At 39.8% G+C, this 144,179-nt stretch overlaps 1 protein-coding gene and 1 pseudogene across 1 annotated transcript; one reads left to right on the plus strand and one right to left on the minus strand.

Moving 5' to 3' along the window:
* Positions 1 to 25,076: 25,076 nt before the first annotated feature.
* Positions 25,077 to 107,371, plus strand: C3H1orf87 (chromosome 3 C1orf87 homolog). The gene is given in 12 exon segments (XM_066264989.1): positions 25,077 to 25,123; positions 29,025 to 29,150; positions 42,905 to 43,124; positions 49,233 to 49,361; positions 49,918 to 50,206; positions 52,876 to 52,996; positions 56,458 to 56,647; positions 71,853 to 71,950; positions 89,114 to 89,178; positions 95,811 to 95,890; positions 100,061 to 100,268; positions 106,896 to 107,371. Coding segments are annotated over 11 exon segments (1,662 nt in total). The 5' UTR covers positions 25,077 to 25,123; positions 29,025 to 29,049; the 3' UTR covers positions 107,057 to 107,371.
* LOC136332562 (small nucleolar RNA U3) lies at positions 45,463 to 45,693 on the minus strand (annotated as a pseudogene).
* Positions 107,372 to 144,179: the final 36,808 nt, after the last annotated feature.

The raw sequence follows: 144,179 nt of genomic DNA on the forward strand, positions 1-144,179 counted from the left end.
CTCTTGTCTGATTGCTCTAGCTAGAACTTCCAGCACTAGGTTGAATAAGAGTGAAGACAGTGGGCAACCTTGTCTTCTTCCTAATTTTAGAGAAAAAGTCCTCAGTTTTATGCCATTTAATAATATGGTGTTAGCTGATGGTTTGTCATAAATGGCCTTTATTATGTTGGGATACTTTCTTCTATACCCATTTCATTAAGTAGTTTAAACATAAAATGATGTATTTTATCCAATGCCTTTTCTGCATCTATTGATAGGATCATATGGTTTTTGTTCTTTGTTTTGTTGATATGGTGTATTATCTTAACTGTTTTACATATCTTGAACCATTCTTGTGATTCTGGGATGAATCCCACTTGATCATGATGAATTTTTTAATGTATTTTTGTATTTTATTTGCTAGTATTTTGTTTAGTATTTTAGCATCTGTATTCATTAGAGATATTGGTCTGTAATTTTCTTTCTTTGTGTTGTTCTTACAGGTTTTGGTATGAGGGTTCTGTTGGCCTAATAAAATGTGTTTGGAAGTATTGCTTCTTCTTCAATTTTTTGTAAAACTTTGAGTAGAATAGGAACCAAGTCTTCTTTGAATGTTTGACAGAATTCACTAGTATAGCCATCTGGCCCAGAAATTTTATTTTTGGGGAGGGTTTTGATAGTTGTTTCTATTTCCTTCCTGCTTATGGGTCTGTTTATGCTATCTACTTCTTCATGACTCAGTCTAGGAAGATTGCATTGCTCTAGGAATTTATCCATTTCTTCTAGATTGTTAAATTTGGTGGCATATGGTTTTTCATAGTATTATACAATAATTCTTTGTATATCTATGATATCTGTGGTGATTTCCCTGCTTTCATTTTGGATTTTGTTTATATGAGTCTTATTTCTTTTTTCCTTAGTGAGTCTTGCCAAGGGTTTGTCAATTTTGTTGCTCTTTTCAAAGAACCAGCTCCTTGTTTTATTGATTTTTTTCTATCATTTTCTGTTCTCTATGTCATTTATTTCTGCTCTGATTTTTATTATTTCCTTTCTTCTTCTGGTTTTGGGTTGCCTTTGTTCTTCTTTTTCTAGTTTCTTAAGATGTGAAGTTAAGTTGTTTACTTGAGCTCTCTCTTGTTTGTTCATATAGGCCTGTAGTGATATAAACTTCCATCTTATTACTGCTTTGCTGCATCTCAGAGATTCTGATATATCATATTGTCATTTTCATTTGTCTGCATATATCTTTTGATCTCTTTTATTTCTTCTTTGACCCACTCATTTTTTAAAAATGTGTTGTTTAATTTCCATATTTTTGTGGGTTTGTCTACTTTTTTGCAGTTGGATTCTAGTTTCAAAGCTTTATGGTCAGAAAATATGCTTGGTATAATTTCAATCTTTCTGAATTTGTTGATGTTAGTTTTGTGGCCCAACATATGATCAATTCTTGACAATTTTCCATGTACACTGGAGAAAAATGTATACTCTGGCATTCAGGGATGAAATGTCCTGTAGAAGTCTATCATATCCAATTGTTCTAGTGTTTTGTTAAGGCTGATATTTCTTTATTGATTTTCTGTTTGGATGAATGATCTAGAACTGTCAGCGATGTATTGAGGTCTCCAAGTATGATTGTATTTTTGTTGGTTTTTATTTTTAGGTCAGTCAGTAGCTATTTTATATATTTTGGTGCTCCTTGGTTTGGTGCATATATATTAAGAAATGTTATGTCTTCTTGATTCAATGTCCTCTTTATCATTATTATATGACCATCTTTGTCTCTGATTACCTTTGCTGTCTTGTAGTCAGCATTGTTACATATGAGTATGGCTACATCTGCTTTTCTTTGGATCTTATTTGCTTGTAGAATCATTTTCCAACCTTTCACTTTGAATTTGTTTTTATCCTTGTAGCTTAGATGTGTTTCCTGAAGGCAGCATACAGTGGGATTTTCTTTTTTAATCCATTCTGCCACTCTGTGTCTTTTTATTGGTGAGATCAATACATTTACATTTAGTGTAATTATTGACATTTGAGGGTTTCCTATTGCCATTTTATATATTGCTTTCAGATAGCCCTGTATATTGTTTGGTTCTTCTCTTTTGTTTCTCTGTCCTTTGTTTTTGTTTGGTTGTATTCCATACTTCTTTCCTCTGTTTCTTCTTTTTTTTTTTTAATTTTTTTTTTTACTTATTTACTTTTTTAGATTTTTTATTTATTTATTCATTTTTATTAGAGAGAGAGGGGAGAGAGAGAGAGGGAGAGATAGAGAGAGAACAGGGGGAGGAGCAGGAAGCATCAACTCCCATATGTGCCTTGACCAGGCAAGCCCAGGGTTTTGAACCGGCAACCTCAGCATTCCAGGTCGACACTTTATCCACTGCGCCACCACAGGTCAGGCCGTTTCTTCTTTTTTTAAGCCATGTGTTTCTGTGGTGGTTTTTTCAGGGGTGGTTACCACTGAGTAACAGAAAGGATACATATCATATTCATTGTAGTACATTATCTCATGAGTGCTTCTGCACTCCGTCCTCCTTTGCTACTGTTTTTTTCCTTTCCCCTTTTTTGTTTTTTGTTGTCACAAATTAATTTTGTTTTTATTGTTACATTGGTGGAGCTTTTACTTGTAATTTTGTTTTGTTTTGTTCTTTGTATCTGGTTGGATAACCCCCTTTAGTATTTCCTGAAGTGGGGGTTTTCTGGTGATAAATTTCTTCATCTTTTCTATATCTGTGAATATTTTTATTTCTCCTTTGTATTTGAAGGATAGTTTTGATGGATATAGTATTCTTAGCTGGGAGTTCCTCTCTTTCAGACCTTTAAATATTGGGATCCACTATCTTCTGGCCTGTAGAGTTTCTGCTGAGAAATCTGATGATAATCTAATGGGCATTCCTTTATATGTTGTATTCTTCTTTTCTCTGGCTGCCTTGAGGATTTTTTGTCATTGATTTGTGATAATTTCATTATGATGTGCCTTGAAGTAGGTCTGTTTGGGTTAAGATAACTTGGTGTTCGGTTTGCTTCTTGAATTCAAGGCTCTAATTCTTTCCACAGGCTTGGGAAGTTCTCATCTATTATTTGTTTGAATATGTTCCCCATTCTATTTTCTCTCCCTTCTTTTTCTGATAGACCCATTATTTTTATGTTGCTCTTTCTGATGGAGTCAGACAATTCCTGTAGGGCTTTCTCATTTTTTAAAAAAATTTGTGAGTCTCTCTCATCTTCTCTCTGTATTGTCTTTAGTTACCTGTCTTCTATGTCACTAATTCTCTCCTCTATCTGGCCTGTTCTATTAGCTAAGCTTGTTACCTCATTTTTCAGCTTATGTATTGAGTTTTTCATCTCTGTTTGATTCATTTTCATACTTTCAATTTTCTTGGTGATGTATTCTTTTTGTTCATTGAATTGTTTTTGAGCGATCTAAATTGCCTTTCCATGCTTATATTTCCTTGAGTATTTTTAGGACTTCAATTTTTTTTTTTAGTATTTTTTTTACAGAGACAGAGAGAGAGAGTCAGAGAGAGGGATAGATGGGGACAGACAGACAGGAACGGAGAGATGAGAAAGGACTTCAATTTTTAATTCTCTGTCATTTAACGCCAAGGTTTCCAAGCAATTGAAATTTTTTCTAGAGATTTTTCCTCATCTATCTTATCTACATCTCTGTCTTTTGTATCCATGATATTTGATTTCTTTTTCCTCAATTGCAATTCAGTGTGGTATTGTTAATAACACTAATTAGAGATGATTAAAAAATTCTATTTAATTTAAAAAATACAGTGAATTAATGAAAATTCTATCATGCTAAGTGGAACAAAAACTACATAGAATGGAGAGCCAGAGCTGGGGGAAAATGACAAAGAAATAAAAAATGAAGTAAACACACAATATGTCACACAAAACATATGAGTCCAGAATAAAATAATTTGTTTCTAAATGATGATGGAATGAGAGAAAATGTAAAAGAGAAAAGAAGAAGAAAAAAATGTTAAGGTTTTTGAAATGTAACCCTCATAAAGAAAATAAGAATGGAAAATGTAACACCTATGGGTAATGAAGTTCAAAATGAAAAGGAAAGAATAAGATGGAAAGAAGAAAAAATGACCAAAGTGGGAAAAAAAGATGAAAAAACGAGAAGAAAATGGAAAAAGTTATAAAATATGTGTTTTTTTTCCTGGTTTTGAGAGGTATCTTCTTTTTTTTTTCTTCTTTTTGTCAGGTGGCACTGTACCACAGGTTTAGCCCCTATGGCACTCTTGAGTAGAGATTTGCAATTGATGTGTTGCTATGGCAATGACGTAAGCTTGACCTCAGTCACATTGGTAGGCGGGGCTTGTTAGGGTTTGCAGGCTCCAACACTGGGAGAGTCAGTTTTCCAGGTGCCTCTCCCCACATCTCTCTTTCATGAGCCAGCAGGCTGGGAACTCAGCTGTGAAGTTGCCCCAGCCACTGCTTGCAGAGCAAGAGTTTCTAAGAGCTGCCAAGTCCCCCCCGCTAGCACCGCTCAAAGCACAGTTCTGGGTAAGGCTTTGTCAACCAGAACCACCAACATAAGCAGACAGGTCAGGGAGCCAATTGCTATTCAGGTGCCTTTCTAATGGCCCCGGGCATGTATAGTAGGCCTCAGCACTCCGCGGGTCTAATCTCCATAGGTTTCTCCCTTGTGCCCTGTTTGGAAGCCCACAGCCCAGCTCCCACAACTTCCGCAGTGCTCTCAGGTCTGCTCTGTGGGAATGTGCTTTGTGACCTGTATTGCCTCACGGAGGCACCCTACCCGGATAGGTCCAGGCCTAGGGATCCTGGCCCTTGTGCACTTCCCATGCTGTTGGAGCTGGGACCACACAGAAACTCTGGCTACAGTCCATGGAGAAGTCCACTGCTGACAATCTCTGGCCTAGCCCCTCTGCCTGCGAATATGTGTACCCACACCAGAGGCGCCAGGTGGAGCCACTCGCACACCACCCACGATTGCAGACGGGGAGCAAACAAAGCCCAAAGGCCGCTTTGGTGCTGGCCTCCCAGGCAACCCGCTTGGCCACCTCCGCCAGAGTCTGCCGCTGGTGCTAGCTCTGCATCTGCAATTTCAGGCTGAACCACGAGCGCGCTCTCTCCTCGGCTTGATCGTCTTCCCTAGCCCAGTTTCTTCCCTCACCCCTAATCCTCCTTTCTCTTGGTTCCAAGTGAAAGCAGCCCTTTCTCATATCAGTGAGGAAAGCAGAATACTCCATTCTCCGTCTTATTTCCTTCAAACCGGATTATATATTCAGCCACCTTTCGCCCAATCATACCTTTGGTGAATGTATATTTCAGATGCTCCTGAGATTGTTCTTCTGTTTCTAGTTGTTGAATTTGTTGAAATTTCAGGGGGAGATATCAGAAGCACCCCTCATGGTACCATTTCTCTGACGTCACTAGAGGATTTTTTGACACAAGAAATGTTCTTTCCTTGATCTCGGTGCTGGCATGGACTGTGTAAAAATTAATTGATCACTTATGCTTGTGCATTTTTCTGAATGTATTAGGTAAATAAAATGTATTGAAATATAATGCATATATTCATATACTTTGTAAAGGAAAAATATGTAAAAAGCAAAATGAATGCACATGAAAGTACTTGGTGAACAACTTCTTATTTCTCAGTTGTAGAAATATGATAAGTGACCAAGAGGTGCTTGGTAAAGACCAATAGAAAGTAAGAAAGAAATATACCAGTTAGACAAAGACTGGTAGAAAAGGAAGGAAAGAGGGAGGGAAAGGCCGACACTGCACTATAGACAGGGATGTTATAGTGTTATAGCAGGACAACCTCCATCCCGCTAGATGTCTGACTCACTGACACAACCTGTACTTGCACAAAAAACTTTACAACTGCAGCACTCAATTATCTTCTAAGTACCAAACTCTGGGCTCTTCTTCAATTATACCAACTAGGTAGTTAATACCCATAACATTGGTGAGTATAATGAGGCTTGGAGAGGTTAGATAACTGGCAAAGTCACAAAACTAATAAAGACAGAAGCAAAAATAGAATCCCTATGTGGCTTCCAGACCATATATATTTAACTACCACTGTCTGCCACTAACACAATAGTCAGTAGTTACTTATTTAGATATATGTTTGAAAACCTGACTAAATCACTTCCCAAACTGTCTTCCTAACACTAATCTTCCTTTTTCTCTGATGAACAGTGAGGATGCTAAGGAAGGAAAGGTGGTAAGACACAGCAACAACCTGATTTCCTACAAAGCTATCTGAAATCGGGTCACCTGAAGTGTGTGCAGAGTTGGCACACATGGGTGAAGACCATGTTAGACATGTGCATGAACTGCATTACTCACAAAAGAAAACATTCCTTTGTCTGGAAGCACACTGTATTCCTTCCATCATGCAGAAGGTCCTCCTTATCCTCATTCTGGCCTTGGCCGCAGTCTGAACTGACACCTCCAGTGTCAAGGCCACACCGAAAACCCTGTGTGTGACATCTTCAGCCCTTATGCACCTCTTTTGTGGAGGCAGCACTCAAGATTTCACTTGCCTCGTTTAACACATTGTCATTTCGTTTCCTACTCTTCTGAAAATCTCATTAAAATTGTGTTTGTTGTTCACCTATGAGATGACTCTAGCAGGGGTCCCCAAACTTTTTATACAGGGGCCAGTTCACTGTCCCTCAGACCGTTGGAGGGCCACCACATACAGCGCTCCTCTCACTGACCACCAATAAAAGAGGTGCCCCTTCCGGAAGTGCGGTGGGTGGCCGGATAAATGGCCTCAGGGGGCCGCATGCGGCCCGCGGGCCGTAGTTTGGGGATGCCTGCCTAGGGCCTCATCTCAGTCCTCATCACACATCTTTGGGGTAGCTAATTGGATTCCCGATAAGGTAGGAGCTGTGAAGGAGTGTATTCAAGGTCACACAAATACGAAGTGACAAGGCCAGGATCTATCAGACACTAGAGACCTGTGTTTTCTTTCCACACACTGCACTACCTCCATAAGGCTCATAGGGACAGGCTGGTACAAACAGCAGAAAACCTTGAAAAAGAAAAAGGAATGTGGAAAACTAAAAAGCTAAGTAAAGGGCCAATCTTGCATATTTCATTAGCCTCTAAAGTATTAGTAATTGAATTGCATTATAATTACTCAGGTTCATTTCACAATTTTTTAGGTACACTTATACATGCAACTCATTAGTAATCTGATAGTACTTAGATGCCAAGTACTGGGCTAAGAATGGAAACTCATATGGGATTATTATGATGACAGCATGTTACCTACCCTCATGGACCTTACCATTTCACTGGAAAGATAAACAATTAAATTAGCAACATGATAAAGAGTGTTGTCTGTTATGGCGGGGGAAACTGTGACCAAGATCATCAAGTAGGAAGTAAAATCATGATTAGAATTCTGTTGTCAAAAAGGCATGAAAGTATAAAGACTTTAGATTTAAAGCAAACCTTTAATCAAGTAAGTTTGGGGCTCTTACATGTGTGTGCCTTAATAACTAGAAATATAGTTAACGTTTTTGAATGATGCAAAATAAATGAGACTATTTTAATGAGATTGATTATATGCCTTTGCTCTAGAGTAAAATCAAAGCTCATTAGCATGTCTGTTGCCACTGTCTTTATCTAGCAGGATATTGTGGAAAGAGCAAGGTTCTTGAAGACATGAACACTGAGTATAAATATCAAATGTATCACTAGATTTCCTAGTTCTTTATTTCTATTAGAAAATAAAACACTAAAAAAAACTGGGTACAAGGTTGTGAAACTGAGGACAATATATGTATATAAACATATTTTGTTACATTTGTATTAATCAGAAACTTCAGTCTGCAAGTGCCAAAAAATCTAATTTAAATTAGCTTTAAAATTGTATTTATTGAAAACTATGTTCATACAAAACCTGCACACAGATGTTTATACCAGCTTTACTAAAATTTCCAAAATCTAGTAGCAACCAAGATGTCCTTCAGTAAGTGAATGGATTAGTAAACTGTAGTGCATCCAGGCAACAAAATATTATTTAGCTCTAAATAGAAATCAACTACTAAGCCATGAAAAATGGGGGAAACTTGCCTGACCAGGCGCTGGTACAAATGGATAGAGTGTCAGACTGGGATGCAGAGGACTCAGGTTCAAAACCTCTAGGTTGCTAGCTTCAGTGTGGGCTGAGTGTGGGCTCATCCAGCTTGAGTGCAGGGTTGCTGGCTTGAGTGTGGGATCATGTTCACTGGCTTGAGTCCAGTGTATGTGTGGGAGCAGGGGGATATGAAAAATATCTGTACTTTCAATGCTTTTTGTGAATTTAAAATTGTTCTTTTTTTAAAATAGTATTTACCAACTTCAGTGACTAGAAAGGATGGGGTAGATCTCATCGCATGCAATAATGGATCCAGGGGCTTAAACAATATAATCAGAATGCTCTCCATCTCTTGCCTTTGGTACTCTGTTGGCTTCATTATTTTTTACTATAAGACAGTCCTCTTGAGCCTTCTTACCTTGTCCCGTTGACAAACCTACAAGATGAAAGGTCTCTCCGCCCACTGTTGTATGTATAAATCCCAAGGATTCTAACTCGCAAGGCTTTTGTCCTGTACCAACCTGAGTCAATTAACAGAACAGAGTGATTCACTGTGATTGACTAGACCTGGTCACATTTTACCCTGTGGTAACAGGAAGGGAACATGAGATTAGCAATGCTATCAGATTACTATAGAATAAAGTCTGGGGGAGGGGCAATTCTCCAAAGAGGGGATAGAGGAAAGCAAGCCAGAGAATCAAGTCTACACTATACTACACTACACTACACAACACAACACAAACACACACACACACAATACTTAAGATCTGTGGATTTCTACAAACACCTCACAATACACTCACTGTGTGATCTCAGCCTAAATACTTCTTTTTCATTCTCCACAACTATACTGCTCACAAAAACTAGGGGATATTTCCAAAAGAATATGAAGCGATAATAAAAAAAAAGCATTTGATTTTTTTTTTATTAAACAAGAATATCAGAAAAGCAAAAGACAAGTCAAAGAAAGTTGTTTGATTATGCAAATGAGATGCAAAACCAACTTTTATTTCATTGGTGAAAATACACTATACAAAAGGCTAAAAATACTGGAGTATCTGCACTTCCCTTATCCCCTAAGTTTTGTGAGCTGTGTATAAAATAAGGTTCCCAATAGGGCCATTTGTAAGCAGTAAATGAAATAATAAACCCAAGATGCTTTGTATCCTAAACATAGAATTGCTCTGTAGATGGTTGCCATTAGTAATAACATTAATCCCCATCTCAAAGACATGGGAACAAAGGCCCATAAAGGTTGTGACTTGCCCTTGGCCACATCCATTGAACACTCTGATGACTGAGATGATCACGACAACAAGTACAAGAGCCTAGAGCCCTGCAGACAGTCTTTGCACTCTGGGAATTATACAAATGATTTATCAATGATGACATCTGGTCCTGAGGGAGAAAAGGCTCACTTTTAGCTGTGCTTAAGGCCAATCGTATAATAATCATAATGTCTTGAGCTGCATGGTGCTTTTATTTTTCAAAGTGTTTCCCATCAATTACATCATTTTACTTTTAAATATCCCTATGAGTCAGGGAAGACATTATCACCATTAGTTGTTGTTCTTATTATTGATTTTTTTTTAATGCTCTGCTTGTTATAGAGCAAATACAGTCATTCCCATTTTTAAACTGTTTGTAATATATTTTTTCATGAATCCTGGTGCTTAGCTTTCCCTGACTTAATTGTAGTCTGCGAATTGAAAATGGCAAACTTCCTTGACAAATGCAGATGGCTCAGGAAAAAAAATCGCTAAGGAGGGGGAGAGTTGGAAAAGCATTTTTACTACATGCAAATGGATTACAAAATCTATGTTTCCCAGTCCTGAACTTTTGCAGAAGTTCAAGTCAGGAGGACCAAAGAATCTGTGAACTAGCTAACACCACAAGCTAGCAGCTGTTCACATGGGTCCCAGGCAGTTGCCAAATGAATGCACTTCTCAATGCATGAAATATTGAAATCTGCCAAATTACTCCAGCTACGTGAAAATGAGTCTTCATCTTCTTTTCTCATTATGCAGAGCTAAAAGTCTAAGCAGAATGGAGAGTTATCATCTGGGTAAAGGTCAGGGCTCCCGGATTCTACCACTCACTTCTGCCACTGACTAGCTGTCTGATGTTAAGAAAATGACACAGGGCTGCTCCACCTGGGGAAAGTACCTAGGGACAGTACCTGGGGAACACATCAAAGGGCCACCACACTCATCCTGAACAGAATTTAGCCAGGTGAATGAAAAACAGAGGCAGAAGATTCTAGATAGAGCAAAGGGCATGTGTGCATTAGCTTTGAGGAAGATGAGGAAAGACCTTCCTAAGCAAAACCTGGGGGAACTGATCGGCCAGAGACAAGATCCTTATCTAATAATTTAGGATAAACAGCTACCATAATGAAAGTCAATCTTTCCTGGGAATTTTACTCTTTTTCTTAAGACCCTCAGTGTGCACATCTACAAAAACAAAGCAGAGAGAGGCTTAGCTGCTCCACTTGCTTTGGTAGCCAAAACTTCTTGAATGGGTCTCTCAAGATTAACAGGGTCACAGTCCATCCAATGTCTATGGGAAATCTGATTTCACAGTCTGGCTAAATCACTCACTAGTCATATGTCTTTGGGAAAATCCCTTAACACTAGGCCTCAGTTTCCCCATTGTTAAATGTTGACAGTTTTAGACCAGTTCACTCTTCTTTTCGACATTCTACATAAGACCAACACTTTAATAAAAGGAGAGTTCTGATGTCACCTCTTGCCCTATGATTTTATGTATTTATCATAAAGCCTGGTTTTATCATCAGCCAGTTACTACTTACTAAAAAAAAATAGAAACACTCCTGCATAAAACTCTTATGGGAATGGTAAGGGAATTGGAACTCACTTATAAAAATCAAGTAGCAAAATGATATAGCTGTTGGTTCACTCTAGCCTGGGCTGTGCTTTGCATGAGAAATGAGCTCATCTTTGAATGTAGCAGATTCTGTCTATTTGGGTAGTGCTTCTAATCGAGGAATATATATTTTCCCTCAATCACAGCAAAACAAATTGTCAGTGGCATATTGCTTTGATATTTCAACCATTTGCTGAATTCTCAGCCCTCCAAAATGTCTTAAACAGAAGCATGAAGCATGAATAGGCCAAACTAGAGAACCCAGTATTTATGAGCCTATTCGAACCTTGTAAAGATTTGATCAGCAAATATGCCAATTGATACATCATAATGTTTTACAACTGCAGTTGTCTTGGTCTATAAAACTTATTATAATTCTGAAGGGATTTCTGCTTTCCTTGTAGACGTTTCTGTTTTACTGCCACCTAGTGATATATATTAGAACTGGCAGCTTTGCTGCAGGAGTTACAGGAGGTGGAAAAGATATTTTAAAAGTATAAGATACAAATTAATGATTCTGATAGGCATCTTTCTCTCCTGCCTCACTCACCTTCTCCATCCATGTAACTCCCTCTACACACACACACACACACACACACAGACACACACACACACACACTCACACTCCAACCAGGCTCTAGTGCTCTAGTATAGATTATGCTCTATAAGAACAGGTCCCAGATCTTTTTATGTTAAAGAACCCTGGTGTTTAATATCTACCAAAACATCAACATCAACTCTTTTACTCCCATTTTTATCCATATTCCTAAAATCTCTACCAGTTGAAATGTAGTACAGACAAGCTTCTAGTCTTTTGACAACAGAGATCCAAAAGTTGTTGATGCAGAGGAACAAGAATTGGTTGCTCCAGAGAATAGTGGGCTGACCCTAGCTGACTTATTGCCTGGGACAAGCACACTGGGATGTTGAGTAAAGCTCCTTTCTAAGACAGCCCAAGGTACACCAAGTAAAGGAAGTAAGAAAAAGCTCCAGGTACAATGTACTGAGTGTATGAAAAAGAAAGTTCCCATTCTACAGTGGCTCTATGGGTTCCCACAGATATACTGATTCTAAGGCCACAAAGTAATTTTGAGTCCCATTAGATCAATGATTTTCAATCTCAGGAAGTAGCATCCCCACAACAAGCATTTGCAGTGGAGGTGGGATGAATATTTCGAGCGCCACAATAAAGGGAGTGAACTTTTAGAATCTAGTGCTCAGGAGTTAGGGTTGAAAAATGGCCTTCAATCAGCTAGAGAGTCCTGTGGAATGAAAACTGTTCCATCTAGAATGCCAATAGTATCCCCATAGAGAAATGTAGCATTCACTTCAAGGCTGAGATAATTCTGTAGTCCTTCTTTTATTCTTGATAAAAAAATTTTCTAAACTCCTTCATGTCAGACCTTGTATTAGAATCTGTAAGTCTAATAATAAAGACACAGCCTCCCATTCATTTCAAAGGATCTCAGTGGATATTCTATGCATTCTCATCAACATACCAACACTGTACTTTTGTTGATTTTCTTTTCTTCCCTTGAGGATATGGTTACTGGCTGGGAAGCTACTTAAAGATAACACAATCTTGCCACAGTCACAGATGAGGGTACCCTCCAGGAGGATGTTGATTGCTGGCCAAGGATGCTGTGGTCTAGAATTTTCAAAGCAACATACCCTCAAGAGACTCTAGCAGAGCTGCATTCGGGTTTTCATGGCGTTCAGACCCAGTAGAGGAAAATAACCGCTCTTTGCTCTTTTGAGTTACGCTTTATCACCTGCTCACCAAACAAGCACTGCTTGTGTCTCTAAGTCTCCCCAAATCATCTCCTTTACTATTTATATCTAGTTGCATACAGACTTGGGTAATGGATGAGATCTCTAAAGTCCAGACAAGCACTGTAATGTCTGTCCTATTTCAGGCTCAATCCTAGACACTCACATGAAATTACTTTATTATTTTCCTTCACCAACTCCTCTCCACCCCTGGAGCGACCCTCATGCAATCCCACTTCTGAGGCCTTACTTACCAGTTCAGCTCATCAGATACTTCTAAATTCCAGTTTAGGTTCAATCTCTAACACCCCTATCACTACATATGAACTGAATTAGCGTCCTTACACATGTTGATTGTAGATAGATGATAGATATACATATATGACAGAATATCACATGTAAAATATTTGACACACATAAGGCTTTAGCAATTATCATGAATACATTTTCAACAACTCTGTTGTTATCAATGTCACTTTAAAAGTGAAGAAACTGAGGCCCTGGCCAGTTGGCTCAGTGGTAGATTGTTGGCCTGGCAGGTGGATGTCCTGGGTTTGATTTCTGGTCAGGGCACACAAGAGAAGTGACAATCTGCTTCTCCACCTCTTCCCTTCCCCCTTCTCTCTCTTTCTCTCTCCTTCCACAGCCATGGCTCAATTGGTTTGAGTGCGTCGGCCTCAGGTGCTAAGGATGATTGGTTCTGTGGGGCCTCTAACTCAGGTGCTAAAAATAGCTGGGTTGTGAGCATGGCCCAAATGGGCAGAGCATTGGCCCCAGACAAGAGTTGCCAAGTAAATCCCAATCGGGGTTCATGGGGAGTCTCTCTGTCTCCCCCTTTCTCACTTGGAAAAGAAAAAAAAGAAAAAAAGAAAAGTGAAGAAACTGAGTCTCAAAAGTCACAGAGTAATTAGTTCATAGGGTTAGGAACTTAGCTCTCTGACTTCAAAACTCAGGTACTTTAATTGATTAAACTCTACCAGCTCTACATTCCACTCTATAAAAAAAAAAAAAGAGAGAGATTTTGAAATGTGAAATTTTCTGTTAATAGTAAATTCAAAATCTTACATATCTCTATTTTGTTTGTGAATACAACCTTGTTCTAAATCATAGTGATTTTTCTGCCAATGTAGCTGTGGTAGATATAACTAGGACTCATCAGCATCCACTCTTTCTCTCTTGCCAGGCTCACAGAGACTATTCTTCTTAGCCCCTTATTTCAGTGGTGGGACTCAGCTGGTTCACACTGGTTTGGCAGAATCAATACCTAATTTTTAGTTGAGCTCAGCGAACCAGTTGTTAAAATGGCACTTGTAATCAGGGTTCTCTCTAAGGTGGGCGCCTGGGCAGCTGCCCAATGTGGAAATCACAAATTTACATTCCTTACTTTTTTTAAACTCTGCACAACAGAGTATTCTAAGTGTCCATAGTAATATTCATTCTGTCCACAGGTGAAAACAATAGCAAGTGAGATGCCAATCAAGAAGCAATATGGAAATATCTTAAATAACAGTTTTATTGTTTTTTTGTGAGGTATTAGTTAATATTTTTTCGTTTATATTTTTAAACTCTTTCTTATAACAAAATCTAGATTTGTGAACTCTTTTATTTTTCTTATTTAAGTATTAAATGCATGAAATAATAAACTACCTTTCGGTATATCGTATTTTTTATACTTGAAACGGTCATTAGGGCAGAGCCGGTTGTTAAATTATTTGAATCCTACCACTGCCCTATTTTATCAGGTAGAGACATGTCACTCATCTGGCCAAGCGGTGAATCACAGAAACAGTGCATATGTGACTTCTAGAACAAAGTACCAAGTTCAAGGTGGATAATCTTCCAAACATTCTTCTCTGGTCACAGCCATTATGGAAGCATGTGTTGAAGTGCAGGTGTCATAGGATCCACAGAGACCAGATAGCTGAGACAACATGTAGAAGATAATTGTCCGGGAGAATAGCCCAAATCCACAACAGAGTTTGCGTGAATGAAAGTAAATTGTTGTTTTGTTGAACCACTGAGATTTAGGTGTTGCCTCTTACCACAGTATAACTTAAACTCTCCTCACTAATACTGTGGGTCAGGTAATTTCATTCATATTGTAAAATAGCACAAACAACTCTCTCAAAAATAATATATGCATTTAATCTGATACTCAAGGTCTTCTACAATCTGGTCCAAAGCTACCTTTCTAATTTTGCCTTCCACCATTCTCCAAATGAAACTAAACACTACTCTTGACCACATTGCACAATTTCTTGCCTTTCCTTTTTTTTTTTTTACCTCTACTTAGATTATCCCCTTTGCACAGCACATCATCTCTTCCCTTTTTACATGTCAAATTACAACCTAGTTTTTAAAGGCCCAGTTTATATTCTAATCCTTCTGTGAAATCTTCCCTAGTCCCATTATTCTGAAGTAAATTTTCTTCCAATTCTTATGTTTATTTCTTGTTAATCCTTTCACTTTTTATCCTGTATTATGGTTATTTATGAGCATACGTTACCTCTCCTCCTGGTAATTGTGAGAGGGACATTTAAATATGACTCATCATTTTCTCCTCAGTAACGCAATCCAGAGCCTTAAAATTATACTCAATAAATATTTAATAAATATAGATATATCAGTCATGTCTATATAGTCAGTTTTATCACAAAATCGATTTAGATTTTTGGGGATGCTGTCAAGAAGCGCTCCTTGTCTCCATCGCTTTCTTTCCTTTTTTTTTTTTTTTTTTTTTTTTTTTTTTTTTGTATTTTTCTGAAGCTGAAAACGGGGAGAGACAGTCAGACAGACTCCCGCATGCGCCCGACCGGGATCCACCCGGCACACCCACCAGGGGCGACGCTCTGCCCACCAGGGGGCGATGCTCTGCCCCTCCCCGGCGTCTCTCTGCCGCGACCAGAGCCACTCTAGCACCTGGGGCAGAGGCCAAGGAGCCTTCCCCAGCGCCCGGGCCATCTTTGCTCCAATGGAGCCTTGGCTGCAGGAGGGGAAGAGAGAGACAGAGAGGAAGGAGAGGGGGTGGAGAAGCAAATGGGCGCTTCTCCTATGTGCCCTGGCCGGGAATCGAACCCGGTTCCCTCGCACGCCAGGCTGACGCTCTACCGCTGAGCCAACCGGCCAGGGCCTCCATCGCTTTCTTACTGCCACCCCCCAAAGAGGGAGCATTGATTCTCCCCAGGTCACCTATGTGGCTAGGGCTATTGAACACTGAAGAGTCTACACCTACATGATGTCCTCCTAGGTCAGGGGTCACCAAACTACGGCCCGCAGGCTGCATGTGGCCCCCTGAGGCCATTTATCCGGCTCCCGCCACACTTCCAGAAGGGGCACCTCTTTCATTGGTGGTCAGCGAGAGGAGCATAGTTCCCATTGAAATACTGGTCAGTTTGTTGATTTAAATTTACTTGTTCTTTATTTTAAATATTGTATTTGTTCCCGTTTTGTTTTTTTACTTTAAAATAAGATATGTGCAGTGTGCATAGGGATTTGTTCATAGTTTTTTTATAGTCTGGCCCTCCAATGGTCTGAGGGACAGTGAACTGGCCCCCTGTGAAAAAAGTTTGGGGACCCTTGTCCTAGGTCATGAAGCACTATTAGGAAATGGAGCAGGCTTCCCCCCCCCCCCTTTCCAGAAGCATTCTGGAATTGAGGGTTTATGGCACTTGGGCTTGGTAGCTGGTAGTCAGAAGACTAGAGCTGGGAGGAGAGCAGCAGTAGTAGCATCGATATTCACAGAGAATTCAGGGTATGGCAGGACCTGTCCTTTATGTATGTTTTACCACTTGCTCTTCCCAAGAACCTATATATAACATAGTGGGTAGTGCATAATCTCTGTAACCACACTGCTTGTGTTTAAATCACAGCCTTACCTCAAACTAATTGTGTGATCTAGGACAAGGTACTTAACTTCCCTCTGCCTCAGTTTCTTTAATTGAGAATAATACTCCCTACCTCATAGAATAATGATGATGATTATAAATGTGTTATAAGTATAAAACACGTAGAAGAGGGCCCACACATGATAAGTGCATAATAGATATTGCTTTGAAAGAGTGATATAGTTATTATCTTCCCTTTACAGATTAGGACACTAAGATTCATGGACATGCAAGTAATAAGTGGTTCAACTGAGACTGGAATCCAAGCCTTCTGGCCTCATAATCAATGTTCTTAATACTTCTACCATACAACCTCTCCGAGACCCTCAGAATCACTGAGCAAGAATGTGACAAAGAAAATCCATTCTTCAATTGGATGGGTGGAAGAATGGTTAAGCAAGATAACTTGTAAGGTTATTTTTTAAAATTTTTATTTATTTACTCATTTTAGAGAGGAGAGAGAGGGATAGAGAGAGAGAGAGAAAGAGGGGGAGGAGCAGGAAGCATCAACTCCCATATGTGTCTTGACCAGACAAGTGCAGGGTTTTGAACCGGTGACCTCAGCGTTCCAGGTCGATGCTTTATCCACTGCGCCACCACAGGTCAGGCAAGGTTCTTTTCAACCTTAAGATTCTGTGATTTCTAAATGTTAACACTTAAAAGCAAGTATGGTTCCTAAAATCTAGGGACCCATGGCAGAGGTGACCAGAATGGTTTTTTGTTGGTTTAGAACTTCTATTCTGAAGTGGCTCTCTAGAAGCTTTTATTTCAACCACATTTTTCCAGACTTCTTTTATTATACTATAGAGGTTAAAATCATATACTTCCAGAGAAAAAGGCAATGCTTTAGAGTTAGACAGAGGTGAATTTGAATCATTGCTCTACCATTTATTTGCTGCAAGACCTTAAGCAAGTTATCCAACATCCTATCAAATTAACCTCTACCAGTTTCCTGCATCTTATAACTTTATGGGTTCTGTCCTTCCCCATAGTGAAGGGGATTTGTACAAGTCAAGTTTCTACTTGATTCTGCTATTATTTCCCTTTCCCCAGTACAACAATTCATTGGTTCAGATTCCTAATCCAAGCTAGGCCAAACAATTTTCTCCTAATAAATGAGACTAATAAGTTTGGGGTTTACTAGTCTCTCAAATAAAATTATATAAACTCATGAATTGTAATGGGCGACTTTCTTTCCCATGATCTGGAGAATCAGAAAACATCAATGTGTATCAGAGAAAAGAAAAAAGGAGACTGATTCACAAAAAGCAGCAGAGACAAGGGTTAGTAAAAGTAAATTCTCCATCTTCTTGACTGTTTCGGAGGCCTAGGTATGTTTCTACACTTGGTTTCCCTGATAAATGCCCCTTTTGTATGAGTTGATGTTCATGGAGTTTATGCTCTTTACCACCAAGCATCCTGTCTAATCCAACACTTTGAGGCCAGATTTCTCATTAGTAGAACACAGAAAATAATATCTCTCTTATAGGATCATTTTTGAAATAAAATAAAATACTACACATGAGGAACTGGCACATGGCAAACCTTAAATAGTAGATGCTATCATTTATTAAATTGTGTTTACTTATCATAATTAGTATTATACTATTACAAATTATCTAACATATATATTTAATATATATTAATGTATTTTTATATATTAATATATTTTTATACATGTATATTTAACATATATTATATTTATATAAAAATATATATGTTAAGTATAAAAATATATCTATACTTAACATACATATTTTTATATATTTATATTTAACATATATTAATAATCTCATACTCTGTGCTAGCAGTGTGCTTAGAACTGGCTATACAATAAAGAAGACATAGAATTTACTATCAACAACTGAACAGGGGAGAAAGATATTAAAACTATAATTACAATTGGAGTGGTAGGTGTGAAGACTACAGGTTTAACCTGACCAGGTGGTGATGCAGTGGATAGAGTTTTGAACTGGGATGCAAAGGACCCAGGTTTGAAAACCTGAGGTTGCTGGCTTGAGCGTGGGCTCATCTGGTTTGAACATGGCTCACCAGCTTGAATTCAAGGTTGTTGGCTTGAGCAAGGGGTCACTCAGTCTGCTGTAGCTCCCCCGTCAAGGCACATATGAGAAAGCAATCAATGAACAACTAAGGTGCCACAATGAAGAATTGATGCTTCTCATCTCTCTCCCTTCCTGTCTGTCTGTCCCTATCTGTCCCTCTCTCTGTCTCTCTGTCTCTGTCACAAAAAAAGAAAAAAGAATGCAGGCTGAAGGTTTAATAAAGAGAGAAGACCATCTGCCTAAGGCATGCTGGGAACAGACAGATTCATGGACTTGGTCACATTTGACAGTTACAAACAGGGCCATGAGGCTGATGTTTCTTTTTTTATATATATAAATTTTTATTAATGTTAATGGGGTGACATCAATAAATCAGGGTACATATATTGAAAGAAAATATGTCCAGGTTATCTTGTCATTCAATTATGTTGCATACCCATCAACCAAAGTCAGATTGTCCTCTGTCACCCTCTATCTAGTTTTCTTTGTGCCCCTCCCCCTCCCCCTCCCCCTCTCCCCCCTTCGCTCCCACATCCCCCCTCCCCCCACCTTGGTAGCCACCACACTTTTGTCCATGTCTCTTAGTCTTGTTTTTATGTCCCACCAATGTATGGAATCATGTAGTTTTTGGTTTTTTCTGATTTACTTATTTCACTCCGTATAATGTTATCAAGATCCCACCATTTTGTTGTAAATGATCCCATGTCATCATTTCTTATGGATGAGTAGATGTTTCAAGCAAAAACAGCAACCTTTTCAAAGGTATGATAGATAAAATTTCACAGAAAGTTTAAGAAACTTCAGGTGACTTGGTGCAGGGTCAATTAATTAACAGGAAGAGAAAAAAGGAGAGATGAAGTTATGAAAGTGAGCAAGAGCCAATCCAAGGAGGCAGAATAAAGAACATTGTATTCTCCTAAGGAGGTAAGGTTGATGGCAACAAACACTTTCCATATACCAAACACTAGTCTAAACATTAGATAACCCCTTTTATCCTTACATGATTGATGGTAGGTATTGGTATTAACCTAAAAGAAATAAAGTTCCAGAAGGGCAAAGTAGTTTGCCTAAATAACACCATACTAAGTGTAGAGCCAGATTTTAGACCCAAGCAACACAACCTATATAAGTTGAAACATGTCTTAGTCAGTTTGGCTGCTATACAAAAATTAAAATTAAAAAATAGATGAACCCTTTGAGTAGTATGAATGTTCATGTATGTCCTCATGCCTCCTGACCATCCAGAGTAATTGGAACTAATTTCATTTTTTGAAAAAAAAAACTCACTCCCAGGGGTCAGCAAACATGAAAAAACTCACTACTCAAAGAGTTAAGTGCCCCAACAAACATTTTTTTTCTCTCAAGTTCTGAAGTCTGGGAAGTCCAGGATCAAGATGCCAGGCAATCTGCTCCCTGGAAAGAGTCATCTTGCTAGTTTTCAGAGGTATACCTTTTTGCTTTATCTTTACAAGGTGGAGAGAGGAAGCTCTGATCCCTTTATTTCCTTATAAGGGCACTAATCCAGTCACAAGAGCTCCACCCTCATGGCCTCATCTAAACCTTGTCCAATTATCTCCCAAAGGTTCCACATTGAGAGTAGAGTGGTGCTTCAACATAGGAATGGAGGGGAGTGGAAAGGAGGGACACAAGCATTCAGTGAATAGCAAAGCGTGCCCCCTGCCCCAAATTCATATGTTGAACTCTTAATCTTCAGCATCTGAGAATGTAATCTTTTCTGAAAATAAGGTGATTGCAGATGTAATTAGTTGAGATCACATGGGAGTAGAATGTGTCCCTAATGCAAAATGACCTGTGTCCTTATCAAAGGAGAAGTTTGGAGACAGACTCATACACAAGGAGAATGCTACATGAACATGAAGGCAGAGATCCACAAGCCAAGGAACTTCAAAAATGGTCAGTGAATCATGAGAAGCAAGGACACAGGATGGAGCAACTTCTCCCTCACTGTTTCCAGAAGGCACCAACCCTGGTGACACCTTCTCAGCCTTCTAGCCTCCAACCCTAAGAAAATAAATGTCTGCTGTTTAATCCACCCCCTTTGCAGTACTTTGCCACTGCAACCCTACCAAATTAATATATTATATATGCCCCCAAATTGGCATTTCTACTCAGTACGCTACACAGTCCTGTTTCCCCAGAGCTATGATAGCATTTTAAAGAGAAAAAAACTTGGCCATATTTACATTCTATTCTTAAATCATCCTATCCTTGCTTATCTTTTTACCTGACATCCCCTGCTAGTCATAAAGATCATTGGTTTGGGTTCTGTATGCTTCTTGTAGGGTGGGAGGGGTGTCATGCCCCCTATTATTTTCAGTACGGCTCCATTTAATATCAGTATTTGCTCCTTCTCTTTTTGGACAGGGACTTCACTGCAAAATGTCTCATTTTTATAGATCTATGATTAAACTGTTCAAAAGAACAGTGCTTTATTGCTTCCTGTTTATAAACTCATTCCAGTTTGATTTATATGGGCAAAAACAAAACACTGGAGTCATTATTTTTTCTCTTCCTTACTCTGTTCGACAGTAAACATAAAATCATGAAGTTTTAGGAGATGGCATTCTTTGGTTTTCTTATTACAGCCATTCATCTTTCTTTGGGGGGAAAAAAAGAGAGAGCTTACTCTATTGGATGAAGATGTTTCTCCGGAATCTTTCTCTAGTGACTCGTAATCTAAAGCTGTTGAATTCAAGGAAGGCAGTTTTAACCACAGTATTTAATCTTATGGAGGCATTTATTGCACAGCTTTTTGTTTTGCCTTGTTTAATATATACCACTAGAGAGTTTCCTAGTTATATCATTTCACAGAGCAGAGTGTGAAGAAGAAAATCCCAGATTAAAAAAGGCCACTATTCCTTAAGTATCCTGTCATAGAATATGCACCCTCTAAGGGGCCTGGAGCCTTAAAACAATGCCCTTGACAACATTAATAGTAATAATAACAATAACAATAATGGTTAACTAACATCCACAGAGGAGGAGTGGAGTACTGACTATAAAGGCTGCTTTTAGAGTCAGACGCATCTGGGTTTTTATTGCAGCCCTGACTCTTCTAGGTAGCTATGCTCCTTTGTGAAAGTGATTTATGTTCTCTCAGCCTCAGATTCCTCATCTCTAAAATGGGATATTAATTTTTTTTATTTCATATCATTCTTGGGAAGATTAAATGAGATAATGAATGGAAAGCACTTAGCACAGTGTCTGGCACATAATAAATATTCACTAAACATTGGCTGCTATTTTTATGAACAAGGACACAATTTATTTGAAGCCTGTTGCATGTCAGGGGCTTTAAGAATGATATCTAACCCTGATTGCAATCTTTAGGATAATTGTTTGTTTCTGCCTTAAAGATAACAGAGTGAAATTGCTTTTTCAAAGTCATTTGACTAGGAAATGACAAAGTAGATTTTGGGGGGTCTGAAAAAATATATCAAATTTTATCTGAATACATCCTAACTGATGAAAGTACAGCACAATGGAAAGCTCCCTCCACTGTCATGTTCAAACTGACATTCATAAACCTTGAAGTCAAGATAAAGTCAAAGGATTGTCTTCAGCAGCAGAATATTAGATTTGATCAAAATCAATTTACTCCTTCAAGCTTTATCACAGAATCTACCGTGACTCTTGAAATGTCACTTAATTAACTGCATCCCATATATAAACTCTATCAACATGAAGTTTAAGAGAATTAGTCAGGTCTCTGAGTAAAGATTAATGAAGCTCATCTCAAAGCAACTTAAGTGATAGGAAAAGGTATCCCTCTTCTGTTTGGGAATGCTAGAATCTCACTTGAAGCACCGCTGGATTCATGATCTTTGCTCTCCTCCCCTTTTCTACGTGGGCTCTATTTTCAACTCTGACCAGCTTCCTCTTCTTCTACTGAAAAGGCAATTTGTGTTGGTGTAGATATTGGCCAACAACCTCAAAACCTCACAGTCTAGTAACCCCAACAGACAGAAGACTTCTTTTTTCTTTCAATATCTGTATACCAGCCATTGGTAAGAACTTTGGCCTACTTAAGTCATACAGTATGATCAGTTCTATTAAGAAATGGATCTTTCAATAGTATTACATTACTTTCCTATATCTGCCATGATAAATTATCACAGAGTTGGTGGTTTATAATAACACAGATTTATTCTCTTACAGTTTTGAAGGTCAGGCGCCCCACATCAGCCTCAATGGGCTAAAGTCAAGGGGTGACTTCTGGAGGCTCTAGAAGAAAATCTGTTTCCTTGCTTTTTCTAGCTTCTGGAGGCCACCTGCATCCCTTAGCTCAAGAGCCCTTCTTTAAATCACTCTACCCTCTTGCTTCTATGTTAAAACATTTTGGAGTCAATGTAAAGTGCCTTTACCCACATTTGCTAAAGTCTTTAGCACAGTAAAAAGTACCTGGATATTTGTAATGTGGGTCTATATTCAAATCTCAGCTCTGTCAATTGCTCCTGTAGAATCTTGGGAAATTACTCAACACCCCAAGACTTATTTTCATAATCTTTAAAATAGAATTAATATTATTATATCTCCTATTTCCTCTTCTGTTGTCAAATCTCCCTCTTTTCTAAGAATATTTGGAATTATATTTAGGATCCACTTGGATAATCCAGGATAATCACCCCATCTCAAGGTTGTTAACTTAATCACATCTACAAAATCTCTTTCACCACAGCAGTAACATTAATAGGTTCCAGGGAGTAAAGAGTAGATATCTGGGGGACCCTTGTTCAGCCCACCACATAGTCCAAGAAGATATGAAAACTGATGCAAACAAATAGTCATTGTTTCAGGCAAAGAAAGACACATTTTATGAGAGAAATCACAAATTATACAAAGAATGGAGAAATCATTTCCAGCTTCTGGGATTTGGTTTGGCTTCTTGACAGATAATTATAATAATGATGATAGCAAACATTGATATTGCTCATTACATGTCAGGAATTGTTTTAAGTGCCTTACTTATATAACTCAATTAATTTCCACAAAAAAAGGCATGCACATTTTACAGAAAAGGAAACTAAAGTATAAAGATGTTAAGTGGTTTTCCCAAGATCACATTGAACAAGAGGAGCCAGAATTTGACCTAAGGTACATATTCTTGATTATTTGAGATGGAACTTAATAAATGAATAGCAGTGAGGGGAATGAGCAAAAAGGTGAAGGGGATTAAAAAGCACAAATTTCCAGTTATAAAATAAAAAGTCACAGTGAAGAATAGCAAACCTGGGAGAAATAATGGGAGATCAAGCCAGAGAACAAGGTTGAAGTCAGGGCATAGATATTAAAACCATGGACAACCTCCATGTCTGACGGGAGCCCTTTGAGACATTGAACTAGAGAAAGGGGCCATCAGAATTGGGCCTTGTGAGGACTGATCTGGTGGCAGTGTGAAGGCTGGACTGGAGGAGTGTCATGGCATTGTGTATACCATAGAATGTGCCTGTGTGTCCTTCCCACTAAACGGAGATCCCTGGAGGGGAGCTGACTGCATTATGCATCTCTGGCTGCGCATGCCAGTAGATAGCACAGTAAACCATACAACGCAGCACAGCTAGAGGGCTGGAGGCAGCTGGTATGGATGCTGAGGCTGCTGCTGCTGATGGGAGAAAAAAACATTTTGGAGTCAATGTAAAGTGCCTTTACCCACATTTGCTAAAGTCTTTAGCACAGTAAAAAGTACCTGGATATTTGTAATGTGGGTCTATATTCAAATCTCAGCTCTGTCAATTGCTCCTGTAGAATCTTGGGAAATTACTCAACACCCCAAGACTTATTTTCATAATCTTTAAAATAGAATTAATATTATTTTATTGGAAATTGTTAACTTACAAGGTAATAGTTATCTGGTTCAAATGAGGGATCTGACATTGATATAAAAAATTTTTTTTGCATTCTTTTTTATTTCATCACCAACTTAACTTTAGGTTTATGTTATGATTTTTCTCCATTTCAAAGATGAGGAAAAGGAATCTCAGGGAAATGTAGGGATTTATTCAAAGCTGTACAATGGAGCAACCTGGATTTGAACCAATAAGTACAAGATTTCTACCTACATGCAAATCTCATAATGGGAAAAGGAGTTTAAGGGAAAGAAAGGGACAAGCATTACGAGAGGTGAGCTACGTGGGCTTCAAGGAAGGTACTCACAGATCATTGAAGAAGCTCTAAAACATAGATTTGAGAAGTCATAAACCAGTCAACAGCCACACAACCTGGGCACTTGTGGAGGAGGGCCCCTGATTCTCCCAGGTGGATAGACACTTGGTCCCCACCCAGCAACAGCCCTCAGCGTCCTTAGCAATCCAGGCTGGAGCAGCCTCCTATCCCGTCCCTCCCCGCCCTGTTTACCCACCCTCAGCTTGGGGTTCCTGGGGAGAGCACCTAAGGACCACTCCTGAGCTACTCGGTGGAGGAATGCAAATTCTGCGGTAAGGACACCCCCTCTGCTCTCTCCTGGGAGAGGGGGCGGGACTGACGCACAGATGCTGGAAAGAGAGGGGATTCCACATTCATAAATTTTGCTCCTTGAAGTTTCCAGACAGCTTCAGAGGTTGCGGTCCCACTGGATGGGGCTACCGTGATAGAGCAGGTTTTAGTGCAGACCGCACACCAAGTGAAGCTGGGGTCTTAGGAAGACACTAGCCTAGCTATCAGACCCCAGTACTGGAAACATGTACTCTCATTCTCAGTGGGACTTGGTTCAAATAACACACCCTCTCTGGGCTTCAATTTTCTAGTCTGTGAAGTAAGCATTTGGATTAGAATGATTTCTAAAGGCGATTCCATCTGAGAGGCTCGGGAAGGGACTAGTCCAGTGTTTCCCAACGTGGGGCCCACGCCCCACAGGGGGGCAATTTGATAGTTAAGGGGGGCAATTTGAAAATGGACTCAACATGACTAACTCTTTCGCCCCGGGCCATTTAAATGCAATGCTAGATATCGGTGCCAAATTTAACAAAAAATGCAATTCTTAAATAATTGCGGTAAATAATTATTAAGTATAATTTCGTTTGACAAGACCAAAATATCAACTGGGTGATTGGCGTCGTCAGGTAAACTTCGTCCTGGGTTCACTGCGGAGCGTGCTGTCTGCCGCGGGGAACCCTGGACGTTTTAAAAACTCGCTAAACAACGCAGTTATTCTCACCGAATTGGCCCATCGCAACTTCTGTAGTGTTTCACATCATTCAGTTGGTGTTAATTTGAAATAAGTGTCAGTCAAAACTGTTGTAAAAGCTCGTTGATTTAATAAATATACATATATATATTGCATAGATATAATTGGTAAGTATTTGATTTTATTTTTATCAATATTAAACTCTTTATTAAGTACTTCTTGCATCGGGGCTAGAAAGCACTAATATTTTATAAATATTATTGGGGCTATAATAGTGTATGCACAACAATTTTAATTTTAGAAGCATAACTTTCCAGAAAATTTTGTCAAGTGGAAAAAATATAGATACCTTTTGATTTGCGGTGGTAGTGTAGTAAATGTGTTATATACATTTAAATAAATATGAATTTTTAGTATACGTTTACTCTATGTCACATTGAATATATTTTAACACATATTTTAATATTAGTTTTTAATTGATCTTATTTTTATTTCTTATAGCCCATAGTAAAATGAGTGGTGCAAGCAAGAAAAAAACTTGTCAATATGCAGAGGATTATTTAAAATTTGGGTTCATACCCACTGTTCATGATGAGCAGATTCCTTTTTGTCTTTTATGCCAGCAATGCTTGATCAATGAATCAATGAAACGAGGTCATCTTGAGGCGCATTTGAAGGTGAAACATAGTGCTCATATTAATTCAGATTTGAGTTACTTTAAAACTTTAAAGAAAAATTTTGAAAAAAGAACAACATTCAAGTCTCTATTTACTGCTCATACTTCAACTAATAATCGTGTTCTTGAGGCTAGTTATCAAATTTCTTTATTCATTGCTAAAACTGGAGAAAATCACACTATAGGAGAGAATCTAATAAAACCATCAATATCAGCATTTCTTAAAACGGTTCTTGAAAAAGATGACAAAGATGTAAAAACTATGCCACTCAGTGACAATTCTTTTAGCAGAAGAATAGAAATGAGTGAGGATATTGAAAAACAACTTATTGAAAAGCTGAAAACAAGAAAATTTTCCTTGCAAATGGATGAATCAACTTTGAGAGACAGTGAGGCAGTATTGATAACTTATGTAAGATATATTGATAAAGGACATTTTGCTGAAGAAATGTTGTTCTGTAAAAGATTAGAAAGCACCACTACCTCCAAAGATATATATAATAAGCTAAAAAACTACTTAGATGTCAATGATATACCAATGAAAAATATAACATCTTGTGCTGCAGATGGTGCTCCCAATATGATGGGCAAGAAAAATGGCTGCTTAAAATTGATGAAAGATGCGAATCCAGAAATGATTCTTGTGCATTGTGTTATTCATAGGGAAAACTTGGTAGCTAAAAACATCTCGCCTGTTCTTAATGAAGTATTACATACAGTAATAAAGTGTGTTAATGCTATTAAAGCTAGTGCCAAATGTGAGCGTCTTTTCAAGCTATTTTGTGAAGAACAAAATGAAGACCATGTGAGACTTTTACTTCATACTGAAGTAAAATGGCTATCTAAAAGAAACTGTTTGAAAAGATTTATGGAACTGTTTGATACTCTTAGTGATTTTTTAAGCGACAAACCTGAAATGAAGTATCTGTTAACAATAGATGGTAAAGCATTTGTGAGTTATTTAGCCGATATCTTTGAAAAACTAAATATATTAAATAAGCAACTTCAAGGAACAAATAAAACTCTTGTCGATGCAAAAGCAAAGATATTTGGTTTCATTACCAATATTGAGTTATGTCAGAAACATATTAATAACAAAAACTTTCAACAGTTTCATTGGCTCCAAAAATGTGAAGTAACTGATACCGCTTTACTTGTTATTGTCAATCATTTGAATATTCTATCGGCTGATTTAAAAGAAAGATTTTCTGATTTAAAACAAATTGATTTCCCAACATGGATGATGCAGCCAATGTTAGTGGATTTGTCTGATATATCAAATATGCAGTATCAAGAAGAACTCACAGAATTGCAAAATGATGAGTCAGTTAAAGCTTTATTTAATATCAAAGGAGCGATGGCATGGCTTTGTGAGGAAACAGAAATCAAATACCCAAATTCAACCAAATGTGCAAGAAAACTATTGCTACCATTTCCATCTTCATTTTTAGCTGAATGTGGATTTAGTGCTGTAAATGATTTATTGGTAAAAAAAAAAAAAGAAATCGGCTGGATATAACACAACATGGAGACTTGAGACTAAAGCTAACCAAATTGGAACCTAATATAAAATCTCTGTGCAGCAAGAATCAAGTGCAAGGATCACACTAAATTAAAATAATAAATTAATATAGAAAAATCTGTATTAAAATTATTTGGAATTTAAATTTCTGTTTTTCATTATATGTTTTGAAATTTTACTTACTGTGTTTTGTTAACAATTTCATAGTGATTTCTTCCTAGAACCTATCATTTATGTTTATTAAGTGAACAAATCAATTTTTAATGTTAAAAATTATGTATGTTACATGGGGGGGGACATAAAAATTTTAGAAAGGTTAAGGTGGGGCATGGCACAAAAAAGGTTGGGAAACACTGGACTAGTCAGTCTGAGGCAGAGTTTACAGAACTAAATTCCCCTTGGCATCAGACCTGTTTAAACAAACAGTATTTAGCTAGTGCAAGATCTCAAGTTCAGATCCACTGACTTGTTTCAAAAGCAGATTAGCAATAACAACAAACAAAAAACCTTCTTTCTTATGTATGGTGTTTCTTCAGATGCATTATTTCATTAGATTCACCCTGAGCTCCTAGAATAAAATTGAAATTATCCAGGTTTTGTAAAGGGAAAACTGAGCATCAGAGCTGAATATAAAATCTTCATATGTCCCACTGAAGTCCTGGTTACCATCCTAACCTCACAAGAATGCCATCTGATGATAGGAGGAAGTTGGCCTCCAGTTGCTCAGTAGACCAATTATGCAGACCTCTTAGATGGGAGTCCCAATGCTGCTAATTACTGGTTATGTGATACTGAGTTAGTTACATAACTAATTCACGCCTGTTCCCTCCACTGTAAAACAAGAATGATAACGGTAATTAAGACTATTTTACTCATGTTTTTTATTGGGAGTGTTAAGTGAGATAATATAGGCAAAGCATTAAAACCACTATTCTTATTGTTGTTATTATGGACAAGGATGCTACAGTTGCCTGAAAAGTTGAGAGGAGAGATTTACTTATTTTCCACCCCAAGGATTTGAGGAGTTCTGAGAAGAATCATGTTTTCAACGTGGAAGATTCCCCATGGGTCAAATGCAATGCCTGTGGTGAAAATCATTGGAAGTAAACACTTTCGGTGCCTTGTGGAGAAGCCCAAGATGTAAGCTTACCATTGGAAAAATATCTGTTTTGCCTGAATGATAATGAAATTGGGGGGAAGGGTTAATCTAGAAATTTACATTTTAACAAGGCTGTTCATGGAAAATTAGGTCATTAAGATGTAACAGTAGAAATAAAATAGTGTTGATAATTTCTGTGCGCAGTTTTCCTGATATTTGTCATCTGTATAATTCTCCATACTCCTTAATTACTTGGGCTGATTTTCCAAATAGATGGGCAATATAAGTATTTAGACATTTATAAATATTAATAGAGTATTGCTGCTTCTCCTCATCAGATTTGTAATCTACTATATGTAGTAATTTTAGGGGGGAAAGGAAGGAAAGTTGTTAGTCAATTTGTTATGAATTAAAGGAGTGGGATTAATAATAAATTCTAAATTGTAAGATTTTTACTTCTTATTCTATACTTCTCCAAGCTTCTCAGAGCAGAACTAAGAGGCCTTTCTTCCCTTCCACGGTCATCACAGCTACATTTAAGGAAGGACACGCATATGTCTCTATAATTAACTAGATGTTTGGCACAGAAAGGTATGACTAGCTCTTCTTTCCAAAGTTGTGGTGGGTCACAAGAGAAGAAGCCCCTCCTTCTTTTCAGGAATCTAATATGTTCTGAAATGAATGGGTACAGGGATGCTTGTCCTTTTAAATAGGGAAAAATTCCCTTTGTCTTATAGGAAGGCGCCTTTTATTTTCCCTACTTATTCTTTAAACTGAGAATCCAGGAAATAAAAGGGTAATTAAATCAGCACAGTAAGGATCTATCTGTACTAGGTCTCTCTCCTTGCTCCTGGTATTTCCTTCATTTGTGGCAGCTTCACATGACATATGTAGTAGATGTTTCTGTGTACAAATTTCCTCCTTTTACAAGGACCCCAGACAATTGGATTTGGGGCCCATTTTACTCTAGCATGGCATCATCTTAACTAATTACATCTGCAATCACCCTATTTCCAAATAAGGTCACATTCTGAGGTGCTGGTAGTCAGGACTTCAACATATAACTTTTGGGAAGTACACACTCAACCCATAAAAACCAGTTTTCAATTTTACAGATGAGATGAGGCAGCTGGGGCCTTGAAGGCCTTAAAGTGAAGCCAGTTATTAAGAACGAAGACTAGAACTGAGTGCCCTCCTTCTTTCTGGAGCTTATCCAGTACACTCACTGACAGATGAAAGGAAACACTCCATAACTACTTACATATTTTTTACAAAGGACACCAATCTATAGGCTTCAAGAGTGAGATAAATATCCCCTAGTTGGTGCCATCGCCATTTTTTCCCTGGATTGCTCACCAGCATTCCAAGGCAGCTTCTTGCCTCTACTCTTCTCATTCTCTAACTCGCTCACTAAAGCCTTGTTCCTTGAAGTGTAATCCATGGATCACCTCCATCAGCCTCACCTGGGATCTTGGTAGAAACGCAGAATCTCAGGCCCCTCTCCAGACATACGGAGTCAGAATGTGCATTTTCGTCAATCCCAGGTGACTCCTATGCAACGTTACAGAGAAGCCTGATTCTCAAGTACTGCCAGTATCCTCTTCCTAAAATGCAAGTCTAATTAGCCCCAGCTTCTCCTGTCGTCTCCCCCTATACTCCTGTAACCCCCTTAGGAATTATGACACTCTATGACAATTTCCTATGCATTTCTGTTCCCTCCCATTTAACTATAAACATTTTGCGCACAACTTTACTCTTAGTACTGTGTACAAAGTCTTGTACAAATTGAAAGCCTGATAAACAAATTAGAGCACAGTGTACACTAACAGTAAATATCTAGAAAGACAACCTTTAGTTGCTTTAAAGGCAAGTCTATAGACCCATGTTGCTAAAAGAGCGTGCAGACATTACTATGGAACCCTGATGCATAATCTTCGATTGCTCATGGAGAAGAAATATGCCAGGGGACAGGAGAAAAAATATTCTCATTTTTTAAAAGGAGACAGAAGGAAGTAATAAAACTGCAGAACTTGAGGCTTGTGAACAATGCCTGGCAAAACAGCAGGCCAAAGAATTAAATATACTAGTCATGAAAACAAAACACAAAGGAGATGGTCACTAAGGGTTGGTCCATGTTAATTAAAGGGAGAGATTATGTCAAATTGGTTTCATTCCTTTTATTTGATAAGGTTACTTCAATCCAAAGGAAGGGAACTATGAAGACATCATATTTATTAATTTCAGGGAGTCATTAGACACATATCTCTCACAAAGTTTTGAAATAAAGCAGATAATCTGGACTAGATAGTATTAAGATAGGAGAAACAGCAACCAGGTGGTGATTGAACAACTGATGTAAACTCTACGGGTTGGAGTTAAGAAGGTAGAGAGGATTTCTGTGTAACACTGTTCTAAGTCAACATTCTTTAATCTCCACTTGAAAGGAAACAGACAAACCACTTCAGTAAACATGTAGGTAGTAGAATGCTGGGAGCCTTGGCAGGAAAATGAGCTAAAAGAAAATGAAATCAACAGAAATATATGCATTGTGAGAGTATAACGAAACATGAGATACTGGGGACCTATGACTCTAGCACAAGACATAGGCATGCAGTTTTAATAAGAGGATATAGCACTATATGAATGAACATCAAATCAATGTTATAAAAAATAGGTGCCCGCCTGCCCAGGCGGTGGCACAGTGGGTGGAGTGTTGGACTGGGATGCCAAGGACCCAGGTTCGAGACCCCGAGGTCGCCAGCTTGAGTGCGGGATCATCTTGTTTGAGCGGAGCTCACCAGCTTAAACCCGAGGTCTCTGGCTCAAGCAAGGGGTTGCTCGGTCTGCTGAAGGCCCACGGTCAGGGCACATATGAGAAAGCAGTCAATGAACAACTGAGGTGTTGCAACAAAAAACTGATGATTGATGCTTCTCATTTCTCTCCGTTCCTGTCTGTCTGTCTGTCCCTGTCTATCCCTCTCTCTGACTCTCTGTCTCTATAAAATAATAATAATAATAAATAAATAAATAAATAGGTGCCCATTAATCCTAAAAATTGAAACTCTGAACTAACAGTAGTTACTTTACTACTTGAAAGTCTATATTTAAAAAATTATAATAAAAAATAAAAGGTAAAAACAAAACTCTTTGACAATATGTATGACAGTAAAAAATTAAATCCTCTTAATATATAAGGAGCTCTTACAAATCAATAGAAAAAAGATAAGCAGCTCAGTTTCAAAAAATTTTCCAAAGGTCTAGACAGGCAAATCCCAAAAGAAGAAATAAAAATGATCACGAGATATAGGGAAGGAGGGTGCTCAACCTGAGTGGTAATAAAAAAAATTTAAACAACAATGAGATTTATTATTTTTTTTTTGTATTTTTCTGAAGTTGGAAATGGGGAGGCAGTCAGACAGTCTCCTGCATGCACCCAACCGGAATCCACCTGGCATGCCCACCAGGGGGCGATGCTCTGCCCATCTGGGGCATTGCTCTGTTGCAACCAGAGCCATTCTAGCGCCTGAGGCAGAGGCCACAGAGCCATCTTCAGTGCCCGGGCAAACTTTGCTCCAATGGAGCCTTGGCTGCGGGAGGGGAAGAGAGAGACAGAGAGGAAGGAGAGGGGGAGGGGTGGAGAAGCATGGGGCGCTTCTCCTGTGTGCCCTGGCCGGGAATCAAACCCGGGACTCCTGCATGCCAGGTCGGTGCTCTACCACTGAGCCAACTGGCCAGGGCCTCAATGAGATATTTTTTACCAATCAAATTGGAAATGTTTTTATAATGGAAATACTCAGTGTTGACAAGCATTTAGAAAAAATAGTACTCATATCCTACTGTTTTTAGGTATATTTATCAAAAGTCTTAAAAGTGCATGCACTTTGGCATAAAATCTCCATATACAAATCAATACTGTGGAAGCGATTATAAATTAATGGAATGGTTTGGTTTCAAAAATTTACACAAGAATGTATAAGTCCGGGTTCAGGAGGAAACAGATTACATAACTCAAGTTAGGATGAGTCAAGGAGTATTTGTCTACAAGAGTTAAGAAAACTGATAAGGTACAGTGTAGGAACCCTGGGCTATATAGCATCTTACCACAAGGTCATTACCGACCCTAGGTCTGGGTCTGCAGAGATGAGAAGAGAGAAATATTGAGAAGGGAGCACTTTATAGCTTGGGCCATCTTGGGAAAAGTAGTGACTTTTGGGAAAGAGGCACAGGTATCTGGAGGGAATTTTGCAGGGAGAAAGCCATCTCTTGCTTGGGCTACCCACTGTTCAAAACCAGCTAGATTAGAGGACATGGGAACTAATCAGCTAATCAGTTATGCACATGTCAGCTTTCTGGCATGGAGAAGTAGTCAAGGAACAAACCACAAAGGAATAAATCCAGCAGAGTAGCAATATTTAAATTGGTAAAAATTGGGGAACAATAAATATTCAACAATATAGGACTCATTAAATAAACTCTTGCATATGCATACAAAAAATACTATTAAGACATTTAAAATATTCTTATAGAGATATATAATATGTAAGGTTATCTTGTATTATTAACTGGATTTTTTAAAAAAGATTACAAAACTGTATAATTCTATCTTTAAGCCAAATAAAACATAAGTTGTTGTATATATATGTGGAAAATTTCTCTAACGGGATAATATACCCTGCCACATTTAGTTTAACAACTTACCATTTTGAGAAAGAACTTATTTATATTTGTCTAGTACACTTTTTTTTAGAACTTGATTTTTTAGAATAGTTTTACATTCACAGCAAAATTAAGGGTAAGGTACAGAGATAACACATATATGCCTCTCACTACATAGGCATAGCCTGCCCCATATTAACAACCCCCTCCAGAGTCATATATTTGTTAAAATTGATGAACCTAGATCGACAACATAATCACCCAAAGTCTTATATATTTTACCTTAAACTTGACTCTTGGTGTTGTACATTCTATGAATTTGGACAAATATATAATGACATGTATCCATCATTATAACATCATACAGAGTAGTTTCACTGTCCTAAAATCCTGTTTTCTATTTATCACTCTCCTCCTGCCCTAGAGTACATTTTTAAATCCATGCTCTCTTTACATACTCCTAAATAAGTTCAACCTAATTAAAGAAGATACCATAGCAATAATTATTGTTCCCCATTGCAATGGACCGTGTGTATGTCTCTAGAGGGTGGCATGGAGAGAGAACTGTTTGTGTTGCATCCTCTCACAGTATGGACAGAAGACCTGGCTCAGAAACTGTGTCTGAAAGCACTGAGATAATTGGTGAAGAGACCAGGCAGTTGCACAGTTATTTTGCTTAGACTTGCAAAAGCAAAACAGAGAATGCAAGTGAAAAGGACATTGAATTTCAAGCTGATAAAGGTTGGCTCAGAGATTTAAAAGCAGCAGTCTGCAATGCTCCTGAGTATAATCCACCTGAGGACATTGTGATAATGCTTTATATTTTAATCTGTAATATTAAGGATTCTGAAGAAATGTGCTTTATCACATCAAAATTTTTAATAATTATTTTATTGATTTTATTTTTTTAATTTTTCTTCAGTGAGAAGCAGAGAGGCAGATAGGCTCCCACATGCACCCCACTCAGGATCCACCTAGCAAGCCTCCAATGGGACAATGCTCTGCACATCTGGGGTCATTGAGCCATCCTTAGCACCCAGGACCAACTTGCTCCAACCAAGCCATGGCTGTGGGAAGAGAAAAGAGAGATAGAGAAGGGAGACAGAGAGGGGTGGAAAAGCAGATGATCACTTCTATGTGCCTTGACCAGGAATCAAACCTGGGACATTCACATGCCAGGTTGATGCTCTACCACTGAGCCAACCAGCCAGGACCTTATCTTATTGATTTTAGAGAGAGAGGAAGGTAGAGAGACAGAGACTGAGACAGGAACATCAATCTGCTCCTGTTTGTGCCCCAACTGAGAATCAAACCAGCAACCTCTGCATTTTGGGGAAATGCTCTAACCAACTGAGCTATCCTGCCAGGGCTTTCACATCAGATTTTTTTTTTTTTGTATTTTTCTGAAGTGAGAAGCAGAGAGGCAGAGAGACAGATTCCTGCATGTGCCCAACCGGGATCCACCCAGCATGCCTACTAGGGGGAGATGCTCTGCCCATTAGGGGCATTGCTCTGTTGCAACTGGAGCCATTCTAGCACCTGAGGTGGAGGTCATGGAGCCATCCTCAGTGCTTGGGCCAACTTTTGCTCCAATAGAGCCTTGGCTGCAGGAGTGGAAGAGAGAGGTAGAGAAAAATGAGAGGGGGGAGGGTAGAGAAGCAGATGGGCACTTCTCCTGTGTGTTCTGGCTGGGAATAGAACTCAGGATGTCTACATGCTGGGGCAACACTCTACCACTGAACCAATCGGCCAGGGCCCATTATCTCTTTATATATACTTTATTTTTTCAGTTATCACCTATTTTTATAAATTCGAAGGCACACACAATCTGAAGACAGTGAGTGGATTATATGACCACTACAGCCTCGACTAAGAAGGTAGTAATTATAGCTCAAAGACAAGTCAGAAGGAAATATCGATGGTGTAAACATATCTAATAGTGTAGAATTGCATATTGTTAATCCTAATCCGGAGGGACCCAAAACATTGAAGACACAAACAAAGTCCGTCGATTACACACCAAAGCTTTATTGTCTAGCTTGGCCAAGCGGCGGCTACTCCAAACAGAAATCTGAGGGAGAGCGCGCCGGCCCTTTGTTCTACTTGGTTTTTATAGTTTTGTAAGTGGGAAGTACAGAAGCAAAAATTGTAATTAGTAGCCCTTTACCACTGTTGGTTATAGTCATATGTCCTTTAACATGATAGGACCGTGTTCAATTTGCAAGCCATACATCCTTTTGGAGAAAACAAAATTTACAAGTCAACACAATGGCAGAAAGATATATTTTTACATATTAAAAAGCATTCCCATATTATTTAGTGTTCATCTGTCATCTCTGTCCAGAGTCACACGTATTAACCACATGCATTTACATAGAAAAGGTAATTTCCATGGGGACAAATGCCTGCTAATGGCTCATAGTTATAAGAAAAGGTTTATTTTGGCTTTTCTCTCCCTGCACCTGGCTAGCCATTCACCCCTTTCCCCACAGGTGTGGTGGAATGTCTGGGGATCCATGTTTTCCTCCCCTTTGCATTTACAATGCAATGCCAATCACAGTACAGAGACTATTCTCACAATTTCTCTGCACACCTTAACCCAAATTAATAAAATGTTCTTCAAGCCTCCCAAAATATTAATATTAATTCTGTAGCTTTTGGTACTTTACAACACCTGCGGGTGAAGTGGCTCATTGGCTCCTCACATATAAGTGAAGAAAGAATGCTACAGAAGAAGAAAGTTGTTGGGATATCACAACATCCTACCAAAGAACAATTGTTGATTAACGGGTGCTAATTTTGCAACCAAAATGACCTTAATTTGAGAAATCATTTCTATTCTGTGAAATAGTGTAGTGCAAATGCCATTTAATATAATTTTCGTTATTTTCATTGGTGTCAGAATTTGACTCAATGTCATAAAGAAAGAAATGGGATGTTCTGGGGATAACTCTAAGAATGTATTGAATTTCTTGTCCCTGGGAAGATTACAAACCAAAGCTGAATGACAACCACCAAGGTGCTTTGTAGAGGGACTTTTCATCTAGCTGGGAAGATGAACTAGATGCCTTTATATATGGTATTTGTTAATGAGTATTTTAAAAGAGAAGCCAAATCCTGTTGTTTAAAATATATTATGGGTATAAAATTGAGGAGTAATTGTAGAGGCAGGAGTCTATGCTTTGGAGCTTGGGTATGAGTCCTAGTAGATCTGTACTTAATAGCAAGTGACCTTGGACAATTAATCCCTCTGAGCATCTGTTTTCTCATCTGTACAGTGGTGACAATAATACCTACTTTTCAGGATTATTAATATAATGTGAAAAAATTTATGTAAATTTGCATGTGATAGCTGACATAGAAGCATTTAGAAATGTTAGCTCATATAATTACAATGATGAGGAAATAAATGATCCAGGCATAGGTTTGGGAGTTAAAGTTCTTTAAAATTCTTCTTGAATAAATTTCTATGATAATAATCCACGTTATAGCTTCATGGAATTAAAAAAAGATGAAAACCCCTCACACTTCATCACAATAACATTTGCTACATTAGCTCAGGCTTCACATTACAGCTTCCCCATGGAGTCAAGTGAAATTTTCTGTTACACTCCCTCCCAAGTCCCGCTTTATTTTTTATTTTGTTGTCTTTTTAAAAAAAGAAAAGTCTGGTTGTGTTGATTATCTGTTATTACTTCCAAATAAGAACATGCTTTCATTTACTGAAATTAGATCCCCATTCACTGCCTTGGCACAGTGTGAGCTGTCTTCTCCAGAGGGTTTGGGGCCTGTTAGATAGCACACAGTTGGAAATTGGTGGCATTGAGTGGCTGCCAAGGCTGGCAGACCTTTAAGATGGCATCTGGTGACCTTTTTTGCTGAGCCCCTTGGGTCCTCCGTTTGAGATTTGATGTTCTCGGCAGGGGTGTAATCCAAATCAAATGTAAGATCTGGTGAGCTGGAGTTACATGGGAAGTGGGGCTGATGGGTAATCTCTCCACTGCTTTGGGCAGGGGATGCATCTAGCCACCTTTGCAGTGTTTCCTGCTAATACTGAGACTGGGCTGGAGCTGAGTGGCACTAAAGAGCCTGTTTGCAGGAAGATCCCAGTGTGAGAGAGGGAACAATTGTTTTCCTCATTTATTTATCATTCAGCAGCACAATAATACTCCCTAATCGCTGTAGTTCCCAGATGACACTAACTCATCACTGGGTCCCTGAGAGCAGCAGCTGAGGTCAGAAGTACACATGAGGAAGCCAGCTGTGTCTCACTTCCAAGATAGTAATGATGGCATTTTTTTTTTAATTCGACTGAAATGGCAGATTTCTATTTTCAGTGCTGCAGGTAGGTAGCACACAAATGTGGAAGGATCTGTGGGTTTGTGCACAGCATAACAACCAATGTGTGTTGACGAAATGTTTGTGCTAACAGCAGACACATGCCGTTTCTCAGCTGGGGAGTCGTTTTCATGATAATTTTAAACTACTGTGTATGTATGTTTGCTTTTTTTAACAGCTTTTACTTTGAACAGATTTAACAGGTTATTTTTGGTTTTACCTCTACTGTGGCTGTTTTAACAGATAGGCAGATTCATTTCACATTTCTCAGGCAATTCTGTCCTGAGACGGCATACAAAAAGATTTTGAAGGTGATTAAAGCAGAAATGATTCAACAATCTAGACTTTATAGGGAAGAGCTAACTCTCTTTCCCTGTGCCCAGTTTTGCCTTTAAATCCTGAATTTCCTACTTTGGCTGCCTCCTGCTCTACTTCCTGCTCCTCACATGATCCCAAACTTTTATGGATCCTCTCCTGACCCATCTACAGGCAGTAGGAATTTAAGTTTGCATTGTCTCCATTACTGAAAAGCCATGCAGAATTAGACAAATCAAACTTTCTGAACCTTTTTTCCATCATTCTAAAATGGGAATAATATGAGCACCAAACTATTAGGGTTGATCTGAAAATTAAATAAACTAGTGTAGCCTGATCTGGCAGTGGCGCAGTAGATAGAGCATTAATCTGTGATGATGAGCACCCAGGTTTGAAACCCCAAAGTTGCCAGCTTGAGTGTGGGCTCATCCGGCTTGAGCATGGGTTTACCAGCTTGAGTGTGGGATTACAGACATGACACCATGGTCGCTGGCTTGAGCCCAAAGGTCGCTGGCTTGAATCCCAAGGTCACTGATTTGAGCCGAAGGTTGCTAGCTTGAGAAAGGGGTCACTGGCTGGGCTGGAGCCCCCTAGTCAAGGCACATATGAAAAAGCAATCAATGAGCAACTAAAGTGCCACAACTATGAGTTGAAGCTTCTCATCTCTCTCCCTTCCTGTCTGTCTGTATCTCTCTCTCTAAAAAGAAGACAAACATAAATAAGTAAAAATAAATAAGTATATGTAAGTGTCTATAGTGTGACTGTCACATGGTTAAAGTTTTAGTAACACCATTATTATTACAACTACTGCAAACCATAGTTATTTCTCATTTAAGATTTTTGGGTTAAAATTGGTGTACAAGATTATATATATTTCAGTTTTACAACATTATAACTCGATGTGTGTATGCACTACATATTGTTCACCACTTTAAGTCTAGTTACCATCCATCACCATATAACTGGTCCCCTATGCCTCTTCCCGTTTCACCCTCCCCTTCTCCCCTTCCCCTTTTATAACCACCAGTCCATTCCTTGTATCTATGAATTTATTTTTGTTTTGTTTTATACAGTTTTTTTAGATTTCACATATTAATGAAATTATATGGTATTTGTTTTTCTCTACCTGATTTATTTCACTTATTTCTCTTATGAACTTTAAATAGCACTAATTCTTTGTAAGATTCACCTAATATATATCAATATGATAACTAGGTATGTTTCATACTATATAAATTTTATGTCAATTTCTTTAAATACCTTATAGAAATATATTTATATACATATACATAAAAGTACATGTCATAAGTATACTTTCCCTGAATTTTCACAAACACAATACATTCATGCAACAAATATCCAGATAAAAAAACAGGATAGTACAAATAGTCCAGATGCCCCCCCCCCCCCCCCCCCCGCCTTCGTATTCTCTTCAGGGCTCTACAACTCTCTAAAAGGAACCATTATCTGGAAGCTATCTAATTTTAGAAATAAATTATACCAGTTTTTAACTTCATTATTTGTGTTATTTTTGGACAACCAAATGAACTTAAGATTCTTGAGGTGAGGGACCATATGTTATACATCTTCTCTCACTGCAAGAACTATCCATTAAATATACATTTTTCTTCTATATCTTCATCCTGCTCTGTTGTTAACTGAATACACCTGTCTGGCAAAGCCCCAGGCCTGAATGTGTCCCACTGTCTTCTTTGCATCTCTACAAGGACTACTAGGCAGTTCTAGAGGAGAACACTCACTTCTCAGACTGATGCCCCAGAGTCACTGTCTCCAGCTTGCACTTACCACTCACTTTTGTCCAGTCAACCTGTCTTCTTTTCTGATCAGCTGTTTTCCACTCTCCATGGGAACTATTTCAAGCCATCTACCCTTTTAAAAAAGAATTATTGATTTTTTTTTTTTTTAGAGAGAAATACAGAGAGGGAGAGAGAGAAAAACATCTATTTGTTTTTTCACTTACTCATGTCATCATTGGTTGATTTTGCATGTGCCCTGACCAGGGATGGAACCCACAACCTCAGTCTGTGGGGACAATGCTCTAACCTGCTGAGCTACCCAGCCAGGGCCACAAGCCCTCTACCCTTAGTCAACTTCCTACCCTAGCAATTCCCCCCTTGAAAGCCAACAGATAAGCATAACATGTATATCAAAAAGAAAATTCAAGATGTCAGCAATTTGATCAATACCCTGTCACCAAATGTACAAATAAATTTGCCTCCATTCTCACCTATCTCCTTATTACCCAATGCTGAGGTTTATTTCCGCCTCCATTCTCTGAGCGATATCCCATGTCACTTTGTCGGGGTTCATCTTATTTTATCAATGACATCCTCTACTTTTCTCTGGTTCAGTTGGCTCTTCACAATCAGAATTTTAAATGTGTAAAGTCCTTGCTATCTTTCAACAAGATAATGACAAAGCTCTATCTGAAACCCATATTGCATCCCAGTCACCATGCTATCTCTCTCCCTTCTGCAACCAAACTTCCTCGTAGAGGTCTTTACACTTCCTGTCTTTGATTTCTCATTCCTGCTATTCTTTCAACCCACTTCAGCCAAGCATCCACCTCCATTAGCTCACGGAAGCTCCTTTACCAGATTCCTGATATTGTCCTGATGGCTGAATTCAATGGACACTTTTCAGAGCTTTCTTTTCTCAGGAGTACCTGACACTGGTGACTATGGCCTCTTTCTTGAAACATTCTCTTCACTTTGCTGCCAAGAACCCACACTCATAGTTCCCCACTGCCTTACTGAGTATTTCTTCTAAATCTTCTTTTAGGGCTCCTAGTCCCTCTATAAATATAGGTGTTTCTCAGAGTTTTTCCAAAGGCCTTCTTTCCTTCTCATGCTGCCATAACCCAAAAGATTCCTGTAAAAAGTATACATGCATTTAAATCATTGCCTAGGGTTTGGTTTTATTCAAATCAACAAATATTGGGGCAATTGTTTTATGCTCAGGTAGTATGACATGATTTAAAATCAAATTTTTCTACCGTATCAATACAACATCTGAAATGAATAGAATTCTTTCTAGTCATAAAGCATAACTATTTTGAGATTTATTTTTCCTGAATATAAAATATTTCCTCATGTAGAAAATTTAGAGTAATAGTTTTATAAGATATAAAGTAATATTTGAATATAATGAAATATACTGAGTTTTACTATCCAGAGAGACTAACTGTTCACTTCTGGTATATATCCTTCTAGAGATATACTGTGTACTCTCACACAAAAACACATATATCATATATATGCTTTATACATAATTGAGATCATTCTATTTTTTACTTATTTGTATTACTGGACATTTTTTTGCATCATTAAAATTATTTCTATTTTAATGGCTCTATATATTCTATCATAGGAACATAGAATAATATAATCAAAAGATCTACCTATTACTAAATATTTAGAGTTTTTACTCTTTCTTCTTCTTCTGCATTTTTTTTATAATACACAATCTTAAAAATTGATTTATTATGTTAAAGAGTTTCAACTTTCTGACTCTGTTCAGGTCACCCACTATATTAATTTTATCTATTTATGTAGCCACTGGCATTTTTTAATTTTCAAATAAGTTTTCTGTATTTAAAATGGTGCATTAAATTGTTACAAGTCTTTAGTAATTAAACAAGGTTGAGTAATTGTTTAATTTTGTTATTTGCTTTTCTTGAAATCATGCCTATAGGTTTTTTTCCTTTTCTTTTCTCTATGTAATATTAAACTGCAATGGAGGACTGATGTGAGAGAAAGAAGCCTCAAGGTGAGGAGTTGAGGACAGACAGAGAGCAGAACAGGATCTGGCAAACTGCCTTGATGTTTTCTCTTTTCTAGTTAAAAACACTAAAAATACCTCTAAGACATAGAAGCAAAATATGTGATCATCTATAGGGCTTGTTTTTGCACTCCTATTACTTATAGTAAGAGTTCTGATAAAAATGGGACTAAGAGACATGGACAAGAGTGTGGTGGTTACCAAGGGTGGGGGGAGGGAGGACATGGGAGGGAGGGAGGGAGAGAGTTGGGGGGAGGGGGAGGGGCACAGAGAACTAGATAGAGGGTGGCGGAGGACAATCTGACTTTGGGCGAGGGGTTTGCAACATAATTTAATGACAAAGTAGCCTAGACATGTTTTCTTTGAATGTATGTACCCTGATTTATTAATGTCATCCCATTACCATTAATAAAAATTTATTATAAAAAAAAAAAAGAGTTCTGGAGCAGATGGATAGATTATTTTTATGGTACGAGGAATAAGGTAGGGGAAAATAGAGCCTAAGGAAATAATGCCATGGTTTCTCTATGGTAAATGATCCGCAGACAAATAACCAGCCTTTACTGCTTCATTCCACTGTGCTGGGTTACCACTGTTTACACCAACAAACACCTTCTGTTTCTGCCAGTCTAGTGCACACAGATCCACTCTATGTGTAACTAAGGACAAAATTGTTTCTTCGCAGCAAAGAGAATGAGAATTCGAAGGCAGAAACTCAACGAGAGCTATAGAAATCTGTGACTGTTAACACAAGGCAGATGAACAGAGACCCCCCAGCTCCTATTAATCCCAATGATCATCAAATCAGTCATGACCCAGATGATGTGGAAGACAGCAAGCACCCAGAGAACAACCAGAAACTCCTAACAGAAGCACTCAGTAGTAGCAGCTTTCTGGATGGCAAAGTGAGTGACAAATACCTGAACTTTTCTTGGTAATAGGCTAGTCAGAAAAATTCATTATTAGGATAGAAACATAGATTCATACTAACACACATGCATACTAGTGGCAATTAATATATAAATATAATGCATAAATAGAATTAGAATGAATTTTTTCAATCTGAAAATGAATTTTGAGGTTATTGTGTATATTATATCTTTCTTGACCACCAATTGAGTTGGTAAACCTACTCTGTGGCTCACTCAAGGATGGTCATATAGTGATAATCATCACTGTTCATGCAAATGTCAATATAAGGTAGGCTGGAGATGAGGTGGTGGTGTCTCTTTAACATTACAAGGAGAGATTGTTTACTTTCAAATTCCCTTGCAATCATATCCAGATATGAAAAAGTTAACAGCCCCAAACTATTTGAATAGAAATCTATATCTGTTAAGAATCAACCAAACAATCCACAACAAACTAACTTGATAACGATGAATCTAATTAAAAAATAAGAATAGCAGCAATTAAAAACTGGATCCAAATCAAGACAAAACTAACAATTCATTGATAACAAACTGACCTTTCCAAAAATTGCTGAAATGGAAATTAAACAGATACATAAAGTAGGAGTTTTGCAGTGCTGCCAAGCATTAAGTTCAGCCAGATATTTTAGCAGAATACTGAATTAGAGTCTGCAGTACACTCGCACGTAACTATGTTTAGTTTATAATTTTAATAGCCCCTACTAAATCACTCAGATATGAGCTAGTTTTTAGTTATATGAGAAAATAAAAGCCTATGGATTTGTGACTTTTGTTCATAAGAACACCGGGAAAAATAGTTATTTGGAGTGGTTACAGCTCACCACCCCATACTTGAAAGGTCCACTTGAACACTAGGGTCCAGAAATAAAAGTGACTTGTGAAATATGTCAGTGGCACAGCCTATGCCGGGACTTGGGTTTCCTAATCCCCAGTTAATATGTTCTTTTGAGTTGCTCATAATGAGTCCTTGAATTTAGGACTTGGTTGGAGGAGAACGTAATGCATCTGCAGAGGTGAAATAATCTATTACGAACTCTAAAGACCTCTGAGTTTTTACCTAATGTTACCCTGGCATTAATATATTTGTTGTTGTTGCTCTCCAAGGATGACCTTGGTAAAAGTGTTATAGCTATAAAACATTTTATTATGGACCATAGTCAGTTAGCTCAGTCAAGGGTCGGCCCCAAACACCAAGGTCATAGGTTCCATCCTCAGTCAGGGCACTTACAGGAAGCAACCAATAAATGAACAACTGAGTGGAACAACAAAAAAATGTTTCTCTCTCCCTCCCTCTTCCTCTTTCTGTCTCTCTAAAAACAATTTAAAAAAATAGAAAAACCTTATTATTGCCTGAGTGCTTTCAGGTAAATTTTATCATTTACAGTTTGGAATTAACCTGAGAGGTTATATCTATCACAGTGGTATGATAAAACTGATACTTGGAAAACTTAAAGTGATTCATAAGTGTGCAGATAAGATTTTACCCAGGTTTTCTTCTCTTTTCTTAAAATTTTTATTGATTTTTTTTTAGATTTTATTTATTGATTTTTAGGAAGAGGAGAGAGACAGAGACAGGAGGGCAGGAGAGAAGCAGGAAGTATCAACTCGTAGTAGTTGCTTCCTGTATGTGCCTTGACCAGGCAAGCCCAGGGTTTCAAACTGGCGACCTCAGTGTTGCAGGTCAACTTTTTATCCACTGTGCCACCACAGGTCAGGCTGATATTTCTAATTATAAAATATTATATACTCATGCAGAAAGTTTGGAAAGTGGAAGACGAATATAATGAAGAAGAAAATAAAACTCAACAAAACAAAAATGTATATTTATTTTTCTTCTTCCCTCCATGCATATAGAACGAGAAACATGATGTCTATACTCTTTGTTATTCTGTTTGATTCACTTCATAGCAAGAATTCTACCCTATTTTCAAAATCTTCATCCTAAGCATCTTCTTCAATGGCTCTACGAGAGTCATACTCAAAACAAACACTTAAATAGCATTTACTATGTGCCAGGAGCTATTCTAAGCTCTTGACATATATTCACTAATTTAAGACTCTCAAGCACCCAATGAGGTAGGAAAACTTGTTATCCTCAGTTCAGAGGTGAAGGAACTGAGGAATAGAGTGCCTTGTCCAGATCATAAGACTAAGTGGCAGAATCACAGGTTCTAGGTTCTTATCACCAAATTGTATTCACTACTTTATACAGCTAGAGCATGGCTCATTTAACTTGTTCTTTATTAGTGGGCATTTAAGTCATTTCTAGTTTTTCTCTTATCAATGGAAATTTGTTTCTTGACATGCCCCTACCACACTCAGTTGTCCATTACTGGCATGGACTCTACATTAGCCATTACAATGGGCAGCGTTTTTATTGGATAAGCTGTTCATGGACCTCCATCATCTGAGGCAACACCAAGAGCTTGCTTCATGCTCAGGAAAGAACGCTGTGCCTCCTCCCCATGGTTTTGGGTGCTACACATTCAGAGAAGCTTCTCTAGTAATGAACTATAGAAATTATCCCTGAAAGTATAGTCTCCCTCCGTCATCTAGATTCTTTACTAACTCTGTAGCACCAGAGGGAGATGAGATGTCCTTCCCCCCACCACCAAACCCCCCCCCCACAAAACTCAACAAGGTTTTTTGTGGGAGGCTCAGCAGGACTAACACTCAACCACCAAACAGCAAGGCCTTGTGGGAGGTGTGGGCCTAATTGGTTCTGTCTGCCAAGAGTGTGGCACTGGCTTGCCAGATGGCACCCACAGTTTCCTGGTGCAGAGACCCTCATTACCACCTTGACAACTGGTAAATGGAATCATGCCTCAGTGAAAAACACACACACACACCTACACACACACACACACCAATCAGAACTCCTTCTAGACCAGGTGTCCCCAAACTGCAGCCCCCTGAGGCCATTTATCCGGCCCCCCGCCACACTTCCGGAAGGGGCACCTCTTCCATTGGTGGTCAGTGAGAGGAGCACTGTATGTGGCAGCCCTCCAATGGTCTGAGGCACAGTGAACTGGCCCCCTGTGTAAAAAGTTTGGGACCCCTGTCTAAACCCTCATCCCTCACAAACAGATGAAAATAAGCTCTCCTGCCTGGCATGTAAGAGGCAGTCTGGACTATTTGAATTTTCTCCAAAAAAGGAGTTGCTGATAAATACTGAGATGACGTGGTTGAGGGTGAGCACGTGTGATATTTTTTTCTAAATTACAGATCCAGTTTGGAGAATACTATTACTAGGAAGTTAGTAAAGCAGAAAATGTTAAGTGAATTTGTTTCACGTATGTAAGAAAAGTAAGGTATCTTAGAAATCAACATGTATTTATATAAAACTTCATTTCACAAATGAAGAATGAAGAGACCCTAAGAGCTGAATGATTTGTTCAAGGTTTCAGAAGTGAAGAGCCTGGCTCTTTCCACCACCAGCCCTAGGGTATTTCTGTCCCCAAAGTCTGCTCCTCAAGTGTCTTTGAAAATATATAGATTGTTTACATTGTTTCACAGAATCATCAGCTCTGCCTTCTCAGAAAATAAAAAAGAATGTATGTCATGTGTGACTAGCAACAAACTCAGTAGCAGGGTTTCAAGAATAAAATTAGAGTGTGCTTTTGTATCTGGCACCATGAAAATCAAAGTGTGAGTGCTTTAATTTTAATAATTATCACAGTTGACTGGTAATGTTTTAAAACTCCTTTTGCCTGTTTTATAGTGCTTGTTCTGCACAATAGCCCTGTGAGGTAGGGAGAGGCCCAGAATGTTATTCTCACATAGTAGATCAATAGACAGACATCAAGGACATTCCCAGTTGGCTGTGTCTTGGTGGCTCAGATTTAACATATTCAGAATCTTCTATTCTGCTCTTCTTGTCTCTGTGTCTCACAGCTCTCTCAGCTGCACCTGCAAGTAAACTGCCATGCTTTCCTTCCCTCTCTCCCTAACTCTGATAACCAACTAATCACCAAGCCCTTTAAATTCTACCTCCTTTATGTCTCTCAAAACTTCCCTCTTATTTATGTTTCCTCTGCCATCATCATAGTAGGACCACCATTATATTTCAGCAGGGAGATTTTAATTATCTTCAAATTGGCTCCCCTTTTCTATCCTTTCCTCTCTGCATTGGTCCGCTATTATAATACTTCTGTGTAACAAGTTACCCCCATACTCAGTGGTTTACAAAAACTCATGCCCACATCTGCAGATGTGAACTAATACAGTATTTACTTATTTCACTTGGGCTTTCCTCAAGTTGGCTACTCACTATAAATTTGGTTCAAATCTTCTCTGTGTTTTTCTTATTGGTCTGAATAAATGAGCAGTTCAACGCAAGTTCTTCTCATGGTGCGGACATATTTCAAGAGGACAAACTCAACCACAGTAAATTTTAAGTCTTTTTTTGTGTCCTATCTGCCAATAGCTCACTGGCCAAAGCAAATCACATGTTAAAGCATAACACTTATGGGGCAGGGATATTTATGCTACCTCTTTTAGGAGAAACTTCAAACCACAAATCAAGAGTAACCCCTATGTAAAACATTGAAAACCACTGTTTAATTTTCATTGCCCTAGTATAAAATTCAAACTCCTTGACTTAACATTTTAACTCAAGTTTGTCTTCTTTCTGCTTCCCTCCCATCCCCACCTTTCACTAAACTGAACTTCAGTTTCCCAGATAGTATCTTGGTCTTGTTTACCGCCTATCTTTTCCCCGTGCTATTCCTTTTATGTGAAATTCTCTTCCCTCCATCTTTATTTAATCCTAATTACAGTGAGGTCTCAACTTAGATATCAGCTCAGTATTAGTCACAGTAAGTAGAATGGGGAAGCAACCGAGGTGTTCATCAACAGATGACTGGATAAACAAAATGTGTATGCATACAATGAAATATTATTCATTGTATAAGCAATAGGACTTTATAAGTATGCATTTGATACTGTCTCTAAATTTTCATTTCTATAACTACGTTAAAATAGTCTTATTTATAAGCAGTCTTTAAAAAAATCTTGTTTACAATTCAAACACTTGCAATTATGGCAAAGTGTCAGATGGAGAGACAACTATCTTTGAAAAAAGAATTTATTATTTATGTTTTCCACAAAAAGGAGGCCCACCACCTCACACACAGCCACACAGGGAAGTGATAAGGTCAATCAGGAGGCAGGAGAGGTGAGGGGACAGCACAGGCCACAGACTCTTGTGGAGTTTCCACGAGAAAGGAAAGGCAGGGTAAACTGGTTAGCTTCCCCAGCAGGCTTCGGGTACAGGTCCCTAGTTGTCTGGTGTCCGGACCTTGGTTGATTTTAGGCAGGAGGAAACTGGGTTTGTGCACAAAGCTTAGATAAAGGGGGTGATTGGGGATACAGCCGCAGGTCTGTTTGGCTGACATATATATGATCAGGGTATTAGCAGGCAGCTGTTCACTAACTCTAGGGAATTAGCTAGGCCTGAAGGGGACAGTCTCCTCCAGACAGACAGGCCCTCTAAGATGTCAAACCATCATAAAATGTGAGAAATAAAACACACTATAGCTCACAGAGAGAGAGAATAGGATTTCTATCATTGACCTTTGTTCCAGCATTGATTCTGTTACCCTTTAATAACATTGCTCTTGAGAGGTAATAGTCTGGGCTTTTTAACCTCCTATAGTCCATTCTTGACAAAGTTCTCAACTGCCTTTGCTGCCCTTCCTAAATCTGCTAATTAAAAAAGCCTAAGTATACCTTTATCTCCAATAAGAACCCCAATCTGTCTATAAATACCTTATGTTCTACCTAACTTTTATTTGTACAGATACCTTCTTTCTTATACAAGCAAAACAATATGTAATTATTCATCTATTTGTCAAACACTTATTAATTAACATAAGGCTGAAATTGATGTTGAGGCAAACTTTCTTCTTTGGGGACTTGGAGACCTAATGAGTACCTGGACTAAAGTCATTTGGAACTAGGAATATGTTTTAAGAAATTGGTTGGCTCACTTATAGTGTCTCTTCTTTCCTCTTTCTTTTTCCCTTCCCCCTTCTGACACATACTACCATTTGTCTTTGTTTCTTTCAAACTTCCAAACAGGCACATGTCCATTGCATCTCTGTACCAACTGGAGACCAGTCCCTGTCCTATATCCATGGCCTCCCCAGGAGAAAACTTAAGGACTGGTCCTTGGAACAGATGGGAAGGGGAGGCTCTGACCAACCTGAGGTGTGTATGCTGAGTCAGTGAGTTGTTCTCTGTTGCAGATAGAGGAGTATTAGTTGCTGACTATATATATTTTGACGTGAAGCAGATAAACAGTCTGAGGATGGAGTAGTGGACACCTGACTCCATATGTCTAATTATCTTTCCAGGAAGCTTTCCTGGGGAGCTCAGAGGAAAACCTCAACTGTCTCAACTTCTTCCTCCCACCTTCCTCCTCCCAAATCTAGTAGATCTCTAAGATATGTCATTCTAAATTTTCATATAATCAAAAAGTTATTTTGTAAAATACAGATGATAGACCTTAAGGAGCCTTTTGACAGACAGAACATGTATCCTGAAATGATTTGCTTCTTGTCTTGTGAAGGAGAGGGTCCCAAGGCATTAAAAATTAATAAATACACCCAGACTGAACACTTACCTTCAGGTATCACTAATTCATCCTATTCTAGGCTAGGATCGAAAGTGGATGCTCCCATACCAGCCCTGCTAGGCTATCGCTTCCTTGCACTGACCGTCAGCCATATTTCAGAGCCCTGTTAATTTGCTGTTGTTGTGTCAGGACATTGGCTAGAGGTCAAGTGGATTGACAGAAGAAGACATTTTCCTTCTCAACGTTGTCAGAAGAGAACTCAAGGCACACCCTTTGAGTACTGGCTTATTAGACAAGCTTCAAAAAGAGCTGAAAATCCTGGATCCCATCGCTTCAGGATTTCTTCTTCAGTCTCAGCCGAGTCACCTCTTCCTGAGGCATGGAGTCCATCTCCAGCTACTGACAGTCAGGATCCTCTGCCAGAGATTCTCCAGGGATGGCTCTCCTGAAATGGTATGGCCACCTTGCCATTTTGAGGGTGGATTCCTTTTATTTATTTTACTTACACTCACCAGAGAAATAGAATTAAAATCCTACATTCTTTCCTAAAAAAATAACCTTTCTTATTGACCCTAAGATACAAAGCTTATTTATATTCATCTGCGGGAACCTCTAGTCAGAATAGACCAGACTAGAAAATAAATTTAGGTCTCTTTGTCTTGTTTAATTTTTCTTTAAAGGGCTTTCCTGTCCCAACCTTCAATGTCTACTAACACTACAGGGGGAGTTACAGACTCAAGATAATGGGTGCACTTAACTCTATTTACAAGCTGAGAAGTCTATATACTCCAAGGTAAGAATGGAGATCTTGACTAAGATGTATTACAGTTCCTAGAGAGTAGGAGGTGTTTTTGAACTATAACTTATCACCATCAATTTACTTATTAAGCAACTGAACCCAGAGGGGTTAAGGAACTTGCTCAGGGCACCCAGAGAAATAATGGCACACCCAGGGCCAAGATAAAGGTTCCCCAATACAAGGGCGTGGTTCTTTCTCTGCTTACAGTTCCCAAGCTCACACACGTGAGTGAATATAAAGTGTGGTCCAAGTGTAACCAAATTCAGGGAGCTAGAGAAAAATGCTCCAAAATAATAAGTAATAGCAATGGGAAAATCATTAGTGAGCATGTGTTAATAGAAAGCCGGGCCAAAACAACCTCATAGGGATAGTCTGAGGAATTAGAAACATAATAAATGCAAATTACCTGGTTTCATATTTAACAGTTAGTAGGTACACAAATAAATATATAATAAGTTCTCTCTCCTGCCCACCTTTAACCTGTAAAAATAAAATTAGTTGTGTATTTATAAGACGTATTTAGCAATACAATGGCAACTACTTAGTACAACCTCCATGAGTCTTTAGTTCAGTTAAATATTCTAGTCTGGCCTGACCTGTGGTGGCGCAGTGAATAAAAGCATCAACCTGGAAATGCTGAAGTCGATGGTTCGAAACCCTGGGCTTGCCTGGTCAAGGCGCATATGGGAGTTGATGCTTCCCTCCCTCTCTTCTCTCTCTCTGTCTCTCTCTCCTCTCTCTCTCCCTCTCTGTCTCTTTCTCTCCATTTCTCTCTCCTCTCTAAAATGAACAAATAAAATTTTTAAAAAATTAAAAAAAAATTCTAGTCTGAAACATAGTTTATATCAGGGACGTATCTAGCTTCCTTCCCCCACTGCTATCTGCTCTACTTCCCTCAAGTTGTCGACAAACCAAAGTTCCTAGGATATCCTGCAGCCCAGCAATGGAAATTGGCAAGATTCCTTTGGTCCTTTCCTATGTGTGTGTGTGTGGCGGTGATGCTGATGATGGAGGTGGAGGTGGAGGTGGAGGTGGAGGTGGAGGTGGAGGTGGAGGTGGAGGTGGAGGTGGAGGTGGAGGAGGAGGAGGTGGAGGTGGAGGTGGTGGAGTTGGAGGTGGAGGTGGAGGTGGAGGTGGAGGTGGTGGAGGTGGAGGTGGTGGAGGTGGAGGTGGAGGTGGAGGTGGAGGTGGAGGTGGAGGTGGAGGTGGAGGAGGAGGAGGTGGAGGTGGAGGTGGAGGTGGTGGAGTTGGAGGTGGAGGTGGAGGTGGAGGTGGTGGAGGTGGAGGTGGAGGTGGTGGAGGTGGAGGTGGAGGTGGAGGTGGAGGTGGAGGTGGAGGTGGAGGTGGAGGTGGAGGTGGTGGAGGTGGAGGTGGAGGTGGAGGTGGAGGTGGAGGTGGAGGTGGAGGTGGAGGTGGAGGTGGAGGAGGAGGAGGTGGAGGTGGAGGTGGTGGAGGTGGAGGTGGAGGTGGTGGAGGTGGAGGTGGTGGAGGTGGAGGTGGAGGTGGAGGTGGAGGTGGAGGTGGAGGTGGAGGTGGAGGTGGAGGAGGAGGAGGTGGAGGTGGAGGTGGTGGAGTTGGAGGTGGAGGTGGAGGTGGAGGAGGTGGAGGTGGAGGTGGAGGTGGAGGTGGTGGAGGTGGAGGTGGAGGTGGAGGTGGAGGTGGAGGTCATGGAGGTCATGGTGGAGGTGGTAGTGGTGGTGGTAAGCTAGTATAGTAAGACCTTGTCTCAAATAATCTGAATATATCTAAATATAAACATATATTATATATATAATTAATATATAAGAATTGTGGGAGAGAGAGCATAGAGAGAGAGGGTAAAGGCTAAGTTATGCTGTAGTAACAAATAGCCCCCAAATCTTAGTTGCTTAAAACAACAAAGCTTATTTTTTGTTTGCATTACATTTCTGTAATGAGTCAGCAGCCACAGGCTCTCTTAGCATTGTCATTTTCTTAACTCCAAAACCCATGCTGAGGAAGCAGACACTCCGGAATATCTTTACATATAGAGGAAGGGGAAAAGGAGAGCTCTAGAAGGTCTCATGTCAACAGTTTAATCCTCAACTCAGAAGTAGCGCATGTCCCTTCTGCTCACAACTCATTGTCCAGAACTGGTCACATGGGCCTACCCAACCACACAGCAACCAGAAAGTACAATTTTACCATTTACTCAGAAGGGAGAATAATAGGAATATTTGGTTTAAAAGCACTAATAATTATTAAATTATATTTTTAAGCTGCTTTAAAAACTTTTAATGGTAAACGATTTCAAACATTTTATTTCAGCAGGCCTTTTTCCCGTAAGTGTAAATTAAATGAGGATGTTCTGTTTTATTTTTAATTTTCAGGTGACTATGAAAAGCTACTGTGCTTTTTAAAATTTGCAGCTTCAGATGATTCACAGCCAAGCAAAACACTTGTGAACAGCAGCCTGCAGAAAGCTCAGGGTGGTAGCCAGCCCAGTGAGAGGTACTGTCTCCCTCTTTGTGGGCATATTATTCCTAGACTTTAGGGCGAGCAGAGCCCGCCATTCACTCAACAAACTCACCCAATGCAGGAACACTCTGCTGCTCATCAACACTTGGCTTATACTTAGAGTTTTCTCTCTCTATGTTGTAAATAGGTTGACACAAGAAATTATTTACAGCAGTTGCACAGGTTTCTTAACATCAAGTGTGTGTCTTTTTTTTATGAGGTGGATATGTGAAAATGAAAAACATTATGAAGAAATGGTTGTTTACTGGTGCAGAACTCATCTAGAGTATGATTCCAGCAATATGTTCAGTCACTGAACTCCTGGGCTACAGGTACGAACACAGGAACATTGGAGGCACAGGAATCAATAATGCCTTTACATACTCTCAAGGAAAAGAAATGAATAAAAGTAAAAATAGAATGTGAGGAATATCATTAGTGATGGAACACCGTCAACCATGATAGTCTCTGCATTCTCCACAAAAAAGTGGCAAAGTGCTGTGGAGTAGGAGCATAACTCCATTGCCAGAAGCCTGGACTCATCCCTGTCTCTCTGCCACTAACTGGCTCTGTAACCTTAGGCTAGTCACTGACCCTCTCTGTTGCTTCCATTCTCCAACTGTAAAATGGGAATAATAATAGAATTAACTCCAGAGATTTGTAACAGTGACTGAGTTAATTAATGCATAGTCCTTTTTTAAAAGTCCCTGGTACACAGTAAGTGCTATATAAATGTTTGTTATTATTTTTAATTGTCCTTCCAGAAGATACTCTTTTCTTTCCAGTTACAGATAAAGTGACATAGTGACTAAGAGCCATGGGATAGGAATTAACCGCTTTCCTTTAAGAAAAAGGTAGGGTTTTCTGTACAAATGTCCCTACAGTGTGCCTTTTTCACTCTAACACGTCATTCAACAAAAATTCATTGAATATAAGCTGCTTGCCAACACTTTGCTGGGCACAATGAATTCAGAGATTGGCAAGACCCAATCACTCCTTCAAGGGCTCACAGACTTAAGAAAGTGATATGGCCATGTATATGCCAGACAAATACCACTCTTGGAGGAACTGACCTACTGAAAGCCATAAAACCCGATAAATTTTCAATAATCAGTAGCCACGCTTATGTAATACAGACTGTGAGATTTAGGTCCCTGAGAGTTAATAGACTGTGCACCAGAAAACATGGCCGCTCATTGGCAGATATGGGTCTTATAAGCCCTAGTCAGGAGGCTTCTCTAGAGCCCTAGACTCAGTTATGTCTCCTTACTGTATGGTCCCATAGATTTTCCCCTTCATAACAGACATTGCACTTCTAATTACTTACTTGACATATGAGGTTAGGAATAGCTTGTGTCTTGGCCAACCCAGTGTCTAGCACAGTTCTAGCACAGATCCTGGCACATGGGACATGCTCAGTGTTGAATGTAATTGACACCTCCAATTATCCAAAGAGCCTGCATCACTTCACATGCAAAGACATTTAGGTATCTGCCCTATAAAAAAGTACATAAAGAGATCACTTTGAACTCATCAGAGAAGGTGCTGCTTTACACAAACCAGACATGGTGTGTGTAGAAGTAAATGCAGGATTAATGGTCTGTAAGGAATCCAGGTCCTTTGTTAATTAATGTGCCATTCAGGAAAGTGCCCTCCCATGATCTGTCAGGTAGATCCTCTAATGAGGCAGCTCTGTGATGTTTAAAAAGCCTCCAGAATCACTGGTGGGAGCAGGAGTGGCAATACTACCATCATCTAAGTTGGACCAGATAAAATGAACTCTTGCAGCAGGTTTTCTTAGAAACCCCACCAGCTGCAGTAAATGGGTTCCATACAACATCTGCCCATGCAATAATCACTGTACAGAGATGGGGGCTAGAGCTTCATGAATTCCTACCCCCAGAAACTGGCATTGCAAGAAAAGAAAAGAGGAGGGAAAACTTCTGATTCAAATCTGGGATAGATACGTGTAATTGGCAAGGCCCTAGTCATGTGCCCTCAGCAGCATGGTAAGGCAAATAGCGGGCATTTTCCTCTGCTAGAGTGAGAGGCAGACTCCTGAGCTGGGGAACTCCATGGACAAGGAAAAGATGGCATACAGCGAGGAGACCAAAACAAAGACAAATAGCCACTGGTCTTTTCCTGTACCAAACTTCTGAAAATATATTAGCTATTATTAAGTAATTCAGAATAGCATAGTTTGGTGCCGAAGCTCAAGTAGGAGATTCAGAGCAAAAGGAGATCCAGTATGACCTTCAGGAAAGTTAAATACATCTAAAAATAACCCATTGCAGAAACTGTACAACATCTCCCAGAAATAGAAAGGAACAAAACAGACTCAACTCGCCTTATGGAGCATCCACTAGGGAAGTCAGACATGAAATAATGACTGAGAAAATAAAGATGAGAATACAACTCAAGGGAGACTTAGAAAGGAAAAAGACAAGGATCTATAAGAGTTATCAAGCAGGGGGTGCTGCAGCATCTTGAGGGCCTCCTATGTGCATCAGTTCCCAACTCCACATTCAGTGCCATCATATTGGTAGCTTGAAATTAGCTATGGTGGGCATATTCACACCACGAGAATTAGTAGTGCTCCAAATTAGGGCTTTATCCTAAAGAGCTGTTTGTTAGATTCACCAGCACACGCCTGAAAGTAAACTACTTTAGATGAGTAGGGGTTGGGGTGTGTCACTTCACTCTAGGGAAGTGACACTTAAGCTGACACAATGGAAATTAGGATAAAGAGTCACTGCAGAGAAAATAGTTTGGTCAGATCTGGAAGGACACACACCTTTGAAAGTTAAACAAGTAAACATTTCAAACTAGTTTCATAAAATAAATGACTTCAACATTTAATAACTCTGGTATTTTCCACCTGTTATATAAAGTGGCAAAAGTCAGATACCATCTGAATAATTACATATGTTGGCATGCCAACTGGTAAATACATAATTACCCTCAAACTTTCCTGGGTTTTCCCGATACAAATAGCAGAGTTAAGGATAATGTAGGAAGCTCGCCTGGTTCACAATTTTTTTTTTTATATAGGATCCCTGGTTACAGGGACCTACCAGGATCTGCTTTGCTTTGTGATGATGTACAGTTCGGAAATTTGATTATCTGGGCTTTAAAAAGTAAGATCTAGCAGGGTAAGGAAACTACTATGGACACTTCTCATTTTTTCTGTCAACCGGCAAAAAGAGAGCAGGTTACAAACTTGGGTCTATATTCTAGTCAAATGGCTTGGTTCCTCCTGGAGATGAGGCTATGGTGCACACTAGACTAGAATAGGTTTGAGGTAATCTTTGGAATCAGCACAGACAGTCCCACGGCCAGGTTCCCAAGATTCAGAAGGCCGTACTGGGTGGGTTTTCTGGTTTGCCAGTATGCAACAGAGTTGCGAGACATAGATGGAAACACACAGAAGTTTTGAGTGGATCCTCTTTTCACAGACTTTCCCCTGCCCTTCCAAACAGTACTGCCCCTCAACATTCCAACTTACAGTCAGAAGTGAACAAGAGCCTGCTGGAGATCTTCAAGATGGCACTCAGGACAGCCAATGGCAAACTCAGTATAGAGAGCCTTAATCTGAGTTTTTGAAAAGAAGATCGTGCATTCTCTGGCTACCTGCCCCTACCCAAGGTAACCAAAATTAGATTTCAGATTTTTTCATCTCTAAAAATCTACCTTGCAGCATTGAGTCTATAGTAAGAAGGCACAGTTAGGAACTATGTTCTGCCTGTAGAATGTATTACAGTTTTTTATTTTCTGTGCCAGAAAGGAGAAAAATAAAATAGAAAAGGAATTATGGAACGTGCAGAACTGCTCCAGGAATTACTTATGTCAAGCTATGTTTTATGTTAACAATATAGAATATGGCAATACCCAAATAATATTTCACGATGAAAAACAAGTATTTTGCCAAAGCCAAATGTTCATTTCTCACATCTTCTACCGGCTTCTATGAGGTCAGCATGGGGTATCCCAGTCCTTAGGAACATGAAACTATAAGGATCTATGTGATTTACTGCTGAAAGAAATGAACGTGCTCCTTTTGGAGAGCTAATTAACAGTGCAGATGTATTTCATGAAAGAAGATCCAGAACCATAAACGCCAGTCATGAGGCTACCTAGGATACAGGCAAAATAATAATTACCACTAATACTACAATTCCATTAACAGCAACCGTCACCACTGAGCTTTCCTGAGTTCTCATTAAGTGCCAAGTGCTGCACTACATGCTTTACTTGCATCATCTCATCCAACCTTGAAAATAACAACAGACTCTAAGTAGTTGTTACCATACTCATTTAATAAATTTTAAAATCTGAGTCTCGGAGAAGCCAGTTGAGTCACCCAAGGGCCTCAGCTAGCAAGTGGCAGAGGCAGGATTCAAAATACAGAAAAAACTGGAAATTAAGAGCCAGAATTGGCACTCCATTAGGCAGAAGACATCTGGAAGATTCCACTGAGCTCAGGACACAAAAGTTAGAATTCCAGAAAAGTAGAAGAAATTGGAAAGTACAGAAGGGGTGGGGTTGGAAGAATTGAGTCCCATTGGAAAAATTGAAAAATATCTTTCATCTAGGTAAATAGTGGTTTGCTCAGTGGGTAGAGCATCAGATGCCTGGTTTGCAAATGTCCCCAGTTTGATCCCTGATCAGGGCACATATTAGAAGTGACCATCTGCTTCTCTTCCCCTCTCTCTCCCTGTTCTTTCTCTCTTCCCCTCTCACAGCCAGTGGCTCGATTGTTTTGAGTGTTGGCCCTGGGCATTGAGGATAGCTCACTAGGTCTGAGCCAGCCCCAGACGCTGAGGATAGCGCAGTTGATTTCAAGCATCAGACCCAGATGGTGGTCACCAGGTGGATCCTGGTAGGGCATGTGTGGGTGTCTGTTTCTCTACCTCCCCTCCTCTCATTTAAAAAAAGAATTGGTCGACGTCACGGAAATGGCGCCGTGAGCAGCGCGTCTGACAGCTCTCCCCTAAATCACAACAAATTTATCAACTAGAAACAGAAAAATTTATCCTCGGAGCATTCCGGAGTTCCACACAAACTGATAGCGAAAGGACTGTTATCACTTGAATCTGAGAGACGAGGGTGTGGAGGAATCTACCACAGGGACGTTCTTTCAAACTGCGAGGAAGTGCGCCTGTGGTGAGTCAGCCCATACTTGGGAGCCAAGAGCCGCAGCCGCGAGCCGCCGCGCGCGCGCGCTGGTCCGGTTGAGCACCGCTGACGTTCCCAGCGGCCCGCACACAGCGAGTGGGGGTCGCCGGCCACCGGTGCCCGGAGCACCCCATTCGCACGCATGCCTTGGGCATTCCACAGGCCCAGGGCGCCCTGCTGGCCCGCACACCCAGGGGGCTCCATTATCCTGCACCTGGTGCGGTCCAGCCGCCAGCGGCGGGGCGAGCGGGAGAGGCTTGGGAGATTCTCTCCGTGGGCGGGGCACCTCACCCAGCCATTCAAGCTAACAATCAAGCCTTGGGGGAGGGGCGTGCGCAGGCAGCCTAAAATACCTTCGGAAGCACAGCTGCGACCCAATCACTGAAATTAGCTTAACCCATGAAATCTGCGCACCCTCAGTTCTAATTGATAAGATCTCTCTCAGTTCAGCGATCCAAGACAAGAGGCGTGATATTTTTTAGTGCCTCTCGCTAAAGGGGCGGGGGCAACTTCTGATTGATAGAGCCTCCATATTCAGGGATAAACGCTAACAAGAAGGACTTGGCAGATAATAAGATCTATACTACACTAGTCGCAAGCAGAGACTAGTGCCTCTTCTTCCCTGCAAAAACAGGCTACAAAGTGTGGAAAGCCTGGGTTGAGAAGTCCAACTAAATGATAGGCGCTGAACAGTCACCTTGACAACAATTGACTCCCACCCCCGCCTGATTACACTGGAAGCCCTGACTGTCAGAGCCTTTCCCAAAGCCTTGCACTGAGTGGGGATAGAGTGGGGATTTCCCAGCTCTTTGAGCCTCTTACTCCCCAGGCAGAAGCAGTTGCAGCCTTATAGCTGGATCACCAGGCTGCTAATTCAGAAAGGGGGGACTAGGAGAGAAAATCCAGGAAAGCAAACTCTCTCATCGTTGGACCCTGCAATCGCCAACAAGCCTTGACTACCAGCAAGACTAAAGCCAATTATATGACATTGCCATAGAATCCCATCAATTGCAAATCCCTACCTAAGAGTGACACAGGGGCAGAGCCTGGGGTACAGAGTCACCGACCAGGAAGAGGGAGAGAAAAGAAAAAGGAAGAAGTTAACCTCTCAAAATCAAGAAAAATCCAGACTTTACAACTTGATCCACTAATTTTTTTGTTGTTGTTGTTTGTTTCTTCTATCTTATTGCCTTTATTTCCTCCACCTCGGTCCTTCTATTCTCTGCCCATCTTATGCTTCCCCTTTCTTGAACTACACTACCCATGAGTGTTGCATTTTATTTCTCTTATTCATCCTCACCCTCCTTTAAGGTTATACTCCAAAACACTTAACTCTCACTCTCTCCTCTTTTGTTTTTTTTTGTCTTGCTTTATTTTGTTTTTTTCTCTTCCTATTTTATTTCTTCCTTCGTTTTTCTCTTTTTCTTATTTTTTCCTTTCTATTCGTTTTTTCTTTTCTCATTTTACTTTCCTCCCATATAATCCTCAATCACGAACAAATTAGTTAATTTGGGACTCAAGGCTTTTTTTTGGCTTTATTTCTCTTTTTTGCTTTTGTTTTTATTTTTTTTCTTGTTTGTTTATTCTTGTGGCATTTTGGGTCCTCCCAACCCAAGGTCTCCATTGTATTTAGTCTTCGCTCCACTTAATACAACAGATTTTTACTTATTATTTTTATTTTTTCTTCTGTATTATTCTTTTTTGGTCCTTTTTTCTGGTTCCCTCTTATCCCTCTCATTATATCTCTTAGTTGACCATCACTTACAAGCAAATCATCTTATGCTTGTCTAAGATTTTCTTCCTTTTTTTTTTTTTTTGCAATTAGTAGGTCCCTACTCCTTATTTTTGCCCCTTGAACTCTTCACCCCAAATCAGGCCCTCCATTATAGGCACGATATTTCCCTGAGGAGGGGAGAGGAGGGAAAGAGAAGAGAAAAAAAAGGGGGAAATAATAAATTATTACTGTTTTTTTTTGTGGGGTGTTTTACCTTTTTTTTATTTTTTTTTTTATTTTTTTTTTATTTTTTTTACTTTTTACTCTTTATTAATTCTAATTAGTGCTATCAACAAGACCACTCTCAGATGCCGATAAGAAAGAGGAAATCGAATATTATGGATACAAAAGAAAGAGAGGTAACACAAATAGATGTGGAATAATCTATGGAGAAAAGATTTAACATATTGGAAGCCTTGGAGCTAAATGACAGAGAATTTAAAATAGAAATCTTAAAAATACTCAGAGATATACAAGAAAACACAGAAAGGCAATATAGGGAGATCAGAAAACAACTCAATGAACACAAAGAATATATTACCAAGGAAATTGAAACTATTAAAACAAATCAAACAGAAATGAAAAACTCAATTCACGAGCTGAAAAATGAGGTAACAAGCTTAGCTAACAGAACAGCCCAGATTGAAGATAGGATTAGTGAAATAGAAGACAAACAATTTGAGGCACAACAGAGAGAAGAAGAAAGAGACTCAAAAATAATAAAAAATGAGAAAGCCCTACAGGAATTGTCTGACTCCATCAGAAAGAATAACATAAGAATAATAGGTATATCAGAGGGAGAAGAGAAAGAAAATGGAATGGAGAATATACTCAAACAAATAATAGACGAGAACTTCCCAAGCCTGTGGAAGGAACTAAAGCCTCAAATTCAAGAAGCAAACAGAACACCGAGTTTTCTTAACCCCAACAAACCCACTCCAAGGCACATCATAATAAAGATGACACAAACCAATGACAAAGAAAAAATTCTCAAGGCAGCCAGGGAAAAGAAGAGTACAACATATAAAGGAAGGCCTATTAGATTATCATCAGATTTCTCAGCAGAAACTCTACAAGCTAGAAGAGAGTGGACCCCAATATTTAAAGCCCTGAAAGAGAGGAACTTTCAGCCAAGAATACTATACCCATCAAAGCTATCCTTCAAGTATGAAGGAGATATAAAAACATTCACAAATACAGAAAAGATGAGAGAATTTATCAACAGAAAGCCCCCACTCCAGGAAATACTAAAGGGGGTTTTCCAACCAGATTCAAAGAACAAAAGAAAACAACACCACAAGTAACAGCTCCACCAAGAACACAATAAAACCAAACTTAAACTGTGACAACAAAGGAAAAAAAGGGGGGAGAGGATGAAGATTAACAGTAGCAAAGGACGATGAAGTGCAGAAATACTTATAAGATAGGGTACTACAATGAATATGGTAGGTACCCTTTTCATTACTTAATGGTAACCACCCTTGAAAAAAACACCACAAAAACACTTGACTTAAAAAAGGTAGCAACAGAGGAAAGAAGTATGGAACACAAACAAACAAAAACAAATGATAGAAAAACAAAAGAGAAGAATCAAACTAGATACAAAACTAACAGAAAGCAATTTATAAAATGGCGGTAGGGAACCCACAAGTGTCAATAATTACACTAAATGTAAATGGATTAAAATTACCAATAAAAAGACACAGAGTAGCAGAATGGATTAAAAAAGAAAATCCAACTATATGCTGCCTACAAGAAACACATCTAAGCAACAAGGATAAAAACAAATTCAAAGTGAAAGGCTGGAAAACAATACTCCAAGCAAACAACACCGAAAAAAAGGCAGGTGTAGCAATTCTCATATCTAATAATGCTGACTACAAGACAGAAAAAGTACTCAGAGACAAAAATGGTCATTTCATAATGATTAAGGGGAAGTTGAATCAAGAAGACATAACAATCCTTAATATATATGCACCAAACCAAGGAGCACCAAAATATATAAGACAGCTACTTATTGACCTTAAAACAAAAACTAACAAAAATACAATCATACTTGGAGACCTCAATACACCGCTGACGGCTCTAGATCGGTCATCCAAACAGAGAATCAACAAAGACATAGTGGCCTTAAACAAAATACTAGAACACCTGGATATGATAGACATCTACAGGACACTTCATCCCAAAGCGACAGAGTATACATTTTTCTCTAGTGTACATGGAACATTCTCAAGAATTGACCATATGTTGGGCCACAAAGACAATATCAGCAAATTTAGAAAAATTGAAATTGTACCAAGTATATTTTCTGATCATAAAGCCTTGAAACTAGAATTCAACTGCAAAAAAGAGGGGGAAAAACCCACAAAAATGTGGAAACTAAACAACATACTTCTAAAAAATGAATGGGTCAAAGAAGAAATAAGCGCAGAGATCAAAAGATATATACAGACAAATGAAAATAAAAATACGACATATCAGAATCTTTGGGATGCAGCAAAAGCAGTAATAAGAGGAAAGCTCATATCACTTCAGGCCTATATGAACAAACAAGAGAGAGCCGAAGTAAACCACTTAACTTCACACCTTAAGGAACTAGAAAAAGAAGAACAAAGAAAACCCAAAACCAGCCAAAGGAAGGAGATAATAAAAATCAGAGCAGAAATAAATGAAATAGAGAACAGAAAAACTATAGAAAAAATCAATAAAACAAGGAGCTGGTTCTTTGAAAAGATCAACAAAATTGACAAACCCTTGGCAAGACTCACCAAGGAAAAAAGGCACAGGACTCAAATAAATAAAATCCAAAATGAAAGAGGAGAGATCACCACAGACATCATAGATATACAAAGAATTATTGTAGAATACTATGAAAAATTATATGCCACCAAATACAACAATCTAGAAGAAATGGATAAATTCCTAGAACAATACAACCTTCCTAGACTGAGTCATGAAGAAGCAGAAAGCCTAAACAGACCAATCAGCAGGGAGGAAATAGAAAAAACTATTAAAAACCTCCCCAAAAATAAAAGTCCAGGCCCAGACGGTTATACTAGTGAATTCTATCAAACATTCAAAGAAGACTTGGTTCCTATTCTACTCAAAGTCTTCCAAAAAATTGAAGAAGAAGCAATACTTCCAAACACATTCTATGAGGCCAACATAACCCTCATACCAAAACCTGGCAAGGATGGCACAAAGAAAGAAAACTACAGACCAATATCTCTAATGAATACAGATGCTAAAATACTAAACAAAATACTGGCAAACCGAATACAACAACATATTAAAAAAATAATACATCATGATCAAGTGGGATTCATCCCAGAATCTCAAGGATGGTTCAACATACGCAAAACGGTTAACGTAATACACCATATCAACAAAACAAAGAACAAAAACCACATGATCTTATCAATAGACGCAGAAAAGGCTTTTGATAAAATACAACACAATTTTATGTTTAAGACTCTCAACAAAATGGGTATAGAAGGAAAATATCTCAACATGATAAAGGCCATATATGATAAACCATCAGCCAACATCCTATTAAACGGCATAAAACTGAGGACTTTCTACCTTAAATCAGGAACAAGACAGGGTTGTCCACTCTCTCCACTCTTATTTAACGTGGTGCTAGAAGTTCTGGCCAGAGCAATCAGACAAGACAAAGAAATAAAAGGCATCCATATCGGAAAAGAAGAAGTAAAGGTATCACTTTTTGCTGATGATATGATCCTATACATCAAAAACCTGAAGGACTCCACAAAAAGATTATTAGAAACAATAAACCAATACAGTAAGGTTGCAGGATACAAAATTAACATACAAAAGTCCATAGCCTTTCTATATGCCAACAATGAAATATTAGAAAACGAACTCAAAAAAATAATCCCCTTCACGATTGCAACAAAAAAAATAAAATACCTAGGAATAAACATAACAAAGAACGTAAAGGACCTATATAATGAAAATTACAAAGCATTGTTAAGGGAAATCGAAAAAGATACAATGAGATGGAAAAATATTCCTTGTTCTTGGATAGGAAGAATAAATATAATCAAAATGGCCATATTACCCAAAGCAATATACAAATTTAATGCAATTCCCATCAAAATCCCTATGAGATTTTTTAAAGAAATGGAACAAAAAATCATCAGATTTATATGGAACTATAAAAAACCCCGAATAGCCAAAACAATCCTAAGGAAAAAGAATGAAGCTGGGGGCATTACAATACCTGACTTTAAACTATAGTATAGGGCCACGATAATCAAAACAGCATGGTATTGGCAAAAAAATAGACACTCAGACCAATGGAACAGAATAGAAAGCCCAGAAATAAAACCACATATATATGGTCAAATAATCTTTGATAAAGGGGCCAACAACACACAATGGAGAAAAGAAAGCCTCTTCAACAAATGGTGTTGGGAAAACTGGAAAGCCACATGCAAAAGAATGAAACTCGACTACAGCCTGTCCCCGTGTACTGAAATTAATTCAAAATGGATCAAAGACCTAAATATAAGACCTGAAACAATAAAGTACATAGAAGAAGACATAGGTACTAAAATCATGGACCTGGGTTTTAAAGAACATTTTATGAACTTGACTCCAATGGCAAGAGAAGTGAAGGCAAAAATTAATGAATGGGACTACATCAGACTAAGAAGTTTTTGCTCAGCAAGAGAAACTGATATCAAAATAAACAGACAGCCAACTATATGGGAACTGATATTTTCAAACGACAGCTCAGATAAGGGCCTAATATCCAAAATATACAAAGAACTCATAAAACTCAACAACAAACAAACAAACAATCCAATTAAAAAATGGGAAGAGGACATGAACAGACACTTCTCCCAGGAAGAGATACAAATGGCCAACAGATATATGAAAAGATGCTCAGCTTCATTAGTTATTAGAGAAATGCAAATCAAAACTACAATGAGATACCACCTCGCTCCTGTTAGATTAGCTATTATCAACAAGACGGGTAATAGCAAATGTTGGAGAGGCTGTGGAGAAAAAGGAACCCTCATTCACTGTTGGTGGGACTGTAAAGTAGTACAACCATTATGGAAGAAAGTATGGTGGTTCCTCAAAAAACTGCAAATAGAACTACCTTATGACCCAGCAATCCCTCTACTGGGTATATACCCCAAAACCTCAGAAACATTGATACGTGAAGACACATGTAGCCCCATGTTCATTGCAGCACTGTTCACAGTGGCCAAGACATGGAAACAACCAAAAAGCCCTTCAATAGAAGACTGGATAAAGAAGATGTGGCACATATACACTATGGAATACTACTCAGCCATAAGAAATGATGACATCAGATCATTTACAGCAAAATGGTGGGATCTTGATAACATTATAAGAAGTGAAATAAGTAAATCAGAAAAAAACAAGAACTACATGATTCCATACATTGGTGGAACATAAAAATGAGACTAAGAGACATGGAAAAGAGTGTGGTGGTTACCAAGGGTGGGGGGGAGGGAGGACATGGGAGGGAGGGAGGGAGAGCGTTAGGGGGAGGGGGAGGGGCACAGAGAACTAGATAGAGGGTGACGGAGGACAATCTGACTTTGGGCGAGGGGTTTGCAACATAATTTGATGACAAAATAACCTAGACATGTTTTCTTTGAATATATGTACCCTGATTATTAATGTCATCCCATTACCATTAATAAAAATTTATTATAATAAAATAAAATAAAAAATAAAAAAAGAATTGGAAGTCAGAGAATTTAAAAAAACAAGTGATGTTTACTAAGGAAATAAGGGTACAATATGCTGTAACTGGGTTCTTATTCTAGCACAGAAGTAGCTTTCTCTATGCTTTCATTTATACAGTCAACTAAGCGTGCTGAGGTAAAGCTCATGATAGTGTGTGTGTGACTGTTACAAGCATATTTTACTAGAAAGAGAACACGTCAGTAGATTCCATTCATCTTAGATAGATGTTTTTATGTTCAGGAGTAGATTGGTAGGAGAAATACAAATTTTTCATTATTAGAAACTACATCACACCATCAGTGCTCAGTTGTTCTCAGATGATACTCATAGAATGGAACATAAATGACTTGAAAATCAAAGTAAATCTGCTTAAACCCTTTGAGTCTCAGATTTTTCATCTGGAAAAACTGGGTTCCAAATATCTGCCTCCTGTCAGTTGTTAAAGAAGATAAGTCTGTGAAGGCATTTAGCGCACTGCGTGACACCTGAGCGTTGGCTATCAGAGCAGGCCTTGAACTTCTCCAGCCACAGCTGGCCCTGAAAGCTTCAATTTGTGGTTCGCATCCAAGGAAATGGGACACATTTTCCTTAAAGCTGGTCTGCATCTCGTGAGCCATCTGGCATCTTTGAAAACATCTGGAACTCACTCAAAGTATATTACAGTTCTGGGAGGCATGTAAAATACAATTCTGTTTTCCCAGAATGTGAGACAAATTGAAGCCCAAGGGACGCTGGATACAAGAAGCAGCAGTTCCAGTCCAGCATCCTTGCTCCTGGACATAGGACTTCAGAGTGGCCCAGGAAGGGCCACCTGAGTTAGGAGGGGTTTTCTTTTTGAACAGTACTAAATCTCTTTACAGAGCAGTACAGAGAATCACAGACCACCTTACGTTTCTCATAAAATCTGTGCATTCTGTGCTGGACAGAGGTCACAGGCTGAGGCACATCCTCATATCCAACATTTCAGAGGGTTCACAAATGATCTGTAGATTCTCGGATAAATAAATGCAGTCCTGAAGGATAATCTTGGGTCCTGTCACTGAGATCAATGGAATTTTGACCACTGTCAAAGAACAGTATGAAAATATATCAAAGGTCCATTATCTTCTTTCTATAGACTCACTCGTCTTATTCCTCTAGCACACCTTTGATGCAATGACGGCTCTGGAAAGACTGCTGAGGCAAAGGATCTGCATACATTTATTAGCCACCTGCCCATTACCCAAGTAGATTCAATAGGCTTGTAGAATCTAAGAAACTCCCATGGACACAGGTTCAGTTTAACCACTTTGGGATATAATCTATATTTTTCATCTCTTGAACTCATTCTCTTTCTGCTGTACATCCCAAACTACTCCCAGAGCTTCCTCCCAGGAGGAGCTAGCTAGAACACAAGTGGCTGTAATTCCAATTGCTCTGCTTCATTTTCATGCAACTTCCTCCTTATCATCAATAGGGAGGCCCATCACTGAGGAAACCCGGAGTTTGTGAATGTGAAGTTTGTTCTAGTAGCAAGACTTCAACTATGACACTAGTTGATCTAGTGACCAGGACTATAAGACAGTCTTCTGCAGTTTTTCAGCCCCTCTTTGTATTTGGTAGTTTCTGTATCAGTGCACTCTGCTCTAAAACTATAAAATTATTTCTAGTAGCTTCAAATCCTTCCCTTCTTCCAGTTCAACAGCAATCCTTCTGAGCAATATGGCATTACTTATTCTATTCCCGCATTCAGCATGTTATCCACTCGGTGTGTTCTAGGAACTGTGATAAGGCTGAGGACAACAGACTATTACAATTTCAGGAACTCCGGGAAAAGGCAGCATTTTAAACATGTTGTCACAATTCTATATACCAAATATAGTGATGGCAGTAACTTTAAAGACCAAAAATTACCAACCTAGCCTAGTCTAAGAACTCTCCAGAGGAGGAAATGCAAATACTGAATCTTAGAGGATAGGTGAATTTGGCAGGGAATTGGAGGAAGCAGCAGAGGAAGGAATCAGAAAGGTATCCTAGGTAAGAGGAGCAATGAGAAATGGCCCTGAAAGGAGAGAGTATGGTTAATTCAGGGAACTGGTGATCACTTGTAAAGGCAGAACACAGTGAACACGTGGTGGCTGAGGATGGTGGGAGATGCTGCTCAAGTTGATGCTAGAATGGGAAGTAGGAGCTCATTTATGAAGTTCTCAAGGAGTGTCAGTTTTATCCTGAAGGCACAGAGGAATCATCAAAGGATATTAAACAAGTGAATGATATGATCAAATTTGAAATTTGAAAAGAGCACTGTAATAGAATATGGAGCATTAGAGGCAGAGAGATCCTTTAGAAGGCTAGTCCAGTAATTCACGCAAGAAATTATGAGGGTCTAAGTCAGGGCAGTAACAGGAGAAATGGAGATATTAAGGAGGTACAAAAGTAGGTCTTGATGACTAATTGGGTGTGGGCCCTGAATTAGAAGAATCAAAAATGACTCCTGGGGTTTGGGCTTTGGCAACTTGGCGAATGGTCTCTGAGACAGGAAACAGAAGTTTGAAAGGATAGGAAGGGATGATGAGTTCAGGTTTGAACATGTTGATCCAGGTTGAGAAAGGTTAAAATTAAATTATAATTTAAGGATCTTGAATATGGAGTTGAAGCATTTGGAGTAATTAGGATTGCTGAGGCCATAATGAAAAGTGAGAAGGGCAGGTTGAGGAAGACACTCATTGTTAAGGAAGAGGTGGACAAAAAGAAGCCATCAAAGGAGACTAAAAAATAATCAAAAGATGTGGGAGTGGCCAAAAAGCCAAGAGATCGGCAATGTCCATGCCCTGAAAAACCCATCTATAATTAGCACTGAAAAGTATTCATTAAATTGGAAACCAGGGAAGTTACTAGTGACTTGCTAAAAACAGTTTAAGTATAGTGACGGGGTAAAATGCAAATGAAGCCAAAAATGGGAAGAGAGGAAGCTGAGAGAGCATCTGTATACCACTCTTTCAAGAAGCATTTTGTGAAAATGAATAATTATTTCACATGAATAAATGAATATCTTATTTCTAAATAAGATAATTGAGTTATATTTGATTTTTTTAATTCCTTATTAAACAGAAGAAACTTCACATAATCACTTTCTTATTGAGCAAAGGTCATCAATATAATATTCATGCTTTAGAGGATTTTAATAACAATCCTGAATAACACTAAATTGCCAGGATTTGCTAGTAGACATTTCTATTACTCCTCTAAACTGTCAGCAGTTAGTTCTTAGTAGCTGTCAGCTACTTCTAGGAATCCGGATGTACTACTATTTCTAACCTGCTGTTCATTTTAGACTTTAACAAAACGCAATACTGCCAGAAGTAAATAAGCTATTTTTAGAATAATCTTTTAATATTGATGTTTAAAAATACATGAATAGGCTCTAATCATGATAAATTAATTCTTATTTATGGGGTAAAATGGAAAAATGTGACTAATTTCTACCCCTCGAAATTTATTTTTGCTAACCTCTGTCCATACACACTATACTCTTCAGTGTCTTCAACTCATTCATTCACTTCCTCATTCACCCATGTACTCATTTATTCAATAATTATTGATCTTTTATTTTGTAATTGTGCTAGGCAGTCAGGATAGAAAAATGAAGGAAACACAATTCCAACCATCAGTAAGACACTGTCTTGTAGAAAAGCTCTAATGAATAGATAATGACTGCCCAGCATGGAAAAGGGTATAAAAATATAATAGACTGGATAATGTCAAAACCCATGCAGTTTCTAAACAACACCATGCTCTTTCTCACCCATTATTTACAATGCATTTCGTCTTCCCAGAATTCTCCCTTGTTCTTCTGGCAAACTCTTAGCTGTTTTGTGTGTGTGTTTCAAATGCATCTTTTTTTTTTCTTCTGTAGGCTTCCCTGACACAACTCCCCTACATCTAGTAAGCAATATCTGCAAGTTTCAAACCCCAGATTTGTTGTTTGTTTCCTTCCACATGGACAAAGGAAAATTATCTTTTTGTCAGTGTTTTAAAGTCTAGATTTTATTATTATTTCGGTGTGGTCAGACTAACAGATCAGGAGCTGACTGCCATTGAAAAACTAGTGTGTTACTCACAGTTCCCAAGAGGAGGCGCATGGCCTGCCCACCACACAGGCCACATGGGAAGCACCAAGTCTATCAGAAAGCAGTAACAATAAGGGGAAAAAGTGGGCAAGAGTCTTCATTGTGGACTAAGCAAGGCAGGGTAACCAGGTTTAGGATTGACTAGATTGAATAAGTTGGGTCCTGGTGCATAGAGTCTGTCCCAACTGACCCAGTAGTCGGCCATGAGGTGACAAGGGCAGGGAAATAGTGGCCCAGTGTGAAAGTCTCAATAAAGGAGGTGGTTAGTTTCAATATGGAAGGCACACTTTCTTTCTTTCTTTCTTTTTTGTATTTTTTCTGAAGTTGGAAACAGAGAGGCAGTCAGACAGACTCCCGCATGCGCCTGACCGGGATCCACCCGGCATGCCCACCAGGGGGCGATGCTCTGCCCATCCGCAGCGTCGCTCTGGTCAGCCTCCGCTACGGGAGGGGAAAAGAGAGACAGAGAGGAAGGAGAGGGGGAGGGGTGGAGAAGCAGATGGGCGCTTCTCCTGTGTGCCCTGGCCAGGAACCAAACCCGGGACTTCTGCACACCAGGCCGAGGCTCTACCACTGAGCCAACTAGCCAGGGCCTAGAAGGCACACTTTCAAGCCAGTCCTTTACTATATCTAAGAATTGGTTAGCCCTGGGAGGAGCAATCTCTCTAGAGTCAGCAAAGCCCCATGGTGTCAAAATATCAGCTCAAAATAAAAAATCATGCTCAATGTAGTTATTATACTGAAGCTGCTCTCAAAATAATAATAGTTACTATTTAGCCCAAACACTAAATTAGACATTTCAATTTTTGTTCTTTGTTCCTTCCTTCCTTCTCTCCATTCTCCCTTCTTCTCTCTCTCTTTATCTCTCTCTCTTATTCTTTCTCTTCCTACTTCTTTCCTTTCATCTTCTCTGTTTCTCCTCTCTCCCTTTTTCTTCATGTTTCCTCCCATTTCTTCTTTTCTTCATTCAACAGATATTAATCCAATGTCTACTAAAAGTTGGAAACTATTCTAATTACTTATTCTTTTTATGTATTTTTCACAGAATACTGGGAAGTAGAAAACTCTAATCTTATTTAGTAAATGAAGTAAGTGGTCATGGAAAGGTTAGTAACTTCCTGAGTGCACACAGATCACAAACAGATCTGGTGTTTAGAATAAGTCCTGTTTTATCCCAAAGTCTATATGCTTAAACATTATGCTAAACATACACCATATGCTATCACACCCCTAAGTTTTACATGTTACCCACCCACCAACTTGAGAACTGAACTGGTTTGTCAGCTAGACTCAGGAAACTGCAGTGACACTTCATTCATTCATCCAAGTCATTTATGGAGCATCTGGTTTCTGGACTAGGTTCCATGATTTATTAACTATGTGACACTGAGAAAGTCAATTAATCTCTTTAAAACTTGGTTTCTTCCCACATAAAATGCAGATAGTAATATTATCATGCTAATACAATGTTTTATAAATCAAGTAGATGTACAAAAGCATTTTGCAATTTACCTATATAAAAGTATATGTAATTTCTAGACCTTGACCAACCCATTTTGTGGCGGAGAGAAATTTAACATAAGAATTGTACATTTAAGGCCTGACCTGTGGTGGCGCAGTGGATAAAGCGTCAACCTGGAAATGCTGAGGTTGCCGGTTCAAAACCCTGGGCTTGCCTGGTCAAGGCTCATATGGGAATTGATGCTTCCTCCTCCTCCCCCCTTCTCTCTCTCTCTCTCTCCCCTCTCTATAATGAATAAATAAAAAAATCTTTTAAAAATTAAAAAAAAAAATAAAAAGAATTGTACATTTCACTGACTTCCACGTAATAAATTATACCTGTGTGTCAACCAAATAAATATTTGCTGTTTGCTGAGCATTCAGTTGGACATTCATGTCTTAAATGATATCCTAATGGTTCAATGCACTTCAGGGTATTTATTCTTTGTCAACACCATATAGGTTCTAATCATGGAAAGAAATTCAAATTTTAATTTCATTACAGTGACTGACACTTTATATCCTTTCTTATTTGCAGGTCAGGGCTATATGTGGGAAACATGGATTATATCTGACTTTGAGCGTCCTAGAAACATTGCTTAGCCATCAAGATTTGGCTTACCAAAATGAAATAAAGTAAGTTGATTTTTTATTCACAGAGCCCTCTAAAAAGATACTAAAGATATGTCTTTAAACTAAAGTTTTATATATGAAACAATCAATTTCATCACCTAAAGACAGAGTTAAGAAATGTTTGCTTATATATATTAAGAGCAAATAGTCTTCTTAGCCATGATTATTGATAATCAAATTTATCATTTTACCTTAAACCAGTGGTCCCCAACCCCTGGGCCGTGGACCGGTACCGGTCCGTGGGCCATTTGGTACCAGTCCGCAGAGAAAGACGAAATAACTTACGTTATTTCCGTTTTATTTATATTTAAGTCTGAACGATGTTTTATTTTTTAAAAAATGACCAGATTCCCTCTGTTACATCCGTCTAAGACTCACTCTTGACGCTTGTCTCGGTCATGTGATACATTTATCTGTCCCACCCTAAAGGCCGGTCCGTGAACATATTTTCTGACATTAAACCGGTCCGTGGCCCAAAAAAGGTTGGGGACCACTGCCTTAAACAACTAAAATATAGAATGGACTAAATGAAGCAATAGTTTTCAGATCCTGTACAAGAAGCAGCACAGAGCAGTGATTCTTTTTCCTTCTTTTCCAAGTGAGAGAAGAAGAAGTAGAGAGACAGATTACTGCATGATCCTGACCAGCATCCACCTGGCAAACCCTATCTGGGGCCAATGCTCTACTCATCTGGGGCCATGCATGCAACTGAGCTATTTTTAGGGCCTGAGGCAGAGGCTCCATGGAGCCATCCTCAGCACCCAGGGTCAGTGTGCTTGAACCAATTGAGCCTTGACTGCTGGAAGGAGAGAGAAAAAGAGAGAGAGGAGGAGGGGTGGGGAAGCAGATGGGTGCTTCTTCTGTGTGCCCTGATTGGAAATTGAAACCGGGGTATTCATATGCAGGGCAGATGCTCTACCACTAAGCCACTGGCCAGGGCCAAAGCAGTGATTCTTGAAAGAAAAAACAAATGAGGTAAGTTCAGCTTATTGAACAAAGAGGTGTAATCCAAACTTAGCCCAGCATTCTCCTTGAGCTAAAGAGAAAGAGCATGAAGCTCAAGAAGGTCATCAAGGCTAGAATGCACAGTACAGAACAAGAGAGAGGAGAGATACCCAGAGAGTTCTTTCTGGAGTTTTCCAAAGAGTTACCCTTGAGTCTTCATGTGAGTACTAGCCAATTTAAGCATTTGAGGAAACCACCCAAGTCCAGAGAAAAAAGAACAAAGTGGAAAAATGCTTAGCTCTCACACAGGGTTGGGAATAGTTCCTGTTTTCACAAATCAGAGAGGAACACATGTGGCTTTGAATCGAGTCCTCAGAAAGTTACTGGGCTGCAGTGAGGCCAAATTACCTTAGACAAATTAACAAATTTTAAAAGTCCTAATAAAGTTCAAAATGATCAAACTGTTTCCAATTTACTTAACAACATCCAAAAACAAATCCTTCCCCCCAAAAAAACTTCTAAAGGAATCAAAAAATATGAAAAATGTAAAATTCACAATTTCTGGCATTCATACAAAATTAGCAGGCATGAAAAGAAGCAAAAATATAAAAGTATAATCTATTGGGAGAAAAACTAATTAATAGAAGCAAATTCACAAACAGAGATGATAAATAGTAGATCAGGGCATTAAAAGAGCAATTATAAATATACTTCACATGTTTATAAAAGCATAAACATAATGAGAGATATGGAAGATATAAAAAGAGAGCCAAAACCAATAACCCCAGTCTAATAATACACTTTAAAATAACCAATGGTCAAACAAGAAATCACAAGGGGAATTATAAAATATGTTGAACTGCATTAAAATGAAAACAACATACCAGTAATCCTTGGCTTTTCTCTTTTCTCACATTTTATATCCAATTCATCAGTAAACCATTAATAAATCAACTCTGTGTTCAGAATACATCCAGAACCTGGTCACTCCTCATCACCTCTATTGTTACTTAACACTCCATCCCAGCTACCATTATCTTTCTCCTGGATTACTATAATAGCCTTCTAACTGAACTCTCTTCTCCTGGTCTCTAGCTTATCCTCAATACGGCAGTTATAGTGACCTATTAAACTCTAAAATAGTTCATGTCATTGTTTTTCTCATAACACTGAAAGAGCATCTTATTTCACTCAGAGATTTAAAAAAATCAAAGTCCTTATAAAGTGTTCCAGATGCTCTGCTGCTCCCCCATCATGTCTCTGGCTCCATCTACAACTTCTTTGCTCATTATGTTTCAGTCACATTGTTCTCCTTGCTTCCCTAAGCACACCACGCACACATCCGCCATCACACCTTTCCTCCAAATGTTTCCTTTACCTAAAATGCTCTTTCCCCGGATACCTTCATGGTAACTCCTTCACTTTTCAAGGTTTTGCTCAAATGTCACTTTATCAATGAGACCTATACTAACCACCCTATTTAAAGTTGTAGTCCCCACCCATTCTTACCCATTACTGCTTTCCTTTTGCTTTCTTCTATACACTTATCAACCACTAATGTGTTCGGTAATTTGCTGATGTGTGATGTTTACTGTTATTATCTGTTGATTTCTAATAGAGTATAGACCAGGGGCCACCAAACTATGGCCCGCGGGCCGCATGCGGCCCCCTGAGGCCATTTATCCGGCCCCGCTGCACTTCTGGAAAGGGCACCTCTTTCATTGGTGGTCAGTGAGAGGAGCATAGTTCCCATTGAAATACTGGTCAGTTTGTTGATTTAAATTTACTTTTTCTTTATTTTAAATATTGTATTTGTTCCCGTTTTGTTTTTTTACTTTAAAATAAGATATGTGCAGTGTGCATAGGGATTTGTTCATAGTTTTTTTTATAGTACAGCCCTCCAACAGTCTGAGGGACAGTAAACTGGCCCTCTGTGTAAAAAGTTTGGGGACCCCTGGTATAGACTATAGTGTCATAAGGCAGGCAGGATCTTTGTTTTATTCACTGATGTATCCCAAGGGTCTAAAGCAGTGCCTGGCTCATAGTAAGTATTCAACAAATATGGAATTTAAGTGAACTAGAAAAGGAATGGAGCCTCAAAATACCCTTAAGGATACAGATACATGAATTCTAACTAGTCCGTAGCTCAGGCATGGCCAACATATGGCCCGTGTGCTGTATCTGGCCCGCGTAATGAGTTTATGTGGCCCGTAATTAAATTTTTTATATTCTCTGCACGACGCACTGTGGAAATGAAATAAGTGGTACTTTTAAATCGTTATACATAAACTATGATATCTAACCATTGTACAACAATGAAAGTTAGAATCTTAGCTACTCAGAAGTGGAAGTATCTTTGATTATTGGAAATGGAGATATTTAAGAAGATAGTGTGATACATAGAAAAAAATTCGCGTGTAAATAATCTAGGGTTAACTTCCAATAATTGGTCGAATGGATTCACGATACTTCTTTATTTTTAAAAAAAATTCCATTATAAGGATTTACAACTTTTGTACTCACCTGGGCAATTTTTATAAGCAATTGAATAATGAAAAATATGGAAATTTTTAAAAACTTGCCAAGGAATATTTAGTAATCTTCAGCTCAACTTATATTTATGAACAAACTTTTTCTCTGATGAATCTAAATAAAAGTACAACAAGACCAGGATTAAATGACTTACATTTGGAGGCTGTGTTAAGAATAGCTACTACAAGTATAGAGCCAGATATTAAAAAAATAATAGGCGATGCAAAATACCTCAACATGTCACATTAGTTTTTTTGTTAATTTGTTGTACTAAATTACTTACATTTATTCATAAATGACATAATAAAATTTTTTTACTTAAAACGAATCATTTTTGTATTTAACATTTTTTAATTTTAATATTTCATCTGGCCTGTGAAAACATTTTCTTTCTAATCTGGCCTGGGGGCAAAAACTGTTGGCCATGCCTGCCCTAGCTCATGGTCAAATTGAAGAAGGCCTTCTCTAATCACCTCATCAGAACCAGGTCCCTTGTTATTATATTTCCTAGCACTTATTATTACACTGTTCACAAAAATTAGAGGATCAGGGAATGTGCAGATACTCCAGTACTTTCAGCCTTTTCTATAGTGCATTTTTCACCAATGAAATAAAATTTGGTTTTGCATCTCACTTGCATAATTGAACAACTTTCTTTGACTTGTTGTTTGCTTTTCTGATGTTCTTATTTGATAAAAAAATCAAATGCTTCTTTTTTTATCGCTTCATATTCATTTTAAAATATCCCCTAATTTTTGTAAGCAGTGTATTTGTAATTACGCATTTATTTGTGTGATTTGTTAGTTTAATGTCCAGATAGTGATCTCCGTGCTAGTCATGGCAAAGAGCATGACTGCTACCCTCACATTTCATTCTCAACATCTTGAAGGTTGGTATCTGGCACATGGTAGGTACACAGTAAATACTGATTATTTTAGTTGTTTAACAAACATTTGTTGAGTGCCTGCTGTATACCAATCAGTATTCTAGTCATTGGAAATGCAGATATGAATAAAACAAAGCCCCTTCCCTCATGAAGCTTATATTCTAACAGGGAAGAGGAACAAGTTAGAATCTGTGGCATATCACTTGGTGATAAGAGCAGTACAAAATAACAAAGAAGAGTAAAGGTTATGGGAAACATCAACTGATAAATAAATGATGATAGAAAGTAGAGCTTAGTCAATGAATTTTAATCAGACCAGCTCTGACCATGGGCATTTCCCTTCTATGAAACCTTGGGGGGTGGCTGAGTTAGGATAGAGGGAGGTGGCTAAGCAGCAAAAACAGAAGTAGAATAAGAGCCAAGTAGAAAACCAATAAGCTAAAATTGGGAGGCTCCAAAAGGCAATAATATAAAGGGAGGAAATGCAAGTATCAAAGCTCACATTATGCCAGGTGTATATTATACTTGATTAAAAGTTTGTGTTCAAATCAAGAGTCTAAGAATCAGAGATATGAAATTAAGAATGAATGGGGGGGAAAATGAGGTTAGGCCACCTACATACCAATATTTTCACATTCCCATGATTTAATATGCATATAAGAGAAGTGTCCTGATTTCTTTACTCACCTGTCTTTTGACCTTTGAATGTTCAAAGGCATCAAAACCATGAAACCACTGAAGAATTGCATGTATAAGTGATAAACCTGTTTCATCCTTAAACAGTCATTGGCTAAAGCTTCTTCTGGTGAATGAAATCCATTCCCTTAAAGGCTTTGTATGCAAACCTATATCCTTAAGCGATTAAAGATGCAATTTAGACGCACACTTCAGGAGCTGAATGCACGAATCATTATTTTAGTACATATTGTCCATTAATCTGCTGTTCAACTGGGAACCCATTTGGAATGTGGCTGCTTGCTAATTAGCAGGATTCTAGTGCTGAGCTGCTTCCTGATTAAATGTCCTTTAGAATCAATAAAACATCAGGAGGGATTATGGTGATGTGGGATTAGCCCCATCTAACCAAATAAAATGAATTATGTTCTCTTCTTAAACTGTCACATTGCAAGAGCTGATGAGAGGAGCAATTTCGTGAATGCTGTTGCAAAGTTGTTCTTTGTGTGTGTGTTTTTATAACATTGAGATTTTGTTTTTTGCCATTTGCCTACCAATTAGCAGAGACATTACTGAATGACTGCCAGAGTAAGGCGATTTTGAGAAAGACTTGATTAGGATTTCAAATCTCTACTCTGAATCGCCCTTATGTAAAATGAGTTCAGGTTGTGCTGGATGGAAATTATTATCCCTGTTCTTGGCTAGGAACATGTAAGTCAGAATTAGCATTTAATGTTTCTGTGTGACTTTGCAATAAATGGTAATTAAGGAGGGCAGAGAGAGAACAGGAGGCAAACTAATACTCTAAAATTGTATTGGCAAAATTAAATGTTTCAAACCCAGTTTAAAACACAGGCACACAACCAAATTGTGTTGGGGTAGGGGATAAATAATGAAGCTGCTATGGAAGCTTCATAAATAAAGTGGAGCAACTGACACAGCCACAAGTAGGACTTATCATACACATCTGGCCCATTATTAAGAGTGCAATTAGGTTGAAAAGGACTGGTTTGATAATCCCAGGAACAACCAGAGGATTTTAGGAGATAAAGGAAACATGAGGTGTCTGATTCAGCAATTACTTTTTAATGGGAATAGGAAAATTGTTAGGCAGTGAGCTATTAGAGATGGGGTTTAGATTTACCCATTGGTTTGTTCTTGGAAACTGGAGCTGGATTTTAAGGGTTTGTTAATTTCAGTCTTCTCTTCCAGAAGCCTATAATTTATATGGGGTGAATATAATAACAATAATAAAGTTATTGTTATTATTAAGTCAACAGTTATATAGTACTTACTATATTCCAGTCAATGTTATAAGTACCTTATAAATATTGACTATTTTCATCTTTGCAAGTGCCCCCAGCAGGTTAGTACTATCGTTTTTCAGATGAGGAAACTGAGTCACAGAGGTGCTAAATCAGTATGTAATTGAAAAATGAATTCATCAATAGGCTTAGTCGAATGCAGGCTCTCTAGCTTCAGGATCTTGGCTCTTAATACATCATCCTACAAATCCTGCGAAACTCATAAGTTTATAGGTTGGTGACGAGGCACAGGAGACTCAGGCAAACTGTCTCAGGTCCATGGCTAGCTCCACCTTTGGGGTTGGTATTGAACACATTTCTGGAATGAGGAGCTGAGCATCTCCTGAGTTCTCCTCTAGAACCCAGGAAAAGCATAGGATACAGATGCAAAAATAGGGATGCTTGTAAGTTCCAGGAACAAATGTGATTCAAAGAAGCCCAGAGCTTGCAGGTGGCTCTTCTCACCAGTTTGAAACTCCCACTCTCCTGTTAGTCCTCATCCATGCAGAAAGGCAGCAGGAGCTCCAAAATCACACAGGCCAAGGTGGTTGGAAATCCTGGCCCAGAAATGCACTGGCTTTGGGATCTTGGGCAAGTAAATAATTTCTCTTAACCTTTATTTTCCATCTGTCAAATGGAAAAAAGAATCCTTTTGTCTGAATTTGAGTTTATTGCCTATGTGTTAGGGAAGGGCTTTGCTTCTCAGAACCAACTCTAGGGGAGAAGAATACAACTCAGGCTACGTGACCAAGGAAAATAGTGCAGTTAAATGAGCACTCCAGTAGGTGAGTGAAATAATGTAAACAAGTGGTCCCCAACCCCCGGGCAGCGGACCAGTACCAGTCCGCAGAGAAAGAATAAATAACTTACATTATTTCCGTTTTATTTATATTTAAGTCTAAATGGTGTTTAATTTTTAAAAAATATTTGCTGATTTACCTCCACAGGCAAGTGAAATAAAAGACAGGATAAACAAATGGGACTATATCAAACTAAAAAGCTGCCTGACTGGGCAGTGGCACAGTGGATAGAGCATCGGACTGGGATGCGGAAGACCCAGGTTCGAGACCCCGAGGTCACCAGCTTGAGCGCGGGCTCATCTGGTTTGAGCAAAAGCCCACCAGCGTGAACCCAAGGTCACTGGCTCCAGCAAGGGGTTACTCAGTCTGCTGAAGGCCCACGGTCAAGGCACATATGAGAAAGCAATCAATGAACAACTAAGGTGTTGCAACGCGCAATGAAAAACTAATGATTGATGCTTCTCATCTCTCTCCGTTCCTGTCTGTATGTCCCTGTCTATACCTCTCTCTGACTCACTCTCTGTCTCTTTAAAAAAAAAAAAAAAAGTAGAGCGTCGGCCTAGCGTGTGGATTCCCGGCCAGGGCACACAGGAGAAGCGCCCATTTGCTTCTCCACCCCTCCGCCGTGCTTTCCTCTCTGTCTCTCTCTTCCCCTCCCGCAGCCAAGGCTCCATTGGAGCAAAGACGGCCCGGGCGCTGGGGATGGCTCTGTGGCCTCTGCTTCAGGCGCTAGAGTGGCTCTGGTCGCAACATGGCGACGCCCAGGATGGGCAGAGCATCGCCCCCTGGTGGGCAGAGCAGTTGCCCCATGGTGGGTGTGCCGGGTGGATTCCGGTCGGGCGCATGTGGGAGTCTGTCTGACTGTCTCTCCCTGTTTCCAGCTTCAGAAAAATGAAAAAAAAAAAAAAAGCTTCTGCACAGCTAAAGACAATAAGAACAGAATAAAAAGACAAACTACACAATAGGAGAACATATTTGACAATACGTCTGATAAGGGGTTAATAACCAAAATTTATAAAGAACATGTAAAACTCAATACCAGGAAGACAAACAATCGAATCAAAAAATGGGAAAAAGAAATGAAAAGACACTTCTCCAAAGAGGACATACAGATGGCCAATAGGCATATGAAAAACTGCTCAACATCACTAATCATTAGAGAAATGCAAGTTAAAACCACAGTGAGATATCACCTTATACCAGTCAGAATGGTGCTCATCAACAAAACAACACAGAATAAGTGCTGATGAGGATGTGGAGAAAAGGGAACCCTCCTGCACTGCTGGTGGGAATGCAGACTGGGGCAGCCACTGTGGAAAACAGTATGGAGATTCCTCAAAAAATTAAAAATTGAACTGACTTTTGACCCAGCTATACCACTTTTAGGAATATACCCCAAGAATACCATAGCACTGTTTGAAAAGAAGAAATGCACCCTCATGTTTATGGCAGCATTGTTCACAATAGTGAAGATCTGGAAACAGCCCAAGTGTCCATCAGTGGATGAGTGGATTAAAAAGCTCTGGCATATATATACTTTGGAATACTACTCAGCCATAAGAAATGATGACATCAGATCATTTACAACAACATGGATGGACCTTGATAACATTATACTGAGCGAAATAAGTAAATCAGAAAAAAGAACTATATGATTCCATACATAGGTAGGACATAAAAATGATACTCAGAAACATGGACAAGAGTGTGGGGGTTACAGGGTGCGGGGGGGGGGAGGAGAGGGCAGGGTTTGGGGGAGGGGAGGGGTACAAAGAAAACCAGTTAGAAGGTGACGGAGACAATTGGACTTTGGGTGATGGGAATGCAGCATAACAAATGTCAAAATAACCTAGAGATGTTTTCTCTGAACATATGTACTCTGATTTATCAATGTCACTCCATTAAAATTAATAAAAATATACATATACAAAAAAATGACCAGATTTCCTTGGTTGCATCCGTCTAAGACTCACTCTTGATGCTTGTCTCGGTCACGTGATACATTTATCCGTCCCACCCTAAAGGCCAGTCCGTGAAAATATTTTCTGACATTAAACTAGTCCATGGCCCAAAAAAGGTTGGGGACCACTGATGTAAAGAAATAACATCTTTTTTTTTTTTTTCCCCTGAAGCTGGAAACGGGAGAGACAGTCAGACAGACTCCGCATGCGCCCCACCAGGATCCACCTGGCACGCCCACCAGGGGCGACGCTCTGCCCACCGGGGACGATGCTCTGCCCCTGAGGGGGGGGGGTGTCGCTCTGCCGCCACCAGAGCCACTCTAGAGCCTGGGGCAGAGGCCAAGGAGCCATCCCCAGCTCCCGGGCCATCTCTGCTCCAATGGATCCTCCTCTGTGGGAGGGGAAGAGAGAGACAGAGAGGAAGGAGGAGGGGGGGTGGAGAAGCAAATGGGCACCTCTCTTATGTGCCCTGGCCGGGAATCGAATCCGGGTCCCCCGCACGCCAGGCCGATGCTCTACCGCTGAGCCAACCAGCCAGGGCCAAGAAATAACATCTTGAACTGAGGGTATAAGAGATTGATGGCAAGGCACTTAAAATATCCCAAGCACGGAGCTAGATGCTTTACATGGGCTATCTCTTTTCATACTCCCAATAGCTCCATGAATTATATATTTTTCATACCCACTTCACAGATGAGTAAACTGAGGTTCAGGGATATTAAGTAAATTGTTCCAAAAGTTGGAAGTCTTTGAATCTCTGTTTCTGTATGGGCTGAATTATATCTCCACCCCCCATCGCTAATTCATATGTTGAAACAATTACTCTGAGGACCTCAGACTATGACTATATTTGGAAATAAGTCCTTTAAAAAGGTGATTAAGTTAAAGGAGTTCATTAGCATAAACCCTAATGCAATCTGATTGGTGCCCTTATAAGAAGAGAAATTTTGGACCACTAGAGAAAAGATCATGTGAAGACACAGCAAGAAACCTGCCATCTGTAAGCCTTCAGAAGAGGCATGACTTCCTGCACCTTGATCTTGAACTTCTAGCCTTCAGAACTGTGAGAAAATAAATTTCTGTTGGTTAAACCACCCAATAGGTGGTATTTGGTTATGGGAGCCTGAGCAAACTCTACAGCCCCTAAACGCTAACAGTCTCCTCCTTCTAGCATACTTTATACCCTCTTAGCTAGAGTAGAAGATTACAGGTTCACAAAGGAATGGCTAAAATGATTAAACTCTACAAATTATGGGAGTCTAACTATCTGAACAGACCTCTCAGCACTGTTCTATACTGCGTCTCAGCTGAGCGTGGTAAGACTTGTAGGAACTAACCAGATGCGACATAGGAAAGAGTATTTCAGAGAGAAAAGGAGCAGTATGTATCAAAACAAAAAAAGTGAGTAAGAACATAGCAAGTTTGGAGAACTACAGTTGTTATGACTGTAGCATACATTTCATAGGGGGGAAGGCAATGGGCTTGGGAAGGAAGCACCAGAACACCTTTGATTTAAGCCTGTATAACCTCAGAGAAACATGCCACCTGTAATTAATTTCATCAGGATTACAAGTATGTTTCTATGAGATAGCTCACATTTTTTTGTTTGGTGTAGTTAGGCTTTTGTTTTTTTTTCGATATGTAAGACGTTTTGTATAAAATGTCACCCATTTTACTACCTCTGATTAAAATTCCAGTGAACAAATAAAGAGACCAGAAAACAGACCAGTAGCAAAAAATTAATTGTGCTAGAATCTAGAAGGAAACTTTACCTCCTATAAATAAATGGAATCTGGGAAAACCAATGAGGTATCTAAAAGAGGTACAGAAGACAGAAGATATGCTGTGCCTTCACCACGCCTTGCCTTGATTTGGAGACCCCAAGTCTTAACAACCAGAAAATAATACAGGGGTACTTTCTGCAGCAGCCTGAGTACTGTTCCCAACCCCGCCTTCCCCCACCCAAGGATACACAAACATAAACTTACCCGCTGTCAACAAAAGGCCACTGCCACCAATCTAATGCCAGCAGGAGTTCGGAGTCTGGGATTCTAAGCAGGAATAACTTTATTCAGATAAACAATTTACAAACCCAGAAAGAAGAGACCCAGAAAATAAAACAAAAGTGATCATACAGAGGAGGTACAGTAGAGGGAAAGACCCCTTATATCAGGGGTCAGGAACCTTTTTGGCTGAGAGAGCCATGAACACCACATATTTTAAAATGTAATTTCGTGAGAGCCATACAACGACCCATGTACGTTAGGCATTATCCAATAAAAATTTGGTGTTGTCCCAGAGGACAGCTGTGATTGGCTCCAGCCACTCACAGCCATGAACATGAGCGGTAGGAAATGGATTGTAATATATGAGAATGTTTTATATTTTTAACGTTATTTTTTTTAAAAAAAGATTTGTCTGCGAGCCAGATGCAGCCTCAAAAGAGCCACATCTGGCTCATGAACAATAGATTCCCGACCGCTGCCTTATATCAAGCAAGTTTCCACCTTACCCGCCTGATTGGTCCATTTCTATGCAAATGAGAAATCCAAATTTACACAGCCAGATTGGTCCAAGTCAAACATTCTGATTGGTATTATGAAGCTGTTCCAACTGGTCGGTAAAGTTGCAAATATGTATATAGCTGTACATTTGTGATTGGACAGAAAGATCTCACGCCATTGGTTGAAAGAGGATATCAGGAACTCTCATATAAGGGTCAGTTCTGTGGGCTAGAATACAACGCAAGGCTGGCTGCTCAGACTGCCACTCTTTCTTCTAAGTGCACTATGCAGAGGCCTCTGTCAGCAATCGCTGCTAGGCTCTGGTTATGAAGTTGCACCCAATTAACCACAAGGCATTCTTGGCAGGTTATTTCTTCTTGGGGTCAATGCCACACACTGATTTCTGTACCTGTGCAGAGAGCAAAGCTCCCAGGAATAAGAGAGCAGAATGTTGGGGTAAGGAAGGCAGGAAGGGGAAAAGCTGGCCGTGATGTTAATCTGGTGAAACAAAACTTCTGTAAATACAGTTGTGTGAACTGGATCAGATGGAGAAATCTCTGGTGATTGTTATGCTGAGGAGTATATTGATTATGGCATACCAGTTAGTGTCCGATATTCAACATGTGGAATGAGGAGATCCCACTCTCAGTTAATCCCAACAGAGAGCCTCTTGGCATCCAGGCATTGGTGGCATTTGCCACTTGCCCTTTACTAGCAAAATTAAATCAGAAGTGGGTTAGGCCAAAGGAAATCTACCCAACTCATCTGCTATGTTGTGCTGAATGGCAACTGTTCCTCATATGACCATGAATTAAAGAAAACAAAACAAAACAAAAAAAAATAGAAGGCCTAATTTTTAAAAAATACTGTACTGCAAATGTGAAGAGAGAATTATGATCCTGCAAACTTCACCTAACAATAAACTTTTTAAAACGATTTACTCCAGAAACTAGAAAATATTTAGAAAACCAATTGGGTTCTCCTTGGAATGTAAGAAACCATGTCCTCTATTGAAACAAATTGAAAAGTAATAAGCATAATGAGATTAAAAGGTTATAAAAATAAAAATTTAGGAAGCACAGAAAGTGAATAGAAAAAAAAAAAAAAGAAAAACCCTCACTCTGGCCGGTTGGCTCAGCGGTAGAGCGTCGGCCTGGCATGCGGTGGACCTGGGTTCGATTCCCGGCCAGGGCACATAGGAGAAGTGCCCATTTGCTTCTCCACCCCCGCCCCCCCTCCTTCCTCTCTGCCTCTCTCTTCCCCTTCCACAGCCAAGGCTCCATTGGAGCAAAGATGGCCCGGGCGCTGGGGATGGCTCCTTGGCCTCTGCCCCAGGCGCTAGAGTGGCTCTGGTCGCCGCAGAGCATCACCCCCTGGTGGGCAGAGCATCACCCCTGGTGGGCGTGCCGGGTGGATCCCGGTGGGGCGCATGCGGGAGTCTGTCTGACTGTCTCTCCCCGTTTCGAGCTTCAAAGAATAAAAAAATGAAAAAAAAAAAAAAAAAACCCTGGCAAAATCTGGATCATTTGAAGCAAGCAAAAGTTGCTTGAAAAACTTCTATAGCAGAATTAAGAGGAAACCAGGACTATAAGTGTTGTGGTTAACTGGATTTATTGTTTGTCATTTTATAATATATACAGATATCCAGTGGTGGGATTCAGCTGTTTTGCACCAGTTTGGCAGAACCAATGCCTAATTTTTAGTTGAGTTCGGCAAACAGGTTGTTAAAATGGCACTTGTAATCAGGGTTCGCTCTAAGGTGGACCCCTGGAGCAGCCATCCAACGTGGAAATCACAGATTTACATTCCTTACCCTTTTTAAAAATTCATCTGCACAACAGCATATTCTAAGCGCCCGTAGTAATGTTCAATTCCGTCCATAAGTAAAAAAAATTGCAAGTAAGGACACCAATCAAGAAGCAATATGGAAATATCTTAAATAACAGTTTTATTGTTTTTTGTCAGGTATTATTTAATTTTCTTATTCATATTTTAAAACTTTTTCTTATAACAATCTGATTTTGTGTATCTCTTTTATTGTTCTTATTTAAGTTTAAATACATGAATTAACAAACTACCTTTAAGTATAACTTTTTTTATACATAAAATGGTCATTAGGGCAGAGAACATATCGTTAAATTATTTGAATCCCACCACTGCATATATCAAATCATTTTGTTGTACACCTGAAACTAATACAAGGCTATGTAAATTATATCAATAAAATATGAAACAATCCAGAAAATCTGAATACCACTATATATTTCAGGATATGATGGCATTTATGTTAAATCTTTATATCAGCAAACCTTTTCTATAAAGGGCCAGATAGTAAATGTTTTAGGCTTTGGAGGTCTACAGTCTTTTGCAACTAATCAGTTATGTCACTACAGCCTGAAAGCAGTCATAAACAACACATTAACTAATGGCTGGGGTTGTGCTCCAATAAAATATTATTTACTAAAAAAAATATAATCAGGACATAATAAAAAAGAAAAATTAACAATAAAAAAACTAATGTAGGCAGTCCCCAGGTTACAAACGAGATAGGTTCTATAGATTTGAAAATATTTAAGTATTTCTATGCCCAGAAAGGAAAAAATAAATACTATGTTAAGACAAACATCCATCTAAGCTGTATTTAATAGGTAAATGTACCTGTTCCAACTTATATACAAATTCAACTTCCGAACAAACCTATAGAATCTATTTCTTTGTAACCCAGGGACTGCCTGTACATAATATCAATTTTGAAATGTTCCCAAAAAATCTAAAGAACAGAAAAGAAAATAAGAAAAGATAAAGGATATAGAAGAATAAGACTAGAGATTGAACCCCAGAAGACTTGGTATTGTGGAATAAGAAAATAGAAAAATTGGACAAGAAGGAAAAACAAAAGTTACAACTGAAGAAACTTTTCAGAGATGGAAAATAAAAAGAAAAAATTCTCTGTGTACAGATCAAAAGGATTCACTTATTGCTCTGTACTAAATGCAGAAAATAATGTATCCATGTCGATCCTAACAACATTTTTTTATTCAAAGACAAAGAAAAGTATTTAAGTCTTCAGGCCAAAAACAAAACTAAACCAAAACAAATAAAGGAAAAAAATTATTATAAATGAACAAAAATCGGGCTGACTTCAAACTTCTGCAATAATTAATGTCAGAAGAGAGTGGAACTGTGTTCATGGAATTCAAAAGGGGGAAAAAATGTAACTGAAGCCAAGTTATATTACATTCATGTGTAAAGCCACATATTCAATGGTCAAAGGCACAGGACGGGGAGTCAGACAGCCAGTGTTTCAATCTTGGCTGCAGTATTGATCCATGTCCTTGGGCAAGTTATTTACATGTTTCATAAAGTGGTTGTTTCAATTAAATGAGAAATGCACATAAAGTATTCAGAATGCTCACTGAAGGCTATTTTAACTTAATAAATTAAATTGAAGTTAGAATTTGAACTCACATCTGTCTGAATCTAGGATCAGAATCACAGACCTTGTCTTCCCATCCCGATTTCTTTGACTTGATATTGGGTGTGTGGCACCTGCTTCTGGTAACCAGAGCCCATTCTCACATTTAAGTTGTCAATGGCTTTTTGAAGGTCCTAAAATGAAATACAAAGTATGGAAGATTTGACATTGGGTGGTCGGTGCACAATGCAATATACAGATGATATATCATAGAATTGTACACTTGTAACCTATATAATTATATTAAACAGTGTTACCTCCAATAAATTTTATTTTAAAAGAACATGCAAGAAAGACAATATTTTATTGGAGGGATTTTAAGAAGTATATTGGTCATATCAGTCCTATACACCATTTAAATCAGATAGTGTCAATACTTAGAAAATTCTCCCACAGTCTCCTTCCCCTACTAGCAGCACAGAATCAAGAAGGGGCAAGAGTTTCTAGTGCCGTTTTTTCCAAAGGCTTTACCTCATATTGGATAACTCCTGCCAATTCTGAAAAAATAAATGTTACTCGATGTGAAAATATCAAGGGATCTGGGTTTTGTTGTCACACTTGTTTTTCAACAGGTCAGAAGATGTTCTAGGCATAAGCTTGACGCTACGAAGAGGGCCTGGAAATAAATTGCAGCAAGTTGGAGAGGACAGGAGCAATTCATGTCCAGATCTGTACCAATACCAGATCTTGGAGAGTACTTAGCCTTCAGCTGCTGATAAGCTTATCTGGCTGGGGGTTCTACATACCTACGCCTTATCCATTCATGTGCCCAAAACTAAATGAAGCTCTGGAGGCCTTATTTTCTGTACTGATCTAAGAACTTTGCTGATTTATGATATCATGTACAGGAAAATTTTATGCAATATAAACAAATCAAATTAGTTACATGTCTAATGAGTTATTTTTACTTTAAGAAAATAAATTCGCATGACGCTGTAACTCCTTTAGAAAACCTAAGACACATATCTCATAACTTGCTCTTTATTTTTGTTTAACTTTTCTGATGGGTAAGAAGGAGATAAAAATTCTTATCAGTTGTAATTTGGTTGCTAGCAACAGAAACTGCCCTTTGCTAACATAAGCAAAATAAATATTTTGAAAGGATATATGGAGTAGTACAAAAAACTAGAGAAAAAGAAAACTTCAGGAAATACCACACCAAAAATTATGAGAGATACAGAGACAAAGAGTGGGAGAGAGGGAGGAAGTGACGGATTAATTAGACAAGGTGAGTCACAACATTGTCTATGGAAGGGTATAGGGCCTTGATTGTGGTCCTTTATCCCAGGGAAGAACATATTCATATATAAATGGAGTATGACTGGATGCTGGGCGAGCAAATATAAGTGATTTTTTTACTACCAAGGCATTCCTGAAGTACTTGTAAGCGTTAAATGACTCCCTGATTATCACACGCAGATGGATTGCTCAATACAGTTTCTGCTTGAGGACTTGACTAAATATTGTCTACCTGCACTCAATACTCATTTCTACTCTCTTCTGTGTTCTTTCCTGTGTTACAATACTTCCCATACTTGGGAAGGCTAAAAAGAACATTTCCCAAACTCCGTTGACACCAAGGTTCTGAAATTGATTTATGTTCCATTGGGGAGTTGCAATTGTATGATACGTTATTTGAAAGACAGCAAAGGGGTGTGAAGAGGAACAAAGATATTTTAAGTATTCATTTATTTTCCTGCAGTGGTAGGAATCCCAGGTCCTAGCAGGCATCAGTTTTTTCCAGTGGCCAAAATGCAGTTTGTACTGCCTCGCCACCAACCTTATAGGGGCAGCTGAGACATGAGCCAAATTTCCTGCAACCCCCTAGTTTCTAGACCATATCTGTTGAGGCCCGACCCTGAGCATACCAACAGATATCAACCTCCATTCTATTGGCCCTTGCAATTATTTTGTGGGCACCTAATTCTTTGTACTAAAGCCCTTTCTTATAGAGATTGCACCCTGAACGATACAGGTATCAAAAAACTCCTTCAAAACTATCAGTATAAACTTTGAGGTTTATTACACATTCTTCCAGAGCAATGACATTGATCACCAATATTTTGTCTCCTTTTCTTGCACAGATGGCAGAGTTTTGTTGAGTTGCTGAGCAGGGCTTCCTCTGATTTGTCTTCTGATTTGCCTATAGGTAAGTTCAGTAACATTGTTCCTCGAGGGACCTCCTATTGCCCAGAACTATTGTTGATGCTAATGTTTAGCTCCAGCTGTTTGCTTTTGGGGTTTGATCTTGCTGCCAGAAATGTCAATGGCCCACCAGTACAGAAAAAAAGTAAGAGTGGGAATTACCTTAATGATTGTTTTTATAGGCTAGTTGAACCATAAGCTGCATGACTCTGCAGTTTTTATTATATCATGAAGCATGCTCTAGTGATAGCCCCTTACAGTGAATGCAGCACACTTACAGAATTTGGTGTTATTTATTGGAATGTTAGTCACATAGTCCCTTAGATCTAGGAATCCCATAGCTGGGTACCTATCTGACTGATCACTTACAAAAAAAACTCTCCAAGATATATGTGTGTGTGTTTACTGCAGCATTTTTTAATGTTTTAATAAATAAAAACAATATAAAAATCCTTTAGGGACCATTTACTTGACTGATAAAAATATGCAGCTGTAATAACATGGCTGGAAGATACAGGAAGATTTCTAAGACATATTATTAAGTGAAATTATAAGGATTAATTGGGGGAAAATATTTAGCAATTGGCAAGTTTTAAATATGATAGGTGAAAAAATATGCATTGATATGAATCTGCTGTTGCAGTTTCTCTGTTTACTATTATCCATCAACTGTTCACTGATTACCTTTGGATCAAAATGGAAGGTACTGAGAGTTTGGGGAAGGGGGGAACAGTATATCAGTTTTTATTCCAGCAGAAAAACAGAAAGCTTACTAGGTATGTCAAACAGAGAGAGGTTACCACTGGAAGTTGGGGGATTGGTTATATGAATACTGGGAGACTGAGAGCACAGAGAAGTGGGTGAATATATTCATTTCCTTAGGGCTCTTGTAACAAGTTACCACAAACTGGATGGCTTAAAATAATAGGAATCTATTCTCTCATTGTTCCAGAAGTCTGAAATTAATCGTGTCGGCTGTGACCTGTTTCCTCTGAAGGCTCTAAGAGTCCTTCCTTGCCTCCTCCAGGTCTGGATGGCCCCAAGGCATTCCTAAGCTTGTGTCTGCCTAACTGCGAACCCTGCCTCTGTCTACACGTGGCTTTCTTCCCTCTGTGTTTCATTGCTCTCTCTGTTTCTAAATTCCTTTATTTTCTTATAAAGACACCACTCTTCATTGGATTTAAGACCCACTCTAGTTTTCAACTACATATTTGAGACCAAACCTGGAGCTGGAACATTCCTACCACACCACAGCACTGGGATGGGGAAGGATTGGTCCACACAAAGCAGGATACAGTTGCTATCACTGTCAGAGGGTAATGAAAGGATTAATACCAGAGAAGGAACAAATGCTGGGAAATAAATAAATAAATGAACAAACTCCAGTAACGTGCATGGCCCATGAGACCCTTTAATTCTGTGAATACTTGACCCACTTCACTTCCCTGCTCTCTTCTCAGCTATTGCTTAAATGCACTAAATGCGCTCTCTTCAAGATCTTTGCCCTTGCCATGGCTTTTTTCTGGAATGTTCTTCACCCAGACATTTTCATGGCTTTCTTCCTTGTTTCCTTCACTCATGGCTTTATTTATACTGTATGTCACTTCAAAGAGGCCTTTGGCAAATTCCCTATCTAAAATAGCAACTGTCATTACTTTCTAAACCCATAATTGGCTTTAGTTGTATTTATAGCATTTATCACTACTTGAGATTATTTTATGTATCTATTTGTTTGCCCCCACCACTGGAATGCACACTCCATGAGAAGATTATGTCTTGTTTGTTGTTCTATCATAATGCCTAGAACAGTGTCTAGCATATAGTATGCACTTAAATGTATGTTGAATGAATAAATGATTTAGAATCTCAGACCTATGTTTACTTCAGTGGTTCTCAAAGTGTGCGCCAGGGTGCACTGGTGCACCCTAGAAGATTTTCAGGTGCGCCCTATGTTATTCCAGAGAAATAAGTGCCTGTTGGGGACCAAAAAAAAAACCAACAGGGTTTTTGGAGTTTAGATTTTTGGGGGACAGAGGTGTGGGGAATTGGCTGTAAACTGCTGTCTGCCCAACCCCCCACCTCACTTGCCTGATTAGGTTGCAAAAGGCTGTTAAGCTGTGGTGCTGGATTGTTTACACTACCCCCCATGTTCCCCAGAAAGACTGGAGGCAAGTTTCTTCTAACCTTTGTTTGATGTAAAGTTAAGATGATATGTATGGTGAGGATTTTCTGCACACAACACAATTAAGAGTAAAAAGAGAGGAATTCTTCAATGTATTGAAGAGAAAATGAGTGTTTGCCTCTCAAATATATGCCCAAACATTGAAATCACTAGGACATATCAGGCTCATGTTTCTCATAAACACAAGAATGAAAAAAATTAACACATTTGTGCCAGGACCTGCCAAATTTACTAAATCTTACTAAGAATGTATCTATATATAAGTATATATATAAAAAGATAACTTTTTTGTTGTTTTTTTATTTTTTAACTCCTCTTTTTTACGAATTCTAAAAAGCATAACTCAAAAATTGTAACATAGCCTGACCAGGCAGTGGCACAGTGAATAGAGCGTCAAACTGGGATGCAGAGGACCCAGGTTCGAGACCATGAGGTCACCAGCTTGAGCGCGGGCTCATCTGGTTTGAGCAAAAGTTCACCAGCTTGGACCCAAGGTCGCTGGCTCGAGCAAGGGGTTACTTGGTCTGCTAAGGGCCCACAGTCAAGGCACATATGAGAAAGCAATCAATGAACAACTAAGGTGTCGCAATAAAAAACTGATGATTGATGCTTCTCATCTCTTTCCGTTCCTGTCTGTCTGTCCCTATCTAACCTTCTCTCTGACTCTCCCTCTGTCCCTATAAAAAAAGTAACATAAAATGTTTTTTAATGACAGAATAAATTTAATTTTGTCATATTTATTTTGTTTAATTACCATAAAAGCACGCTTGGATTTTATAATTTTTCTTAATACAGTGTGTCCGTAAAGTCATGGTGCACTTTTGACTGGTCACAGGAAAGCAACAAAAGATGATAGAAATGTGAAATCTGCACCAAATAAAAGGAAAACCCTCCCAGTTTCTGTAGGATGATGTGGCAGCATGTGCGCATGTGCAGATGATGACGTAACACCATGTATACAGTGAGCAGCCCACAGCCATGCCAGTCGAGATGTGGACGGTACAGAGGAAAGTTCAGTGTGTTCTGCAGCTTGCTAAATTCGAATCCGTGGCCAAAGTGCAATGTGAATATTGACGCGTTATAACAAAGCGCCACCACATAGGAATAACATTACGCCGTGGGATAAGCAGTTGAAGGAAACCGGCAGTTTGGTGGAGAAACCCCGTTCTGGTAGGCCATCAGTCAGCGACGAGTTTGTAGTGACTATATGGGATAGCTACCTAAGGAGCCCTAAAAAATCTGTGCGTGAGCCCACATTGAACTGCACTGAATAGGTATGAAACTGGGAGAGTTTTCCTTTTATTTGGTGCAGATTTTACATTTCTATCTTCTTTTGTTGCTTTCCTGTGACCAGTCAAAAGTGCACCATGACTTTACAGACACACTGTATTTGACTTATTATAACATATTTCTCAGAAATTTGTATATAGTGCGCCTACAATTATTTGTAGGATTTTAAATGTTCTCCGACTTCAAAAGTATGTAAAGCACTGGTCTACTCTGCTATCATAAGCAGGTAACTGAAACTTTCATCGTCTCAGTTTTCTCATCTGTCAAATGGAGATAATTCCTACCTTACAGGGTTATTCTTTAGAAAAAAAACCATGCAGGTAATTTCTGGCATATATTAGATATTTGAAATAGATTAGTTTCCCTTTCACAAAAACTTCATTCAATAGGTCCAATGAGGTCAGAAGCCATTATTTAAATCAGTTGTTATCTACCCTGACTTCACTTTAAAATTACCTAGAGGATGCTTTAGAAGTCCTGAGCTGTTTTGTCACCCCTAGAGATTCTGCTTTAATTGGTCTGCAGAGAAGCCTAGGCATTGGTCATTTTTAAAGCTCCCCAGGTCTGAGCACATGAGCAGCCAGGACTGAAGATCACTGATTTCGAGTTGTTAGTGGTAGGCGGCAGGAGGGAAGAAGGGGAGCACTGGCTGTGTAACTATCAGAATCCATTGAAAGCCCAGAAAAACCTGGCGCTTCAGAAACCTGGAAATCTCTAGAAGCCAGCGTGGCTTATTTCCTCCAATGCAAGTCTTCGACTGGCAGACTAAACAGATGGTTATTATTTATCCTTCCTGCTGTGTTAGAAAGAAAAGAAAATGGCTCCACCTTGGGGTTTCTCAAACAATTTTTCCGCTTGCAGATTATTACCTTTTTATATGCTTATAGGCATTAGGAGGGAGACCGGAAGCTTAAAGGAGACCAGGCAGGCTACTAGCCTATATTTGCTCCTAACAGAACTTTCACAGAAGTGCAGCGAGTGAAGAGAAACTGAATGAGGACAGAGTCTAGATTCCAGATCTTCTACTAAAAGGGATGATGCATATGAACAGTGCCCATAAAAATGCCAGGCACATCATAGTTAAGGTCAAGTCCTAGGGAACCTAGATTTGCTTAAGGATATAAAATTATAACACAACAACAAATAATAAATCCTGTATTGAGCAGCTTTCCCTGTGTTAAGGTCATTTTTTTTAAATCCCCACAACACGCAAATTGCTAATAGCATTCCCTTTTCACAAATAACAGAGTTAAAATCCGAAAACTTGTTAAGGGAAGAAGCAGAATTAGCATTCAGGTCTGACACCAGCATTCATCTTTTGCCCTTATTCTATATACTGTTCCTGGATTCCCTTCAACTCTCCAACTCTACGATTCAGAGCAACTGGAACCTTTTTTTCACTTACAGGAAACAGAGCACTTTCTTTCACGTTCTGGGTGAAGTAAGCAGGGGCCATTGCTAGGTGATAATGGGTTCCCATGACAATTTAAGTTTTCAACAGATTAAATTAGACCTGCCTGGAAGTGGCTTCCCTAACTGGTTGTCATCATGATCCTCATTAGCATCTATTAAGTTTTACTCTGTATAGCATCTGGGTTAGGTGTAAGAGGATAAAGAAATACAGAGAAAATTCCTTCTCTTCTGGGGCCTGAAAAGGAATTGGAGAAACACAGAACTATGTATTTAGTAAGGCACATGGTTATTCATGTAGTCAACAAGCATGCATTGAATCTTTATTCTAACCCTGGGCACTGGGGCTTCAGAGATTAAGACATCTCATTGTTTTCTCCATCAAGAAATTGAGGGGGAAGATTCATAAGGATTTGCAGGTAGAGTGTTAAAAGTCTAACAAAAGGCTTTTTAATCAGATAAGATGAATTTATTTATATAAACATCCTCACATATGTAACTCTATTAGTTAACATTTATTAAGCACTTGCTGTGCTCCCAGTATTTGCTTTACATTTTCTAGTTCGTTTAATCCTCACAATAACCTATAGGTGGCATTTATCCCCATTTCACAGAAGTGGAAACTGAGACACAAAGAGGACAATTCACTTGCCCAAGGTCAGGCAGCCAATACAGAAAGTAGTCAGGACTCCAATCCAAGGCATCTGGCTTCAGAGCCTCTACTCTCCACCACTATGGTACACTGCTGCCCTCTACCTTTCGTTTAAAACGTATTGATTGAACCATTTTTATTGAAAATAGTGAAACCCAACTTAGAAGCAATATGTATTTCTTAATGGCATATTTGAATCATGCGTGAAATATTGACGCTGAAGCACCCAGAAATCTGTGCCATGTGGTCATCACACAGATTTGTTAAACAAATGAGTCACCAGTCTGATGTAAGGTATGGAGTGATGAATGAGTGATACCCACAATAAGCCTTGGAGGATTTAGCAGAAGGTCTTCATGTCTTTTTCCTGCATCCTAAAGAAATTTCTTCTATTCATGAAGACAACCACCCAAGCAAGTTGTACCTGGACTATAGAATCCCTGGGTTAAGGATGCTGTTCACTCCCCTTCCTGCACAGGACTCTGACCATTGAAAGGAGCAAAAAAAAAGGAGAAGATGAAAGTTTTTATTACCTGAATCTTAAGGCACACACCTATGTGGAGAGAGGGGCAGAAGTGCCTGCTTCTCTGTTAAGTGACAGGACCACAGAAAGAGGCCCCTTCCCACTCCCCAGACTGTAAAAGCCCTCCTGATTCAGGGCGGTTGTTCTACAGGCTATTGTCTGTGCTTATCTAGAACTCTCTGCTCCATGTCCACCACAGCACCACCTTTGCCTGGAAACTCCCACTCATCCTTCAGGTCCCCAGTTTACATGTCACTTCCTCCAAGAAGCCTCCTTTGATTCTCTACCATTCCCACACATTTAAATAAGTTTAAATATTTTTACATTTTCCTTTGTTGTGTTTAGAATAGTTTGTAATTAAGTGATCATTACAAGCAATTATTTAGCATCTGCCTCTCCTTTGAATGCTCCATCAGGTCAAGAATCAGACCTTTCTTACCCCCTGGTGTATCCTCACCTCCTAACATGGTGCCAGCCATGTAGCAGAATCTCGACATCTTCTTTGCCTGGAGGTATGTGTGTATGCCTTGAAATGAAGAGACTAAAGTAAACCCTTCCACTTTTTTTTTTCTTGTCCAGGAAAGAAAAGAAAGGAAACCTCTGCCACTTCAGTGCAGGCTGAAGTTCCTGTGATGTCTCAAGGCCAAAATGAACATATGGTATGCACCTGGTCTACAGAGCTTGGGGAAGGGCTTCACCAACCCTTCACCTTCTAGTCTCGGAGGCTGGGCGGAGCCCTGGTGGGGCCCTCGCTTCCAGGTGTTTTATTTCCACCCAATGCCTTGATGTCAGACTGACTTTGACTTTGGGAAGGGAAGCAGAAGAACTTCTGGAGTGTGGGTTGGTCCCTGTCCCAGCCGGTATGCATACAGAGACCTCATTACTACTTGGTGACAGGCTTGCCATCTGCCCCAGGACACTGAACTTGTAGCACGTGTACAGGTGTCCTTCCAAAGCCTGTGACCAATCCACCCACTGCCATCAAAACACAGGGTCGTTAGGAGACCTATTTTAACAACTTCAATACAGCTTCCAGAAACTGAGGGAGACCTTTTCACCAGACATCACATTTTAAAATATAATGGGTTCTTTCTTTGCTTAAAAAAAAAAATCTGGCAAGCAGTTAAAATCTGTTTTAATATTCCCAGCACTTTGCCAGGGGAAGATGCAGACAGAATTGAAAACCAGCCTGAGTTTTTTCTGTTGTTGTTGTTTTTTAAATGCCCAGATTAGAACATAATTCATCTCAAAATGACGGAAGGCCTCTTCATGCAGTTCACACTTTAAAATATTTTAGAAAAATAGTATCCATTTTGGCAAGCCACTTGCCATGCAAGAAACAACAGCAAATGCTTTTCTCCTTGAGTGTTAAGTCTGTTATGAATAAGAATAAAAAAATATATACTTTGCTCTTTTATGTTGCCTCATGTTGGAGGCTCTTGCTGCGTTTCTGCAATAATTGGTTCTTCTCATGATCCTGTCTAAACAGCATTTATTGTCCCACTTTTCAGAAAGGGAAAGTGAAGCAGAGGTTTAGCAAAGCAACTTTTCTATTGCCCCAGGAGAAAATCATCCATTTAGCCACTTATCCAGTCAGTGAACATGGCTTGAGGACCAACTATGAGCAAGCACTAACCAGACCTTGAAGACACGTGAATGACTATGTCACAGGCTCAGTCGCCAGATCCCTGGTACAGGGGAGAGGTACTCTAATGACTATTACAGTAGCCTGTAGTAAGTGCTGTGTTGGGTAAAGGAGCTTTAAAGAATTGCCCCTTGCTCATAATGAAGGCAGAAAATATATTATTCTGGAAAGCTATAATTTCTATATGGCCAAGTTATGAACTGAGAATTGTGCCTTCTACACACAAAACTGTGTTGTTTGAATTTTTAAAACCAAATACGTGTTGCTTTTACAATAAAGAAATGCCCATCATTGCCTCCTCAAAAAAAAAAAAAAAAAAAAAAAAAAAAAAAAAAAAGAATTGCCCCTTGCCCAGCCTGGGGCTGCCAGGAAAGGCTTCCCACAAGAAGTGAAATATGGTTTGGGTCTTGCAATATAAGGAGGAGGAGCCTAACCAATCAACGCATAGATGGCAAGAAGGAACACACACCATGTATAAGGCATAAAACAGCCTCTTTTTTTTTTTCTGGTTTCATGTGGCTGGAGAAAATCATGTATAAGTAGGACTGAAAGGAAATAAGCAGAACTTGTATGGTCTTATGTGCCAAGCAAAGAATTTGGACTTCACTGGAATGCAATGGGACCAAAACAGTATAAGGTGTGTCAGTGAGCGAGTGAGTTAGCTTAACCCTTTGAGTAAGACAAATGTTCATTTACGGACATGAGATAATAAAAATTTTTATTTTAAAAATGTGTAAGGCAACATTATAAAAAGGCAAATATTGATATATGTTCTTCTTGTTTCCATAAATTGGTTATTAAACAAACATAATTTTAAGTTAGTAAAATTATAAAATTATAAAAACTGGAACTGGAACTAATTTCATTTTTTGAAAAAAAAACAACTCACTCTCAGGGGTCAGCGAGCATAAAAAACACTCACTACTCAAAGGGTTAATTTAGGTCCATACAAATATCCCCTTGCCTGGTCTTGATTGGGCAAACAGAACCTTGAACTATCATGAAGAAATAGAGTTATTAAAAATCGGGTTTTTGCATCCAAGGATCTCTTTGAAGTCTCTAAATATCCACTGAACTATATGCAAATATGCACTTACCAAGGTAGATAATATAAAGCTTCCTTCAAATTTTTGAAGTAGCCCAAAGCTCTAACAAGTGTAAGTCTCACTAATCTATTTCCTTTATGAATTTTTTGGCTTTTCCCAAAATCAATTTTATCAAAGTGAAATTTTTTTATATTAATCTCTTAAAATGTACTGGTTGCTGGTCATCCATACAGGTACAACTTCACATAGCATTCTGTTATTTCAAATAAAATGATTCTATACACATGTTTGTTAACAAATTCAAAACTTGGCTTCTCATTGCTGAAATTCTTTAGAGGTACAGGATTTTCATAGTTATATGTGAGAAGTTTAAGACAAAAGTACAAAATCAGAAAAAACTGAGGAATTTAAAAGATGGAGCAAGCACTGATGGTATACAAAAGTTAGAGGCATAATTCTATGGTGAATTAGTTAAGATTATTTGGGTTGCAGCTAAGAGAACCAACTCTACCAACACAATTTATTGGAAAGATAGAGAAGCATCTTATGCTACCTAATGATAGAAATGTTAACAGTGAACTAAAATCAGGTACGTACTTGAATTGCATCATTACTTCCTATATTGGCCCTGACTGGTTGGCTCAGCGGTGGAGTGTCAGCCCAGCATGTGGAAGTCCTGCGTCCAGTTCCCAGTCTGGGCACACAGAAGAAGCAATCATCTGCTTCTATCTATCTATCTATCTATCTATCTATCTATCTATCATCTATCTATCTATCTATCTATCTATCTATCTATCTATCTATCTATCTATCTTTTCTCTCTTCCCCTCCTGCAGCCATAGTTTGAGCAAACTTGGCCCTGGGCACTGAGGATGGCTCCATGGCCTCTACCTCAGGTGCTAAAATAGCTTGGTTGCTGAGCAACAGAGCTGTGGCCCAACTGGGAAGAGTATCATCTGTAGGGGCTTCCTGGGTGGATCCCAGTCAGGATGCATGTGGGAGTCTGTCTCTGCCTCCCCGCCTCTCACTTAATAATAAAAGAATAAAACAGAATAATTTCCTATATCCATTCTCTTCTCTGCTGTCAGCTTCATATCTCTCTTCTCTCTCTGATATATATATATATATATATATATATATATATATATATATATATATATATATATATATCAGACTAGCTTTTTCTCATTTCCCATACACAGTGAAAACCTGATAGAGTACCTACTTCTCACACAGAATGTTCTCTGTTTGTCAATCTCTCTGTCTTTCACAAATACTTTCTAATTCACTAGGAAGTGTTTATTGACCCATTTTGCATTAGATGCCCAGTCCTGTACTTAGACACATATCAGTTTAGAGAGAGCAGCAGTTTCTGGAAAAGTGGTGTTGGGCAAATCAAACCAAACCATAGATACCCACTTTCTCTACATGTTGACATAATGTCATATATGACCCTGCTGGGACTTGGTAGTCTATTTATTAAAAAAATATCTCTATTTTGTACTGAACATGGGATTATGACATCAAGATGAGCTAGACATAACCTTACACCATTGTTCTAGTTCTGTGTCTATCATTCACTATATGATCTTAGTAAGTCACTTCCACTCTCTGGGCCTCAGCTCCCTTTGTTAGATGAATAGGACAGACAGACCTACAGGTGATTATGGTCTGTTATAATGAGCCCGCTAGACTAAGGTAATATCACTATTGTTTCAATTACTCTTTGTCAGAAAACTCATATTCATTACCCAGAGTTTTTCCCCATCAAGAAGTCAGAAGTGTTTCCTGATGCCCATACCCTGGGGAATACCACAAACATGAAACTGAGTAGAACATCATGAGAAGTCTCAGCTAGTTACAAAAACTTTGCTTTATGAAATGCAAACTGAATAAAAGCCATAATTCTACCCTTTCCCTTTAAAAAAAAAAAGCACTCAATATAGTAGTTTATATCCAACAGGACTTGGCAGATACGGTCCTATGGCACCGAGGATTGAAACTTGTCCTCCTAGCCTTACAAAACCAGAACTTGCAATAAATCTTACTAGTCGTATGGCCTCATCTTTGGCCAAAAGACTGGAGGAGCTCTGGGTGGTGAATGTGTTGCCAGTGAGATGCTTGTGTTGTTTTGGTAGAAATCTCCAGAAGAGGTGCAGCAGCCAAAAAACCTTCCTGCCGAGTCTGCAACTCCCAGAGATCCCCTGAGCTCTTTGACGATCACGCCGCTCTCACAGCCTTATGTGAGCCCAGCGATGAAGAACAAGTCTGAAGACTGTGAGACATGGACTGACAGGTTTAGGAAACTAGAGAATGCCCTCTATCTGTGTGATCTGAGTAATACAGGTGAAGTGTGGGAAGCTTACAGCTGATAGACCTTTCTCGTCATGTTCTAGTCTGAAAGTGAACACATTTTCTTTCACTTATTAACAAGTACAATTTGTATATGGACCATGTGCCTGGCACTGTGCTGAGCACAGTCAAGAAATACAAAGATGAATAGACATGAATGAATCACCCACCAGGTGGAGATCTTCCACTGGGTGGCTTACAGTTTCTTTCTGTCTCTGATCCTTCTTCTATTTTACTACCTGAGTCTAACCCGCAATCCAGTCTCATTCCCGTAACTGAAATACTTCCGTGTGCCTGCTAACAGGCTGAACTCCAAACTTCTTAGCAAGGCAAAATCTGGTCTCTGTCCACCTGAAGAGTCTCTTCTCCTTTAATTGTTCTTTTATCAAAATATATTACTCAGTTATAAGGAATAACTTGCCTTCCTCAGACTTGTCTTGCTTTCTCCTCAGGCTTGCCTTTTTAATCTCTACACCCTCAATCTGAGCCGTTTCCCTCTTTTCTACCTACCCTACCCCTTGACAACTCCTTAGCTTGTTTGTCCACCTGGCTAACTAATCCCTAAATATATTATGTTAGAAGTCAAGCTCTATTTCTCTGAGACCTGCCTCATTTCTCCAGTCAGTTCTAGGCAAACAGTAACCGGGCCTCTCGGAGTTCTTTAACATTCTTTATCATACTTGATTTTTTTAAATCTAAGGGCTTACTACTAAGTCACCAGTAGATTACATTTCTTTTTTATACCCAGCACCTTGCACAATTCTGTTTAACATATTTTTGAAGCAGTACATAAATGAATAAATGAATGTACATAAATAATTAAATCCAAGATGGAAGGTGGTAAATACCACAAGAGTGTGCTATGTGGGCACTCAGAGAAAGGAGAATTCCTTCCTCATAAGATGGTCAGAAAATGGACCGTAATGTGAAATGAATCATTGAAGATAAAATGCAGTTTTTATATGAAGGAATGAAATAGAGGGCTCTTTCTGGCAGAGGTTCAGGTTTGCCAAGCAAAGTGTTATGTCTAAAGCTCGATGCAAGGAGTTTGGTTTGGATAGAATATAGAGGTTATTCAGAAGAATATTAATTGAAGTGCCACTGTAATTTAAAAATAAAAATAAATAATTTAAAAATAAAATAAAACAATAAAATTTTAAAGCAGAATATTAAGTGATAAATGTGGAGACATGGGATGCCATTATATCTCAGAAGCCCTTAGATGCTGGACCAGGGAATCTGGACTTACTTCAAAGACAGTGAGTAGCACTGAGATTTTCTAAGCAGGGGTGTGGAAGATAAAGTTGTATTTCAGAAAGATCCTTGATGGCTGTGAATGAAGAAAGGAGAAAATGAAAGCAGGAAAGGAGAAAGGAGGCCACTGCAATGTCCTAGTGGGAGAGGATAAGTGTCGGAACTCAGAGACTTGGGGAATGGAAGGGAGGGAACATACACAGAGACACATGGACGAAAACTGTTGAATCGAATCACATACTATGGTTCCTGAGGAGTTACTGTATTATATGTGGAATCTTTAAAAAATGGAGAGTAGAATTGTGATTGCTAAAGGAAATGGGGAGAAGTTGGTAAGACGGTACAAAGTTGCAATTTTAAGATAGAAAAGCTGCAAGGACCTAATGTGCAGTCTGATGACCAGTTAACAAAACTGTGTCGTAGGCTTGAAAATTGGCAAGAAAGTAGAGCTTAATGCTCTCACCATAACAATTACAACAACAACAAAATGGCAATTCTGTGTAGTGAAGGATGTTTTAACTAACCTTACTGTGGTAAACATTTACCACAATATACACACACGTATCCAATCATCACATGTACAGCTTAAACTCACACACTGTTATATTTCAATAAAACTGAAAGTAATTTTTTCAAAGAGAAAGAATACACATTAGTCCTCTCTAGAAGTAATTATACAACAATAGCAATGCTTGTCTTTTTGTTTTCTCTGTGTGTTTTTGTTTTGGTTTCATTTTGTTTAGAATTTCCACAGTAAATTAAATATAGACCACATGAAGTCTAACTATCCTATAATACCCAAGGATTTTAAATAATTATACACAATGAGAGGGAAAAAATTAAAATTTCAAATGAAAATTTATTTAGTTGAATTAGAAAATCATTTGTTAAACCACTTTTATGAGCCCAGCATTGTGCTAGAGGCGGGACCAGGCGGGAAACAAGAAAGAAAGAGACGTGGTCTCTGGCCTCAAAGAGCTTTTAGGTAAAAAGGTAAGACACAGATTAGCAATAGTTCAATACCAATCTTTTTTTTTTTTTTAAAGACAGCAGATAGTAAAGTATTATAATTAAATACACAAAGAAGAGTTCAAGAGTCCAAAGAAAAGAGAGAGAGATAAAAAGGAGCTCATCGTCTAATATGAGCAGGGATACTTAGGGCTCTGTGCAAAAGAGCCTGCGCTTAGCCTGTGGACTGCGGATAAACCTTGGATACTTGGGTGGAGCATTCCAAGTTTGAAACTATCTTCTGCAAATATTAGAAGAAGGCAGGAATAAATGCACCGGGGGGGGGGGGGGGAGGAATGAACGAGAAAAAACTGGAGTTCATGTTGGTTGGAGAGTGAAATTGAGACCCTATTGTGCTTCTGAGGTCTAGTCTGGGGCTTTATTCTCTACCCAGTGTTCACCAAAGTTTCCGCCAAAGGGGAATACAATGACAACTGAGATAGGCAGCTTGGGGAAGATACTGTAGGAAAGGAGATAAGAAGGTTATTGAAATAATCGTGAGTCTAGATAGCCGTACCAGTACTGGGACAGTGGTGATGAGTGAGGAGGTTACACACAAAAATTAAACGAATTAAAACAAAAAACTGAGTAGAAATAAAAGATATCTTTAAAGAAACCCATGCTGATTTACAGTGATGGATGATGGATCATAACTTAGTTGTTAAGAGACTCCCCAAAGACCGGGACCTTTCTCATACTTCTGAACTGTTCTGAGGAAAAACGGAGTTTTGTTGACTTTGGAGGCAGATTCCGGCAGATCCGAAATGCCTTTCTCATGGCCTCTTCTCTATTTATGCCTGTTTTCTCTGTTTCTATGAAATTCATTAGTTCCCCAACAGCCAAAGAATGTGTCAGCCAGATCTGGGAACATCTATAACCATCCTTAATAAGGAAAGAGAATTAACTGAAGTCATTTTGTTGGTTTATTGAACACAGTATTTAGCGGACCACCACAGCTCCATTCTAGACACTGAGCAGATGATACCTACTTTGCCCACTGATGAATCACTGTTCTTTATTATGTGCACGGAAATATGTAGGCCAGGGTGTTCTTCATCCAGGATGAAGGCAGACCATCCATCATCAAGTTAGCATTTCTGGGAACCTACTTTGTGTTTATTCTCTAATGGGGGTTGTCAAGCAAATATCCTTGAGGAGAAGGAATAAGGAATGACCGAATAACTGGTCATGTTTTCTAAAGAGAGAAGGGTCATTGAGATAAATGTTTGGATGAATGATAGATTTGGAATCTTCCCACTGAACTGAAGGCTAGATGAAAAGTATTTTAGAGTTCAAGGTGGCAGAATGCAAAGAGAGCCCTCAAGGCCATTCTCTGCATGAGTCTGGACTTGACATGCATAGCATCGCTAACTCCTCACATCAACCGCATGCTGCAGGGATGTGCATCCTTCTTTACTGAGGAGAAAGCCAAGCTCAAGTAGTAGTTGAGCCATAATTCCAACCCCAATCTATTGGACTTCCCACTACATCAAACTCCCACGACATACCAGAGAAACCTGGTTTCACCTACTGCTTTGTTTGTTTTTACTAAAAGGCCTAGATTCAAGTCCAGTCATTACCAATTTCTGAATCCTAAAAGCCAGTCACTTATAGTCTGTGAGCCTCTTTCCTCTTCCATAAAAGAGAACTGATACTAATAAAATATACCCCCAAATTTGAGAAAGGATCAAATGAGACCTGAAAGTTCTCTGTGAACCATAAAATGAAATGGATGTTAAAGAAGTTCTTCCTTTTACTTCTTTCATTTTGTTTCTGGTGGGAGAAAGATGAACTTTCCATCACTTAGACGGAGTGTAGGATATTTTATGTAGCTTCCTTGGGCAGCCTCTAATGACAAGAAATTAGACAGATACAAATTCCAGTCAATGGATTTTTGTTTGACAGTAGGGATCCCCTACCAATGGGAAAGCTTAGAAAATAGTAGAAAATGCCCCTCTGCACACACACTCAAACCAGTAGTGATTCCTAAACATGCTTTTTTACATTCTTTTATTTTTTTAATTAAATATAAATTAAAGTATATAGATGCAATAATTTCTTCTTATTAAAATACACATCTGTATATTTTAAATGATGTTGATATTATCATTATAATTAGCCTATCGTAGTAATACCTGCATTAGTGAGTGCTTACTAATTCTGGGCATTTTGCTGCACTTACTGTTTCATTGATTATTGTACAGTTTTATTATCCCTACCTTGAACTTGAAGAAACTGAGGCTCAAAAGGTTAAAGTAGTTTTCCCAGTCAGACACTTACTCCAAAGGTAAGGTATGAGAAAATACCCTGAGCAATCAAATCCAGGCCCAAACAAGGGCAGCCACCCAGTCCAGACATCTGCAGAGATGCAGTTGGCCAACATCAAAGAGAGATGTTTGCAAAGAAAAGGACCAACATTCTAGTAAGAAGAGATAGACAATAAACAAATCAGAATAGAATAGAAACAAACATACATAGGATCGGATGGAATATAGTATAGAACTGGATAGGACAGACATGAAAGGAATAGATCATAATAGAATTACCTTTCCATAGCCCATTGTTAAGAACACTCATTAGAAGGAAGTTCCAAAGGAAGAATCTTGTTCAACAGTTCTTGGGCATTCAAATATGAACAGTGCTTAGTAACTTAAACAGAGATGACAGATATCCACCAGACCTAATTCTCATGGACTGGGAGTGGCTTTCAATAAATGACCAGGGAATACCTGACCAGGCAGTGGCACAATGAATAGAGTGTTGGACTGGGATGCAGAGGACCAGGTTCAAAACCCTAAGGTCACCAACTTGAGTGTGGGCTCATCTGGCTTGAGCATGGAGTTGCTGGCTTAAGCATGGGATCATAGACATAATCCCATAGTCGCTGGCTTGAGCCCAAATGTCACTGGCTTGAGCAAGGGGTCACTCGCTCTGCTATAGCTCCCCCGGTGAAGGCACATATGAGAAAGCAATCAATGAACAACTAAGGAGACTAAGGAGCCGCAATGAAGAATTTATGTTTCTCATCTCTCTCTCTCCCTCCCTTTCTGTCTGTCTGTCCCTATCCGTCCCTCTCTCTGTCTCTGTCACACACAAAACAATAAAAATTAAAAAATTAAAAATTACCAGGGGACTGCCTTTGAATTCTCTGAGAAAGAATTTTACAATCATTTTTACAATCTGTACAACTATGGCAATGTAGTAAAGCAAGATGCAAGGACTGTATCTTTCATCCCTATAAAGATATATAAAATCTTCTCATTGACCCCATAGCATAGAGCTTTACAATCAAGGAACACATCCAGTAAACAATATGAGCCTGACTAGAAACAATCTCTTCCCTCTAATTCTATAATGTAGTGGAGGTATTTAATGCATGGACTTGAGCAACCTTTGGCAAGGGATTTGCCATCTTCATGTCTCAGTTTGTCACTCTATAAAATGGGTTCTCATGAGGACTAAATGAATTATTATTGGAAAAATGCTTGCCAGGTGCTTAAAACACAACAAATTTTAAATATAATTATCAGTCATTATTGTTATTGTTGCACTTTAGTTCATTTTTTTGCATATCTTTTTTGCTCCAACTGGTTCAGGAGCTTCCTGGGGTAACAAACCACTTTTCTGAATCCTTTATATTGCCAAACACAGTATCTGACATATGTAACTCCACAATTAGGGGCATATGAACGAGTTGTTGATCTTGGGGGATGCTGTGTTCTACACCTAAACTCTTCATTATCTATGGAAATCTACCTAACTTTACCATGAAAACACATTGGCACTGGTATATATAACACATGGGTGCCAGAGTACATCCTATATTGATAAACACGACCATCTCTATTGGACAGACTTAGACTCGGAGGTAAAAGAAGTTACATAGTTTACCTGTGATTACACAGCAAGCTGGAGGGAGTCACAGTAGACACATTTCCAGAATTGCATAAAAATGCACTGTTTGAATCCTGCATATTTAGGAATATGTTTAGATACCTCACAGATAAAATAAACCAGAACAATTTAAAAAAAAATTTTAGTAGACCCCACCTGTTTCAAAAATGGCTTTTAAACTTTTATGGCAACAAAGAACAAGCTTAGACTGCTTTAGACTCTAGTTACAGGTTTTATTAGATCCCCGTCTCCTCTCCCAGAGTCACCCTCAAATCCTCCTGACATATCTGATGCATACCTGGACTGGAAATATCTTTTTAGGGTTTCACTTGATTTTTAAGATGCTTAAAGTTTCAAAATAGTAGCATATTATGTTTACTCTGAAGTCATTCAAGCTAATACATTTTTTTTTTTTCTTCTGGTTTCCTCCATCCTCTTTTAAAAACTTTTCACCAACCCAACCAGGAGTCTTGGGGAAGGAACGAGCCAGACGCCTCATTCACAACTACAATCTCATTCACAACTTGTCCCTGAGCCCTCAGAAAATGGACCAGGCCTTGAAGAGGTTTTGTTCGGGAGAAAATATGCTCTTGGAACCAGCACTCCAGTACTTAAAGGAGCTATGATAACAAGCCCATATTGTGAGAACAGATGTTCCCTTTATCTCCCTTTTTACCCAGGCACGTGTTTCTCCCCAGCCTGAATGTGGTGGTGGAGGCAGGCACTGTCAGAGTTGAGGCCGAGGCAGCTAATGTCGACGCTTTGGACTTGGACTTGGTTTCTGGCTGTGATGCGCGTTCATACACAGTTCAGAGAGATCCGAGAAAACCAGGTTTTCTCTTCGGAGGTGGCAAGAATCCAATTTCTTAAAATCCCCTTCTATTCTAATAAAGCTTATTATGAATATTACATATTTTTTCTACATTGCTGATCATACTGTGTTTTTGCAAAACTTGCAATTTCATAGGGAGAGAAAAAAAAAAACATGCTAGATGTTGTCAATTCCTCAAATTGCCTGTCACATAATAAACCTAAATAAATTGTTGGATGAGTAAGTTAGCCTGTCTTCTAGTCACACTGTTCTGGGAATGATATCCACATTATAAGAAAAATAAAACTATCAACAATATATTATCTTAATACGAAAAAGAAGATTTCCAAGTGAGGTTTTCTGAACAAGCCCAATATTTTCTCTAGTACAAAACTAGATAATGTTACACTATCTCCTAGGATGTTTGCCCAAAGTACTGGATAGATAGAAGTTTCGAGGAGGGACTCCTAGGACAAAGGATTCTAGAAATAGGTAGCATCCTCTTTACTTCTTTTGACAGGGAAATCAAGCAAACTTTCCAGCAGTTTCCACAGTTCTTCTATCTTTAGTCCCCACCACCACCCACTTTGCACCTTCCACACAACACACCCTTACACATGCGCACACCACACAGGCCACATGAGCTCATTGAATGAACACTAGTCCAGGGTGTCAGCTATAAATGTGTTCCCAGGACCACCCTTAATGCTGAGTGACCTGGATCTTGGTTTTTACATTTGTGTGAGCGATAGCAGGAAGGAGTTATGTTCAAGGCAAAAAGCAAACAGAAAGTTCTCTGAGCATTATTTTTTACCCATTTTGTATAGCGGGGTGTCTCATAAAATTTTTTGATCAAAACCTTAAGAACACATTAATTGGGATCCACTAATATAAATTATCTCTCAGTGCCCTCTGGTCTAACCTCCTTTAGTTTTATAACCCTTGAGTTGCCCAGGGAAATGCCTCTTGAGGCAGACCAATCACCTCTCTAACATTCTACAACTCTTGGACCAGCTTAAGCCAACTGATGTGACTTCCTCATGCTAAAAAATTACCAAATGGACCCTGGCCGGTTGGCTCAGTGGTAGAGCGTCAGCCTGGCGTGCAGGGGTCCTGGGTTCGATTCCCGGCCAGGGCACATAGGAGAAGCGCCCATCTGCTTCTCCACCCTTCCCCCTCTCCTTCCTCTCTGTCTCTCTCTTCCCCTCCCGCAGCCAAGGCTCCATTGGAGCAAAGATGGCCCGGGCGCTGGGGATGGCTCCTTGGCCTCTGCCCCAGGCGCTTGAGTGGCTCTGGTCGCAGCAGAGCGACGCCCCAGAGGGGCAGAGCATCTGGGCAGAGCATCGTCCCCTGGTGGGCTTGCCGGGTGGATCCCGGTCGGGCGCATGCAGGAGTCTATCTGACTGTCTCTCCCGGTTTCCAGCTTCAGAAAGATAAAAAAAAAAAAAAAAAATTACCAAATGAGGAAAATCAGAATGTTAGAGAAAACAATTCAGTATGCAGAGGCAACTACTATATTTCAGGAACTTGACATACCTTGTTTAATGCAACTCTCTCAACTCAATGAGGCAGTTTTCACAGCTCCATTTCACAGATGGAGAAACAGAGGCTCAAGGGGGTGAAAAGTCAGAAAGTTGCTGGGTTGTGCCTGTTGATAATTGGCCGGAGGAACAGGGCATTTTGGAAGGCACTGGTCGCGTGATACCTCAGACTATCCTGCTTTATCCTAGCTCTCTGTGGGTACGCAAAGGAATCGAGGTGAAGGAAGGCCCTGACAGAAGAGAGCCTCTGCACCCACCAAGTCAAACGACTGCAGGGGACCCCATCCACATAGCATGAGAGGTGTCCCCAGAGCCATGTCAACACAGGCTGTGCATACTCTGTACTTCTGTAGGGCTAGCTGAGTGAATACGTTTAGAAGTGGGTCAGCCATGGCCTGATCTGAATCCACAGTCACTGCCCCCACCCCCGTGACCACCACCACCACCCGCACTTCAACAGAGAGTAGAAAAAGATGCTGCTTTAACACTAGCCAAAATCCAGCTCTGACAATTGGTAGGTGATAGCCTTGGAGAGATGTTTAATCTCACTGGTCTTTAGTTTTTTCATCTGTAAAAGGGAGTAATCCTATCTTTACGAGGGGAGGGGGATGTTGTAAACCCTAATGGACCTTCCTTGTGTCCCTTCCCTGAGCTGCTGAGCGCCAGGAAGCTGAACAACAGTCTGTGTGAGATGATATACGGAGGTGGGGTTTCTGCCACAGCAAAAACAAATTTTGAGATCTGTCTGCCTTCTAGAACCAAGTGACCATTGTTCCTGGGTCCTCTCCTGTCTGGGATTCTCCACTACTTCACCCAAGACCTGTGTACGTGCGCGTGTGCAAGGCTTGCACACTGCAGAAGTACATACTGGTTAGTTTTTCTCCGAGTAAACATTAAAAGACATAAAATTCAACTAAAGTTGTAAAGAAAAGCTTATTAAAACATCAAGTTGACAACGTAGAGGCTAAATGAGATCTGGCTGTGAGGCAAACCACTGGGCACAAAGGGGAAAATGCCACGAGGTCATCAACCTGAAAATATTGGTATGACCTCTATGCTAGGAGGTCTCCATGGCTTGCTTAGGAGAAAATCTGCTACTCCTCTCTCTATTTTTTTTTCTCAGATCAGTGGTGTTCTGTATACTCCCCATGGCTGTGTCCTTGTGAGGATGTCTGATGTCCATGGTCTTGACCACCTTCTTCTAGCCAGACCTTTCTAAGTGAGTGTCAGTGTGCAGTACACCCTGGAGATATGGTGCCAACTGTGTCTGTCCCAACGGTTTCAGCCTCCAGCTCTGAAAATAAAAACGGTGCTGACAACAGAGGCTGGGTCTCACTCACTAGCTGGGCAGGTGCTTTCCCAGATGTGTGATGCTGAGCAATTCACTGCCTATCACACAGTCCTTTGTGTTGAAGAAGATACCACTTGCAAATTGACTAGCACTAGTAGATAGGCGTTATAAGGGGGAAATGGCCTAGTACTTTATTCTTCTACAGCATTTTGATTTACCTTATCCAGTGGGCCAAATTGTTCATTGCCTTTTTGAAGTACAGATGCCTTCCAAGCCAACGGTGGGCTCACTGATAGTGGGGTCCTGGAGGGCAGAACTCATATCCTCCACACTCCTGTTTTTGCTCTCTCACCTGCACTTACTCTTCACTGTCACCCTGCTAGACTGGTATTACCAGGCCCATTGTACAGAAGAGAAGCTGAGGCTTAAGGTGGTAAATGTACTTGCTGAAGGACTTAGAGCTCGTGAGTGACTAAGGCAGGATTAGAATCCAGTGCACACTTCAAGTTCAACAGTGCTCTCCAGGCAGAGGCAGATTAAGGTGGGTTGAGGCCCCAGGCACAGAAGAAAATATTAGGCCCCTTGTCATTAGAAAAAAGTGTAAAGTTGGGGTTTTGTGGGACCCTTCAGAAGTTGGGGCCCCGGGCGTGTGCCCAGTGTGACTGCCATTAAATCCACCTCTGTGTCCAGATCACAGTAAGAGCAAATCACCCCCAGATTTCTCTTTAGTATGTGTGGTCTGTCTCCCCGGCAAGTCTCAAGGTTACTGCAAATGAGCACCAAGGTCTTCCTCGTCCTCATCCCCGTCACAGAGCCCAGGTTCGCCAGCAAGTGGACACCTGGAGAACGTCTGGCGAACGGAGCTCCCACATAAATACTTTGAAAACTCAACAGCTTTTACCCTCTTCTAGTTCTTCCAGTCTCATGACCTCCTTCTGGGGACTGTAATAAAGGGTGTTTTCAGGGTGCCCGGCGTGGCCTGTGTACACAAGCAGAAGCACAACTATACAGATCACGCCATCCAGAAGGTTCACTAAGTGCTCACTGACTCTTCAAAGGAATTTCCCAAGATCATTAAGAGAAACAATAACGGGGTTTGATATTCTAATTGGGATCAGAACTTGGACAGCTTTGGAGCTGGCCAGAGAACTGTGGAGCTCTGAAAACAAATGCTCGCCTTTCTTCTCTAGCTCTCCGCGCTCCCCACTCTTGTCAGAGCCTTTCAGCTACAGTTCCAACAGCTCCTTAGTAACAAAGGCAGGGTTCCCAGAGCCGGGTGCCTCAGGAATGCCAGCCGTCCCCCTCATTAGCATTCAGGGACCCTCATCTGCCTGCACAGTTGGCCCAAGGACCGTGCAAAAGGCAAAGTGGCTTGGGGGAGGCCAAGCATTCAGCGTGGCTTGTTGAAAAACGGGAAACCTTCACAAAGAGTTTCCAAACAAAAGGCATCAATATTATTTGTGGAGCCATCAGACTGTCTGGGGCACAATATGGCTCTGACTCGGCCACATGCTGTCTCCCCAAGTTCTCTGCAAAGGCTCTGCTGGGACCTCCCCCAGACATATCTTGGCCCTGAATGTCAGTGTGTTGAAAGGTCTCCCTACTCCTCCTGTCTCTCCTGTCCAGTCTCTCCCAGACTCAGTTTATCCAGGTTGGATAGTGGGTGGACTCTAATTGGCAGTGGGTGTACCTAGGGCAAGGAGGTTGACAGAGGGCAAATGGTCAGATGGTAGGACAACTGTGAACAGATGGCTCTGCCAGGAATGGATTCCAGAATAATTTACAAGCAGATTGAGCCCTGACAAAGACTGATCTGATGGAAAGCAGTCAACACCTTGTACAGGCCCTGAATCAAAACACACATCCTGCTCTCCCACACAGTCTTCGACTGCTACCCAAGTCTTGTCTCCTGGGAATTACAAAATACCAATCAGTAAGCCAATTCCTGGAAGATCCCAACTGGCAAAGCTATTTCTCAACATTCTCATAGAACCAGCCTTAAGCAGGAGCTCTTTCAGCCTTCCTATGTTTAAACACGTTCAGAGATGCAAACCTTACTACTCGTCATCTTTTCCTCTCCAGACAGCTTCAGCTCCAGTTTGGTCTGCTAAAGTTGGTCTCTCTTTTAATCCACTTTCTACTCTCCCTTGTGGGTAAGAGAATGTAAATTTTTATCAATAATTACAGTATCTACTGTACTAACCCTGGACCTTCTAGGCATCAGGGGTAGAAAAAAGGAAAGAGAAAGAAAGAGAAAGAGAGAGAGAGAGAAGGAAAGAAAGAGAAAAGAAAAAAAGAAAGGAAGAAAAAAGAGAAAGAAAAGGAACAAAAAGAAGGAGGGAGAAGGAAGAGAGAGAGAAAGAAAGAAAAGAAAGAAAGAAAGAAAGAAAGAAAGAAAGAAAGAAAGAAAGAAAGAAAGGAAGGAAGGAAGGAAAGGAGGGAGGGGGGAGGGAGGGAGGGAGGGAGGGAGGGAGGGAGGGAGGGAGGAAGGGAGGGAGGAAGGAAGGAAGGAAGGAAGGAAGGAAGGAAGGAAGGAAGGAAGGAAGGAAGGAAGGAGAGGAAAAGGAGAAAGAGAAAGAGAAAGAGAAGGAAAACTTTCCTCCAGAACTGACTTGAATTGGGAAGAGGGCTCAGAAAAGGGAAGGATGTTGAAGGAACAGATGTGTAATTAAGTGTACTAGTTTGCTAGGGCTGCTATAACCAATTGCCACAAACTGGGTGGCTTAAACAACAGAAATCTTTTGTGTACTGTTTCATAGTTCTGAAGACTAGAAGTCCCAAATCAAGATGTCTCAATGGTTGGTTCCTTGGACTGTGAGGAGTATCTGTCCCATGCCTGTTCCCTAGCTTCATGAAGTTTGTTGGCAATCTTTGGTATTCCTTGGCTTGTAGATGCATCACCCTGTTCTCTGCCTTCATCTTGTGCTCTCCTTGTGTGCACGTCTGTCTCCTTGTGTCCAAATTCCCCTGTATTTATAAGGACACCAGTCTTAATTAAAGGCCACCACAATGACATTTTAGAGGTGCTGGGAATTAGGACTCCAACATATCTTTTATGTGGGAAGACAATTCAGCCCATAAGAGAAATTAAATAAATAATTGTCTGGCCTGACTGGGTGGTGGCACAGTGGATAGAACATTGACCTAGGATGCTGAGGACCAGGTTTAAAACACCAAGGTTACCAGCTTGAGCATGGGATCATAGACATGACCCCATGGTCACTAGCTTGAGCCCAAAGGTCATTGGCTTGAAGCCCAAAGTCACTGGCTGAGCTCAAGGTCTCTGGCTTGAAGCCCAAGGTCACTGGCTATGCTGGAGCCCTCCAGTCAAAGCACGTATAAGAAACCAATCAGTGAACAATTAAAGTGCCACAACTATGAGTTGATGTTTCTCATCTCTCTCCCTTCCTATCTGTCTCTGTCTGTCTCTCACTAAAATAATAATAATATCAGTAATAGTAATAATCTGTGTGTGATGAGCATGTGTTCTGAGATTTTCCCTGGGAATAAGGAGGGCACAAAGAGGAGTAAATGTCTTCACATGAGTGGATTAGTGAGAGCTTTCTGGAGGAGAAGACAGCAGTGCTCACTCCAGGATGCTGAGACGGATTTCTGTTGAGTGAAGATGAGTGAAGAGATGATGTTTCCAGGAAAGGAAAAAAGCATAAACCACATATCTTTCCTACCTCATAGTTTTTAAAGATTTGCTATCCTCTCCTCCCAACACACACACTCATATACCCTATGTTGTACAGACTCTCCCCTCAGCTCCACAAGCCAGGATTTGGGATCCTTTTTCTTATCAAGGGTGCTGTCCTCCAGAAAGTATTGGACACAGGACTCCAGGGGTGCTGAGAGCAGCCCCAGGTAAGCAGGGCCTTACTCTTGACATTCATAAGACTGGAAATCCAATCCCCTATTTAATGAGTTGCTGCCAACAACAGAAGGTGTGACCCTACCTTGAAATTGGTTGGAAATTCCATGGGACCTTTCAGTATGCTAACCTCAAAGAGTGGGAATTCTGGTTCCCCTGTAAGATATATTAGATTGTTTTCAAAACAATTATTGTCCAAAATGTGTCTTCTCCCTAGGAGATACTTTCCTACTTCATTGATACCAGGCTTGGCCTGCAACTTTTGACTTCCCTCCCAGTGAGAGAATTGTCAATATCATCCTGTTGACCCCAATCACTTATGTGGGTCATTAAAGTTGAGTAGAAGAAATATGTCCCTCCTTACAATAGCTTTAAAATATATTGTGTGGTTCTCCCATGCTCTCTTTTTCTTCAATCACAAGCCAGCAATTTCTCAAAGAGTAGCCTCCCTGGAGTAAAGGCAACGTGGTGCAAAGGAGAACTCATTATCATGAACACGCACATAATCCTTGAGCATGAACAAAAACTAAGCCACTAAGAATTTGGGGAAGTTTGTTACCAGGTCAAAACGTGACTAAGCTTACCGATACACTCTGACACATAAGAGGAAAGAATTCCCAAGAATAGCCCTCGGTACTCTAGTGGGTTAGCCTGCATATCCAGGCTCTTCCAGTTCTCTCTCCAGCCAAAGTGGGAGACTTTCTTTCAGACCCTATGACAGAGACAGCTGTCCACCAAAATTTATATTCCATGTCCCATAATGGGGAGTTCAAAGGGGAAGGTAGCCATCAGGCAGAGACAACACTGTCCCTGACTCCAGGTATCGAAACACAGCTTTGTGACTAGCTATCATCAGTGAAATAAAACAGAAGTCACATATGTTGCTTTGTGGCCAGATATTTTAAGCAGCTGGATCTTCTCCACCATCTCTTTGTCCCTCTACCATGCTCATAACGATAAAAAACATTCATTTTTTTTTTTTTTTTACTTTCTCATACCTACAAGTCTGTGTTTCTCAGAGTGTGTTCCCTGGAACACTAAGACCAGGTGGTACTCCTCCAGACAGGGGTTTCATATTCAGGAAAACTTGGAAAGCACTGTAGGCCAGTGGTTTTCAACCTTTCTATTCTTGGGAGACTGGTAAAAAATAGGAGAATTATTTTGGGGGCCACCAAGGCAGAAATCACCCTGAGCCTAAGCGAATTCAAGTAATATCATTGAGTCTATTATCTTTATACAACACTAGGGAAGTTAACTCTTTCACGGACCGGCACAAAATTTCTTGTAGACTGGAAGTTGAAAAACACTGCTATAGGCTGTATCTCCTTTCCCTTGGTGAGTCTAACTGCCAAATGCCCAATGTCCAATTAAGACAAAACAAAAACTCTTATCCTCATTTACTTCAAACTTATTTGAGTAAAGTACTTTTATTTTTAAATAACATTTTGATATCCTTCAAAACTAGTATTCTATGTAAGATACTGTAAGAAATGATGTCTCAAGTGAAGTTCCAACACCTTAAGTCATACAAGCCAGCTACCATATTTATTTATTTGGCAAATACATATAAGGCACTTACTATGTCCCAGGCCCTGTGCTGCCTAAGCATCAGGGCTCTGAAGAGCATATCACATAAATATTTTTGCACAAGTGAAAAAAGTGTCAGAAAACTGCATAATGACTAAACGGCTTCCCATTACCCACAAAATGAGACCAACTGGAGGTTGGCTAATTACTGGCTAGAAGTCATCATCTCACTGCATGCCTTTGTCTCACTGCCCATCTCTCCTGCCTCATTTGCCTCTATTTTCCCATCTTTATTTCAGCCACATGGACAACTAACTGCTTCCTAAAGATATTGCACATGTTTACAACTTTTTCTTTTTGCCTCTGCACATGCAATTTTCTCTTCTTGCAACACCATCTTTACTTACTTTCAATTGTTACATTCCTTTTCATTCTACAAGATCAAAATCATGTGTCCCTTATTATGTAACCAAACCCCGACCTACACTCTCCATTTCCAACTTCCTATGAAGGTGTCTCTAAATAAACAGCCCATCCCATATAACCCATCTTAACCTCAGATTATTCCCACAGCACTTACCTTGGTTACCAGCCTTCCCACTCCTTACTCAGCCATGGCACCACCTGCCCTCATGCTCAACATGTTGGAAAAAGACTGGAGCAACAGAAAGGTGGGTAGGAGAGGTATTCTGCTTCTCTTTAGGTCTGAGTGGGGGGGGGGGAGGAAGTATAAGGAGATCAATGTCAGTCCAGCCTGAAAAAAGACACACTAACAATAACAACAGATGAACAACGAAGTGGACTGCTCTAGAAAGTTGGTAGTGTTCTTGTCCTCAGAAGCATTCAAGGTGGATGAAAATCTGTCAGTGATGGGAAAGATGAGTGTTTACTCCATGTCAAGGAAACTGTGAATGACAAAACATTTTAAGTTACCAAGAATCTGAGAGTTTGTCATGTCTCGGCCACCTTATCTCAATGGCAGAAAAAGAGAAAGTGCCACCACCTCTAGATTGGATTTGTCTCCTCTGATCTTTTGTAACAACCACACTGTAGTCACATCGATGTCTTTAGTTGACTTGAGGTCCACAAGGGTCAGTCTCACCGACTCCTCTATTTCTCAGGCAGACCTAGGAGAGAGTCCTGTGCACAGTTGGAACTTCCGGAGCCTGAGATCCAATCTATATCCTGCCTCTGAAAGGAGCTTTTGTGGCTCGTTATTCCCCCATCTCCTGAAGGAATTCACTTCTTCCCAGGTCAACTGTGATGCACTGCCTAGGGCACGTTTTCATGTTTGTCCACTAGCCTCAGAACAGCACCAGAGAACAGGCAGGGTTGCAGTGGGCCACCAGAAGCATGGTGACCATCTTGCAGATGAGGACGCTGAGACTTAGAAAAGTTCTGGACTTTGCCAAAGGTAGAGCAGGAGTTGGAGATAGAGAGGAAGACCTGCCTTCCCTCAGCACAGTTCTTAGTGGCCATTTCTTGCCAGACCTGCCAGTTCTATTCTATTCTGGCTTATTATCCAGCTGCCATAGCAAGTCTGCCCCATTCTGAGAGCCGGACTGCCAGGGTGCAGAGAACTGTGACCCCACATTCCAGTGTGGCTTGGGGTTCTTGCTGCCTTGTGCCAAGGCTCATGGAGCCCAGGGATGGGAAAGAATGTTCCTTAAACACACGCTCTGCGCCAGGCTGTGTGATCTTACACATTACTCATGATAGCCCTCCGAGGTGGGAACTATGAGACTCAAAGCCTCAGCCAAACTGTGGCAGGTAGGGTCATGACTTTTTAATTTTATATTAGAAAATTAAATTTAATGGGGTGACATTGATTAATAAGAGTACATAGGTTTCAAGTAAACATTTCTACAGCATTTGGACTGTTGATTGTATTGTGTGCCCATCGCCCAAAGTCAAATCATAAGAACAGACCTTTCCCAGTTCCAGTCCACCCTGGGTCACTTCCAGAAGCCAGTAAAGGCCTGGGTTGCTTCTTTCTAGCACTTCTAATTACCCTGGGCCTCTTGAGTCTAGGAAGGGAAGAGAGGAGCTCAACCCTTTATAGTTCTCTCTCTCTCTTTTTTTTTAAATTTAAAAGTATTTACTGAGCACATTCTATGGCCAGGCCTCAGTAAACAGTCTGAATAGATTGTCTAAGATTCTTTCCAAACTTTCTAGATAACGGTCTTATTCAAATGCCAGTGACTAACTTAGCCTTTCTTCCAACACTGCCTTGTCTGGAATTGGATTGTAGGTAGTTGCCCTCCCTGAGACCAGTCAGGTCAGAAAATACATGCCTACTTTCCATCTACCTCTCCCCCAGCTCAGTCCTCCTCACTCTGAGAAGGCCACTTGCCAGTGCTGTGGTTCCCCTCAGCCCTCTCTGGATCCTGATGAGGCATTGGGAACTTACACCCATATGAATGTCTCAGTTGTTTGTTTTCTGAGGCCATCATGAATACCACAGGCTTTAGTTTTAGCAGAAAGCACTTGTCATTCTTATCCATCAGATCATTCATTTACTCATTCATCAGTTTAATGAACACCCCTCTACGTGTGGAACTGTGCTGGGTAGCAGGCACCCAGAGGTGAGTAAAGCAGGACTCAGAATCAGCTAGTGAAGGCAGACACTAAAGCTGCTGAGTACAACAGAGTCTAAGTGCTACATAAGAGGAAAGTCAGACATACTCGGTCACCACACAGGGGCACACAGCTCAGCCCAGTGATAGGAGCATGATTGTTGTCAGGCTAGGTTTCCTAGAATATTTATTCCTGGGCTGATCCTGGCAGAGGAGAAGCAATTGGTCAAAATGGAGCTGGGAGTGGGGTACTTGGGTGGCAAGGCTGAGTTTTTCAAATAGACCAATCAAGATGAGCAAAGCCTCTGAGACATGAAGCCAGGCTTTGTTCTGGGTGCTGGGAACTATGGTTGCCCACACCTGAAGCATGATGTGAAGGTGAAGGAAGCTGGGGAAGGTACAGTGAGATCTTGAAGGCTCTCAATGCCCTGCTAAGACTCCATACAGGGGGCAAAGGGCTGTGATGTGATTGGATGAATGTTCAGATTGCTGGAGGCCATTTGGAAGAAAGGTCTGAGATGCAAGAACAGAAGCAGGAAAACCTCTTATGGACTATTGTATGACTTAGGTAAATCACTTAATATCATTGAGTTTCAGGTTCTTCATTTGTAAAGTAAGCTTTTAAAGTACCTCCTTTGCAGGATCATCATAAGGGCTGCATACAAGATATGGAAAACACCACACACAGTGTGTAACATTAGAGAGGTCTCATAAGATGGTAGCTAGGTATTTTATAATGTTCATGTTCTACACTAACCTGATCACAAAGAAAAAGGACCTTGCAGTGAGAACAGCCTTTCTTAGGAAGGGCGTGAGGGATAATGCCTTCAGCAGAACAGCTTCGAGGGAGTCATTGACACTGACGTACACACACAAGTAAATAATGTATGTGTTTGGACCATTTTTTAAAAGCCCCATTATTATTCTTACTCCCTGCCTCACAGTGACGCTGGTAGGCACAGTGCATTAGTTAATTTCATGGCCCTGTTGTGAATCTTACAATATTTCATCCTCCTAATTCAAAATATTCATTCCATGTGGCTCCAACTTCACAAATAAATAATTCCTGTTGGAAAATGGGGTTTTTCCATCTGCCCAGCCCATTTTCCATCTGCTCCTACGAGCTCATGGAGGACAGAGCTGGGTCTTGAGGCCCCGTTGATTAGTTCTGATTTAGGAAGGAATGACTTTCTCCCAGATGGATTGTGCATTAGTGATAAAGATTAGTTTCCACTGTGATTAGTTGCAGTGTTAGAAGACAGTTTTAGAGATCTGGAAGAGGATCAAAAAGCACACGCCAGACAGAAAGAAGAGAGAAAAGTCACATTGACTTAGCCCTCACGATGCACACAACATCCTTCCAGGCACTGTACCATTGCAACAACCCACGTGTAGATGTGACTGTGTCCATATGACAGGTGGGGAAACTGAGGGTCAAATGGGCTTGAAAACTTGCCTAAGAGCATATAATTTCCAAACATGAAAGCTAAGACTAATTCCAAACCTCAGACTCTTTCTACAACCCCAGAGAAGCAAATGAGCACCATGCTTTTTGAATAAAACGTACATTGACCAAAGGATTGTGATTTTGTTTCTTTCAAAACCCCTGTCATATTTAACATAAAGTAACAGCAATCTGATTTTAGGTTCTTACACTGTTTCAGAAAGAAAAATGGACTATGAGCTAGGAAACTTCAATTTGATTTTGGATTTCCAAGTTATTATCTTAATGGCAAGGACAAAACACTGAACTGTCTGAGCCTTGGTCTCCTCAACTGGAAAGTGATGTCTACTTTATGCAGCCTCTTCAGTAAACCTCACAAGGTCTGGAAAGGAACATCTATAAGAAGCATGTAAGAATAGAGAAGGTAGTAAATTTGCCAATGGTAAAGTTCCATGGAAATATTAGGCAACATTTTCATTTCTGTGCCTACTTGTAACAACATGCTTGCCTGCAGCAAGATAAGGAACTAGTGTCAGGCTACAAATCTTTGCAATGTTTCCTTCGTTGACAAAAATCTGGCTACAAAATTATATATACATATAAATATATATTAGCTGAATTAAATAGTTTGCTTAGCGATGTAATTAATTTACTTCACCATGAACTAAAAAAATTAGGGGATCAGGGAATATGCAGATACTCCAGTACTTTCAGCCTTTTGTATAGTACATTTTCACCAATGAAATAAAAGTTGGTTTTGTTTAATATATATATATATATATATATATATATATATATATATATATTTTTTTTTTTTTTTTTTTTTTTTTTTTTTTTTCAGAGACAGAGAGAGAAACAGATAGGGACAGACAGGCAGGAAGGGAGAGAGATGAGAGATGAGAAGCATTAATTCTTTGTTGCAGCACCTTAGTTGTTCATTGATTGCTTTCTCATATGTGCCTTGACAGGGGAGCTATAGCAGAGCCAGTGACCCCTTGCTCAAGCCGGCGAGCTTGGGGTTTCGAACCTGGGTCCTCTGCATCCCAGTCCAATGCTCTATCCACTGCACCACCACCTGGTCAGGACTTGATCAAGTTATTTAATCTCTCTGTGCCTCATTTTCCTCCTCCATAAAATGAATTTAACAATACCAAATTCATAAGGTAGTTGTGAAGATGGAATAAGAATACACTTGACTGTGTATAACAGGGCCTGGAACATAAGAGCCAGTAATTGTCAGTAAGAAAATGTAGTATTTAATATTATTATTACCACCATAATCATTGTCATCAACCTAAAGCATTGGTCCTTCTGGTCTACCGCAGTGTGCGCATTCCCATAATTAGATGTTTTATCTTGGTTGTCACAAGTCAAGGAGGCTGTGGTGTTACTGGTATCTAGTGAGCTGAGGCCAGGGATGCTGCTAACCTTTCAACAATTAATAAGACAGTTTCCCACAACAAGAAATTATCCAAACTAAAATGTTAATAAAACTTTGCCAGTTCGCTCAATGGATAGAGCATCAGCTCAGCATGTGGACATCTTGGGTTCAATCTCTGGTCAGGGTGCACATAAGAAGCGACCGTCTGCTTCTCTCTCCCTCCCTTTCCCTTTTCTCTCTCTCTCTTCTCCTCCCACAGTCAGTGGCTGATTGGTTCAAGCATTGGTCTCAGATGCTAAGGATAGTTTGGTTGATTTGAAAATCAGCCCCAGGCAGGGTTGCCAAGTGGATCCTGCTTGGGGCACATGCAGGAGTCTGTCTCTTTATCTCCCCTCTTCTCACTTAAAACTTAAAAATAATTAAAACAAAACAAAACAAAAAATCCTTTGCCTTAAAGTCATCCTTTGGTTTGAGGTCCTCTGCCATCAGATCAAGATTTAGTAACAGATTTGAGGTTTTATCTTAATTTGTTTTTTAAAATGTCAGCCCTAAAGACCTTTGATTTTATATGGTCCAAACACCTGTTTTGCTAAAGTAAACCTCATAGGAGCAAGAACTTGCCTTCTTGCCTTTTCCCTGTCCAGCAGTGAAATGATATTTCTGCTTCTCCTGCCTTTCAGTCCTGCCTCCTGGAAGCATAGTTCTACAGATTGAACAGAGAGACAGTCTCAAGGTCACCAGGCTACCAAGTGAGAGCGCTAAAATTGCATCCCGTGTCTTCAGGTCCAGTGGTTGAGAGTATCAAGTAGGGGAGAAGTCAGGGTACTCAGGGCACTGGCAGCCCAGAGACGAGGCTTTTCCATCTCTTGACCCTTCACCCCACAGAGTCTGGCTCAGAGGAGGGAAGTGTGTAGGACACAGTGGAAATGAAAAGCACTGGACTAGGAGTCAGACTTTTGACTAAGTCCTGCTTTCCAACACTTTCTCTGTATTATTAGCCAATCATATAAAGCCTAGATTTATTAGCACTGAACGTATTTTTAGAACACTGCAGGATTGCCTGACCAGGCTGTGGTGCAGTAGATAGAGCATCAAACTCTGGGAGGCAGAGGACCCAGGTTCAAAACCCCGAGGTCGCTGGCTTGAGAGCGAGCTCACCAGCTTGAGTACGGGGTCATAGACATGACCCCATGGTCACTGGCTTGAGCCCAAGGTTGCTGGCTTGAGCAAGGGGTCACTCGCTCTGCTGTAGCCCCCTGGTCAAGGCACATATGAGAAAGCAATCAATGAATGACTAAGGTGCTTCTCATCGTTCTCTCTTCCTATCTGCCTGTCCCTATCTGTTCATCTCTCTGTCTCTCTCTGTGTCTCCATCACACACACACAAAAAAAGAATTTTAGATCACTTCAGGACTAAATTTGTGAAGTTCATTCTCTCTCAGTCTATCTCTGTGTGTGTCTCAGATTTTTCTCTTCTAAAATAATGGTAATAAAATGAAAAATAGACTTACCATATAAAACTGTTTGCATGATCAAAAGGGATAAAAAGTGTGAATATCAGCAAGGCATTTTCCTAATAATGTTTAAGAATACAAACAACTATTAGCTGTGTAACCTTAGGGAAGTTACTTCACATCTCTGTGTCTTAGTGTCCTCAAAAATGGACATAGTAGTATTATTACCTATCTTACACTGCTGTTGTGAGAATTTAATGAGTTTATACATAAAGTACTCAGAACAGTGCCTGGCTCGTAGCAAGTTTTATACAGTGCTAGCTAATATTGTAACTAACTCTCCTTTGCCCTTTTGGTTCTTCCTAGTGAAGACTAAAAGCCAACCAAATGCAATTGTACTAAACCAATCATGGAACTTGACAACAGCCAAGAAGAAGCCAAGTTTCTTCCAAACTCCCTAAATCACCTTCTTGCCAAATCTCTAGTTCAGGATTAGGAGACAACAACGCCCTCTACTGCCCAGAACTGAAACAACATCATCATCCACACCCCTGACAGTTTCATTAATATTCTGTCCTTTCTGCCCTGCCAATCTTGCCTCTTGAAAATGCGCTTCCCAGACTGATGAGATTGCTTCTATGTACTAATATCATCAGCAAAGCATTTTCCTAAGCAGCTGACTCATGACTTTTTTTTTTTTTTCAATCAAAAGGAACCATCATTCTAGGCTCTAGTTAGAATTTGAATAGCTGCCTGTTCTCCAGTTCCCATTAGGAATCAACGCTCTGGAGCCTCAGTAACAAAAGAGGGCATTCTCTCCACTGGGAAGGAAGCAGCAAAATCAGAGCATTATGACAAATTGTTCCCATCCAGCAATCACTTTGTAATGTGACCATTTTCAAGGTAAACTCGTTTGTCTCGTTGAACAGATGGCAAAAATAAAATAATAATAAATAAAAAGAGCTCTATCTTTACATTTCTGTCTCCCTTTAGAAAAACTATTCCAGATTCAGAGGTGAGTAAATAGGCATTTTACCCAATTGGGTCCCATGGCCAGAGTAAAATGGGACAGGTGTTTCTATTTCCTCAGAAAGCTAGTGTTTATTGAAAATTTACTATATTTGACATTTTTAACTATTATCTCTTCAATCCTCACAACAACCTCCTGAGCTAAAATTCACCATACCCGGATACAGATGCAGAACTGAGACTCACAGAGATTCAGGAAGGTGGGCCTGAGGTCATAGACCTGCTGTGTGCTAGAGCCAAGAATGTGAGCTTTTCTTGTAATATCACACTGTCTCTTAAAGGCTCCACACGATTCCGGGAAAACTGCGACCTACGAGTGGGAGAGGTGACACCAGAAGTGACCAGGGAAGAGGAGCCTTCCATGTGGTTTGGAGTGAAAAGTTCCCCTGTTCCTCTAATCAGAAAGAGTTTCTCAAGGGCCTGAGGCAGGACACCCTCCAAACTTGCCCCAGGAAGGACCCCTGGGTGTCCTGGGCTGCTTAGAATATGAAAAACTTCCAAGTGATGCTTCTACTTGAAAAGTCCACTAAACACTTAAGGAAGTAATAACATCGATTCTATGCAAACTCTTCCAGAACAGAGAAGAGGAAGGAACATTGTTCAATTCTTCTTTGAGATTATCCAGATAACCTAAACCAAAGACATTACAAGCAAAGAAATTTACTGACCAATGTCCTTCATGAACATAATCTCAAATCCTTAAAAATACAAGCATATCAGATCTAACAATACATTAAAAGTATAATACCCAGTGATGTTTATCTCAGGAATGCAAGGCTGGTTCCACAATCAGAAGTCAATCCATACAATTCACCATATCAACAGAGTAAAAAAAAAATCATCTGATCCTCTGAATAGACACAGAAAATGATGGAGTCCAACCCTGGTGTTCTCCCAATGAGAAGTTTGAAAATACATTCCCAGTATTACAAGCTACTCACAAACCTGGATTTAGACTCCAGGTCTCCAAACCTCAGAGTTGTGTGGTCCTATCATCCCAGGCCAGGAGCTAGAGCCCTGATAGTATAAATCAGTGGTAGTCAACCTGGTCCCTACCGCCCACTAGTGGGCATTCCAGCTTTACTAGTGAGTGGTAGTGGAGCAACCAAAGTATAAATAAAAAGATAGATTTAACTATAGTAAGTTGTTTTATAAAGATTTATTCTGCCAAACTTAGCGAAAATCTGACATAAAGTACTTGGTAAGTATTTATTATTATATGCTTTAACTTGCTGTAACTCTGTTTTATAAATTTTATAAAGTAAAGTTACTTCCCTACTTTATAAATCACCATTACTGTGGAACCGGTGGGCGGTTAGAAAATTTTACTACTAACAGAGATACAAAAGTGGGCGGTAGGTATGAAAAGGTTGACTACCCCTGGTATAAAGAAACACTAACCCAGAGACTTCATTCACAGTGCTCACATGACTGACTGATGTGAGGAAGTGAGGACACGCTAACTCTAGCCTGTACCACACCGGAAATTGCCTGAAGTTCATGGTCAGAAGCACCAAATGGAGGGAGCATTGGGTTGGTAGGGAGGGACGGCATAACTTTTCAAAGAGGTGGAAATTATAACTGTTGCAAATGGGATATAAAAACTTATTTTATAATTTGAGAAATATCAGTCACAGTTATATATCTTTTGAAAGATATTTTTTAACTTATGAATTTTCATGAAGATAGCAAATAATCCATGAGCACTTCAGTAAAACTGAAATGATAAAGCTCCCTCAAATCTATCATTCTCACCTGGTTGGGGTCAGCTCAGCGACCTCACAGATGTTTACTTTCATCAATATCCTTCATCAAACCACTTGGTAAAAAATTTCAGTCTTTAGTAATGTAATATCTTGGTCATAGTCACAACACTGGTCATTTCTTTACTATGAGTTGTGATTATTTGAAAATAATGTCAAAACCAAAGTGTGTTCTTCTTTGCCAGGTAAATTTTAAGTTGTTCTGTCCCTGGAAAACCTTCTATCTGCCATTCCCCTCCCCCAAACATACATACACATCAGCACACACACCTCCCTTCTGTGCCTCTTCCTCTACTTGGCTCAGAACACATGGGCACAGTGAATATGAAACACTCATGTCACCAGTGCAATAATCCACTGCAAACTAGCCTCAGCTCAGCATCTTCAAAGTGAAGCAGAAATGGCTGTGCCTTCACTCCAGGCCTTTCCTCTCATGCTAGCCCCTTTACGTGGACTCACAATGATTTTGAACTTTACAGTTTAAAAAGTACTCAAAATATAATGCTCCCCATGATCTCATAATCCCAACATACAGACAAGGCAGTGGAGCCCACCAGGGAGGGCACGTTTCCTTCACTCTCCCCATCGTCAGTGACAGCAGCTGGGAGCTGGGACACGGCTGGGTGTCCACAGGCATTATGGCACTGACTTCAAGGAGGGCACAGTCTCCTTAGTGGCGTCTAGAAAATATATCAATACTGACTTAATAATAGCAAGTGCTCAATGAGTTTTTGCTATGTTGTATGCACTGGGCTACATGTTTTTCTTCAGTATCGCATTTCACCCACACAGCCTCCCAGTAGCGTAAGTGTGATTACACCCATTTCAGTAATGGGTGAAATGAAGCTAAGAGGTCATTTAAGATGTCCGAAGTCACACATAACAAGTAAATGGCAGCCTCGGGACATAAACGTCGGCTTCAGGCCAAAGCCTGGGTTCTCCCCTTGGCTGTGTCTTGGAAAATCAAGGGTCTCGAAGGAGCCGCAGACGGTATGCTGCAGGGTTAAGGGTGCAGAGGGAGCGGGGGTGTTAGGGAAGGGGCTTGTGATTAGACTTGATCAGTTTTGCTTGGGTGACGGTATATGAGAGAAGGTTACATGGCACCTAAGAGCTGCCCCGATGATGAACAGAATTTGAAAAGGTGGAGATGAATAAGAGAAAGACACCAGGTTTCTAGATGGAGGTGATGCTGCAAACAGGGGCTCAGAGGTAGGAATGTGGACCTTACACGCAGAGAAGAATAATTCTGTTTGGAGGGAGGTCATGGGCACCTGCTCTCCAGTCGTGAGGTGTTTTACAAAGAATGTGATACTACTGTTAAAGGATGGATATTTTATTTCATGTAATTTTTATACAAATTATAGTCAAAATTATACCCATAAGTATCGTAGTTCCTGCACTCAAGAAATCCACCTTCTATTGGGAAGATAAACAATTAAACAAGCAATTACAGCACAACAGTAAATTCTACGAAAGGATATGCATCGTGTGGTCCTGCCAACTCGGACTTCAAGAAGGCATGCTGGAGAGGGAGGCCTTGCTGAGAATTATGGGATGTGTGAGCATTGCCCACACCGCAGAGGATGGGGCTCTGGATAGAGGCCACAGCCGTGTGAAGACCCAGGCAGGAGAGAGCCTGTAGCTTGTTTGGGAGGCTGCAGGTGTGGAGCAGAGCAGAAGAGGAGAGAGCAGGTGGGAATGGATAACATGCAAGGCCAGACGAGCCTACAAGGGGTCAGCTTATGAGGAGACCATGTGCTGTGTTAGAGAGAGAGAGTGAGAAGGTGCCCTGGCCCAGCATGGGCTGGCTTCCCATTGCAGTCAGCAAATCAATTACGCCCTCCACCGACTTTCGCCTTGTGCATTTAGAATGCAAGGAGTTCGCCTGCCAAACATCTGCTCTCGCTATTAAGCATGCCATGGTAACCATTGCACTCCCGTGCATCAGCGCCACCAGGATTGGTAATAATCACAAGTGTCAAAAATGAGAAAGAATGGAGCAGAAAAGCTGTGCAAAACCGAGCAGCACGATGATTGGGCTGGCGGCTCCACTCTGGGGCACCGCCAGCTGCACCTTCTGCTGCCCCTGTTGGGGGCAGGGGAATTGATGTGGCTCTGGCCTCCTTTTGCCCCTTCTGTTGAGCCCTCTCCCCAGATTATTCATCCACGGCTTCGACCCACGTTGGAAACCGCGCCTTGCCTTTGCCAGAACAACATATGTGCCCCTGCGTCATTGTGTGTGATAGATAAACCCGCCAGCAGCTCACCAGCCCCTGGGGCCCGCTGGGTAAAGACCCCACGTTGATACAGACAGGCAGGAGCACAGCTCACAAGCCTCTGAGACAGACAGGCCTGCCTTAGGATTTCAGCATCCCGGCTGCACAGGCAGAGCCCTGGGGCAAATCTCTTACCCTCTCTGAACCCCGTTTGCCTCTGTTGTAAAATCAGAATAGGAAACGGTCACCTCATAGGGTTGTTTGGGGGGCTTAGAGATATCATGTTGGAGACGGCAGATTGCCTTTCACAAAATAAAGCATTTGAGGTTAACTACTACAATCATGTTTTTTAATTGAACTTTCGAAAAACAACAACAACCTAGCTTGATCTGTGATGGTGCAATGGGTAAAATGATGACCTAGAACACTGAGGTTGCCAGTTCAAAACCCTGGGCTTGTCTGGTCAAGGCACATACGGGAAGTAACTATGAGTTCATGCTTTTCACTCCTCCCACCCCTCACCTTTCTCTCTCTTTCTGTCTCCTCTCTAAAATCAATAAATAGATTCTTAAAAAGAAAAAGAGAGAGAAAGAGAGAGAGAGAGAGAGAAAGGAAGAAAGGAAGGAAGGGAGGAAGGGAAAGAGAGAGAAAGGAAGAAAGGAAGGAAGGGAGGAAGGGAAAGAGAGAGAAAGGAAGAAAGGAAGAAAGGAAGGAAGGGAGGGAGGGAGGAAGGAAGGAAGGAAGGAAGGAAGGAAGGAAGGAAGGAAGGAAGGAAGGAAGGAGAGAAAGAAAAGGAACAAAAAGAAAGAGGGAGAAGAAAGAAAGAAAAGGAAAGAAAGAAAAAGAAAGGAAAGAAAGAAAAAGAAAGGAAAGAAAGAAAGAAAGAAAGAAAGAAGAAAGAAAGAAAGAAAGAAAGAAAGAAAGAAAGAAAGAAGAAAGAAAGAAAGAAAGAAAGAAAGAAAGAAAGAAAGAAAGAAAGAAAGAAAGAAAGAAAGAAAGAAAGAAAGAAAAGAGAAAGAAAGAAAGAGAAAATGCTAGGCACAATACTGGCACTTCATTCAAATTTTTGACTCTGCACAACAATCTATAAGGTTGATATCATTATGCCCAGTCTACAGACAAGAGAATGGAGGCTAAGAAAGATTATGTGACTGGTCCAAGTGAGAGCAGGTCAGAGGGCAAACGCCGGGCTTCCTTCACAGCCCACACTCTCACCGCTTACACCACACCGCCTTCCACATGTGCAAAGTTCTTCATATGTCACGATGAAATTTCTGTCTTGATAAATATTATTTATAGGTTCCACATAGTTCTGCTGCTAGAACACACACACAAAAAATAAGCCAAACAAAAGCCCTCATAAATGACGAGGCAATTCTCATCATCCTCCAATATTCTTGACTCTGGACCGAAAGGTCCCGAGCTCCTCGGCCGGTTCTCACACAGCCTGGTCCCCACACAAGTCACCTTCTGTAGTATACCCTGCAAGCTGGCCAGTGCTTCTCTCAAAGGTGGGCTCGGCCCCCCGAGCTGCTGGGTGCCCGGATGGAGTTTATAACCCCCCTATAAGTGACTGAATCTAGAGGCACACAGAGTGCCTGAACCTGAAGCTGGCACAGCTGGCGCCACCGTCTGGAACACAATCAGATAGTTTTTCTGCCTTTCCCTGCATCCTGTTTTCCAAGCAGAGAGTACAGTAACGCGGGCTCCAGCGCCCTCTTGTGGAAAGAGAGAAGAAATCTGAGAGAAATTAACACCTTTAGGGTGGAGGAAGTGGCTTTTTAAAAAAATGCCCACCGCGCCCACCCTGCAACTGCTAATGTGTTTGTGTATCTGTCTTGAATGTCCTATCTGGTTATTGTGAGATGGGGAATTACCCTGCAGGGGTCCTAACAAAAGCCTAATTCTTCATACCAGTCTATCAAGAAAGAAGCAAATGTGTCCCCTACCTACCTGCGTTTAACACAATCTCCTTCAAACCTTTACCCGTGGCACTCTTTCAGTTATGCTAAGGGCATAAGGAGATGGGACTTGTGGCCATACCTCAACCCAAGCATTTGAAGCAGAGAGACCAGGGAGGTGACAGCAGTGAAGAGCATGGGAGCGTAGAAGGACATGCCTGAGTCAGTATTGGGGAGCAATTAAGAGCAACCTGAGGCCAGATAGCTCCTTGAACTGGCTCTCAGGGTTGTGAAATAAGTCACCAGGTCCCACTCTCCTGCATTCTGCAGATGTTATCTGGGAGGGTTTGCCTAGTAAATCAAGCAACCATTACTTTCTCTACCAAAACCTCACTGGGAGTGAGTCACTTCTCACCCTCTGGGCAAGGCGGTGTCAGACTTCCCTTCAATTCTGAAATTCCATGAACACTAACAAGAATTGTCACTAGATGAATGTCAGCCATCTAGCAGACTCCTGAGAGACAGGTCCCAGGATTACTAGGCTTTTATAGTGAATGAAAAAGTTTAGGACACGTTTTCATAGAGCACAAATGATCACCAAATATATGCTGAGCATCTACAGTACTCAACGGGTACAGCATTGACATCAATGGTTTTCTTTCTTTCTAATAACTCCTCATTCTCCATAAAACTAAGAATAGATGAGGGTTTGTTGTTTTTTTTTTAAATTTCATTTAGCAACCTTACAACCAAGGGAGCATGCATGTAGGAATCAAACTCAGAAATTACAGTTCTATCCTTCATGCAGAGGGTAATAGAGCATCAATTTTCCCTGACTAAAACTTTTCAATCATTTCAAAACATTAGGAACATAGCATAGAGTTTCAAAACATTAAGACCCACAGAATGACAGAGCAGCTGGGAGAGGCCCATGACAGAGATGGCACAGACTGCTCTCCTCTGGTCTCCTGGTGGTACCCCTCCTCCCTGCCCCTACCCTTGTCACAGTCCATGGGTTTACACTCTCTGGCCTTGTCCATGCAGCCAGTGATGATGAACTGAAGGGGGTGCCCCATGGCTGTGCTGGGAATCTCCATGGCGACGACCTCTGGGGAGAGAGGATAGCCAGACCAGATGCCCTGGTCAGGCTGTGCTCCCTCCCCCATCCCTCGTCCCCAAGACTCCAGGCTCGCCAACCACCCCGCCACCTGCCTCTGCTAGGAGGCCCAGTTACTGATTCGTGGGAGATAACTGGGACCAAGAGGAGAAAGGAGAGAAGGGAGGATGGTGAGACAGAAAAGAGACACAGAGAGGAGAGCAACAAGGGAGGAGAGAGGGCACAATAAAAAGGCTGTGGTATAAAATAATTTCAAATATTTTTATCTGAAATATTTTACTTAAATAATTCCATTGCTTTACTTAATAATTAATAATTACTTTACTTAAATAATTCCATTGCTTGTTTGACAACTTTGAAGGTCTTTTTTAAACAAAGCTTTGGTGGGGGGGAGGGCGCAAGGGTCAGGGACCACAAGGTTTAGAGAGCTAGCTATAGTATTGGTTTTAAATAAGCCATTTCTGATTCGTCTATTTCCTTTCATGTTATCATCTCCAGGTAGAAAGCCCAGTGAGTACAGGCTAACCTCCATTACTTTCAGTTCACATCCATTCGTTGGGAAGAGCGGAGAAGAATTATTCTTGCAATAGCAGCACTGTGATGCCATGACCTGGGCTCATTGGGAATAGGAGAGTCTCAGCCCTGGCCAGGCAGGTAGACTGTCCAGCAGATTGTCTTTTCCCATATGTTGAAGAAGTTGTCTTTGATCCTGAACTCAGGACATGAATGTTTCAGATTTTAGATTTATAAAAGTACTAATAAAATATAACTGGACAGATAGCTCGTGGTTAGAGCATCGTCCTGAAGCACAGAGGTTGCCAGTTTGATCCCTGGTCAGGGCACATACAGGAACAGATGTTCCTATCTCTATCCTGCTCTTTCCCTTCCTCTCTCTAAAGTCAATAAAACAAACAAAAAATACTAATAAGACAGTATCATACTACTGTATAAGGCCAATATTCAAGTATTTAAAAAGAGCATGGTACGGTATAATCCCAGCATGTCTACACCCAATACGGCCCATTTCTTCTCCTGAGATAGGAACGCGACCTGAACTCTGCCCACGACTTAGACACAGGAGCCAGAGGCTGTGCTGAGTATGTTTTCCATCTCATTCAAAATTAAAGCTCAGAAAACCGAGCGTTGCTCACAGATATGTGCTCGGAGACGGCACACACAAAGGCAGGTCTCGTCTGCAGGAGGCAGATAACAAGGCAGGTGCAGGCGAGCAGAGGCCGCCACTGCCTGGAAGGAAAATGCCAGCCCAGGGCACACATCGATAACGGAATCCCTGTCTCTGCTCCTCACGGTAGGCCATTTTCATGCAGCGTAAGGATTATTTCCTCCTTTTAAGAATAGGCCGAGCTTTAAAACCCCATCTTCTTCCAGCCGACAGGCTCATGCTTTGCCAAGCTCTGTTAAACACTGACTCATTAGAAAGGAACAGACCTTTCCAAAGAGGAAATTGGATGTATATTTGTGTAAACCTCCTTTAAGAGGTTTGCATAAACCCCTGTGATTACATGGCCTGGAGATTTGTTCCTGGCTTTGTGGCTCCTCCAGCAAGAGCTTTCTTTAGTGGTTATCTCAGCTCATTCTTAAAACTTGTGTAAGCTTTTGTATCTGGAGTTCTCAACCTAAACCATAAAGCTACATCTGCTCAAAGGCTGGCTGGTTCAGACATGGAGGCCAAGGTCATATTTCAATGGGAGAAAAATAGGGGATCTTGGATAGTCATTGTAAATGCAAAATGCTTGGTCTGGGGAGTAGTTTTGCCTGAAGAGATTAGATTTCCTGAATCTAAATAATTTGTCCCTTTCAAATCTCCACCAACAACATTGTCTGAGACATAAACACCATGACTTCATGATGCATAAACAATTACTCATACAGTAAAAAATTCAATCATAGGTGTTTTGTTTGGTAATATGAATAAAAGTTTATATCTTTCTCCTCCAAAGTGAATTCAGCCAGATTAGTTGGTGTGAATGACAGCCATGTCTGGAGCCTTCATCTACCTTCATTGTCACTCACCTTTTTGCAAAGATGCTTCTACTAAAGCAATTTAGCTGTTGTTTTTGGTTTTGGTTTTTCTGGGGTTTGTTGTTGTTCTTGTTTTATGAGCTCCACCTGGTTTTTCCTAGTCAAACCTACTTAATCTTCACCAGCAACCTTTTGATTTGATTTTATTAAATTTAATGCAGTGATATTGATAAATCAGGGTACATATGTTGAGAGAAAACATCTCCAGATTATTTTGACATTTGATTGTGCTGTATGCCCCTCATCCAAAGTCTAATTGTCTTCTGTCACCTTCTATCTGGTTTTCTTTGTGCTCCTTCCCTCCCCCACCCCCTCTCTCCTTCTTCACCCCATCCCCCCTTCCCCCACTCCCTCACCCCTGTTGCCATCACATTCTTGTGATGGCATTTTTATGTCCCATCTATGTATGGATTCATATAGTTCTTAGTTTTTTCTGATTTACTTATTTCACTCCGTATAATGTTATCAAGGTCCATCCATGTTATTGTAAATGATTCGATGTCATCATTTCTTATGGCTGAGTAGTATTCCATAGTATATATGTACCAAAGCTTTTTAATCCACTCATCCTCTGACGGACACTTGGGCTGTTTCCAGATCTTCGCTATTGTGAACAATGCTGCCACAAACATGGGGGTGCATTTCTCCTTTTCGAGCCGTTCTATGGTGTTCTTGGGGTATATTCCTAAAAGTGATATAGCTGGGTCAAAAGGCAGTTCGATTTTCAGTTTTTTGAGGACTCAATCTCCATACTGTTTTCCACAGTGGCTGCACCAGTCTGCATTCCCACCAGCAGTGCAGGAGGGTTCCCTTTTCTCCACATCCTCGCCAGCACTTATTCTGTGTTGTTTTGTTGATGAGCGCCATTCTGGCTGGTGTGAGGTGATATCTCATTGTGATTTTAATTTGCATTTCTCTAATGATTAGTGATGTTGAGCATTTTTTCATATGCCTATTGGCCATCTGTATGTCCTCTTAAAAGAAGTGTCTATTCATTTCTTTTTCCCATTTTTTGATTGGATTGTTTGTCTTCCTGGTATTAAGTTTTACAAGTTCTTTATAAATTTTGGTTATTAACCCCTTATCAGACGTATTGTCAAATATGTTCTCCCATTGTGTAGTTTGTCTTTTTTTCTGTTCTTATTGTCTTTTGCTGTGCAAAAGCTTTTTAGTTTGATATAGTCCCATTTGTTTATCCTGTCTTTTATTTCACTTCCCCATGGAGATAAATCAGCAAATATATTGCTCCGAGAGATGTTGGAGAGCTTACTGCCTATGTTTTCTTCTAAGATGCTTATGGTTTCACGGCCTACATTTAAGTCTTTTATCCATTTTGAGTTTATTTTTGTGAGTGGTGTAAGCTGGTGATCTAGTTTCATTTTTTTTGCAGGTAGCTGTCCAATTTTCCCAATACCATTTGTTAAAGAGGCTGTCTTTACTCCATTGTATTTTCTTACCTCCTTTGTCAAATATCAGTTGCCCATAGAGCTGTGGGTTTATTTCTGGGTTCTCTGTTCTGTTCCATTGATCTATATGCCTGTTCTTATGCCAGTACCAGGCTGTTTTGAGCACAGTGGCCTTGTAGTATAACTTGATATCAGGAAGTGTGATACCTCCCACTTTATTCTTCTTTTTTAAGATTGCTGAGGCTATTTGTGTTCTTTTTTGGTTCCATATAAATTTTTGGAATATGTGATCTATATCTTTGAAGTATGTCATTGGTATTTTAATTGGTATTGCATTGAATTTATAAATTGCTTTGGGTAATATAGACATTTTAATGATGTTTATTCTTCCTAACCATGAGCACAGTATATGCTTCCACTTGTTTGTATCTTCCTTGATTTCTTTTATCAATGTTTTGTAATTTTCCAAGTACAAGTCTTTAGTCTCCTTGGTTAAGTTTACTCCTAGGTACTTTATTTTTTTGGTTGTAATAATGAAGGGGATTATTTCCTTAATTTCTCTTTCTGACTGTTCATTGTTGGCGTATAAAAATGCTTCTGATTTCTGAGTATTGATTTTATATCCTGCCACTTTGCTGAATTCATTTATCAGGTCCAGTAGTTTTTTGACTGAGACTTTAGGGTTTTCTATATATAATATCATATCATCTGCAAATAATGATAGTTTTACTTCATCTTTTCCAACTTGAATGCCTGTTATTTCTTCTTCTTGTCTGATTGCTGTGGCTAGGACTTCTAGAACTATGTTGAATAAGAGTGGTGAAAGGGGGCACCCCTGCCTTGTTCCTGATCTTAAGGGGATTGCTTTTAATTTTTGCCCATTGAGTATGATGTTGGCTGTGGGTTTCTCATAGATGGCTTTTATCATGTTGAGGTATGTTCCCTGTATACCCACTTTGCTGAGAGTTTTGATCATGAATGGGTGCTGGATTTTATCAAATGCTTTTTCTGCATCTATTGAAATTATCATATGGTTTTTCTCCTTTTTTTTATGTGATGAATCACATTGATTGATTTACAAATATTGTACCAGCCTTGCCTCCTCAGAATAAATCCCACTTGGTCATGGTGTATGATTTTTTCCATATATTATTGGATCCAGTTTGCTAATATTTTGTTGAGGATTTTAGCATCTATATTCATCAGAGATATTGGCCTATAATTTTCTTTTTTTGTGTTGTCTTTGACTTTCACCAGCAACCTCTAGCTGTTTTGGTATGTGCCTTTACATAATATATAAGATACATCATTAAGAAAAAGCAGTATGATAAAACAGAAAGAATATGGTCTTTGGAGCCAAACAGTCCTGTGTTTAACTCTCAGATTGGTCATTTACCAGCTGCATGCTTTAACTGAGCCTCAGTTTCCTCATCTGTAAACTGCGTATAGTAGGGATAAAAAAAATCAACATCACAGGGTTGCTCTGATGATCTAATTAAATGAAAGAATAAATATTTTTAAGATACCTAGAAGGTGGCCTGACCTGTGGTGGCGCAGTGGGATAAAGCGTCGACCTGGAACACTGAGGTCGCCGGTTCGAAACCTTGGGCTTGCCTGGTCAAGGCACATATGGGAGTTGATGCTTCCTGCTCCTCCCCCTTCTCTCTCTCTCTCTGTCTCTCTCTCTCACTCCTCTCTCTCTAAAAAAAATCAATAAATAAAATATTTAAAAAAAAAAAAAAAGATACCTAGAAGGTAGCAAGCCTTTCATAAACGTCTCCATGAAGACTGTCCAGGAAGGCCTTTGCACAGAGGTGAAGATGAGGAAGGAGAAGAGTGCTGTAATGAAAGGTTGAGGGTCAAGCTGAATCAATATGAGCTTTCTCTGCCACCATCTTGCTTCTGGGCCAACTAATGACAGAACATGTAAGGATCCAAGATCTGTAGGTTGGAAGGCAGCATCAGATCATGGACATCACAACTCTTCCAAAATAAATAACCCTACCACACACCAAAGACATGAGAGTTTGCCCATGATTTCATAACTTGCCCAACTAACTCAAAATTGGAATACTTTGTGGTCATCAGAATTCCCAAACACCCAAGTAACACTATATATCAAGCTCACCACAGCTCCCTACCATCATTCCACTGAGGTGCTAATTCCAGGACAGCCAGATAGCAGACATAGGAGGGCGGTGCTTGGGGAAGTCACCCTGCCAGTCAGAGAGAAGCTAACCACTCCGACGTGGATAACCACTCACGGTGTTTCTTGTACTATGTGTCTTTCTCACAAACACTACAAATCTCTTCTATTAGTGGCACAGAAAGTAACTCAGGGCTTAGCCCTCTGGACTCTGCCCTTGTCCATCTACGCACACTCTCTAGTTGACTTCATTTCATCCCTGCCTTTATGTACCAATTACATCCAATGCTTCTCAGCATATATTTCCAGCCTGGCCCTCTCCTCTGAATTGCAGGCAACTAGCTCCTCAACATCTTCAATCTGAGTTATCACAAATTCCCTACATATCTCCATTCCAAACTTTCTCCTCCTTCTCTCAGAAAATGACAACTCAGTTGATCAAGCCAAAACCTAAGAATTATTTTTAGCTTCTCCCTTTTTTATACACTTGACATTCATGCTATCAGCAAATCTTATAAACTCTCATTTCAAAATATATTCTTAATCTGACCTATTCTTGTGACTTTCCTAGTATCACACAGGCCTAAATAACCATCATCTTTCAACTACTATTAAAATATACTCTAAAGGGTCCCATGCTTTAGTAGTGCCCCCTCTCAATACAAATCATCTTTTCACATCACACGAAGAGTTATTCTTTAAAATGTCAGCCAAGTCACGTCATTTCCCTGCTCAAAACCCTCCCTCAGCTCCCCATAGCATGCAGAATGAAAGGCAGTCAATCTCTTTATAATCTTTATAATCACTCAAGTCTAATCAGGTGATAATATTTTTAAATAAATTTATAATATGGAGTATTCATCCACACATTTTCTTGAAGAAAGGATTCAGGAATGAATCCACAAACTTTGGATCTATTGCTTGTATTTGGGGAACTCCCTATATGATGAATGCCATCTCCTCAAAGTAAAAGCCAACATTCTATATATTTTCTAGTCTCCCTTGCTACTGGATTATATAGGCACATGACCTAGCATGACCTAGGCTCTGCCCATAGTTGCAGCCTTGGCAAGCCTTTCATTCACAACATGAAATGTGAGGAAGCACGCACTGGTTGAATGCATTCCTGGAGAGGGTAGGAGGCAAACAGTAGTGATGGTGAACTTCTACAGACATCAGTGCCAGACATCCTGGTGGTAGTATTTTCACTCTCAGTGCCCACACTGCCAGAGCCTGGTAGAAGTGAAGTTGCAGTTGAAGACATCCGGAAAGGTGGCTGGATATTATTCTGGCTGTGCAGCCTCCAGGCCTTCTTCTCTATCTAACCTGACGGTTCTTTAACCTACCTATATCTTTTTACATATTTTGCTTAAATCATTTCAAATGAGTTTTGTTTTTTGCCATGATTTAACCAGAGACCAAAACCCTCAGTACCTGGGGGAAAAATTAGGAGGATAGTCTTGTGCTCTCAGAAAGAGACACACTAATGTGCCAAATAGATATGAACTGTCATCAGTAGGCTCTGATTTTATTGCTTACATATCAAAATGACATACATTAGGGTCATTATTTTGCCTTATGAATTTGAATTTGTAAAATATATCTGTACTAATAGAATGCAACTTTCACCTATTTATTTTTTATGTGAAATCTTATATAAAATTCTGATACCTAAAAGTGTTCTAATAAAAATCTTAAAAGCTCTCTCATTCACAGATGAGAAAACTGAGCCCTAGAGAAAGTTATTTGTCCAGGGCCTCATAGCTGTTCACAGACAGACCCCGAGCTAGACTCGAAGACCCTTGACACTCAATGCTGTGTATTTTGCATTTCAAGAAGGTGTCTTAATTTAAAGCAGGGATTCTAATGGGAGCTTGTGCACCAATGTTCATAGCAGCATTAAACACAATAGTCAAAAGGTGGAAACAACCCAAATGTCTACCCACAGATGAGTAGATAAATAAAATGTAGATAAATATAATTTACTCTTAAAAAAGCAATGAAATTCCAATACATCCTACCACATGAATGAACCTTAAAAACACTATACTGCTTGACCAGGTGGTGGTGCAGTCGATAGAGCATCGGACTGGGATGCAGAGGACCCAGGTTCTAGAACCTGAGGTCGCCAGCTTGAGCGCAGGCTCATCTGGCTTAAGCAAAAAGCTCACCAGCTTGGACCCAAGGTCGCTGGCTCGAGCAAGGGGTTACTCGGTCTGCTGAAGGTCTGTGGTCAAGGCACATATGAGAAAGCAATCAATGAACAACTAAGGTGTCGCAATGAAAAACTGATGATTAATGCTTCTCATCTCTCTCCGTTCCTGTCTGTCTGTCCCTGTCTATCCCTCTCTCTGACTCTCTCTCTCTGTCCCTGTAAACAGACAAAACACTATGCTAAGTGAAAAAAGCAAGATACAAAATGACAAATATATGATTCACCTTAAATAAAACATCTAAAATGAGCAAAATTTTAAAGATAGTAGGTAGATTAGAGGTTACTAGGGACTAGATAAAGGAAAACTGGTGATTGGTGCTTAATAGGTACAGAGTTTCTGTTTGGATTAATGACTAAGTGTTGGTATTAGATAGTGGTGATGATTGCAAAACATTAGGATTGTAACTAATGCCACTGAATTATACACTTAAAAATGGCTAAAATGGAAATTTTTGTTATATATATTTTATGATGACTTAAAATATTTTTATAATACCCAACTATGGAATTATATGCATTAAATGGGTAAATTGTAAATCTCAGTATGATACTATACATATATAGGTATTGAATTACATCTCAATAAAGCTATTTAAAAACCAAATGTCCTATGCTGAGGTTGCCGGTTCAAAACCCTGGGCTTACCTGGTCAAGGCACATATGGGAGTTGATGCTTCCTGCTCCTCCCCCCCTTCTCTGTCTGTCTCTCTCCTCTCTCTCTCTCTCTCCTTTCTAAAATGAATTTAAAAAAATTTTTTTTTTTAAAAGTGAAATAAAAACCAAATGTCCTAGATAAAAATGAAGCAATAACAAAACAAAAAATGTTGGAACATTAAAAAAAAGCTAGTGTCTTATCAGTTCTTATTCACTGGCCCCACTTTTCAATTCATTGGGAAGAAAACAAAAGAGTATTCAAAAGCTGAGTAGTTGCAAAGAGATGGAATGAACTTTTCTCAGAGATTAATGGGATAATTCATATGGTTAACTACTCTAAAGTGAAGCCAAATTCACTTTTGAACTTGTGAAATGTAGTGTCACTATAGTGATCTAGAAGACACTAAACTTAGAGACTCCCAAATTTTAATTCCAACTCAACTATTACTTAGTACATTGCATTATCTTATTGTTCACTGGGCAACAAAAATTGTATCAATAACACTGGGGAACAATTTTTTTATTTTCTGTTGCATGAGGTTTTAGAACTTTTTCTATATATTTCTGCATCGCTGATTCCAAATCTGAGATCCATTTTTTTGTCATGCTCTAGTTTTTATGCAATTATAATTTCTTTTTGTTACAGTTAATGGCATACATTGGTTTTTCAATTGGAGTTAAAGGGCAACGACAACGACTCTTGGATTGAACATAACTACAAGGCAAATAATGTTTTACAAACATCACTTTTACATAATTGTAGTTGTTTTTAAATGTAAAAGATTATTATCTGATAAAAAACACCCTCTTATTTTGTTTTAAGATTGAATCATGGCTTCTTCGAGTAGGCGTAATGTAATAGTCCTGACACCTTCTGTTATATATGTGGCTGTTACACACTTCAACATCAGAGACACAATATTTCATCATTTGTGACACGTGCATATATTGCCTGTTTTCAAGTTCACCTTGGCGATCAAGACAAGAATTGGGCTCCTCATATTGTGTGTCATAGTTGTAAGGAAATGCTTCATGACTGGACAAAAGGAAAACACAAAGGAATGCCTTTTGGTATTCCCATGGTTTGGCATGAACCTAAGGACCACAGCAGTGACTATTATTTCTGTCTGATCCATACAAAGGGCATCGGCAAGAAAAAACGGCATATGATTGCATATCCTAATATTCCTTCAGCAATATGACCTATCCCACACTCTGAGACACTCCCGGTTCCAGTTTTCAATGGTTTTCTTTCTTCTAAGGACAAAGAAAGTGAACATGGTGATCAAGTGTATTTTGATAAGATGCATGAGGAAATGGTTGTAGCATCTGAAGGGTCTTCTTCTGATGCCAAGCAAACATTAACCCCTCAGCAGTTTAGCCAACCCGAATCGAATGACTTAGTAAGAGATTTGGGCCTATCAAAGAAAGCAGCTAAGTTATTAGCCTCCAGGCTTCAAGAAAGGAATGTACTTCACTTCACCGGTCAGCTAAAGTATCCCATTTCAGGAAGCGTGAACAAATTTTTGTGGACTTTTTTCTGAAGATAAACACTTTGTTTACTGTTATGATATCAATAGTCTTCTCAGCCAGCTAGGTGTTACCACTTACAGTCCAACAGAATGGCAGCTATTTCTTGACAGCTCTAAACAATGGAAGACTACTGCCAGAGCATCAAACGAGATTGTGCTCAACAAGTACACAAACACAAGAGCTACAAACGCAAATTTTTGCCTGATTAGAATTTAAATAAGTTTTGCGTAAATTTTATGATTAAAATAAGTGTTTTAATATGTTCTATTTTGAAACTGTAGACAAATTCTGATGCAATCATATCTTTTAGGGTATTAGTATATTTACTGCATTATATAAATTATTATATTTTCACAAAGATGATACCCAAGAAGACATTTTACTTCATTATGTTAAACTAAATGTTGAAAGTTTTACAATAAGATGGAAATCTAAAATCTTGAATTGCAAAAAACCTGTAATTTACAGAGAAAAGCTAATGTCAGATTTGAGATCAGCACACTCGAATTAGGTAAGAACAATTGTTTTTGTTGATGCAATAAAAATTTTGTTCCCTAGTGTAATCAGTTATAACACTAAGACCATGTAAATATTGTTCAACATTGGGACTGGTAGCTTATTCAGATTACATTTCTTATTTAATTTTTTGTCCTTCCACAATTAATGATTACCTCTTTTTCTGTTCATTTGGATTTCTGTATCATCAGTCTGAATTCTTCCTTTTCTCTTTAACAGTCAGCTCTAAGTGATATTTTTCACAAAATCAAATCCATCATCTAACCAGGGGTCTCAAACTCGCGGCCCGCCCACCAATTTTGTGCGGCCGCAGACTGGCCCGCAGATTAATCCACGAAGTTTGATTAGTCTGCGGGCCACACAAAATTGGTGGGCGGGCCGCACGGCCGTGAGTTTGAGACCCCTGATCTAAACCATAATATCTACATATTTTATTATTCCTGGAGACATTACTATTAGAGCTCTTTTCCTCCAGCACCTATTTAGTATGGTTGTTGTCACATCTGCTTCGTGGTTGTCATCCTGGGGTTTCCTTTGCTGTTGTCTTATACTAAAGTTCCAATATTATAAGAATTGTGGATTATATGGGTTTACTACATCTTTCTAGGTTTAGCCCACTGACTCAAAGCAACATATCCTTCAGTAACTTTCTGGGCAAAGATTCTTATGAAGTAATTTTTTTGTTATAATATATTTCCTAAAAAGTCTTCATTTTCTTGTTTCTTTTTTCTATAAAACAGCATTATTGAAATATACAATACAATTTACATGCCATAAAATGTACTCACTTAAAGTATACAATCCAATGGGTTTTTGTATATTTACAAAGTTTTGCATCCTTTGCCATAATCGACAGAACATTTCATCACTGCAGAAAAGACACCCCTCACCCATTCATAGCACTCCCTATTCTTCACCTCACCCCACCCCAATCTCTATGGACTAACCTATTCTAGACATTTCAGTTATACACTGTGTGGCCTTTTGTGTCTGGCTCTCTCCACAAAGCAGAGAATTTGGAGGATGTACCCATAGCGTAGCATGCATCAGCATGCCATTTCCATGTTTTGGTTATTATGATCGGTGTCTGTGTAAACATTCATGTACAAGTTTTCTTATGAACATGTTTTCATTTTTCATGGATAAACACCTAACAGTGGGGTGGCTGAATTATATGATAACTTCATGCTTAAGATTTTGAGGAACTGCTAGACCATTTTCCAAAATTGTTGCACCATTTTTTAATTTCCACCAGCAGTGTATAGAATTTCATTTGTCCATATTTTCACTAGTACTTCAATTGTCTGTCTTTCTGATGATAGCCATTCTAGTAGGTATGAAGTCATATCTCAGTGTGGATTTGATTTACATTTCCCTGATGACTAATGATGTCAACATCCGTTCATGGACTTATTGGCCATTCATATATCATCTTCAAAAAATGACAATTTAAATCCTTTGCTCATTTTTAATTGGCTTGCCTTTTTATTATTGAGCTGTAAGAGTTCTAATGCAGATAGAAAGCCCTCGTCAGGTATATAATTCACAAATATTTTCTCCTTTTCTGTAGATTTTGTCACTTTCTTGATGATTAATTTGAAACACAAAGTTTTTGAATGAAGTCTAGTGATCAAATTAGTTCCTTTATTGCTTCACTTTAAGCAATGATTTCTCTAACCCAAGATCACAAAGATTTATTCCTGTATTTTCCCCTAAGAATTTTATAGTGTTAACACTGAATATGACCCACTGAAACTAATTTTTGTGAACAGTGTGAGGTAAAGGTCCAAAATTCATGTTTTTATATACAGAGATCCAGTTCCTATATCCGTTGTTGAAAAGATTGATATTTCCCACATTGAACTGCCTTGACACCTTTATCAAATCTACTTTTATTCTTTGTTGATAATTTGGCTGGGTATTCATTAAAAAATATTTATTGAGCCCCTATTAATTTTCAAGAAGGTTCTAGTCTCTGGGTATTCAGTGGTCAAAAGATTGAAATAGTCCCTGCATATCAGACACACTGAGGGCTTTGGACTTTTCAGAGTGCCCCAGAGTATGTCTCACTGCCGATGTGTGCATCTGGAAAGTGCCAGGTATCAGCACCTTCTGGTATTATCCCTGAACCAATGAGTGAGGGAAACTGATTTGTTTAATTACCCCAGCTTGCTGGGGCCTGGTGCACAATTGGATACATGATGGATATGTGAATAAATGGTGGGTCCCCATTTGTATTTCCCATACGTCGATTGTGCAGACACAGCTAGATAACAAGTACTCAGAGAAGAACTAGTCCTCGTTCTGGAGTTGCCATTGCCTTCTCTGATTCGGCCTGACTCACCGAGCAGCAGCCTCCCCCTTCCACTAAGGGTTCATCCTAATACTGCTCTCAGCTGTCCTCACGGCCTCCAACACCAATTAGAAAAGGCCTGTAACATCACCTGGCATCCTACATATTGGCATCTGGATTCCCCACCCCTAACAAGTCCCATGCCTCCTCTTGAATCTGCCATTGCTAAGCACCAGCTGATGATTGCCCAGACAGAAACCATCTGCTGATTATTAAGAAAAGTTAAATTAGCAAAGGAGCTCCAGGGAAGTTTAGCAAAAAAAAGAGCACCATATGCATAGAGAATTGGCAACCAGTTGGCCCCTCTGACATGAGGTTCATTATGGCTCCACTCAAGATTACTCATCCTGTTGGCTCACGGGAAGCCCTTCTGATAAAGCCTCTTGCCCCTCCCTTGGGCAAGGGCAGCCCCAGAGCACTTCATTATATACTAGTCATTCACTCTGTCTGAACTGCTAACTCATTAGGGACCAGGGTGGGCCTGGCTAAGGACCCCAGTTCAGCTCAATCTATACAATACTTTTTGAACTTTGTATTAAGTAAGCAAAACAGACACAATCCTTGTTCTTTGGAGATTATAATGTGGAGACAAATGCCATGGTCAGAGATGGGAAGCAAGATAGAAGAGCCAATTCATAGTGGTTCACAGAGGGCAATAAGAGTCAAAACCAAGAGTGTGAAAACCAACACTTAAAATATGAGCCAAAGCTATAATATTGAGCCAAGGGTCAAAAGTTATCTGGACATGGAATGGGAAAAAACAAGGTCATGAGAGAAGCCAAGAGTGTCCTAAGTGACTAATAAGAGTAGGCAGAGGCTCTTACAGCTTATTTTTAATGGCCATAAATGTCCTGGTGCACACAGCAGTCAGAATAATTTTTGAGAAACAAGGTGGGATCATTTACACATTCATTCATTCAGTTACCCACCAGATCTTCTGCGATATGATCCATGAGAT

The sequence above is a fragment of the Saccopteryx bilineata genome, chromosome 3 (genome assembly GCF_036850765.1).
Source record: "Saccopteryx bilineata isolate mSacBil1 chromosome 3, mSacBil1_pri_phased_curated, whole genome shotgun sequence".
Taxonomy (NCBI): Eukaryota; Metazoa; Chordata; class Mammalia; order Chiroptera; family Emballonuridae; genus Saccopteryx; species Saccopteryx bilineata.